We start from the raw sequence: 142967 nt of genomic DNA on the forward strand, positions 1-142967 counted from the left end.
AGCACCTGTTAGGTAAAGGAAATAATGGCCAGCATGGTGCTGTAACCTCTTCACAGCACAAAACCAGCTCAGTGAGGCACTCAGGTGGGAAACCACCTAGGCTGTAGAAGCTGGCAGGTGTTGCAAGACATATTTCTCCTTTCAGTTATGAACCACTGTGTTTGCTGGAGTGGTATGTAAGTTGCAAATCAGTAGTCCATGACTATTCATATTCACTGAGTTGCTTATTTTTGCTAAGTGCAAATGTGCCGGTAAATCCCAAGGCTGTATGGTGAGTTTCAAGGGCTGTGTTTGTATGGAATTTCCACATGCAGATCTCATGTCCATATGGAAAACTGGATGATTAATTTTCTGTCTATCAGTTTTTCCTCCATGAAAGCCCTGGGAAACCAATGGACAAGAAGAGGGCAAGGCTTCTACCAAGACTGTCTGGAAAAGTATAGATCTCTAAAGTCAGATGTCTGCCAAAAAACAACTACCTCTGCAGATTACACCTGAGAGGGTAGAGCATGGGTTTCTTGTGTGCTGGTAGCACAGCACTTCAGTGTATCAGGGTTCACAGATTTAAAAATTAAATAGAACAGGTTATATCTGGTAGGCTATTATTTTGTCAGAGATGTTAACAATCCTTTACATTTTAATTGCCCATAATTTCCTTTAAAAGTCCTGCAAAAAGAACATCTAAAACTGTGGGTTACTGAAGAAGTAATGTACGTTAATTGAAAGTAAACCTTCAGCCAAGAGGTTTTGGCAAAAAAATCAGAACTATTGGCCTTTCCCAGAATTTTTTCTTTTCTTTTTTGATAATAAAATATTTTAAAAAAAAAGGATAACACCTAGAAATCAAACTTTGTTCTGATTTTCAGCACCATCACAAACCACCTTCTAAGTATTCATGGTGACTGGGTTGCTTATGGGTGAAAAAATTGAGGACAAAATGATTCTCTGATTACTAAAATGGTGGTTGACATCAGGTGGGGTGTTAGCACCTGTGCGCGTGTTTCTGAAGGGAGAGAAGTTTGCATTCAGTAGCTTTATGGAAAGTCCCAAGGAATAAATCAATAATCCTTTCGCAATCTGGTATTGTAAACTCAGAGACCTTGCCAACACTTGAACAAAATGATCCCCCGGCTCACTTCTGGAGGACATTTAATCCTTGGAGGTAGCGAGGTGACAGAGGTAGTATCTGATTTTTTAGCTCCACATCCTCTGACTTAACTCCAGGCAGGACATGCTGCTTTGCATTGCTACCTGTCCATCAGCCTACACAGCAGTCATGTGAGGATCAGACACGTGTCAGCCCATCTCTTTTGCTTTCTCCTCTCTCCTTCTCAAAAGAATCAGTCTCAGCTGATTTGACTTGATTTCTTTGTCACCAGAAAATAGCAAAGTGTGTGCACTCAGTCAGAGTGTGGGGTTGGTGCAGAGACTTCCAGCTGCAATGGTGAGGAACACTTAATCATATTCCCGATGGTGCAGCCTACGTCATGCTGCACCCCTCTGCCCCCGTAATGTTACAATTACTGTACCATAGGGAGCTCTGACGAATGAAGGATGTAATTACAGTCATCCAAATGGGCAGGGGAGGCAAAGGGTGTGGGAGGTGAGGAGATGTGGGGATTTGCACTTGTGTGATGCTTGGTGGGTTGTTGTCCCCAAGGCTGAAGGACAAGCCGTCATCAATGCTGAGCTGCTGATGCTGCAGGTGGGCAGGATCACACCCCAAAGGATGAATGTATCCATGATAAATGGTTTTCTGGACATGTGAAAAATATTTTGGCACGAAATTTTGACCAATGCAAAGCTGCTTTTCAAGTCCTGTGGCACATACGGGCCCACCAGAGGAAATCCAAGTTTGCTTCCTTTTCAAGGAGAGTTTCCCATACCCCAACAATCAGCATATTGCACAAATAAGCATTTATCTGCATGGAAATACAAAAAGACTATTCATATTTTAAACAATTCCCACCTATCACAACAGAAAAAGTTGCATTTCATATAGCTCAAGGACAGGTGACAGACAACACACCTGGCCTCTGACTCATTTAATTTCATACTGTTACTTTATGGTTTATGCTGGAATTGCTTAGCCATGAAGCCTTCAAATTCACTGAGGATCATCTGTACACTTTCTATGACTATGTCTGCATTAGCAAGTAGGATCGACTAAGAGGAGCAGAACCACAGATCAGGAAAACTTTTGCTGAGGACTTGACATTCACAGTAAATGCATTTCACTGTTGGATTGTTTTGGGGTTTTGTTGTATTTTTAGTTTTGTTTGGGTATGTTTTCTATTCTTTTCAATTTATGTGATCCACAGTCTGATCCTAGGGGACTGATTTCCCAGTAGCAACTGGAATGGATTAGGGGAGTCATATTCCAGAGAAATGTCTTCCAAAGGGACACTAATTCAAGCATCCTTAAGATGGCACCACAGTGCAAACCAACCTTCTAAAGCGAGCTCATGATCTGAACTGAAACACTAATACAGACACTCAGGTCTTCACAATTGTTTCAATTAATGGATCTATAATCTCAATTCATATTTAGGAGGAAAATCACAGTAGTGCTAAGAGTACTAAGCACTGAGATAAGGACTCAGTACTCCTCAAGTATTTGTACTCTCTGGGATCACACCAGCTAAGGCATTACGGTTACTAAGGATATGAGATGAATAAGGTTTTCTCTGCCTTGATCTCCAAGGTTGTTGATTTATAAGTTTTATCAACCCTCCAGCCACACATAAAGCTAATATAAGAAACTTCTCATCTTGCCGAGTATGGGATGGTCCTATTTCTCTTTCTGTAAACCTCACCTGACCTGGGAGGGAGTGGAAAAAAAAAGGGGGGGAAGACTGAGAAAAGAAAAAAATAAACATGAAATTACGTGTGGGATAAGATCAACACTACTATTCATTTTTTCCTAAGTGTGTGAGATAAATTAAAGAATAGAGATCTCTATCTGGGCAAAATGTGCATCCATTACCCTTCTTCCCCTCCACTGAAGTAGGAAATATGTAGTTTATGACCAGCTGCGACACTCTCTACTGAATGGCTTTGAGGCAATAAATCACAGAAGCTGGTTTGTCCACATTTCTTTCTTTTCTTCAGACTGTTTGGCTAAATCTCCCACAGAGAACGTTATGCCATGCAGGGGATTCAGCAAAACGCATGAAAAACGTACTCATGTCACCTACAAATTCTTCAGCTCTGGCCAGGGTCCAGTTGTGGCTTTAATACAAGACAATGCCTTACTGCTCTCCTTCCCCAAACCCTATGAGGGCAGCTGTTCAAACATTTATCATTAAATGCTTCAAAAAAAGAGAGCTCGCTGCAGTACAATGATGCTGTTTGAGCCCTCAGGTTTTTTCCAGGACCTACAGAACATATGTGGGTTTGGGTGGGGTCATCCCATAGTTCCATGCATGCTAAATACCTTACTAATGTTTTTTTTCCTGTATGTTCCTGATTCTTCAAAAACTGGTTCAGCAAATCCAAAGCTGTGACAAAGACTCAGCACGTTTGGCAAAGGCATCCTTACAGCTGCATCAAGGAGAAATTGAGCCAGAATAGAGCTGTCTTTCCTTCTTCTGCTGCTTCCAACTGTTTCTCATATCCATTCTCTCCAATTCACTTCTGAGACTCACTCAGCCTATCCCTGTCTAGGGATGCTGTGGATAGCTACAAGTCTATATGAGACCCAGGAAGAAGAGAAAATTCATGAAAGAAAAATGCATTGAGTTACTGAGGACAAAGAAGCTCTTTCTGGCTCTGGCAGTTCCTGAGCAGAAAACAGTTGCATTAGGAAGAGTCATACATCCTTGCCAACTTCTCACATGTTTTAATGTGTATTGCTTTTATCACTGCTAGAGAGAGCCTATTGGTCTAGATGGACCTTCAGACTGAGGCAGTATGGCTGTTGTAACATTCACAGGTAGATCATTTCTGTGGGGATCCCAGGTCCTCCTCCTGTGGACAGGCAGGCTCCTAAAGGCATAGCAGTCAGCTCATTTCACAGCAGGACACCAAGAACCACTGTCTGAATGACCTTCCAACCTGTCAGTGACCAATGCCCCATTCTCCAGAAGTGTTCAAGGCCAGGTTAGACATGGCTAACCTGTCTAACCCAAACCATTTCCACCCAAACCATTCTATGATTCTATGACCTCAAAATATAAAACTTTGATTTCCACTTTCAGACATCCTATGGGACTGTGGATCTCACCTGTGTTCTAGAAACATGATTTAAGGAAAGTTCTGTTAACCCCTGAGAAGGTGGATTATTAAATGCCAGTGAGGACTTCATGGTATGGTTTTGAAGGCTCCCAGGCTGCCTGTGCTGTTGTAGTGCAGCAGGAAACAACAGTATGAACAGCCAGCCTGTGCTCAGAGCTAATGTGAGCCTCTGTCTGCCTTTCAACAGCCAAATTTCTTCAGCCTGGGTGATTGAAATGAGGCAGCTAATGCTATACTTAATGACCTATTTAATGGCCCATTTTCCAGAAGTGATGAGAACTTAGTTAACCCCCATGCTCAGTGTAAGCTGTGGCTCCTTAGCAATCAAAAAGTCCAGACCAGGCATTCAAATGCCTAATTTTAAATGTTAAAAAAAAAAAAGAAAAAAATGTTTCAGATCTTTGCCCTTCAGGCAGTAAGGTCAAATGTGGATACATCAAAATAAAATGCATCCTCCCATTGACTTTCATGGGACTCCTAGCATGGATTGCAAGAGTTGGTCTTTCCTAAAAGCAGAGTAGCTCTAGCCAGGGGCTCAGCAACTGCTGCATTCATTGGCACCACTCTGCATCACATGGGCCACGTATGCTGCCCACAGATAGTTCACCAGTCTCTGCTGAGAGTGCCAAATGGAGCTAGATGCCCACAGATGCAAATCTGCAATCCCATTATCTGTAAGTCCTGACATTTACAACTTCCTTTCCGTTGTGACCTTTACATGCACCATGTTCATTTCAGGGATTTCATGGTAACAAAAGAAAAAAACTCAGCTAAATGGTTCTATGTGGGATATTTGTACAACTCAAAAAGCAATTATCACTTCTCAGCAGCAAGGCCTGAGCACAAGGCTTTGTTGATTTTAACATAGGGTTGGATATACCATTTTGCCTGAGGTGCAACTTATGAGCTGATTCGCCATCTCAGGCTAAAGCCCTGTGGACTGAAAAGCCTTTCCCATGCACTCTAGAAGGGGAAATCTTGCTGCTCATGAAATCCCTTGTCAGAGCAGGCTCTTCCCACCTGGAGCTCAATCCACCTCCACGGCACCAGGCACACATGCCAACAAGCCGAAGTGTTTCTGATACATAAGCTGGCCCAGTGACTCCACTTCCATGTGAGCAGAACTTATTAGGTGCAGAGTATGGAGCAATGGAGAGTCACTGCAGACATTGTTGTGAATCTTGGTACTCAAAAACCTCTAGCCAAATAGATTAGGGAAAAGAAAGAAAATTAAAAAAAAAAAAAAAAAGGGGGGGGTTTCAGGTCTGTGAAGAACAACAAAAGGCTTTTTGAAACATTTCAGTAATAAATGGAACACTTTGGATTGAAGTTTCTTTTGGTCAGCAGATCTTGAAGTCTACCATTTATTTTAGAAACACTCGAACATTTCTGCTCCTAATTTCAGGATATTCATGAAGATGCCAAGAATCAGGAAGTCCAGCAACACAAATCTAAGGTTTACAGAGTCAAGGCTGTTTGCTACCTAAGTACTCTCCAAAGGTATTTAGGTATCCACTAACATGAAAACAACTTATTTTGGGGGCAGCATCAACAGTTTTTACCCCTACACACAAGACACTTAAGGCTTCATTGGCACCTTTTATTATCCTGGCTTAGGTGCACTTTCTAAATATGTTGAGGACACAGCCATGCAAAGAAAAATGCTGTGTTGCCCTGCAGTTGCCATCTCTTAAGTTTCATTCTCTCAATGCCTTCTTCTGCCTTCTCAGTCAATTTTTCCCTGGTTAGCTTCACGGGGTGGTTCCTGATCTACCATGCAGGATGTATGACTTAGTAAGTGCCAGAACCACTGCATACATTAGGGATTTTCACCCCAGGAGAAAGGGTGTGTGAAAATAAAAGTGAGAACATGGCAGAGCTACTTGAACTCACAGTGAGCTTGTCAAGGATGTAAAGGTGGCTTCAGCTTGCTGCCTCTGGAATCAGCTTGGAGGGACATGGTATGAAGCAACCCAGCAGTGTGTTTGAGAGAGATAAAAGGAGGTATTTTTTCCTTGCAGTAGCCAAATAAACTCTGTCCCTTTTGTGCAAGAACACTGCAGATCCGTAACAGCTACTGGGATGCAAAAAGCAATCAGAAATTCAAGAAAATTACATATTATCTAGAAAGGTCTGAGCTCTGCATCCTGACCTATATAATCCACAGTTGACTGGAAGGATATTCTGGGGAAAACAGCCTAATGTATTTTTCTCTTGGCATCCCCTAGCAGCAAGATGCATGACTGGATGGATTCTGGACTGCAAGAACCTTGACCTTATAAGATGCTTTTCTATAAGCAAAATAATATCAATATCAACTCTGTGTTCCAAAAGCAGAACTACATGAGAATTGCTGTCTCTGGGCAAACTTAACTGTGCCCCAAACCTGGTGAATCAGCAATCAGGCTGGGACTGTCAGCTCTATTCCCACAGACAGGACTCCACACCAGATCCTCAGGAGCCAAAGCCAAGAGCAAGGGAACCTCCCTTTGGGCTGCAGGATTGTCTTACAGAGACTTGCTTTGCCCCCTAGTGACTATTAAACATAAAACAGGGAATATTGCACTATCCCAGTCAATAAAAAAAACAGTCCTGCTATATCTGCTGGGTGGAAGACAAGCAGTGGGGTTGTTCTGACTTTGTTTGGCCTAATTGAGAATATCTCCCTTCTGGTCACCACTGTCTCAGAGGCATGTAGGATGAAGCAAGGGAAGGAGATGCTATTCTGAAAAGTTGAGAACAGACACCCTAAACTGGGGAATCAATGTCTGAGTGAATTGTAAAGGAAAATCCTCCCCAGGGCTGATGCTATTTCTAGTCTGCACATGCATTGGAACTGAAAAGAGGCTATTTGGGGGAAAAAGGAATGGATGAATAATGGAAGCAAAAATAGTTGCTCCACATTCCTTTCCAAAGCTGTGTTGCCTACAAACTCTTTGGAAACAATCAACGATTCATCAGCATATGAGCTCATATTTTGTGATCTATGGGGGCATAGACTTTGTGATCTATGGCCTGTGTAAGTGACTATTAAAAGAGGTCTTAGTTAGAAAACTAATAACAACACAGGTCTTTGTTTAAACAGCGGCAAGGGAACAGAGATATCTAGATATTTGCAATTGCTGAGCTGTATGGAAAGCAAAACCTTTGAAAACACTATATAGACATTTTTTCCTTTAAGCTTAAGAAAAAATATTAATATTTGATAGCTTTAAAATGCTAATCCATCTTTGCTAAATTTTAGAAACTTGCTAAAATCCAATATAATCCAAGAAAGCAAATGGAGTTTGATTCCTTAGTATCACAGAAATGAAATAAAATTTCCATTTGGAAACTCTTATACAGTCAACTGTTGTGGTCAGAAAATAGGGTTATGATCAAGTGATAGAAAAATGCTTTTTCTGGTTTTACATATGAAGTATTTTACAGAAACTCAAAATCCATCTAGATGTTTTGATGAGTAAGTATTAACATTTTCTCAAGTACTCAGAAAAGAACATCACGAAAGACACTTTGAATAGTAATGTTAACTAAAAAAATAATTTGCAACCATAAATGAATTTTAAAGGAAAACTGAAAGCCTATAAATAGTCTTGAGCATCTGTGCAAAGATTAACAAAGAATGTTCCAGGCAGGCTGGAACCCATTTGTTCACACCATTGAGTAGAACGAGTAAAAACTACAACACACAAAACACAACACACAAACCAACCAAACAAAAATCCATCCCAACTGATTTGCGAAAAAGGTGAGACTGCATTAAAGGGCTTTCTCAGTTACTGATTTCAAAACCTATTTTATTTGGATATTCGAATGCCTACAACTGCATCTAAGAACTCAGTCTTAATTAGGATTTTCTTCAAATCAGTGTCATTACCTGGGATACTGTTGGTAGCGAGAGAGAAGTTTGGCTCTGATTGTTAGATCACCTATACTTTCTGCAGAAGGATTTGGAAGAAACTGGGGAAGACATGAAGTTTGTAGCCATGTCTGAAACTGCTCTCTGGTTGCCAGCTCCATATCCATGCTGGATATTGAATGCTTATTAGCACCTTTTTTTTTAAGGATGCTCCTTTTCTGGGTTTTTCGACACAAAATTCACTTTCAGAAATTGTTTCCTGCTGGGGTTTTCTCAGCTACAGCTCGCCAAACTCTGCTGGGCCATGTCTGTACTGGACTCTTCCATGGATTCAGTGACTTGATGAAGAGCAGCAGGTGATTAGGAGTGGTCTCACCCGATTTCTAACTTTATGACTCCAGGAATAACCATTACTTGCAGTGTGTGCATTGCAAAAGACTGGTTGTTGTACAACTTTTGTGCTCTTGTCTAAGAGCTCCTGGCCCCAGCAGCCACTAGAGATAGCATCCAGCAGTGTGAGACAGAGGCAGTTTGCCTTGAGCATGGTCCTGCTCTTGCTAAGTTAGTTTTAAGGACTATGAACTAATGCAGACATGCAGACAATCCTTCCTAAATCAAATAAGCTAAAACTATGATTTTGAGGCTTTTAAAACCTTTTTTTTTTTGACCCTTTAGAGACACAGAAGTAGCTGATCCATAACTAAGTGTTCAATATCTTGCTTCTGATAATAACCAAGTGCTAGTGCTGGGCAGATCTGGTTATTCAGGGCTGCAGTGTAGGCTTGGACACAGCTGAGGCAGCATGAGGCTACTTTGGCTCTTTGGTGGGAGCTCCACGAATGCTGCTGTCCTCAGCCTGGGGGACCCAGATAACACAGAGACAGGTTTGGCTGAGCCCTGTTGTAATCTGGCCAAGGCAGATCTAACAGTACTAAAATTAGTAAACATGTAACAGGGCACAAGCTTCTTTCAGAGCTGTCCATCTGCACCCAAGTGCTGCTGACTAAGTCCCATGAAGATCTTTCCAAGAGCAGACAGGTGTTACCAGCATGTATATCCCACCTGATTCTCCATTCCTGAAGGTTTCTTTGCCCTTTTTTCTATAAGGAGTCCTGAGGAGGCAATGCTTTGGCCTGGCCATCCACAAGAAAGGAGGTGGAAGTGCAAGACAAAGAGGAACCGGCTGTGACAAAAGGTGTTACCAACATCTTAATGGGGAAAAGAAGCAAACAAGGGAAAAAAACAAAACAAACTTCAAAAAAAACCAAACATACAAACAAACAAAAATTCCCACAACAAAACAAAAAACCAGAGAACAAACACACACACACAAAAAAACCCCACAAACAAACAAAAAAAAACACACAAGAAAACCCAAAAAACCCTAAACATACCAATCATGATAAAGCTAAAGTACTCAAAATGAATTTTGTTCTATTTTTCACAAGCAAGTAAATTCTAATAAGCAATTAAGATGGCTATCTGTATTAAGGGAATAGGCTACTCTAAAAAATCATAGTGGAAGAATGATTTACAGAAACATCCAGACTTAAAAAAATATGTATTCTAGATGTCAAGGGCTACTGCAATTCTCCTTAGAGTGTTCAAAGAATTAGCTGAACTAAATCTCTGAACCATTAGTGATTGCATTCAAGGAAGCGAAGACAACAGCAGAGTCTTAAAGGAGTGGAAAAGGACACAGTATCTTAAGAAGAGGGCAGAGAGATCCTCTGAGGACTAGCCTTTCCAGAAGCCAGGACATGCAAGGTATTACTGAGTATCCAATCATTAGCACCAAACGAAATGATAAGAACCTGCCACCAGGGATTTGATTAAAACAAGGATGTCAAACCAATTTGAATTCTTGGAGAAGGCAAGTGGCCTGATGAAGAAGGGGAAACCCACGTGTGCAATCCTAGCTTGAGATCAGTAAGTCTTTTGATGCTTTTTCCCCCTCTGCCATCTCATAAGCAAACTGAGGAATTATGTTCTAACCACCACTGACTCATGAGCACTGGTACTGAGCAGCTGGGCAGGGAAGTGCTAATATTCCTGTCATTCCTGCAGCACATTTGCATCCCACCAGTGTCATTACATTGAGAGCATCTTCTGCTTTCTTACCTGCATAAGCTCACTTCTTATGTCCTTGCCATAATAGTCAAGGATGGAAACTTCAGTACAGGCCTTTAAAGATCAGCACCCGTGAGGCTACTGAAGACCATAAATGTAATCAGAAGAGCTATATGAGGGTGGAGATGGTCCAGAACAAAAGGCTGGACCTCCCTTGCACTGAATTTTGAATATTTTTTTTCTTATAGATTTTTATAGACTCTCCATACTTTACTAGCTTGAGCCAAACACCACCTAGGTTAGATGTGCACTCTAGCAGTGAAGTGCATTTGTGACCCAAATCTGATTTCTGTGCCCAGCGTCAACTGAGGAGCAAGTCTCCTTCCCCTTCCACAGATTATTGCAGTACTTTCTGCAACACAGAGAAAATTATTCTAACCTTGAGCTAAATTCCAACTAGAATATGTGCTTTGCCTACCGCCAGCTTTCTGGGAGAAAAGTATCATGCCTTGTAGTAGTGCAACGTTTTCTGATCCTCTCTGATAGATTCCCCTCTGAATTAGGAGGTATGAGAAAGCAGCTTGGCAGAGCCTGCTTGGCAAGTTTTGACACCTAAATTGAAAGTCCAGGCCCCAGATTCCTTGGTTTTGATTGAAAAGTCAGTAGGATTGCCTCTTGGTAACTTGTGGGCTGTAAAACTGGATGTGTGCTCCTCCAGATAAGGGCTTTTTTGTGTGACATTGTGTAACGGCTGCCACAGGGTTGATGTGGGCCAGGCCATAAATAACTTCTGCATAAATATTTTTAGCAAATACTTTCCACTCTTGAGATACACTGGACAGTTTGAAGTGTATGCATCTGCATGTGAAGTAGGTGGGGGAAGCTAGAAGAGCTCCCATCCTGAGCACAGAGTAAATATCACAGCACTCCTGAGATGCACATTAACACAATAGGAGCCGACGCCTCTATGCAGGAGCATCCAGGGCAAGCAAAACATCTCAAAAGAGCTGCCTTATTGAGGTGGCAGTGTGTGTTATCCTGTGGTAGAGATGTGAATGAACCCAGTGCCCATGAGAGGTGAATGCCAGCTCTCTGTGCTCCAAGCAGGGCAATCCACAGCCAAGCCAAATGCTGCCATCCTACCTGAAGGGCCCCTGCCAGCCACCTACTGATCTTCCTGGCATGTGCTTGATGCAGAGAGAAGTGTAAACTGCTGGTTGCATTTCCTATAAGGATAACCTGCCTTTTAGGCTGCACCTGAAGGGCACTGTCTGACTCCATCTACAGAAAACACCACTAGTCTCTGTAGATGATTGTCCAGCCTTGGAAACACAGCAAGAGTTAACAGGTATGCACAGCTGCTAGAAGGTTCCTACTAAAAGGGGGGAAAAAAAAACCAAACAAAACAACAAACCACGGACCCTTCACCCTCGTATATGAAGTCATCTATTAAAAGCCCAAGCATCTTTGAAAATACAGATCAGGACAAAATAGCCTACTCACATGCCTTACCTCCACCCTGCCCTGTAGGACACACAATCTCTACAGGCACTCCAGAAAGGTGTGATCCACTCCCAGTTTGTGAATCAGACAGCTACAGCTGATTCCACAGTGGGAAGGTACAAACTGGTTATGGATGTCATATATTTATCATTACTGATTATCCAACTCCTTCTGCACAGAGCAAGTCATGAAAACAGTTTTAGGCATTCGCAAGATTCTGTGTGCATCTCTTCGAAACCAAACGGGCCAGCAGAGAAGCAGTGAACACTCAGGGAAAAAGAAAAAAAAATAAAAGGAAAAAAAATATAGCGTGGTTTGAAAAAGACTGAGATTGTTCAGAATAGCCTGTGCATTGCAACAGCTGGTCTAGGGGAGCTTCATATAAAGAGCCAACTTCACAAAAACATGGAAAGGAGAACAAACATTAAAAACTACTGAGCTCACTAGTCAAAACATCCATTTGGCACATAACAGGACATGAAGACACACAGGAGAGAGCAGTCTTGTCTAGCCAGCTTTGCAAGTACTGAGAATCTGGATCCCAAAACCTAAAGGAGCTAATTTTGAACAGAGCAGAGAAGCAACAGCACATTTCCTTTCAGTTTTTCCATAGAAACAATGCAAAACCTATGTTTCAACTAAGCAGACTAAGCCTAATAGTGGCAAAATTTGGCTCTCTGCTCTATAATGAAGACTCTATGTAACCAGAGGTAATTATCTAGAGTAAGGCATTTGGAACCACTCAGATGTCCAACTCTCATTGTATTTCTTGAAGGAAGACAATAAGTCATACTTTACCATTGCAACCCACAGGAAAACTGATTTCTGGTGACCTTCTACTTCCAAAGCAAGCATATAACAATACCATTCAAACAACGCTGCTTCGCAACATCTTTGAAGGCTTGCTTGCCTACCTATATACCTCAGACACAGCTGATGTAATTATAAGCATTGCCTAATTAGTGACCCTTAAGGCAGTTGCTTGAGGCAACAAAGGAGCTGCTTCAGGTGGGACTTATTGCAAGGTTTCTACCTACCTCCTGTTCATAATGCTACTCAATTATTTGGTGCTTTCTATCTTTCAGAAGCGAAGGAAAAATTTAATGTAACTATTCTAGTATTAATCCTGTCTGTTCTGCTTTTGCAACCAGGGATGAGAGGTAGGAAGAGTTTCTGATTGCCCCTAGTTAAGGGGAGGGAGGTTACAGCATCTGGTATTTAAAAAGAAAGGCCGAACACCAACCTGAGAGGAAAGAAATTAAAATCAAATGATGCAGTAGTTGCTCCAATTGAGTAATAAAGGTGGCATCAGCTAATAGTGAATGCTTCTAAGGTGCTAGCCAGGGAGCTGTGAATTCTCAACAATAGTCCTTGCTTTTGGACAAGTTGCTCTCTTATTTTAGTGTTTCTTAAAAGCGTTGGCTGAAAAGAGAAAAAAAAGTGTCTTTAGTCTGTGAAATGAGTGGCCATGGTTTCACTTTGTAGTACTGTAATGGAGAGCTGCTATTTGCCTGCCAAGTACTGTATTCATCACTCCCTCAAGAAAAGTTAACTCTGTCATAAAATTCAATTGAAAATGCCAGGATGAATACTTTTTTTATTGTAATCATGTCATCTATTTTCTCTGCCACATCTTTCCTTGTTCCATCTCCTTTCATAACATCACCTACTAGAGACTAAATATAAGCTACTCACCAAACTGAAACATCTGGTGACAAGAAGTGACACCCTGCAGGCTGCTCGGATCTGGATGCTCCCGCATTAATCTGGTAACTGGCGGGTGGGCATTTGTACACAGATTTGGACCATGCTCGCTGATGAAGCCACTGCTCAAAAGCATCTATTATGTTGGCCCCTTCACTGTATGCAGGGCCAAACTGGGGAGACTTAGTATACTTTCAGGAAGTCTGCTGTCATGCTATTTATGGCAGCCAGGATCATACAAAATAAGTATAGAGCCTCATTAGAGCAAAGGGTGTCTCCTGATGTCTGTGCAGCACCTGGCACACACTTCCTTATCCATGAAGATGGAAAGGAAGAATATGCTGGAAGTGGAGTTGTCCAGATACTGTTATGGCAGAGGGGTATAAGGTCAGGAGGTAAGCTGCTGTATTTCAGTGAGAAAAAGAAAGCAAGCAGGCAGGCTGGAGTACAGCCGGATGGTGAGTTCCAGTCACCTGCTAAGTCTGTCTCCCTGTAATAAACAGGTGTGCAGAGCAGCTGGAAACACCTGGTTGCTACTTGTGTGCATGACAATACACAGATATAGGCCAGCAAGAAAGAGTTGTATTTAAATTAGAAATTAGGATAGGAAGTTAAATCATCTTGATCTGGTCTCCCTTGGGTCATTCATGTAAGAGGAATTGCAAGCACGTGAGCCACACTGGGCAAAGCATTAAGTTTGAAGTAAGCTCTGGGCATCTTCCCAATGACATTTGTGGTAAGAGTGAGAGGGGGCATGGGGGAGAAGTCTGGATTACTGATAAGAGCAAAGCAAAACAGAAGTGCAGGGTACCCCCAGGGAAAAAGTAATTTAGCCTAGTTACTTGGGTCTATTTCTATACATCCAAAAAAAAAAAAGCAATAATAAATACATAAAATTACAGTGATACGAATGGATTCTGCTGACATTATTGGCATTTATTAAACTATGTCCTTAAGGACCTCAAGAGGGAAGGAAGCATGAGGGACAAGCAAGCAGAAAGGTAGCACCCAGTGTTAATAGAGCAGCCTTATATGAGCTCTGATGGTTATTTGAGGAGCTGGGTGGTAACTAGATGTTGATACAACCCAGATGCCTTCATTTTTCCCTATTCAGGTCCAGCTTTTTGCCCAAATGATAGGCAAGAGTAGACCAACTGAGCATTTACAGTTGTTCAGGTGAACTAGAACTCTGACAGGATTGTGCTGGTGGAGTGGATGAAACCATTCAAAATAGATGTGGATATGAGGGGACAGTAGGCAGATATTTGTTTTCATGGGGTTTGGGATTTTCAGTTTTTGTTTTATGTGTGCCAGTCTGAAGGGTATAATGACTGAGTCTGAAATACTGTCTGACTCCATCAGGATGTTAAATGCAGGTAAATGAACATGTGCCAGTGATGCTGACACTGAATGGGAGCAAGCAGCTGGTCTCTTAAGCACCGCAAGTGGAGCAGATGCTTTCAAGGCAAAGATGTGAAACAAAATAATAGATGTTACTCTTGCCTGCCTCCAGAAAGGGGCATGCAATTAAAAAGGAAGCATGAATGGAGCAGAAATTTCTTTAACTGGCAACAGTGTGCATCAAAAGAGCATGAGAAAAGCAGAAGGCATGGATTTCTGTCTTCAGAGACATCTCCATTTGTGTTGGCAACATATAGGAGGAAAGAGGTAGTAAGGCATTATCCACAGCCAAGTTCTGGGTCCTGATACACAAATGTGAGTGAGATTTGAGTAGCTGATATGATCTGATATGCAAACATGTTGATTTTTTCCAGCTAGCTGTAGGAATACAGTTGGAGGCTTTTCAATTGCTAGAGGGCTGGTTGAGAAGCTCATGGTATTGCTGATCTAATTCTTTAATAAATCTTAGAGGACTGGGAAGCTGTAAATACTGAAAACTGAGAGTGCTGGGCTAATATGCAGAAACAGGCAAGCTTGATAACCAATGCAGGTCTGACGGTGTGTTTAAAATGAAAGCTGCTTTTCAAAGGAAAACACTGTTTTCATTCAAGTTTAAATGTTTTAGAAGGGATTAGTCTTAACAAAGCATGATGTAAGCAAAACAGAAGGGAAATACCAACATGTTTTTGACACTCTTGGCATAGCACATTTTGAGCTTTGTTTAAAAAACTTTCCAAAACATGTTTGAGTAAGTTAAAGAAAATAGAAGCTAAAATGAGAATCAAACATTTTTCATTTGCTTGGATTGCCAAGAAAATTTCATGGAAAATTCTGATGTCATCTTGTGCTCTTTGTGTTCTGTTTGATGAGAAGAAAGGAGAAAAAAACAAAAAATCCCAAAACAAAATTGTGTGATTTCATTTGAATGGGAAACTAAGGTTCTTTATGAATCTGTATGTGTTACTGCAGGCTCATTTTCAGATGGGTCAATATGGAATTGCCCACATGTAGAACTTCAAAGTGTCAGTGTAATTAATCGGTAGCCAGTCAACTTGGTAGCTTGATGGGAGCAGATATTCCCAAATGACATTTTTCCATCAGTAATAACTGTAGGTATTTAGATGTAGTAGAGTTTTGTAAGCACTCCATTGTGCACATCAGCAGCAAAGTTTTGGTTCTTCATCCATCAACCTATAGATCTCAAAAGATAAGAATGTGTCATTGAACATGTTTCTAGTGGGAGTCAATGTCTTCATGGCTGATCTGGAGATAAATAAAACATCATTAGCTAACAACCGTAGCAGATGGCAGAAAGATTGTCTGTCATCACTATTTCCTGCTTCACCAAGCATGCAACGTGATCTGGATTGCCTGATGAACTGGCCCCAAGCAGATACACGGCAGTGTAACAATAAATTCATCTCTAAGATTATGCTAGCAGAGCGCTGGGGGGCACCTCAACCATAGCACCTCCTTGGAAAGGTGTTGGAATGGATGAGCAATGAAGACTGGTTTCCCACCGAGATGTGGTGGCATAAAGGAAAGAGTCAGTGGGAAGCAGTCAATAACCATGGGTCAGGGACTTCCCCTCCTTATGCAGCCCAGGCAACAGGAGAGACATCTCTGCCACCTGTGGTCTGAAAATGACAGCAAAAGAAAAGAACCTTTTGGAAAACTTGAGAACAAACCTATGATAGCCATGAATTGCCACATTAAAATACGTGAAAAGTCTCTTTGCTGTAGCAGAGAAAGGTAGAACAAGAGCTCTGTTTGGAAGCAAAAGCCAGGCAAAACAACAATCAGGCATGATATTAAGGGTGAGGCTGATTATTCACTTGAACAAATAGTGATGAGTGGGAAATCTCTTTGTTGTTTTCAAGCCAAATAACTTTGTGGCAGATATGTTTTAGTAAGGTAAAAATCATTAGCCTAATTACAGGCATATCAGTATAAATGTTGTGTCGCCTGATGTCTGGCCATTACTGTGTCTGCTATTATGAGGAATTAAAGTCATATTACTCTAGAAACCATTCTGCAACATTTATGTATCTCATTAACATCTTTGCAAAAGGGGCCTAAGTGGTGCAGTTATTATGTTGTTTTAAAGCTGCAGTGTCTCCCTGGACTGATCAGTAATGGTATATAACATGAACAAGAATCAAACCTTGCCTCTTTCACATGGATTTGAAGAGGCAGCTATGGGGTCATCCACTGATGTTTCTCCTTACTCCTGCCACAGTGGTTTAGCTCATGCATTTCCAGAACAGCAACACATTTTCCTGGATGCCACCTGAAGCCAAGTGGTGGTGAGCAGGCTTACGTTCCCCAGGCTGCAGCTCTGTGTTGCGGGTGTATCCTCTTGCGTACCCTTGCCTGTTGGACGTGGCTTTGGGTAATACTCTCACCCTGAGTATGTCACACTGGGCAGACACTATCCTAACTGGGCAGACACTATCCTTGAGGTGTTGCCACCCTTCACAGGTATTATGCTGAATTGATCATGGGAGAATAAATAAATAAATAAATAAATAGATAAATAAATAAATAAATGTGGAGCTAGGATTAAAGGTCTGAAACATTTTTCCCTATTTCTGGAGTCTGTTGGTTTCTTCACAATCTTCTCATTATTTGGGAAAACGTATGCTATAAATACTCTTCAATTAGATGCTCTAAGATCAGCATCGAGTGTAATAGAGGAAAATAAAGATCTTGTTGATGCTAGGAAGAAAAATTTATTAAGTTTTTGCAGGCTAGTGATCTGTCCAACATTTAAGATGTGAGGAGCAGCCCATTATTAGCATGTCCAGTGGAACTTGCTAGGGAGATACCTCCTGGGTACCAGAGCTTTGCAGTCACTGAGGCAAAGACAGGTTGATGTTGAGATGGACAAACTTGCCTGTGTTCCCTAACTGACTAGCTAGCTCTGTTCAGTGTCTTCATGACACCACCAGCCTTCCACAGATTAAAACCATCTAGGTGACAATGGAAATACTGTGCAAATTGCTGTGCACATTATAACGTGCTTGCCTTGTACATGCCTTAAGCAGAATATACAAAGTTTCATGAACCTTTTTATATTAGGGTAGAGTAGAATTTATCCATATACACTAACTCTGCTCCCCTCTGAACAGCTCTCTAGAGAGGTACGGATGGGGTGAAGGGGATTGTAGTATTGTTCTGACTGTTAACTTTGGAGATGATTGCATTTTTATTTATACAACTGACAAATACATGTATACCAGAGAAGAAAGCAGTAACTACAGTCCATCTGCACCAGTTAGTGTCAGATGAGACATGAATAAGTTAACTGATTTTCAGAGAACAGAATTCAACTCTGAAGAGTTTGTTCTGGTCTTTAAGCAGGAGCTCATGCTGGCGTTCATAGATATTTCTAAGCAATGTACTTAGGATGAGAGACAAACAAAATGGAAGGTTTCTCGTGTTTGGTCCGTGTGTTCTTGCTGAGACATCCCATCCAGTATGGTGTGCCTTTGGGCTCTGGGACATTGTCCTCAGGGGGCAAAGTCTCTGCACACACTGAAATCCACCATGTCTCAGTATTTGTTATGAGAGCAACCAAAGCCCTGGGTCCATCTGGTGTCTAGGAAAGGGGTAGTAAAATTGTACTAGCTCTATTGAAGCAACAGGAGAAGCAATGGTCCTTGCCAGTTTACATTTGCTCTTTCATGAAGAGATGACAGTTTGTGCCAAAAGGCTGGATTTGTGCATTCTGTATATCTGTTAGAAGCTCCAGCTGTTGCTTCCTGCATCTTCGGTTTGCTGTAGTTGACTGAGACAACAACACAGTCAAATAAGGACAAAGCCTGTAAATAAAAGCTGTTTAAATGCCAACAAATAACACATATGCTGACTCTGGAGGCTGGCTGGTTGCAAAGTATTTGTATTTTGTAGTTTGTGTTTTCAGCTCTACCAGAATGAGTATCGTGCCATGTCCAGTTGTAAGCAACTGGAACCATTTAACCATTTAATGGTATTTATATTACTTCTCACAAAGCATTCTACAGTTCACCAGTTTACTTCCCAAATATCTCATTTCTGCTTCTCTTTGATCGCTGAGAATGGCCACATATGAGCAAAACTTTCCTGAGCAATTTACAATGTGTCTGCTTGAAATTACAGAGAAATTCACTCCTGGAGAGTTCTCTGGAGTCTAAATTTCTAATTCCTATGGCATGGTGGGGGGGTTTACCCTTGTTTTATCTAGATCAACTCAACACCAGTTTTTTTGGTTCCTGTTTTCTTGGTCTGTTGCAGCATGGGAGAGCCATCAACTGTACTTGATCTGAGAAGGTCCAAGAAAGTCTGGGCAATCCTAGGGAAGAGGGGCTGTTGTGGAAAGGAAAGCAATGTGTGAGTTATAACTGAGCTTCAGCAATATTAAAATGGGCAAGATGTCCAGCAGATTCACTTGGGCTGCACCTAAGGACGTCAGATAAGGGATGTGTCCTGGAGCCACAGACCCCGTACCCCAGGGCTCAGTTCATATTTCCAAGGCAGAAGTAAAATAATTACTTGCCAGCCTGAGAGGCAACAGCTAGACTGAACAGAGTGGTGAAGGAGACCCTTTTTTTGTCTCAGGAAAACAAATGCAGTGTACTGCCCTGTCTGGTATGTCTGAGCATCAATAAAGGCAAGTGGCTGACTCCCAGGATTAGCTCCCTTCCTTGGTGGGGAGAGAAGTCATTGCACAAAGCAGAATGAATCAAATGAAGTTTTCATTGCGGGTGAAGAGTGGCAAATACTGCTGACAGCCATCTCAATGGGCTAATGAAACAGCAGCCCCAGGGAGACTCTTCAAAGATTCTTTCTGTTTTTTAATGAAGTGTGGTTGAGTTTTGACCCCCTCAGCTTCAGCCCCTCAGGTTTTCTGTGAGCATTTGAGGTCTTGTTCCTATCCCTGAGCTCATTGACTACTTGGAGAATTTTTTTAATCATATTTCCCTAGGTTTGTAATGGTTTTCTTTCTTGCTGCTTGAAAGGTCATGCAACTGACAGAACAAATTCATCATATGGTGAAGCTGGGAGAGGGACTGAGCCCAAGAGCCCACTGTAAGCACTGGGAACAGGAGGGGACCTCGGCCAGCTTGGGCAAACCACCTCCCCAGGCACAGCCTGATGAATACAGTTCCAACATTAACCATTTCTGATGGTACTTACAACAACAACAAGTTAAAGAAATCAGTTTTATTTAGAGAGAAGGGACTTGTCTTTAAACTTTTGACCAAGTTGTTTTAAAACACACTGGATAACACACCATATTGCACAGTGCACTCCTGCCTTCATTAGCACAGTTTTATCCTTTGCAAAATGCAGGCTTGCACTCCCTTCTCCAGAGATTACTTCCAGGAGCACAGCTTCTTCCACCTCCTCCCTTCTGACCCCTGATCTGGGGACCTGCCCTCCCACAAGTGACCCCAGCAGCAGTCCTGAGGCAAACATAACCACATCTGGGAAAAGCAATGCCAGAGAAACACATTTTCAGCTTCACTTTACAATTTAAATAAAGGAGAGGGACCTGGGCAGGCACCCCCCAGCCACTGCTCTGTGTGGCTGCAGGTCCCTGGCTCAGATCACCAGCACTGATGATATTGCTGCAGTCCTCGTGCTGACATGGGACCGATGGTGAACAACACCATGCCCTAAAATTATCTTAGCTGAGGCTGCAGTGAGTTCCTTTTGCTGCCCAGAACCTGCGGTGCCATCAGCCACTTGGCTAAAGTACGTAGAAGTCATTGTTGTTTGACAGGTCACTGTAATGGCACAGGGCAAGACCAGGAGCCTGTGCTGATGGGGGGTCAGGTCGACTTCTGCCCTGAACCCCCTGTGCTGTGGGTCTGCCTGAGCCCGACTTGCAGAGTTGAGTGTCCCACCTGTGCTCAGCCACAGCCCGATGCTTGCGCTTGAGTCTGCTGCCACCATTGCAATAGGTCCCACAACACCGGCACGTCAAGAAGTGCTTTGCTCCATGTCTGGCCTTTGACTTGGGGGCTGTGGCTGTCCCTCCGGGAGCAAGAGTCACTGCTGTGGCACCCCGTGGGTTAGACTGCCCTTTCAACCGGCTCCTTTTCCTCTGGATGGGGTCCAGGCTGATGTCTGACTGGGAGGAGCAGCTCTCATTCCAGCCGGTGTCAGCATTCAGGCTGCGCAGAGGAAGGGCAAGCCGTAATGCCTTCCAGAACTGGGAGCCGGATCGCTTGGACTTCTCTCCCTTCCAGGTGACAAAGGAGACGGACTCCTTCAGCTGGAGGATACTGGGGTGGGTGCACTGCAGTGGCCTGTACTCCACCACGATAAGCTTGGTGGCGATGGCATTCTGGCACATGATGCCCAGCTTAAACTCCAAAAGGCTGATGCTCTTCTCTGTCAAGTAATCAGGACTCAGGACCACGATCATCCTTCGGCTCCTCTGGATGAAGTCAAACACAGCTTCAGTAGTATCTAAAAGTGCAAGGACAGAGGAATTGGGGTGCACAAGGGGGAAGGAGCAGGGAGAGAAAAGCTGAAGGAAGGTTTTTGTGGCATACTTGCACAGATTCCCCCCTTCCCACAGAGGGAAACCTGGCACAAGTCCAGTGACTTTCAACTTGTCCATGATCCTGCTGTCAGGAGCAATAAGCAGCATTTTTGCTTTGCAATGTGTTTTTGAGAAGGCTGCAGTGGTGAATAAGAAGGGAGGATGGTAGGATATGCCAAGACATACTCTTGACTTCTGCCCTGCACAGCATCACTCCTGACTAGGGAAGTGCAGGCATTTGATAAAGGGCAGGTCTTGTTTGGGAACCACCCGCCCACAGCTCTAGCAGCCCCTTGCATGGGGGGAACAAAGTGAAGCAATCTAGTCATCATGCCAGTTTGCACTGCTGAGTCCCACCACTCTCCCTCTCATGCTCTCTCATCTAGAAATGGAAGCCTCCAAGCTTAGAAAGCAAAAGTCAGCTATAGGTCTCTCCACCAGTTCCCCTAGCCATCATGGGGGGTGAAAATACCATCCTGCAAAAGCATGTCTTGGGATTAATTGCAGTTTGTAAAGCTCAGCAAGATGCTTAGTTGGAATGGTGCCAGGCAAGGCCAGCATCTCTTTTATTATCAATGTTAAAAAGCAGCAAACCTGAAGGATGACCTTGGACTTCTATCTACGGCTTGAGCTGCAGTAAGCATATTGAAGATGTCACAGCTAACGGGTGAACAGTGGAAAGGATGTGAATTAATAGGGTTGTGGGGCTCAGCAAATTAACTCAAGCTAATTAACAGAACTGAAAACTTAAAAAGCACACCCACTTACTGAGTGCTGGTGCCTAAGATGGAGGGGACCTGAGGACAAGGTGGTTCAAGCAAGACAGGGATCATCAGAGTAAGAGCTCTTGCACACTCAGAGAGAAAAACCTCCCTGTAGAATGTCTTGCAAAAAGCTGTCCTGGGGAGAAGGGCTACCTGCTGCTTCTATTGCCTTTCACACTAAAAGCTAAAGCCTTGATTCCTCAATCTGGAGACTCATTTCCTTCCCTGCCAGTGGAACACTGATCTTTTGTACCCATGAAAAATACTGCTCCTTCCCTACAATGGCAATGCCTCTTATTATTCCAGCACTTGACTGTCTCTTTCCTCAGCTCACAGCAGAATGTGCACTGTGTTGCAGCTAGATGCACCTTATTTTAATATTATAAGGAGCAATATATATTAATTTTTTTAAAGGCATATGACTAGCTGTAAAACTTACTGTCACAAGATTATTTGGGGACTAAGAACTTGGGATAGGAAAAATGACTCTACAGTAATATCCTGGGAGATGGATGGTGAGTGGCAGTGGAACAGAGCAAGTAAGGCACCGTTTGGTTCTTTAACATAATACTGGAAATTAAATCAAGCTATTTGGAGCATTTTATCTTGTACACAAGGTTTGGGTGGATTTCCCCTGCCACACACATGAAAACACTGATTCATTGAAGCCAAAAGTAGAAGATAAAGTCAATTCTGTCAGAATTGTCACTTAACGCTGTGAATCATTCTTACCACTCTGTTTCAAAGGCACAAAGAATTGGCAGCAATCTCCTAATTTACTGAGTCCAGACCTCATTCAAACCTTTCTATAACTGGTTGAGATCTATTTTGAAATCAGCCAAGCTTTAACATTTTTTGAAAGAAAAAGCTTTTTCCTGGTTTGAAAGGTTTCTTTTTGAAACTGGAATCACAGAAATCACAGTGCAACGTAGTCAGGAGCAGCCCCTGGGAAGTCACCTATTGTACCTGCCTGCACAAAAAGCACAAGTTCAATTAATGCAAATGATCCCAACACTGCTGAAATGAAATGTTTTGATTGAGCTGACAGTGACAGTTTTCTTTCATCGATTTTGATTCTGCAACACTTTCTGAGACTTGACATTTTTTTGGCAGGGAAAATGCTCAAGTTCCCAAAGATAGATTTTATGTCTGAGAATGAGATGCATTTAGACTTGGCTGACCAGGATAGCTTGACATGTTCAGTTTACAACATAATTCCAGCTCATGAAAAATCCTGAGTGGCCACTTCACAGTGTGAAGGGAGGATGGTCCCTCCCAGTGACACCAACAGCACAAGATGGAACAGGCAGCAGTAACACTGCAGGGATTTGGGTACCAACAGAGCCTGGAATCTGATACTCTTGGATATCTGCTTTATACTGAAAAACTCCCATGTTTACTACATGGTTACAAAATCAGTGCATATTTTTGTCTGTTTACTTGTGTCTCGCCTAGTGCACCCCAGAGATCTAACACAAGATTGTAAGAGCTATACTTGTGTCCCAGCCCAATAAAAGCTAGGGGCTCATAGGCCCCATATTCATACCCCAAAGACCCCAGATCCATAGATTGCCTTAAGTATTCATTTTGCTAGTGGTCTGGACGTGTTAGGCTCTCTCCCAATGTACCTGCTAGCATATAAACAAGGAAAAATCTCAGAAAGTGGCTTGGATGAGAAAATACAAAGCTGAATGAACCTTTTCTACCCAACTGCCTGAAAGGTGGTGCGCAAAGTGGATGAAGAGTTTGATTCCTGTGGTTAGGGCAGTTTTCCAAGATTTCTGTTCAAAGTTCTGGCTTGGTCTCTCAAGCAAAGGGATGGTGTTTCCTTCCCAGCTTTCTATATTGTGATTGATTGCTGAGTGAGCACTCTTTGGGTCAGTGGCTTTCTCTGTGTGTGCATGTCCACCATTGGGTGACATTTGAATACTGTGTGTCATTGTGTTTCCACTTGTATGGCCTTGGTAGCAGTGGCAGTGCCTCAGAATATCTGCAGGCACACCATGAAACAGACAAGAAAATGCCCCATCGCTAAGGAGGTGTCCCCAAATGATCCTGATGCTTGGACTACACAGAGTTGTATTTCCTTAATGGCCTTTTGCAGACATAATGGGGAGGAAAATTATACTTATGAGAAATGCACAAGCAATGAAATGCAAAAGTGGAAATGTTTTATTGAAAAGCAAAATAAAATATAAAAATAATAATAAATTATATATATTATATAAAATGATTATAAAGCAAAATAAAATAATAACAGCAATAAGTGGTGTCCCTCAGGGATCGGTGTTGGGACCGGTCTTGTTTAACATCTTTGTCGCTGACATGAACAGTGGGATTGAGTGCGCCCTCAGCAAGTTTGCCGATGACACCAAGCTGTGTGGATCGGTTGATACGCTGGAGGGAAGGAATGCCATCCAGAGGGACCTTGACACGCTTGTGAGGTGGCCTGATGCCAACCTCATGAAGTTTAACCATGCCAAGTGCAAGGTCCTACACCTGGGTTGGAGCAATCCCAGGCACAGCTACAGGCTGGGCAGAGAAGAGATTCAGAGCAGCCCTGAGGAGAAGGACTTAGGGGTGCTGGTCAATGAGAAAATGAACATGAGCTGGCTTCAGTGTGTGCTCGCAGCCCAGAAAGCCAACCGTATCCTGGGCTGCATCAAAAGGAGCGTGACCAGCAGGTCGAAGGAGGTGATCCTGCCCCTCTACTCTGCTCTCATGAGACCTCACTTGGAGTATTGTGTGCAGTTCTGGTGTCCTCAACATAAGAAGGACATGGAACTGTTGGAACAAGTCCAGAAAAGGGCCACAAGGATAATCAGGGGACTGGAGGACCTCCCATATGAAGACAGGCTGAGAAAGTCGGGGCTGTTCAGCCTGGAGAAGAGAAGGCTGCATGGAGACCTCATAGCAGCCTTCAGTATGTGAAGGGGGCTATAGGGATGCTGGGGAGGGACTCTTCATTAGGGACTGTAGAGGTAGGACAAGGGGTAATGGGTTAAAACTTAAACAGGGGAAGTTTAGACTGGATATAAGGAAGTTCTTTCCTGTTAGGGTGGTGAGGCACTGGAATGGGTTGCCCAGGGAAGTTGTGGATGTTCCATCCTTGGCAGTGTTCAAGGCCAGGTTGGACGAAGCCTTGCGTGGCATGCTTTAGTGTGAGGTGTCCCTGCCCATGGCAGGGGGGTTGGAACTAGATGATCTTAAGGTCCTTTCCAACCCTAACTATTCTATGATTCTACGATTCTATAATACTGACACTTCACAGGTCAAATAACAAAAGGCAAAAACATACAGAAAAGAGAAGGGAAAACTTCGGAACAGCTGTACAACATCAAATGGCATAGGAAGGTATTTTTTGCAATTTATGCCACACTGCTTCCCCATGAAATAACAATGAGGAACTTTGTATGAGGTGCATATTGATAAATGTTAGAGTAGAGCACAGAAATTTGAATGAATCAACTGAAGTAAACATGCTGTGACAGAATCCCACAATGGAAACCATACATGGCATACAATGAAATGGCAAGCATATACGAGGTGCTTTGCAGATCTGCATTACAGCTGGGACTGGGCTATACCCCTGGCTTGACAGCTCCCAGAAAAGCCAGAGGGAAAGCTTCCAGGAGAGCGGTGCCTGCTCCAGTGGTATTCCTTCCATGCTGCTCCTTTTGGACCTCTCAGGCTCCCTTAAGACCATCACACCTTTTGCCTTGTTGGTGCTCTGCTGATGTCTCTCAGTAATCCTGTTCTGGGGTTGCAATGGCACCAAGGACCAAAGCAATGTATACTGGAGAAAATCCTGGTCTATTATTTATTTGGAAAACCCCTTGAATAAAATCAGCCAAACAAATGAGGTGGATTTAACTTCCTAAAATAATCAAACTTACTAAAATATCAGCAGTTCTCTTGGTAACTCAGCCAAAAATGAGATGTGATGTGGTGAGGTCTGGGATGTTAATTGAATTTATGCGTATTTTTGTGACAATTTTTTAAAAATCAAATTGGAATCTAACACAGTTCTGCTTTAGCCTCAGGGCATTCCCTCTGCCTGCAGATTGGGCAGCTGATCACAGAGATGCTGAAAATACAAAAAAGGGGAAGCTGGGCAAAACGACATGTTGCAAGGGATTCATAAAACTGAGCATGGTTTTGGGTGTTATCTAATACAAATGAAGCTTTCTGGAGTGTGGGAGGCATCTCTGTCCCTCCATAGACATAGTAGAAAAGCTTGTAACAGCAAAGCTTTTAAGCACCTCTGAGCAGATGAGGAGCTCCACTGCCTTCAGTGAAGTTAACTGAAATTTTACCTGCTTAAAGCAAAGCTTACTTGGGGTGGGGAGGATGAAGAAGGTGAGAAAGAAGCCCTATTTGTTCCATATTTGTACAGTACTTGCCCAATGGCAGCTCCCCAGTGCCCTGGAATAACATTACAATCATAAGACGCTAAGAGCAAGAGGCTTCACTGATGTCAGGATCCAGCCCACACCTTTAAGTCTGGGCTGTTTACTGGGATGCTCTCAAACCTTCCTGCTCAGCTGGGTGAATAATGTGTAGATTGCAAACCATAGTGCTTTTTTAATGCCATTATGAATGGATATGCTTCACCTGACAGACACCAACAGTGAAAACATGAGTCAGAGGTGACTCAGGAGCAATCATTATCAATAAAAAAGAGGCCTTGGCAGCACCTTGCTTGATGCTTTTGCCCAGCCAGCAGCACAGAGAGAGTGGGCAAGTTCAGTAGTGAATGGGCGTTCCTTACAGTACTTGTGAAATCCCTGAGTTTACTCTACAAAGATACACCTCTCAGACATGCTCCATGGCCTGTACTAACAAGAAATTTACCCTGGATTATGAGCATTACAGCTCCGAAAGATCTGGGATACTCAGGAGACTGCAGAGTCACAGAGACTGACCACTTATTAGTAGAAATGCTATAGTACAGAGCTTTTCTTTGGGTTTTGGGTTGGTTTTTTTTAAGGGCATTTGTAACAGAAATTTCAGATTGCCAAACTACCTGAATGCACCTGCTCCTTCAGAAATGTGAGGAGCAAAGATAAGGGGCCTCAAGAGTCTGCAATCCTGCCACTGAAGCGGAACTGTGATCTCACAGTAATCAGGACTATGTAGCTGGGACATGTATGAAAGGCTCTATACTGGAGACACCTTTCAAACTGTTCTCCCTAGCCTCTGCAACAGGGACCACAGACCAGGATAGAGTGAAGCCACTTCAGGAAAAAGAGGAGTTCTGTCCTGGAAGTTAATGAAGGTCCCATAGGATTTGGATCTAGGAGCAATACCATACTATCACAAGGTGCTGACTGCATCCCACCTGGACACCCCAAATTTCAACCCTGAGCTGAGGGCTTTTGTGGTTAATGACAAGGACATGCATTTGCAGAGAGGAGGTGTGTGCATCTTTGGTGTCTCTACTGCCAGGGCAGTAGAAGAGCTGCAGGGAGGCACAACTATCCTCTGAAATGCTTTGCGGCAGTCCTTTATGGGAAAAAGGCTGAGTTCCTTCACACTCCCTGGCCCAACCTGTGGATTTCTGGGGTTTATTTTGTTTTGATTTCTGATGGTGTCAAACATTTTTCAGGGGTACATATGAGCCCATCAAGGCTCAGGCTCCTGCTAATTTTTGTCACTGGCATTTCCACCCGCAACTGATTCCAGAATCTGCCCTCTGGAAATCTGGATTTCTCGCCTTTCCATTTAATGACAGTCAAGGCCGCCATGGCCTTCTTCAGCTCCTTCACTTTGCTTTGCTTGATGGCTTTGTACTGCACTAGAATGACTTTGATGTTGCCTTTGGAGGCCATATTCTCTAGACCAGCTTTAAGCTCCAGCAGGGCCTGTGTTCCCTGCAAGACGTAGTTGGGGCTCAGGACAACAAGCAAACGTCGACTTTTCTGGATGAAGCTCAGGGTTTCGTCTGTGACAACTGGGAGAAAGAAACATTGAGGTGGTTAGTGATGGAGGAGAACATGCTGCTGAGCTGCTAGTGTCACCCTGGTTGTCTCTTGAAGAGGGCAATCAAGTCCCTTGGAGGCACTCTCTAGAGACTATACTGGTGTTTCCCAACCCTGCAGGTGATTCCAGGTAGGGCTTCCTACACCATCACTGGTACCCACTGCCCCATACAGTGACATCTTCGACAACATCTTCTACTCCCAGCCCCAGGCTGCCTGCATATGTGTTTCTTCATCGCCATGCCACACAGATGCCTGAGATAGAACAGTGCCTTTTAGGTGTAGCTATGTGTCAGTGACACTTCCCAATGCTACAAGAATGCTATGGGGCCAAGAGGGCTGCTCTGGTAGGCTCAGATTTAGCTTCCTTGTAGTGACAGTAGAAAAAGAGGCTGTGAAGCAAAACAGAAAAATTGCCAGCTGGAAAAGACTCGGCCTGAAGAGGCACCAGGAAGCCCAAATGCCTACTTACACCCTCCTCTGGCAGGTGTCCAGAATGACTCTGGGTTCTCCCTTCACTCATCTTGCCTCAGTTTACCCACACCAAACACTAAGTATTCACACCCTCCCTGAGTGCCCTCATGGGTTAATTTGCTTTGGAAATACTACCATCCTAACTCCTGTTACTCATCCAGCTATTCCTGTTGCTATCATTGATGAACGCAGATTTGAGTGCTGCTAGGAGAAGTTGCTAGAAGCAATGAGGACTGTTAATAAAGTGTCCTAAAAGTGACACTGTTCAAGCTGGCCACATGTCATGGTAACTGTGGATCCTTTTGGATTTTCTAACATTAGGAGGTAGACTGTCCTTAGGCACCTTTCCATAATTAATGTGAAAATTCCTTTCAAGTGTGAATCCTCTTTGCACTCTTTGCTGCAGGATCTCCCATACTTCATTGACAAGGGAACGCTCTTGACTACTTAGAAAATACAATGGAGAATAGAATAACACTGACAGGCAACTTCATTTAGCTGTCAAACAAGTTTGATTAGTTCCCATTAGCAAACTTGCAGGATAATCCATTTCCCACTGTTTCTTCATCAATGACAACATAGCTCTTCCTGTGACACAAATGCACACTCTAGAGGCATGACACCAGCTGCCAAAAGCTATTTATTTCCTGGCCACCATGCTTCCCCAAGAAAATGAGTCAAATCTTAGCTAAGAAGCAATGGGAAAGCCCCAGCAGTGTTGCAAATGGCAGTGCAATGACAAGCCACCCCTGCAGTGCCCTGGAGGGCTGGTGCTGGATTGAGACTGGTAGTCACTGCCATTGATCGGTGTGGGAGTACTCCAGGGGTGAGGCTGAAGGGCAGGGGGCCCAGAAATGATGCACTGGGAGGAAAAGGAGACTCTACAAAGACAGAAGGGAAGAATGGCAAGAAGTGGCAAAGGGAACAGGAGGGAGGTTTATGTCTTGAGGAGGAATTCATGAGAACAGCTCACCGGCTCTGAGCCTGACCTTGGCATCACGCAAATAGAGCCTGGAGGGTGCCCTGCCATGTCATCCAGGCTCTTGCTAGAAGGAACACTACCAGGACTGCAGCTGTGTGCCTGTCCCCTGAGGCACATATATTTATTTGCCTTCAAACTTAGAGATGCTGTGTCCTGGCAACAGGCTAGGAGATAGATAACAAATCCCAGACTGATTCTGCTCCCTCTGTCATGCAGCTGGGTTGGGACCCCCAGCAGTCCCCCTGTCCTACCCAAAAGGGACCTCAATGAACTTTATCAGCACAGGTTGTCATCTGTGGGGACCTGACCCAAAGCCCATGAATTCAAAGTAGGGCAGCCTGCCCTGGCAAAAGCTCAGGTTTTGAACTTTTAGTAGGCATCAGGGATAATACAGTCAGGACACTGGAAACTGAGTCTTGGTATTCTGCCTTGGTGAGGCCGCATCTGGAATATTGTGTCCAGTTCTGGGCCCCTCAGTTCAAGAAGGACAGGGAACTGCTTGAAAGAGTCCAGCGCAGAGCCACAAAGATGATTAAGGGAGTGGAACATCTCCCTTATGAGGAGAGGCTGAGGGAGCTGGGTCTCTTCAGCTTGGAGGAGACTGAGGGGTGACCTCATCTATGTTTACAAATACGTAAAGGGTGAGTGTCAGGATGATGGAGCTAGGTTTTTTTCAGTGATGTCCAGCGACAGGGCAAGGGGCAATGGGTGTAAACTGCAGCATAGGAGGTTCCATGTGAACATCAGGAAAAACTTCTTTACTGTGAGAGTGACAGAGCACTGGAACAGGTTGCCCAGGGGCGTTGTGGAGTCTCCTATGTTGGAGATATTCAAGGCCCTCCTGGACAAGTTCCTGTGTGATGTACTCTAGGTTACCCTGCTCTTGCAGGGGGGTTGGATCAGATGATCTTCTGAGGTCCCTTCCAACCCTTCGATTCTGTGATTCTGTGTCTTGGCTAGATTTGTGCCCTTTCCGTGGCACCTGTGTAACTGTATGCATAGCTGGAGAGTTTCACAAACTTCCATTCTTGGTTATTCCCTGCACCCCTTGAGGAGATGATGTGTTCAGAAGCTTGTACAATTTTGCTTGAAACAGTGAAAAAAACCCCTACATCTTAGTGATGACTCTTGCTACCTGCAAAGTACTCTTAATCATAGCAACTCGACTGTATGCCATGTTAAGATATAGACTCTAATGAAACTGAGTGGGAGGCCTTCTGGGAGGGCACTTTATCTTGCCACTGATGTTGGCAAGGTGCTTTCCACACCTTCCTGAAGCAGACATTCCTGGTTTTTGCAGGCACTCTGTGAGCTACCAGTCTGGTTAGTATCACACACCCCCTGCCTCCTTTCTAGCTTTGACCTTATTCCCTTTTTTTAAGGCAGATCAGCAGTTTGCATGGTCAGTGGTCTGATTCCCTCATGCTGATAGATCAATCACTCCTGCACATCACTCCTGGGAAGAGCAACTAAAACAACCAAACACCACCACTTGCCCACCACAGCCTTTTTGGTGGTCTGGAGCATCTGCAACATTGTCATGTGAAGCAAACACATTAGAAGATATCAAAAAGAGATCATTAATACAGATGGGAAAAAATAAAGAATAAAATTAATCTTGATAGTCCAGTTCCTATCAGTTTTCAGTACATCAAAGAACAATAAAGAGAGGGTGCACATGGAGCACAGCTCCTGTGAAATACTCACTTCCCCCGGGGAGGCTGTCTCTGTCAAAGATACACAGCTTGTACCCAAACTCATTCTCCAAGACTCCCCGCAGTGTCAGCAGCACAAATTCCTCCTCCTCCGCATTGCGTGCGTAGGACACGTACACATCATACTCCTTCCCGTCTGAGGATTGGAAGTGCAGAGAAACACAAATAGCAGAAGAGACACCTGTAATACTGCACATGCTGAGCCTTTGACTTGTTTCATGGGAAAAGCAGTGAAAACTCACTAAATATATGAAGGCTCACTTTAAGCCTGGGCACCATACATTAAGACACACAGTTACAAGGCAGCAGCACTGCCTCTTTAACTACCCCCATGAACATGGAGGCACTCAGACTCTGATGGGTCACTGAAGGCATGAGACCACAGCAAGATGACTAACACGTTCTGCTCAGGGTCCTTTTGTCTTTTGACATCTCTAACATTGCTTTCTCTCACTGCTGTCTATCCACATGAACAGTTCCTCCAGACAGAGACTTGCACTCTGCCTACACCCTCCAAGCACCCCCGTGGCAGGTTCACACCCCAATCTGCAAGGAATTGAACACCCTCCTTATCCTACAGAGTCAGAAATCTCAGCTCTGAGTCCTAAGAGATGAACTCCCAGCAACACAGGGAAGCTGTGGAAGAACTGAGGACAGAAAGGTTATTCCAGATCCATCCCTTTGGATGCCTTCCCACATTTTAAAGCAAATCCTGGATTTCAATGAATCCTTTCATCAAAGAAACCAGGGACTTACTGAAACTTGTCAACTTATTTTGATCTTCTAGATCAGATGAAACAGCTAGCCATCAGCAGGTCAGTGCCCCAGGGAGCCTGATACATCCATGCTTTATCACTGCAGGGAATACAGAGGACTTCTCTCTCCTTTCCCCTGACCCAAACCTGACTTCTCTTGCTCTAAAATGACCCACACAAATGAATACAGGTATAGAAATAGAAGGTCAAAATGTCATTATGCTGTGAAAAGGGTTAAAAATAGCTTATATGATCACTCCTTTATGAAAACGAAGGGTCTGGCCTCTAGGAGGGTAAAATAAATGCAAGCCCTTTAGCTCCTTACCTAGAATGGTTTCATCTGTTCCAAAATGAGCCCGATAGAAGAGGACCATTTCAAGCCAATAAACATGATAGATGACTATAAGTACCACAATGAGCAGGATGGTTGCTCCCAGTCCACAGGCCAGCTCCACGGTGTACTTCGGTGCTACAGCTGGGTTCAAAAAGAAATAGGAGGTACAGTTTACAGAGCAGGCTGGGCCTTCAGCTAAGTAGGAGAACGCTTGTGTCACATGTAGCCAAACACCACAGAGGAACAGACAGGAGTCAAGCTGGCCAAGCCAAGACTTTTCTGGCAGGACATAAAGGATGGCCATGCTGGAGTCCCCATTTGGGGTTATTAGGTCTGGTTGGCCTGGCAGAGCAAGTCAAAGCACAGGCTGGACTTCTGTCTCTGAGCGAGACCATGGGAGCAGCCAGGTGGTAGAATGATCTGTTGGTGGAATCCACTCGCATGGTCCAAAGTCAGCTGGTGAACATAACCTTCTCAGCAGTACATGCAAACCCCTGGGACAACACTACAGCACTTACTGATAGGACAGCCAGCTAAAACTGACCTGCTGTAAAACGAAGGCAGTGGCCACCATTTTCTTAGCCCATCTAAGCCATAAAGTTCTTGTGGCTTGTCTCAGACTGACAGCAAGGATGTAACTAGCCACAGTCTGATTGTTTTCTACCAGGAAAGATGAATCAGAATTCATTACAGAAAAGCTGAAATATTCAAAACCAAATAGGAAAACCTGTGGACATCAAGCGAGAACATCACAGGCCCCCTTCAACTCATACAGTGTCTGTCACACCACTGCTGCTTCTTTGTGTTAAGGACAGAAAATAACTCTTCTAACTGTGTCCCTGGGCAACTCTGTTTTTGTGGCAATACAGGTGGCAGCTGACATGCATACTGGCAAACTACATGATAAAAGAACAGCAGTGACTGGAAAAAAACAAATTCCAAGATTTAATAATTTTTGTTAGAAACTGGATTGCAAGAAAGAAAATGGAAGAAATTTAGGAGGAAAGGAAGAAACTTTCAACAGGTGATGAGCAGCAGAAGTATATGAAAACCCAATTAATGAAAGAGCTGGAGCCAATCATAGAATCATAGAATACTTAGGGTTGGAAAGGACCTCGAGATCATCTAGTTCCAACCCCCCTGCCATGGGCAGGGACACCTCACACTAAAGCATGCCATGCAAGGCTTCGTCCAACCTGGCCTTGAACACTGCCAGGGATGGAACATCCACAACTTCCCTGGGCAACCCATTCCAGTGCCTCACCACCCTAACAGGAAAGATTTTTTTCCTTATATCCAATCTAAACTTCCCCTGTTTAAGTTTTAACCCGTTACCCCTTGTCCTACCACTACAGTCCCTAATGAAGAGTCCCTCCCCAGCATCCCTATAGCCCCCTTCAGACACTGGAAGGATGCTATGTGGTCTCCATGCAGCCTTCTCTTCTCCAGGCTGAACAGCCCCAACTTTCTCAGCCTGTCTTCATGTGGGAGGTCCTCCAGTCCCCTGATCATTCTCGTGGCCCTCCTCTGGACTTGTTCCAACAGATCCATGTCCTTTTCATGTTGAGGACACCAGAACTGCACACAACACTCCAAGTGAGGTCTCATGAGAGCAGAGTAGAGGGGCAGGATCACCTCCTTCGACCTGCTGGTCACGCTCCTTTTGATGCAGCCCAGGACACGGTTGGCTTTCTGGGCTGCAAGCGCACACTCCTGGCTCATGTTCATTTTCTTATCGACCAGCACCCCCAAGTCCTTCTCCGCAGGGCTGCTCTGAATCTCTTCTCTGCCCAGCCTGTAGCTGTGCCTGGGATTGCTCCGACCCAGGTGTAGGACCTTGCACTTGGCATGGTTAAACTTCATGAGGTTGGCATCAGGCCACCTCACAAGCATGTCAAGGTCCCTCTGGATGGCATTCCTTCCCTCCAGCATATCAACCGATCCACACAGCTTGGTGTCATCGGCAAACTTCCTGGGGGTGCGCCCAGTCCCACTGTTCATGTCAGCGACAAAGATGTTAAACAAGACCAGTCCCAACATCGATACCTGAAGGACACCACTCGTTACTGGTCCCCAGCCGGACACTGAGCCATTGACCACAACTCTTTGCATGCTGCCATCCAGCCAGTTCTTTATCCACCGAGGGGTCCATCTGTCAAATTGATGTCTCTCCAATTTAGAGACAAGGATGTCATGTGGGACAGTATTGAACGCTTTGCACAAGTCCAGGTAGATGACATCAACTGCTCTAACCCTGTACATCAGTTCCATAGCCCCATCATAGAAGGCCACCAAATTGGTCAGGCAGGATTTCCTTAGTGAAGCCATGCTGGCTGTCACCAACCACCTTGTTGATTTTCATGTGCCTTAGCATACCTTCCAAGAGAATCTGCTCCAAGATTTTGCCAGGCACGGAGGTGAAACTGACTGGTCTGTAATTCCCAGGGTCATCCATTTTCACCTTCTTGAATATATATATATATATATATATATGTGTGTGTATATATATATAAAATACACTATAATATATACTACATAATATATATAGTTATATACAGAAAACATATATAGTTACTCACTAAAACCTGGAAGACAAGTGCTGAGGGGTTAGATTCTGGCATGCTTGATGTTATTGTGTGCTGTGGGATGGTCTACAGTGAACTTAGTTTAAGGTTGCCCTGCCAGCAGTGGTTAGGGATTGTTCTTAGATTTTGCTGTAGAACAGAGCAGAAAGGAGGCAGGTCTGCTCAGAGCAAACCCACTCAACTGCCCAGGACCAGACAGTGGAAGAAAAGAGCCCACTAGAAAACAGCATTTAGGCACTGGTGTATAGAGAAAGAATCTGAAGTTTTTAGATTCACTTCTGCTACATGTATAAACATCATCCCAGATGAATTACATTTGTAGGATGAATACACTGGCAGATGGTTTTGGACTCAGTTATGTTTGCTCTATTGTTCCTTGCTAATGATCCAGAAAAGTTTTGTGTCAACGGAATGGGACTAAAAAGGAAGAAGGACATTACCAAGAAGGAAGAGAAAGATCTCATCAAGTAAAGACCTTTGTAAGCCTTCCCGTGTTAATAAGGCAGAGTCAGGGGAAGAAGGTACACAAGGCAGGGCAGCACCCCTTATGGGAGAGAGGAGGTTCAACCTACAATAAGCAAGTATTGAAGCTCTGATGAGGTTGATAAGGAGGCAGAAGTATCCACCTTAATCAGGAAACCTCACATCTATGGTGAAGACTCAGTTTTTATTACTGAGAAGTGGTCTGGGAAACAGGAACAAAATCTTTGATGAAAGAAAGACATAGGGAAAACCCCACACTGAATAGACCTGTATCAGTCCATACCATCCATGCTGAGATCCAGTATCTAGACTGGAGCATCATCATGGCAAGTAAAATCAGAGCATCATGGTTAGACTGTCTCACTCCATGAGCAAAATCAATGAGTGCAGTCTGTCTTCTGGTGTTGTGTCACACAAAACTCTCACACAATCAAGTAACACAAAATAATTTCAAGTAGCCTGTCCCCTCAGATCTGCTTCAATTGTGGTACACGGATGGGATGAAACAGGTCTCTCCATCCCTCTCTCTTCCCAGGCACTTAACTGTGTCAGGGTATATGTGACATGCATCCTTGGCTCCCTGCCTCCAAGAAGCGGTGCAGTATTGTAGACGCGGGAGTCACGGACAACGAAGGAATGATCAATGTGATCAGTGAATGCCAATTTATTACAAAGCTTTAACTCCTTATATACCATTTCTTACAGGCACTTACAGTGATTTGGCATATTATGATTGGATACATGTCTTGAAGACCCTTAGTGAGTAGCATATAATTGGTTAAGCACAAGTGTGAGAACTTGACCTGGAAAGCTTGCCAACAGCCCACAGTTCTCATAACTCAGTAAATTACAGCTTCTTCTTATCTTGCTTGCTTAAGCTTCCTCGGGCCTCTCACGGCCTTGCTATATCTTTCAGGATTATTCAGAGTTTATGTACCAATTATCAATTCTCCCGTGAGAACACTGTCTCCAAACAGTATGACAAGTGTAAGACAGCAGCGCATACAGAACAGCGTGCTGGGGAAAAAGGCCTCATGGAATTATTTGTTCCCCTGCTGTTTTGCAAGGTAAGGCTCAAGGCAGGACCAACAGCTTTTGAACATGCCTCATTTCACACCCATGCTATGCATGTATTTTACCTTTCATGCGCACTATGGCCTGGCTACGGTCCTCGCCTTTGGCGTTTCTGGCATAACAAGTATAATTCCGTTTCAAGTCCTCTGGTGTGGTTTTTGCAACTGTTAGAGTCCTTATGATAGTTTTGTCTTCAAAATCTCTAGTAATTTCACTGTAAGAGAAAAACTAGAGCGTTATATATGTGAAAGTGCAGCATGTTGTTGGTGACAAACACTCCTTTCCCTCAGGTAAGCCAATTCTTTCTTTCAAAAACAAACAAAAAAACCAAACAAAAAACCAAAATAACAAACAAACCACCTAAACCGATACTTATGAATTGATACACACTTCAGATTTTAACAGAGCTGGGGCTGTTTCTTTATCTGATTTGCCTTAATATTTATTTTGCCCCTCAAATTTCTTATTGCAGCTGTGTCATGCTGCATTTTAGAGAAAGGGATTTCTTGCTTGCAAAGCAACAAGATCTTGTGAACTCAGGATTTAGAGCCCACATCGCATTCCCTGTGCAATCCTGGATGAGTCAGTTTGTGCCTCTCTGCCGGAATGGCTCCTCTGGAAGATGGGGATAATAGTATTTACTTTTGCCTTTCCTTTTTCTACATAGGTTTGCAAACCCACTGGCGCAAAAACTGCCATCCACATGTAATTCAGCAAATGGGATTCTGAACCTCATATGAGTTCTTCATATACATGAATCCCTATTCCTTCTAAGCAGTACTATCTATAATACTACATTTCTGTTTTCAGCCTCTGTTTTTGAAACTTTTTTATAATTAAAGCTATTTGGGAACATTCCTCTAAATAAAATAGTGTCTGCTCCTGTTTTAGCAGTTCTGCAATAGCACAAGCTGTTGGCACCACTACCAAGGCCTGGACAAGGAATGATGTGAATTGGTAAACAAAGTTCCCTCAAATCCTTCTGTAAGACATGACACCATCCAGGTCTGCATCCTCCTCCCTGGAGCTCCTGGTTCATCACGGCACAGTGCAAGCTCAGGGGTTTCTGATTAACAGGGAACTGGGGGACCCCATACTCCCTTGCAAGGGAAAATGGGACTGTCACATGTCTGTGTCCATCCCCCTCTGCAGGACCCAAGAGAGGTTTAGATACAAATGAAGGCTCACATTACTGTGTTACCTTTGTGTGACTTTTATCTTCGGGTCTGTGATGTCACCTGTGTTTTTCCCATCTATGGTCCACCACACCTCAGTCCGGGATTCCTTCAGGAAGGTGAAGAAGACCTCACAGGACAGAACAAGGTCATCTCCTGGGAAGAAAGGAAAACGGTGTGATATTGCAAAGCAGGAACAGTATCAAGCTGACTTTTGTGGTTTCCAATGGTCCTACCATCCTGAGCTCTGCCTCCCTTTACAAGGGAATGAGGGCAGCATCCACCTTCAGACATCTGATAAATCAACATGTACAGGGTGTTAAACTGTTATGACAGACAAATAAATAGGAGAAAATACCCTGCCTTCTCAAATGTGTTACAAATTCCTTGACAGCACCAAGTGACACATATGAAGGGAGGTGCTCCATGCCAACCACTTCCTTCGAAAGCCAAGCAGTGTTAATCATCCCCACTGCACATGAGACAGATGCCGTAAAGCAAAGGATCCAGCTCCACAAAAACATTTTGGTATGGGAACACTTGTTCAGGCATTTAACTTTCCTTCAAGATCAGGCTTGGGAGCATGAATATCTTTGTGATCACCCCATAAGTGATTTTATCTTACAGAATGACTACAGAAGTCTGACTTTCTAAGCCAAAAAAGCCGTGCTTTAAAGTGAAGATTTCTGTTAATCAACTTTGGCACCACATTTATTACAGCAGTGTAATGGGACACAATCCATTCAATATAGGGAATTGCTCCAAAGAGCTATCAGTATAAACTGATGGGGTGGGGGAAGTGGTGTGGTACCCCATTACACAATGCTGTGAGGCCAGCAAAAGGAGAGCTGTCATTAATTAGGAAGTAATTGGCCAAAAAAGGAGAGGAGATGAGCAAGATGTGGCCAGGATGCTGGAGCCACTGTGAGACTGAATGAGGGAGGATTGGAGCAAAGCACAGTCAGGGACACAGCTGAGACATGCTCCTACAGGAATTTCTTTAAGCAGCTGAGGATCCCCATTTCATCCAACTCCAAAGCTGCAGTCCTGCATCTCCATGGCTGTTTATTTATTCTTGCAAAAAGAAACTTTTAAAACTTTCCTATTCTGGCACTGAGAACTGGCACCCCACTCCATCTGTCAGGCATCTTTGTGGCAGTTCATGTGCCCTGTAAAGCAAAAGCACTGGGGATGCACGGGAAGGAGAGAGCTTCTGTGCCTGGCTAGGTCTTCCCATCCTGTCCCAGCAGGCAGGCTGCCAGAGCAGCAGCAGAAGGCATCAAGCATTGTAATTTACCTGCTTCCAGTTCGTAGACAACTTTCTCATTTGGAGAGATGAATTGTGGTGGCAAAGCCTTGTTTGGAGATCCTGCAGGAGAGAATGGAGAGCCCTCCATGGGGAACCGGACTTCATGAAAACCCGGCATCCTTGCAGCCTCATTCATGATGCCCTTGCACCCCACTCCACATGCTCCAATTCAGCCTGTGATATCATCCTGCTGCAGAATTCTGTGCAAAGAGAAATCTAATCCTAGTCCCCAAACTTGGCCAGACCCAGATTTTGAGGCTCCACCAAATTTTAGCTATATCTATATGTAAGATTTTGTGCCTTTGACATCAGAAGAGCACCATACCCATCTCATCTCTCACTCAACATCTCCCATAAGGCACAACCTGTATTGGTTTCTTTTTACTGGTGCTTCTGAAAAACAGAATAAAAGCATCACTTCTGTTGCAAGTATTTAATTCAGCTGTTAAAGGAGCAGTTGCTATGGGACTCAGCAGATGCTCTACTGTTCCCTAGGTTTTTAAGTTCTGTCTACAATTCCCTGGCAGGTTGGCTGAGCCCTTGTGCCTGGGATGGATCTGTCCAGACACTGGGCTGGGTAACTGGAGCCCTGCCTGGCCAATTTACAATTTCAGTCTCAGCATACAAAGCTTAGGGATTCCAAGAAAACCAAGGCAAGTTGGCTATAATGGGACAGTATCACAAATAATGATGAGAAAAGGGAACTGGAGACAAAAACTGAGCAAGAATGCCTGGGTTACGCATTCATATGCCAGCAGAGGGTATCCCTGGCCATCTCATGGGCTGTGTCTCACCAGTCTAAGCCTGGTCACAAGCTGTGTCACTTGGGGCTTTAGACATGGTGGTGGGGAGGACCTCCAGGGCCACATGTTATGGGCAGTAACACAAGGCTGACCCCAGCAAGCAAAAATAATCCAGGTCAGTTGGGTAATGCAGATTGAGTACAACTACAAATGGATCCTGTGACAGATTCTTCCAGCTGTTTTCACCACTTCTGCAGTTATCCACCTGCATTTTACACATTATAAAGTCATTCTTACCCACCACCTTCATGTTTATGGTTCTGGTGAGATTATAGGTTCTTCCGTGGTCCTTGAATGTCACGATACAAGTGTAATTCCCTCTGTACGCACTGCGGACAATGCCAATGACAAGCCTGGGCCCTTGAGGGTGTCGCTCACAGAAGCCATCCACCAAGTTGCAGTTCTGGAGTCAGATAGAAAAACACTTTGAGCTTTGGGATCCAAAAGTAAATATATTGGCTTAAACACTACTACAAAGATATTTTTAAAACTATGAATATGATACTTGAGATTGTGTTGTAGGTCAGACCTAAATACTTAGGCATGTTGGAATACAAACTGGTATTCACCTTGAAAATGAGGTAAAGAAACAGATGACCCTAATAGTTTTATCCCACCTCAAATACAGACAATTTTATAAAAGACAGATCTCTGATCCAGAAGTACATTTGCAGTCAAGGTGAGCACCTCAGCAGAATGAACGTAAGAAGAGAGAGGAAGAAAATGATGATGCATCCACAAATGGATACTAAGACTAAAGGACATGTCCCCTGTTGATGTCAGTCTTTCAGGACTAATCAAGCTACCCTGACTGACTTTAGCTGAGGATGAGGGCCCAAAATTAGTAACTGGCAAATGAGAATCTGTAGCACCGAAACTTTAATAACTCTTCTCTTTCTGTCAGGTGAGGCAGGAAACCTCTGCCAAATACCAAGCTAGAGATCTCTTTTCAGAAGGGATTGCATAGATGATATCTTGATTGTCGTAAAACCCAAAGATGTGCATATTTTATAAGAGATTATTTCTGAACGGTACATTTCTAAATCAGATACATCCTAATGGGGCAGTTTAAGACAGGGGTCATATACCGTTTTTAATGATTTTTATTAGGCATGAGATGACTTGCTGCCTGAAAAATTACTTCCTTGGGTCTTTTTGTTTCATCCTGCTAATTGCCTGCTGAGATGTGAATTTCAATGAATGGGACAAGTAAAGGATTTCAACTGTTGGAGTGAAACTGCTCCACTTGGATACAAAAGTAACTTTTTCTTGAAAGGTTTTAGAGTGGTTTTTATTCTTTTGGGGTGGTTGGGGTTTTTTGTTTGGTTGGTTTGTTGTGTTTTGTTGTTGTATTTGTTTGTTCAGCATTTTCTCTGGTTTGTGTGTGTGTGTGGGGGGGGGTTGTTTTTTTTAAAATCAGCAAATATACTTGTTGTCAACATCCTTTATAATTAAACCCACTCATAAAGAACATTCTATCTAGAATTAAAGAAGCTCTTTAAGAGTGGATAGAGAATTCAGACCCATAACCCTCTGGCTGCACATCCCCTGAGAATTCTTATTCTCTCTTGACCAAAGGCATCCACCTAGAGAAAAACACTGAAGTCAAAATTTGATAACATCGAGCAGTGATTCTTTAGGCAAGAGTCTCAGGATGGCTGGAGACAGCCTAATTACCAGAGCATCATGGAGGGTGGGCCAGGAATATCTCCATCTTCAGAAAAGAGGTTTGCTGAATTGTGTCAAATAGGCACCTATGGTCCTTGCAGCAGCCTGATGCACAAACTTAATTTCCTGACCTTGGAAATTTTGAAATTTTGGAACGGATGCTATTTTCACTAGTTTTGTTTTTTTACAGAAGTGTGAATATGAATCACAGTGTCCTTTACAGGGATAGTGACTGGCTCATACAACAGGTTAAACATACTACCCACAGCTGAACTGAGGTTTCTAAATTCCTGCTATTCTCCACTTGTACATGCTGGTCAAAAAGGTTTCAGTGATAGCTCTCAACTCCCATCCAAGAGCAATTTTACTCTTGAACTCAATAGAAAAAAAAAGTTCTTAAAATTACAAAAGCTTCATTAACAGCTTTGTCACTGTGGAGGCTCTAAAACTTAGCTCTATAATTCTCATGACAGCCACTGCTTTTTCAGATATAACACTGCATTCCCCAACTGACCAAATAAATCTTTCTTACCAAGTACCACTTGACAGTTGGTGTTACACTAGGAGGGTAAAACCCATCGATGTCTGGACATATGATCTCACTGGTATGCTCCAAGTAGAACATCTCCTCAATGGGTTTTATCGAATGGCTCACACAAGAGTGTTGGTCTTTCGGAACAACCTCCAAGGGAAATGCAACTTTGCTGCAGTAGGTTGTATTTCTAAGGACAGAGGAGAATAGGGCTGATGATTAGCTAAAATTTGTTTATTCCTATAGCAGTTCAATGAAATAAAAATCACATCCGCAGTAATGAGCATCATAGCACTGATAACGTATATACAACTTCAGTTGACTCATTTATATATGGGAAAAAACTCCACCAGAGATGGCCACACAGCTCAGAAAAGCCTATAAAGATGACTAAGAAGCAACATCCACTCCCCTGATGGTAAAGCGGATAATAATGTCAAAGACACAACGAACAAGAGACAATGTGAGGAAGATCAAAAAGAGCTCTTGTGCTCAGTTGCGTAGCAGATGCTATGTTCGTCTTGTACCACACTTAGAGACACTTAATTTCCTAGAAGTCTGCATCTCATAAATCTTAGCCAAATTAGCATGCAGTCAAAACATTACCCCTGCATCTGAAGCTATTTTTACTCTAGACATACAGATCACCTCTTAATGGTGAGTGCCTGTGGAATTTGCCATGAGCTCAGCATTAATATTTTCATGGACACTTGCAGCTAGCAAGGAGAGGCATGCTCATTAGTGTTTGCAAAGCTCCAAGCATTATTACAAAGTAAATTGGCTCAACACTGAGCGGCCTCATAATTGTAACATTCTTTCCCCATTAATGCTTTTGTAAATGGTCTTCTCCCTACAGAAAGATCTGGTGCTAACAGCATAATATTCCTGCTTTTATGAAAGTTCTTCAGTTACACTGAAGACTTACAGAAGCTGCACTGTACAACCTACCTGAGCATGCATGTATAATTCCCAGTGTCATTGAGAAGAGCAGGCCAGAACCAAAGGGTGTCTTTCTCCTTACTGATATGATTGTCTGGGAGACGAAAATTAATGGGCTCCTCCAGATCCCGGTCCTGTGCAGTCCTGTACCAGATCAGGGTTAAGCCTGCAGAATGGGCTGTGCTGTAGTTGTACTTTAAGAAGGTCTCAAAAAGTGGGCATTTGATCTTGGCAGGTTCCCCTTCATAAATCTGGATCTGCTTCATGGTGTCCACACCCCAGTCATCACAGCGTTCTGCAGCCAGAAAGAAGAAGGTAACTTAGCCTGCAAGTCTGCAGGAGAAAATAAGTTCTGCTTATGTTCCCCACAGCCCTTGGTCCTGTCCCCATTAAAATCAGAGGCAAAACCATAGTGTTTTCAGTGGAAGCAAACTATAGTTTTATAAAGAAGGGCAAGAATTCTATATCCATTTCTAGAGAACCTGCAAACTTCTGCTTTTATTTGTACACCTTTTACATTTCTTCCAAGCTATTTATCTCCCATTAGGACAATAGGATATGATATTCCTGCATAACACCAGGCTTCCTAGAGAGCTCCAAGAAAATTCAACCTTCAAATCTTGTGTGGGAAGATAAAATTTGGATGAAAACACTGCTAGAGGTGCATGTGCATCCACACACAGTGACAAGGAAGATAGAGGTGTTTAAATAAGAGATTAAAAAAAAAAAAACCCAAAGCAAACATCAACCCTCCCTTAGAGCTACAGATTATTGACACTGCAAGAAGCAGCTGGACTGTGGGTTCTGGGAAGTGAGGACTGTCTTTGCTGTGATGGATTCATGCGTCGCCTGTGCAGAGGCATAACAACACAAAGAATACAAGCAGTAATAATTGACACAGAGTGACTGCTTACAGTGAAGTTGGGGAAGGAAGGCTGAGGGGCAGAACAGACAGTATGGAAGAGGTGGCAGCAGCAGCAGCAGGTTCTCTTGGGGATCCCTGGGCAGCTCCCAGGAGCAATCCCCAAGTACAGTCAACAGGAGCAGTGTGACTCACGGCACACTCAGGCTGACGCAGAAACTGAGCTGTGTGAAAAAAAGCTACGCAGTGCCTTGTGCTTTCTTTTTTAGTTTTTTCTTATCATTAGTGAATAGTTTCAGTACAAAGAGCACAGTCAAAACCTTCCTTCCGAGTGCTCCTTTCCATTCCATTCCTCCTACCATCAAAATGCCCAGTCATGAAGGGACTTGGTGCAAGCAAAACACAGTACCAGCGTGTCAGCAAATGTAAGAGAAACCTGCATTTCCAGTGCCAGCTGAGACACACAGAGAAGCCATTGTCACCGCATCTCCTGTCATCCCACACTGACAAGGCAGAGTGTGGCACAGCACACTTCCCAGCACATCTCTTGTAGCTGCTGGGAGGCATTAGCTAGGGCAGCCTGATGTCCAGGAGCCCAAAATGGGTTGAAGAGGAGAAACGCATACTGCCTGCAGCAGTGCCCAGGAGCAGTGTCTCAGCATATCATAGCACACCAGAGACGACATTGCAAAGCCTCTCCAGTCTGCAGATATTAAAACACTCAGACAGAGAGGAAAAACAGGATACAGTATGTTCTTTGAGCCCAATTCTTCTGACCTGACTTCACAGGCCCAAAACAGGATTTCTGGCATTTTATCTTTCTTAATTAGACAGTGGGATGTAGCTTGGCCCTGAACTCATACTTAATTAGAAAAAACAAAGAAGTAAACCTTTGAGAAAATGGGCCCACAGCACTTAAAGGCACCAATGCTAAATACTGTGGTTTAGCAATACGCAGTCACACTGAGGAGGAATCTGAGCCGTTAAGAATAAAAAGTTTTTCTGGTGGATTTACACATAAATGCAAACACAAACTGCACTGCTCCTCCTGTGCTATGGCAAACACCGATATGAGAATCCTACTTCTGGAGAAAGAGAATGAACTGGGCTAGGGAGAGACAGTGAAGCTGCACAGAGCACAGGTATTTACTATCAGGAACCCCAAATCTAAATGACTGGAGAGTGTCATCACTTGTCATCTAAGAAACATACAGATCCTTCTTTCAAGACTGCATCATCCAGTACAGTTGCAATCACAGCCAGCACCAAGACTCGTTTTGAAAGACCAAACCGCTATTGGAAGCCTTACACCATGGGAAGGTGCATAGATACCAGTCAGCACCATGGTCAAGGCCCACTGGAACAAGTATGCTGCTTTAGGCTGGTGGGGTCAAATTACTGTCATGGTCAAATTCCTGTGGAGGGGTAAATGAGACAATTGAGCCTACCAGACACTACTTGCTATTTGCATGATAAAACATGGATTATTATTGATGATGGGTGGGGGCATTTTTTTTTTTTAATTTTTTTTTTTTAAATAAAGAAAGGTTTTTCCTCTGGAAGAGCAGACCTGGGACTGTAAATCAGGACATCTGGGCTCTCTTCCCACCACCTGCCTTTGCAGTCTCCTCTTGGGCTGCATAAAGGTGAACTGTCTTTATTACTTCAAATGGCAGGACTGAAGATGAAGAAAATTCTTCTGTAATAAAACATTGCAGTACTGAAATTCTTGGAGTCAAGATCAATTAAATTTCCCATCATAAACAGCTCTTGCATTTTGCAACAGCTCATAAATCAACACTAAAACTACTTACCCATTCTACCTGAATCAGTTATTGAAAATAAATAAAACTATTTAAATTTTTTTCTTCCTAGATTAACCAAAAGCAATGTATGGATTTTGTCTTCTTGACCAGGGAAGAGATAACTGCTACTGTTTTTTCACTATAAAAGCTGTACATGAAGATTTTGTATCAGAGCTGGCTAATTCACCTGCCTTCAGGAACACTGTCACACTGAACAGCTAGTCCTAAGGTTCCCTATGTATGATCTGTCTTGGGGTGCTGTGTGCTCTGAGCTGAACCCCAAGCACAGCACATAACCATGCTGTGTAATGAGCAGCTAGCTACACTGCAGGAGAAGCCATGCAGCTAGAGAACACAGGCTGTGCTTGCCACCCTGCTGGCAAAGACTCCTCTAGGCTTCCAGGGCAAAGCCAGCCCAGCATGGCTTCGAGGGCTCAGGGATCAAAGCCACAATCCGTTGCTCACAGCAGAGATGACAGAAATGCCACAGGCCTGAGTGAGACCTCCTTTATGCATAAAGCACCGAGGACAGAAGTTGTGGTGCTTCACACAACTTCCCTCCTCCCCATGCCATGGGGATATCTTATGCATGAGCTAGGTGGGCTCTGCCTGACACAGAATGTAAGGGAATTTCAGGACAACACTCACACACACCTTTGTGAGCCTCTTCCTCCTTGGCTGTGATGTGGCTCTTGTCCCTGTGCCCTTTCAATGCAGACCCCAGCAGCTAGATCAAGCCCAGACAGCCAGCTGCTCTCCCTATGTGTGTGTAAAGCAGAAGGGATGCTCACATTATTATTGTTATAACTTTATTTGCATCCAACAACTCCCTGCAACATTTTTGTGCTATTTCCAGTATTTTAACCTTTACTGGATATTCAGAGCCTATTTGCTGCTAACAAGTATGCAGATACTTGCACATCAGGCTGAACTGGAGATAACCTGAAAAAGTGGCATGACTTCACAGTGAGCCTCACTGGCATAAAGCAACTCCCACTGTAAAAAAAAAAAAAAAGTACGCAAGTATCTTGATATATCGTGACTCCAGCAACAGTATTTGAGGAAGCATTGCAGAAAGCAGATTTAAGGACTTAGTTCTAATTGTGAGAAACAGCAGCAACTTTTGCTGTGTCCATTTGCAGCAAGTCACACTTGTTTTCACTGGCTAAGCCTAGGAAGTGAATTTCTTCTCTTGAAATGTTTCCTGCACAAAACAGCTGCTGGAGTTTAGAGCAGCTTCTGAATAAATCGAGTGGAATCAATATTCATGCTCTGACTTCAGAGGTTCAGCAATAAATGGAAACCAGCGAAGAGATGAGGAGCTACATGCAACTCCATTGTCCCTTCTATGCTACAGGAAATGGAACACCACACACAACCGAAGTATACAATAAAAATCTCTAAAAATCCACCATTCCACAAATGCATCTTCCTAGAAATGCTTCTGCAAAACACTTTGAAATAATCCATCTTTTTCTCATAACAAAGGAGGTGCACTGTAAATGCCTCAGTTGACCCCTCTTACTGCTACTCTGCAATCACACAGCAAGGCAATCTGTGACCCATAATACCTACCCATGACTAACAATGCAGGAAAAAGGCAAGAAACAGTCTTGTTTCTAGAGCCCTGCTTAGGAAAAGGGATTATACATGCTGGAGAGAGGCTGCATGGTAGAAGGAAGCACCCACCTCCAGCACTGGAAGAGAAAGCACAGACAGGAAGGTCAGGGTAAGGATGCCCATCTTGATTTCGTGTGCCTTGAGATAAAGAGATGAGCGGGCTGCTGCCCTATTGCTCCTCCTTGATGAACACTGGAAACTAAGTGGAGTGGCAGTTAACTCCAAATGTCTTCAGTGCTTGGACTGTATGTTGCAGTCTGTTCACAGGGATATTTTTTACTGACACAAGGGACAGAAACATCTTCTCTTACAGAAATACGTCTGTCTCATTTCTGAATCTGGTGCTGCAATGCCCTTAAACACCAGGTATCTCAAAACAGACTCCTCAGAAGCCAAAGCAAGCTGAAGAAAGTGGCTTCCCTAGATGTAAAGTAGAAAATTAAATGAGAGGAAAGAAAAAAATAGCTACGTGGTTCAGTTGCATAAAGGTGAAACCAGGCATTTCTGGAAACCTTTCCAAACCTTTCACTTCTTGCACCGGTTTACGCCCTTTTGAAAAGAGCTCTGAATACACACATCTGTAATGCTCCTGAGATGCATCTGCAACACCCATTACAAACACCCACACAGCCAAAACAGAGATTAGATTGGTGCAATTATTTGCATTTTTCAAGAACAGACAAACTGCTTAACCCATGGATCAAAAAAGAAAACTAGAGTGAGGCCACATCAAGAAATGACATTCCATTTTGTCATCAGTTTGGCATTTCTATGCAGTTATTTTAAATACCACCATTTAACAGAAAAATAATAATATCTCAAGCACCAGAACTCTACCAGCTCTACACTGCCTCCAGTCCTGCCCTCCCCTGGGGCTACAAACAAAGGCTTCCCTTAGTTGAAATTTTTGTGAAGAAATAATGAAAAGCCATCCTTATGAGAAGCCATCTGTCATGCTGGCACAAATTATCCCACCATTTGCAAATTGATGTGCCCTTCTCTATTGCCTCTTTGGGAGGGGACCTGCCTTGCACATAGGCTGAGACTATGCAGCCACAGGAGGACACAAAGCCACAAATGCTGAAACTCAACCGTCAATGCTGGTTGAATGACATGGCAGACCCCTCTTCCCCACCCACTTTCAGCCGCAGCATCAGGTGGGGCTGCACAATCTCAACAGCTTCCTACTTTCTTCGGCCACCCCTGCTGCATTATCTTAAAGCAAAGCTGGTGTGAGTCAGCCTCCAGTCAGGGAGCACAGACAGGCCAGCGGTTAGCTTGATGCAAGAGTCGGCATCAATAACGCAGAAAAAGCCAGTCACACAAAGTGATTAAGTGAGAATTAATCATTATTACCTCAAAAAAAATTACCCCCACTGTCTTTCAAGCTCACAGCAGTCAGTGAGAAGGAAGCAGAGGAAGTCAGGCTGAATAGAGGAGTTGCACTGAGCATGGGAGGTACCATCTGTGGCCAGCAGCCACACATAGATTCCCATTAATACCAGTTCCAGGAGCACCCACTCTTCCACTGTTTTTGCTTTCACATATGCACCTTGCACAAGACCACCCTGTGCTCTGAGGCTATGTACTTCACTCAGTAGAGCAGGGCAGTGGTTCCCATGAAGTCTGTATCCCATCTGACTGTACAACACAGCAAAGAGAGGGTAGCATGAAATGAAACAAATGAGAACATATTTCCTGAACTGGGAGAAGAGGCACAGATGCAAATGCACTGAAATTGGTGTGAATGACAGAGAACCTGGGTTAGCCCTAGCCAAGATAAGCTAGCTCTCACTATTTGCTATCTCCACAGCAGCGACAGTGGTCAGAGAATGCCTAAAAACTGGTTGTAGCCCATTGCTGCCTTGTAGGCTCAGTCTGGAAGCTGCATGAACTCTGCAGGAATTCATAATCTTACTTCCAGTGGAAATACATCAAAAAAAAACCCTGCCATACCCTCATTGCCTTCCTCCCAGTACGGCAAGTAAATTGAAGTGGTCCTGGGACAAACCTCCCTGTGACCAGCTCTGACATACAGCACACAGCCCAGTCTTATTCACGCGGCCCTGCTGCAATGGCACTGGCAATGCGGTTTCACGCTTCTCCCAAGTCTCACCATATTCATCCTGTGTTGACACTGAGCTGTGATGCTCCCATGGAGGAAACCCACTAGCTGCTGTACCTGAGGATGAATGAAGTGTCTGTCTCACTCTCTTCAACTACTTTTGTCATTTAAATAGAACAGCTGAGAAAGGAAGAAGGAAAAGGACTTTCTGTTGCAGAACGGCTCATCATTTCCAAAAGCATTTACACACTGTGGTTGTTTAACTTGAGATAATAAAAAGTCTAGTTTAAACAGGTGAGATGGTCTGCCTCTCTGCCAAATTCACAAAAAACAAGCCGACTGTGTAAACTTCTGTTGACTTCAGGAGCAGCAGCCAAGGCAAAACATCCAAAAACGACGACTCTGTAATGCAATCCATGTCTCCTGACTCCAAGTCTCATTAACTAATTGAGCACAGCCCGTAAGATGGGAAGGGGTTGTTTGTGTTTCTTAAAACTCCACAGTGAGTTCCATGCTTTCACTCTTTATCTGTGTGTAAAACTGTTTACGGTATGTGGCACAGAGCGTTTTGGTACCCTCCAGCAACTGGGCCAAAAAAAAAAAATTGTCTGTTTTTCTCTAGCAAGCTTGACATGTTTGCCTGGAGGTTGCTTGGGGATTTTAGGTTGGGTTGTTTTTTTTTTTGTTAAATTGAAATCAAAACAATAAAGGTAGTGGTAAAAACTGCTTCAAAGCCTGAAGGAGAAAAGGAGCAAGTAGCTGCTTTCTATCCCACTTCACCGAGAAAACTGCTGCATAAAGCAAAGCAGAGTAGCACAGGAGGAGGAGAGAGAGGGACAGAAAACAGAACAACCCATTGCAAAATCATCTGTAGGAGAGGCAGCATGAAAAGGAGATTCACCTGAGTAGCACCAGCGCAGACCTGTTCTCAAGCTGGCAGGGCCTCTTCTGTGTATCTAAGACATTACACTGGGACTTGAAAAGGTCCAGACTCAACTCTTGGCTCTGCCACAAGCTTGCTTAGTTAAACCCATGCAGACCAATTATTGTACTTAGCCAGGGTCTCTGTTGCCTGCTTTAAAATACAGTCAACAATTCTGCACTGCCCACCACAGGCATCCACAGGGATGTCTGCATACAAAAAAACACAAACAAAAACAAACAAAAAAAAACCCAACCAAAACCCCAAACAAACAGACAAACAAAAAAATACCCCAAGCACTGCAGCACTGTTGGATGAGGGCAGGAGCTGAAAAAACAGAACAAGCAGTAAAATGCCCCATAAGGGTCTACAAGCCTGCAAGCCTGGCAGCAATCACTTGTATGCAATAAAACACATGAGACTTGAGCACATGACTGTGCAGCAGCAGGAACAGCAACAAGATGTGGTGGATAAGGAAGGTAGGAGACACACCCCCAGTCTCCCCTGACCCCCTGTTTGATACACACAGAGGAGCAAAAGCGACCATCCAATAGCACATCAACAACATACTGCACATCAACAACATACTCAAAATGAGCTGCTTTCCTCCACATGTTTCTGCACTTCAGTGCAGTTGGGTCACATCATATTGACACCTGCTCAAAACTTACCTCTCACCACCTATTTCCTCAGCTGACAAGAAGCAGACATGAGGTCTTATCACCTTGGTGGGCACAATTCTGGCTGGCGCAGAGGGACACTGGTGGCTGCAGTTACACGTCTGCACCCAGGCCAACTCTGCTCTGCTGGTTTTATTGCCATCTGCTTCAGGGTTACAAGCCTTTCAGCATCCTCAGTGTTGAGTAAGTTCACGCCCCCAAGCACCATAAACTTCTACAACCACCGTAACTCACAGGGTAAGGATGGCTATGAAATCATGTCCTAAATTAGGACAGCAAGGACCTGAGATTGGAAGAGTAGGATGAAGTCAGGAAATCCCAGGAGAAGATGATGGGGGAGGGATTTAGTCTTTTCAGAAAACAATAATGCAGTTTAATCTATTTTTCTTTCCACTTTACACACTAAAATAAGCTTCTCAGCTTCTGGGGCTGTCACAAATCATAAGGAAAATAAGGCCACTGGAACCCCATCAGTAGAATAAGCTACATAGTAATAATCCTGAGGAGGTGTGCAGTGCTTTCCATCTTCAAAGTGTTTTACAGACAGTACTTTTTTAATCTGCAAATTTCCCCTGGCCATAAACAACTGCTCTGCCTCTCTGCTAAGCACAAGACACACAGCTCAGATCAGCACTTGGGGAGAGATGGTGCTGGCAGTAGCTCTGACGTCCAGAGCCAGACTTCAGTTTCTGACTCACTGCAGTCACAACTTCGTCGCTCCAGCCACGCCCTGAACCCAGACACACTGGTGACATCCAGCACTCTGGAGCTGACTTCAATGGGGACAACAGCACTATATGAAAGCCTCCTTTACAGGGGAGTGTAAGAGCCATGCGCACAGTCCAGCAAACACAGCAAAGCCTGAAATAAAATTCCCAGGACAGAGGCTCCTGGCTGCCTTGAAGACACTGCCTGACATGCTGGGGTGTCACTGCGGGCAGAAGCTGGCCCCAGTCCCAGGCTCATCATACCACACAGCCTGTCTGATAGCCCTCAGGGGAGCTGTCAGAGGAGTTTCCTATGCAAACATGATGCTGCCTCCCACCAAAGGGCTTTTTATGCACAGCAGTTACCTGTTCACACTAGGTGGGTCCTTCAGATAATCAGCATGAGGCTGCTCCTCCTCTCCTGGCAGCAGTATCTGTCTGCTTTTCTAATTCCCTAAGACAATACTCTTCCCAGCACTCACCCTTCAAAAGCTGGAAGCTCTTACACAAAGACAGAGCAGCCTGGTCAGCAGAAAGAGAAAAATGGAACAAGGTGCACAACTACAGCTACATCTTCCACATAAGTCGATACCTAACACAGGCCAGCTTTATTTGGAAACAAAAAGATAATATTATAACATTATGTTTGTGTTTTGATGGGTTTTTTTTTGTCTAACTGGTTTTTAGTCTCTTTTGAGCCACTGTATGTTTATATAACCTCAGCAGTGCCAATGAAATCATTTTAAGACCAAAACTGGATTAATCAGGCCTTGCTATCCTTCAATGGATATCAGAACAGCTGGGTTGATTAAGCATCCTATAACAGAAGTGCAGAGACCTAGGTGTTATTTTCCATCTTAAGGATGGTTTAACTGAAGGAAGGAAAGCAGAAGACCCCAAGTACCATTGCAAACAAACTCCCAAAGGTCACAAGAAAAGAATTCAAACCTGCAGATCGTGTATATTCTCAAGACCAGAAAAGATTTGGCCTTGCATAAAACAGGAGTAAGTAGCAGACTCTAGCACAAATTCATCCTCAAGTCTCTTACTCTACAGTACTCAGACCCTGTTTCTTTCCTCTTCCAGCTTGTGGCTCCCTTTCAGAAAATGATTTTGTTTCAGCATCAGCCCCCATAGACAGCAGAGCCCAAAGAACAGATGTTTACAGCTACAGTGCTGTTGGCAAAATCTGCAGGGGGCAACTAAAGTTTGCAGATTTGTCTCTCCAGTAAGAAGAAATAGGGTGAAGTGCAATGCTGGAACTTTCTGACACACTGACAGGGAGACTGTCATACTGTCTGAACTGCATGGAAAGGCCATCTGCATTATAGCCGGAGCAGTGCTGGTGTTTTATAGCTGAAATTTATCGAGTGTTGGGTCCTCATCCCCTCTGTAAGCTCTGAGAGCCAGTACCCCTGGCTTGGGTGGTCCCTGGTCAGTGTTGCTGATCATGCTGCTGCCCCAGGAAGGGCTGCAGGGGCAGGCAGGAAAAGGGACAGCAAACTATGACAGGTCTCCTGCCCCTGGCTCCATGCCGAGTCCCCTGCCAGCCTGGGCTGAAGAGAGAATTGGTCCTGACAATACAGCATTAAATGTCTATAATAGCAAATCACAGAAAAACACACAGCTGAAATGTCAAATCCCTACCAAGTTACACATCTTAACTATCCCAGAAGCCAGGTTCTCTAGTGGAGAGCTCCGCATATCCATTGCCTCACGCATTGTCAGATCACTGTGGCAGCTACAGACTGTGTACATTCACTCCAAATAACCTCTGTTGTGCTTCCTCCACCTTCACTCCCTGTTCCAAGAACAAAAAGCAAGTTACGTTACAGGTGCTGTAACATTATCAGAGCATGTCCAGTCTCCCACACAGCTCTGTATTTACGACTTTACAAGGGTGAAATGAGCTGCAGTTGCATTTTGGTGCCAGTCTCAGGAAAACCTGCAGTGTAACAGAGGGCTGCACAGACGGTCGCCTCTCCATCCAAGTACAAACCAGCCATCCAAGTCTGTCATGAATAACAAAAGACGTTTTGACAGTCCAAAGTGGTTTATGATGTCCCTGGAACAAAAAAGGAGCTCTGAACTGAAAAGTGGGTCTGTTACCCATAGACCTGCAGAAATGAAATACACACACTAGAGTGGATTTGCAGAAGAAATGTACTTTAACTCATCAAATGTCCCATGTGCCACACTTTGACACTTACAGTCTTGGGGCACTCTACAAGGGCTACAACCATAGAGAAGAACTCTTCTAAAGGATATTTTAAAAGCATTAAATACCTCACAGAAATGCATGGAGGGTTCTGCCTGATCAGCTGGCACAAGCCAGTGTGACCCACACACCAGAGTTCCCTTTTCACAGCTCCCAGCTGACACACTCAGCTTTTAGAGTTGCTCTAACATTTCCTGGGCAGTCCTGATTCAATTGCACCTACCTCCCATTTCTGAAGAAGTCCAAGATGACTGAAAGTGGGGTGTTGTAACACTGCCTCAGCAGGAGAAGGATATTGCGTTGGTGGAGAGCAGAACAGCACATCCAGAGATTCACGCAAAGCAGGGATTTTCCCAGTGATTAACGGCAGGAACTCCTACTACCTAGGGCTTAGTGAAGGAGACCTGGTCTTTGCTGCTTCCCCATTGCTCATCATTTCCACCAGGCCCCTTTCAGACAGGGTGGGACATCCCCTACTGAATGCTACAGCCTAGTGTGAATGTCTTGGGCATTCCACAGCCCTTGGGCATTCTGCAGCCCTTGGGCAACACAAGGAGAAAAGACTCCCAGGCTTGAGCCTCTGCAATGAGTCCTGCACTGAGATGAACCTTGCTGAAGTGCATGTTGTGAATCTGGCCCAAATATTCAGTGTCGTCCAAGAGATAATGATACAGGAGCTGTTCATCTGCTCAGGGTATTAAAACTGCTTCTTTGCCAGCACTGTAGAGGGACAAAGGCTCATGGGGGAACTTGTCAATCCCCTGAACAGCCCTTATTTCTGGACATTTCCCCTTATAAAGCCTGTGTCTGTTCTTTCCTCCTTCCCCCTTTCCACTCGCCTCCTGCAAATCATGCTGTCTCTTTCCGCCCCCAAATAGGAAGTCCAGAGCAGAGACATGCACAATCTGCCTCTTTACAAGAGCTGGGCTGAATGTGTGCCAGAGGAGCTGCAAGCATGACAACATACTTCCTGTCAGGAAAGTGACTCAGTGAGATGGGTATGAGAGCTCCTCTTATGAGAAGTTCCTCTCTCCCCTTGCATGGCTGAAGCATGATTCAGAATCAAGAGCTGGAATCTTAGTCCCCTCCAGATCCAAGCAGGAGTAGCAGAGTTCAGGTTCAAGCACAGGTCCTGTTTGCAACTCAGTGACAAAGCAACACCAGGTACTAAGCCCTGGTTTCACCCCTCACAGAAGGGGAATAACAACACTGACGAAGTGGGCAGATTGAATTTGCAAAGTACTTTTAGGTTGAGGAGGTACTTACTGCTACTTGGTAACATACCCATTTACATCATGCTTCTATAGGTGAGCATTATACAAAACCCACACAGAATTAACTATCATGTTCATGCATTTTGCTGAAGTGTTTTATACATGAACATTTCATCAAGGAATATTTTAAATGCTAAAATATCACTGTAGCCAGCCTGGCTTCAGATCAGCTCTTCCCATGATAGTGAGCAGATCCATTGCGTGCCAGGTCCTTACCAGAACTGCTGCCAAGGGTGACCATCCACAGCCAGAGCACAAACAGCATGACACTGACCATCTTCATCCTGCTGAGACAAAGCACACAGTGTCAAATAACCAGAACCTCTATTATTTCATCACTGTGAACAGCTTTTTAATTTTGAATGTATCTGTTTATTCCTCTACCCAGTAATGCTTTAATTCTGGTATGTTCTTTTTGTATTTCATTAATATTCCTTAAGAACAGCATCTGTACGGCAGCGTCACTCTGCCTGCAGGCAGCTGCATGAGCTCTACAGTCCTGGCAGGCAGTGGCTCTGTAAAGAACCAGTTAATTGACTTAAGTCACTGGAACAATCTATATCCATGAGCACAAGGAGTAAGGTAGATACTTGTGGGCTAGAAATCCCAAGCTTTTACTTAAAAAACACCAAGGTCCTTTGCCAAGACCTCATTCTGCTTGTTTCTGAGAAGGAGTGCAGAAAGTATGCACAATGGCAAATGGCAGGGCAGCTGAAGAACATTTGCACTGAACACATATCTGACACTTCAGCATGACAAGCATGCTGGTACAGTCTGAATTTACAACGTCTGCTGCTGCTGACCTGCTGCCAGAATCCTGACTGCTTCACCCCGTACCTGTAGGCATGACAAGGCTCTTTCCAGGCAAACCCTCCTTCAAACAGCCACCTTACAGGAGTAAACAATCGCCAGGTTTGTACACTTTTTGGAAATGATCTGAATCAAAGTTTGTGCTTTCAAAGCGGCACTGATAGACAAACAACAATCCCAGACTTCCATATTCCCACTACAGAGCACAGCTTTCTGAAATTCAGGATAAATGAACACTGCTGGAGTTTCACTCACCACCCACTCTGGTACCTGGCATTCAGCTCTCACAGCTATTTACACACTGGAATTAAATTTTCCTGTGTTCCTAGATTTTCCAGGATGCAACTTATAAAACAGTAGTCATGAAAGCTGACATTTACTATATGGTGTCATTAACGGGGTGAAGGTTGCATTTCATATTCCTGGATGCTGTCAGATCACAAAGGGAGAAAAGATGGTTAAAAGGCTGAACTTCATTAGAGCACCTTAGCTCTGCCAGGCAGATGCAGTAACGAGCATGGTGATACTGTCAGGAGCACACTCATGATGCTGCTATACAGACTCATGAGGGAATCTGCTCCATCAGGATGAGCTAAAACAGTGGGGAAAGAAGTAACAGAGCTCTCTTAATTATGTCCCTCATAAACCTGCCCATAACATATGCATTACATAGAAGAGCTTTGAGCATAAGCAGAGAGCACCTAAGATTGCAGAGATTAACAAGAATGGGAAACGTGAACTGCACTAGTCAAAATCCAGCAGCGGATATTGAATCCTTCCTTTTCAATGCTTGCTTCTGAAAAGCCTTTGTGTGATGCTTTCCTTCTGCTGGGCTCATCTCAAAAGAGACAAAGGAAATCCAGAGCAAGCCTGTTCTTCTTTGCACAGGCCACGCAAAGGGCTGCAGACTGCCTCAAAAGCCATCAGCCTTCAGAAATGGGCAAGAAGCTAGGAAGAGCACGAGTTTTCTTTCTGGGCTCCAGCTGAAAGGGCTGCTTGTCTCCTACCTCCTTCATCCAAACCAAAATGCCAGCTGCTAACCAAACCTTTCTCTATTGCTATCTACAACCAGTTCTCAATATCACTGAAGACTTCATAGGAAGGTAATAAAATTTGTTTGGTTTAGTACTCCTATGCTCTGAAAATGCTGAAGATAGTTCTTTATGCCATCAGATTGGGTAGAGAGAACCAACACGCTGCACTTTGGGTATTAATTTAGGAACTTTTGGGAATTCAGATGCTAGAAGAGAGGGAGCGTAAACATAAAAATCCGCCATGGTTCCCTCTCCATCTGTCATTAGATAAATGCACAGTATGTCCTAACTCACCCTTATTTTCCAGTGATTCTCTCCTGCATTTTGCACAAATCGGAGTGAATTCAGCCCTGAAGCAAGCAGGAACAACTACTGACTTTGGATGAGTTTCTCGATTAGAGCAAGGCCATTTACATGGCCCCAGGCCAAAATAAACTACTATGCTTTACCCTGTGATACATGAACTCTGCAGTCAGCTAATATTTATACCCATTAACTATGATCATAGGAATATGATTCACTCAACTGTCTCAAAGAGCCACCAGGCTTCTCTTCCTATGAGCAAGGTATCCAAGAGTTCCATGCTTTGCCTGCTAGTAGGAATATTCTTGTTTCTTGCTCTACCCAGGTATAAAATCAAAAGCCCTAAACAGTGTGATTCACTTCTGGTTCATTCCAGGCTCTCCAGAGATATTGCCAGGAGAGCTAGATAGGCACAGAGCCTGTCAGGTTACAGCAATTTCTCTGCTATAGGAATGGGACTCAGCTGACCACAGCTATACAAAATACAAGGGGCCACAGAAGGCATGTTGCAGAGAGTCACGGGCTGGTCAAGGGGAGCCACCACAACCTCCTGGATGCCCTGACCATGCCAAAATTTGCCAGACAAGGTGAAGGAAGAGGATTTTCCCCTTGGGTAAAGAAATTGAGAGGTTGTACACACAATGAAGGAGATAAAGGGGACTGTAAGGCAGGATGGCTCCTGCAGGATAACTTCCACAGTCCAGCTTTGTTCCTTTAGCACATGATTATTAAAAAAACCAAATTAATTTTAGATTTAACAAGATCTGATAGTTTGTGCTACTAACACAGCAAGGGGACCAATTCTTATGCACTAGTGCTGCTGCCACTAGGAAGCTTTGCTTTAAATGGCCCCAAAATCTGTGATATATCCCCCAAAAGAAAGGTCTTTCCACAGAAGCCCTGTGGTCACATAATGTCATCATTTCTCCCAAGGAAGATTACGTGATTCTGCCAGTGACACCAGGTAAAGAGCATTGCATCCATTCAGCCACAGAGATGGGGTGGGTTTTGCAATGCATGTAAGAACCTGATGCCACAAGATTACAGCCCACCCCAGTCTTGCCAGGAACAGAAGTTTTCTCAACCTTTTCCAGCAACCTGCTTCTTTGTTTGTGACATCAGAAAGCATTTTGCCTGTATATGATGCAATTCCAGTGGTGTCTGATTAACTTTCTGCACAAGTGAATATCACTGCACTGAAACACCAGTATCCCTGGCTGCAACCAAAGAGACTGCAAACCCCAATCTGCACTGGAAGGGTTCACACAGCTGCATCCACCCAAAAAGGTCACAGACCTCACCTCTACTACACAAGTGAATAAAATAAAAAGCAAACACTAAAGGGAACCAGGAATAAAATCAAAGAGCAGAGGAGCGGAACAGCTCAAAAGTCCCACCACAGCTAAAAAGCAGGCAATCAGAGCACCCAGAAGAAAGCTGTGAGTGCTCCGATATATCCTCAGCACTTCAGAAACTTCTCACAAGACCAGTATGCTCCGAAGTGTTCTTAATGTCTCCATAAATTAACATTCTAATAATAATTCATAGAGCAGTTAGGGAAAACAATCCATCACTGCTGTTGTGCTGTTGCTAGAAATTTTTTAAGGAACTTATTTGAAATGGGTTTTGTTGTTAGTTTGGTGGTGGGGTTTTTTGGTGGTTATTTTTGGTTGGTTGGTTGGGGTTTTTTGGGGCAGAGGGTATTGCTTTTTTGTTTGTTATTTTTTTCCTCAGATCAGAAATTCTTTCCTTTTCATTTCTGAGCATTTTCTGCTTCAAACTTTCACCTTCTGTCTGTTGGGCAGCAAAGAAAAGCAGGGTGGAGGGAAACACAGCCATGGAAGTGTCTCATGTTCTTAAAGCAGAGGCTGTGGAAAGGTTTGGGCTTTCATTTGGTACTGGCCAGAAGTGGCTTTCATGTCAGAAAAGGCCATGAGCATTTTCATAAAAAACACCTTTTAATAAGACACCCTTTCCAAGCAGACCTAGGCAAGGAATTGTTCACTCCTGCCTTTAGCAGCACGGACCCCACAAAGCCTACGCACTTTCCAAGCAATTACAAAACGCAAGACAGATGTCAAATAAATAATGAGGAGAGCTGCACTCAAAGTAACTACTGTACACCTAGTCTCAAAGTCACGGTACCAATTCTAGAGAACACAGCCGCATTTTCCAAGAAAATGCCTTTGTCCCTCCTAACCACCAGCACCTAGGGAGAGCTGACAGGTTTTTTGCTTTTCACTGAGAAGTCATGCTACAGCATGTAGAACAAAAGCCCCCTTCAAAACCTTGCCAGTAAGCACTCTGGCTGAAAGGACATTTAAAATAAAGCAGTTTCAGAAAGAGGAAAAAAATAACATCAGCCGTAGCTGGGTTTACACATCATTTTCTTTATGTAATTCTGTACCAAGCCCTCTGAGTCAAAAGCATTCAAGAGCACAGGACTGGCCTCAGGAAAAAGATGAAGACACAGGAAGGTTAGCAGAAACCAGGTTGGGCTAGCTTAAGAAATGCTTTGCTTCAATGCCGCATTGAAGGGCACTGAACAGAGCTGAAGGGCTGTAGAACAAGGCTGGTGTTCAGGAGAGGAGCACACCTCCTCTACTCCCATACTGCTGCATGCCCATGAGCCCTGGGTTCTTGCATCATCACACAGCAGCATTGGAGAAAGCTGCTCCGTGAGTTTGCTGGGTTTTATTAAGGAGAAAACACATGAACAGTCCAAGTAAATTCAAAGAATCCAAAAGGCAGACAAAGAGCAGCCTGCAAAAGCAGCTGCAGAAAAGTAATAGCAAAAACACTAATGGAAAGTGGGAAAAGGCCCTTCATCCCTCCAGGAAACACTTTTGCTTTTCAGTATATGCAGGAGTAATTCAGACAAAAGAAGAAATTACTGTAGCATAAAGCATCTTGGTGGCACTTAGCCAGGATTTGCGCAACATCTCTCTGACCTGCCTCTCCTCCGGAGCCTGTGTAGCTACCACATGGCACCGCTTTTCACTGCAGCCTCAGCACTTCCACTTGCACACCTGCCTGGAGCAGGACCACTCCTGCAGTGAGCTGGCCAGTCCTGCAGACAGCCCTCCTGAGCAACACAAGTTACACCAAAATCCCTGGAGACAGGGTAGAAAAGCAGGCAAGAAGTTTCAGCAGTCCAGCTTTTTCTCTCTAGGAGGAATTAGCACATTCATTAAAGATATCCTTCCCAGACAGCTTCCAGGAACAGAATGGGGTGGAAACCAATGACAGTTTGATGATGAATGCCATAAACAGCTCAGAGCACTTTTGCTGCTGTAGTGCATGCTATGCCATACTCACCACTTCAAATGCAGACACACTGACCAACCAAGGGTCCTCAGCGCTGTCCTTGTTAAGACACTCGCATCTCTCCTAAGAGCAGGGAGCCCAATTTGTCTTGGCAGCAGCTCCGTAACAGCCAAGCACATTTCATCAGGAATCTGACAGGGCTGAAGCCTGGCCTGTAATCAGGGATATCACAGGAGCCATGAATGCAACCCAATCAGTGCATCTAATGGTGATGCAACCAAGGCACAAACCTGCAAGATGGATGGTCAGTCCTACTTTTGCCAGGGTGGCTGCACTCACCAGGCTGTCTCACACCCAATTACAGGAGACCGAAAGATCTGAAACATCTCTATTATAAAAGTCATTTCTATAATCAGATTCAAAGGAAACATTTACATTTGAGCAGACTGAAACTTTTTCGCCATCTAGAATCACAGCATATATTAAGCACTTTCTTTTGTGGGGGGTGGAAGTAAACTAGTGGAAGTCAGATGGAGTCGTCATTTAACACAAAGCACCTTCTGTCTTAATTTGCCAGAGCTTCCTTCACCAGGCCACCATCACACAGGACCTGAAAGCACTGGCTCCTAGCACTGGGGAGCTACAGCACTGGCATCCTTTTCACTCAACAGATTTAACACTAACAATCAGAATTTAGAAGAAGCAGCTATTTTTTGCCCCTCTCAAGAGAAAAGAAAAAAGCACCATATAGACATGTGGAAAGAGGAGAGGGGGAGCTTGAAAATGTATCTGAAGAAAGTCAGTATTCCCCCTCCTTCCCTTTGCAGTTCTCCTGCAGTCTTCTCGGGGCTTGGCAAAGCAGAAATGCTACAGATCTTGCATACTGCTCTGCTGGAGCCCAGTGTACTGCTGATTATACTCTAGCAGCTGTTTAGCAGGCAGAGCATGCTGCATTTCATGCATTTAAAATAAACTACCTCAATAATCTGTCACCTCTCCAAAATATATGCACACCTGGACCAAACAAATAAACCACTGGGACTGCCACCAAGAGATCTGTGAAGTGGGCTGAAGAGGGGCAGGTAGAGCCAGAGCTAAGAAATCAAACAGCACAGATTACAAATGCATACATGCTGGCCACCAAGCAGTTCAAACACCAGTCTACAAGAGCACTTCTGTGCTCAAGGAAAAGGTATCCAACCAAGATAGTCTATTTTTTAAGTCTGAATAAGCCAGGGAATGAAAAGCTTCCAACAGAGCTTCAAAGAGAGCTGAGACGCTCCACAAAGCCAAACACAATACTTCTATTTTGGATGGCAATGTTATAGTGAAAGGAGAGCTCTGAGAAATACCCACATATTCTGCTACTGGGAAATAAACTGACAAACTAATCTTTGATTAGAAAAAAAAAAAAAGAAATCTGCAACCAACACGGCTCAAAGACCTGAGGAGACTTAAGGAATCCAGAGTGAGATTCCTCCCTTGCTGGAAGAGTTCTGATTAGCTTTCATGGAGTCCCTGGAGACATCTGAGAACAAGCATTTAATTCATACACGCTGCCTCCCAACCTTAATAGCTTTTAGATGTAAGCAACTCTAATGCCCTCCCTACGAGGTTATTCGCTGTCCCTGTGGACATATCAGCACATCCACATTGTGCAACAGATTGCACAGCAGCAACCCCAGGCTAGGTCAGCCCAAGTCACTAAATCCAGAGAATACAATGCAGACTCGAGCCGGGTTATCAGCTGGGTTTACTGCCTTTCACAGGACCAGCCTGAGACTCAACCCCAAGAGCAGCTTTCCCAGGAGAGGCATCTCCTCAGAAGCCAAGCCTGGCACAGCCGGCGCTCTGCAGCCCCATTGCACATCCCTGTTCCCACAAAGGCTGCACCCAGCCCTGCTGAGCATCAGCTGCTATAGGCTCTCAGTCCCAAAAAATGTTCCAAGAGTTTCTTTTCTTAAGTTCAAGCCCTTGCTGCCAGCTACATACCTGCTCTTTCACTTCATCTCCTCCCCTTACAGCCCTCAGTGCTTGCAAACAGGGTTCCCAGGGTGGCTGCTCTGTATTCAGCCAACACTTTCCCCTTCTTCTTCCCCCAAAGAAGGAAACAGCAGGCAAAAAGCCTCCAAGCACAATTGTGCTCCAAAGCACACCACCACCGTCTTTCATTCCCCTTTCCAAGCATCTCTTTTACTGTGCCATTGCCACAAAAACCCCAGGCAGACTGCAATGTCTCCAGCACCACTGGCAGGTTTATCCATGCTGCTGCCAAGTAGTGAAGGCCTGATCCCCAACTCTCCTTGTGGCATAAGAGGAGGATTTCCTCAAGTGACTCCAGGTATCCTTGTATAAGCAACACATTCAGGGGTAAAAGCAAGTCAGTCAAGTTTTTCCTTTTTCAAGTTAGGGCCACACAGTGCTTCCACACCTAGCATTTTTATTAATCATGTTAATTTAATCACATTTAGCCTTATGAGAAAAAGTAAACAAGAATAAGATGTGAGGATGCTTATTCCCCCTCCTCCAGCTGAGGCTGCTCTGTAAGTGTGCTTTACACGTCAATCCACAGCAAAATTTAAAGCAACCGAAGAAGGAACAGCAAAGGCACTGAAAGCCCAGGACAACACACCACCTACAAGCAGGTCTCCAGAGGTCCTTTCAGACCCCCACATTCCTAACCTTGGTCCTACTGGTCACTATCAGAGCAATTTTCTTCTGCATGCCTGCCCCTTCCTGGTCAGCACAGTAAAGCTGTGGTCTGAAAAGGAAGCTAGAAAAAGCTGGGTACAAACAGAGAAAAGGAAGAAAAGAACAGAACGAGACAATCCTTCCAATGTCATGTGTATCACATTTGCTCCCCACATCTCTAACATTTCCTTCTGCAAATATTAGGTTGCACCATGACAGGGAACTTGCTCAGGCTCTGCCTGCACTGACCCCATCACTGCAGCTCTAAATTCAACCTTTGAAAAATGGCACCCTGAATTTTCAAGCCCAGGAGCCTCCTACAAGAAGGTCTGCTCTGTGACCCACAGCACCTACACAGTGGTAAGTTTGAGAGAGAGCTGCAGGCAGCAGTGTGCTGTGACTGTCATCAATATTAATTATTTGGGGAGAATAAGATTGATCTCATGAGGGCAATGAATTCCTTTCTCCTGCTGAATGACAAACAAAAGGCAATATATGCACTGCTGACATTTCCAAGGGCTACAAGGAGCAGCGACAGGAGGAAACGGCACTGTGATAAAAACCTGCTACAAAGGGACAAAAATCTGAAAAGTCTCAAAAATTTTCATTTCTGACTACTTTCAGTGCCAGGAAGCAGAAGCCTTCATATTCTCAAATAGGCACTGACCCTAGCCTTCGGCTGGCTCCCCTCTTTGCATTAAGAGGAAGCAATCACCAAGCATCTTTAGAAAGGTGGGTTGAATTTCCCTCTTGCTCTTTGAAACTTCTTGTCACCAACTACAGAGTCACTACACCTGCAGACAAGGGCCATGGAGGGGAGCTTAGAAAGGGGAAAACATTGCCTTCCTGGGTAGCCACAAACCAGGGCTATTCAGCAGCCAAGAAATACCAAGATGCACATTCCCTCTGCAATGGGAAGAGGATACAGTAAACCTCAAGAAAAGCTTTTTCACAACTCCACGGGTTTAGGTCAAGGTTATCTGTGTGTGTGCAACAGAGCCCCTATAAAGTACACATAGCAACATGAGAGAGAACAACAGAAGGTGAAGAAAGGTAAATGCACTGAAGCTATGGCTATTTTTGCAGGAGAATGGATGAGGGTGAAAGACAACCTAGTCCATGGTGATGCTACTCCAGTGGAGTCCAAGTTTAGCAACATTCATCAATCACCTCAACACATCAGCCCTGTCCTGCTCAACTGCAACCAGCACAATTTGCTAGAGCAACATATTCTGGGATCCAGCAGCATATCTGTACTCATCCAAACAGGTTGGATGCCCTATAAGACCTTCACAACCTCACGATGTTATTGTGCTGGGCAGCAACACCCACATCTTCCTCCCACTATCTGGATCCCTCCTGATAAACAAGGGCTGAGAGGTGTCTGTTCTTGAAGGAAGACGAGGGAGGCAGGTATTTCTTGAAGGGAAGCACCTATTTCTCAACAGAACAAATCCAACTATTTGTATTAGAGTGGTTTACAGATGTTACTGTCAGAATAAGTATTTTATAGATCCCAGAGCTCTGGATCAACAGATTGCTGGTAAATTTATGTAGGTGGGGCCCTGGATGTTACTATGCTGAGACAGATCTGAGATTGTTTTAGTTTTGGTTCCCCGTGGGATTTGCTTTTTGCAACAAGGCTAACCTCTGCAAAAAAATAGCTAGAAATTTGGGCTCCTGCCACTGCCATTTACTATGTTCCTGTAAGTCTCTAAGGTTGAAGATTTTAAAACAGTCTAGTAGTCTAGGATAGCAACACGAGTTTCTGGTTAATCTACATGAAACCTACAGAGGCATCAATCACCAGTGGTAGTGCATGAGAAACTGTAGTGCCTCGCTGATAATCAGGCATCAGAGAGCTTATAAATGGCTGTCCCTTGAACTGAGCGCATTAGTAGAGGTTTCTAAAATCTGTTTCCCCAGCCGCATTTATAACAGCCTCTCTCCACCTCACACCACAGCTGTGCATCTTAATGTCTCTAAAGTGCTTGGAGATTCCAAGATGAAAGATAACACATGAGTGCAAAGTATAGATTTATTCCCTGAGCTCAGCAGTCACTGGAGCTGATGGGGCTAAATGTACCACACACCCACCATGCAGAACTTCGGCTTTGAGCCTGTCTTAAATAGTAACTACTTAAGCAGCAGTTCGCTTGGAACAAGTCATTTTTGGGCTGGTTGGCTGGGCACATGGAGCCCCAGTGGCAGGAAACACAGAAATGCAATAAACTACTATGAAAAATAGATGCTTTTCCATAATAAGGTCATAAACCTGTTCCTATAGAATCTGGTAATGGGATTTCAACTCATTTCAGCAGGAATATGACAAAGCTATTCAGGATTTAGCAACCAGCACGTTAAGAACGTGGCCAAACATAATTTGAAAAGCTATTTCTATTTCTGTTTGTTTTTTAAATTATTGAAAATCCAGTTTAAATATTACCAAGGAAAACTTTAAACTGAGCAAGATAAGTTTTGGCTCCCTTCCGAGTAGAAGGCAAACCCCAAAATGCTACTGCAAATGTAACAGATGGGAGTTATTTTTCACTGTAAAAGATTTCACTCCTCTGCACTGAGATTAACTGTAATTAGCTCTTTATTTACATTTAGGACAAAGGTAAAATGATAAAGAAAGGCAACTATAACCACAAATCACAGGCAGGAAAAGGCAAAAAAAAAAAAAAAAAAAAAACCCAAAACAAAACAAAACAAAATAAACAAAAAAAAACCCCAAAACAAAAACCAACCCCTCAGAGAGGAAAACGTCATGTCTTTCTCACCAAGCAGCGTAATTGTTATAAATACATAGTTAAACAGCTCCACAACATCCTGTCAGCACTAAGGATAAGCATTTAGGTCACAGTTTCGCAAGCTTTTATACACAAGTTGATCGAATCCATAAGAATCACATTCTGAACGTCTGAAAATATCACATAGCTGGAAGTGGACAGCATCAGGCCTAAGAGAGTCAAGATGTTCCATTACACTTTAATTTTAGTCATGCAAGGGATTAAGCAAAACCAGGAGAGAAGACCAAACAAACAAAAACCTCACACAGCAGCTTTTCTAGGCAGAGGCAGAAAGGTATTAACACTTACTTTTTCCTTTTTTAAAGTCCTCTAATTCTGATAACACCTTCTCTCAGTAAAGCTGAAGAGGCTCCTTAAGTATTTGTGCAAGTGCATGATTCCTGTTGTACCTTTGCCTTTCAGTCACACAATAAAACTGCCCAACGAGCTTCATGCAAAGCTAACAACCAGCATTTTACCATGGTATTTCCAGGCTGCAATGCAGCTTGCACCCAGACAACCCGCTGCCCCATGGCCACTCTGGCTGAAGCCAGATCCAAAGCTGCAAAGGTTAAACACTAAAGCTTGCCCAGTCCCATTTAAGTGAGATGTTAGCAATAAAGAAGAGTAAATGGGCTTGAGGGCAGTGTCAAATGCTTCTGAATCAACTAGACAGTCTCTCACACCAGCTCAGGGATGCTAATACCCATGATGGGCATGGGATGGGAGCGCATCCAGCTCTCCTTCCAGGCATGATAATATGATCTTCTTCTGTGGCCACCTAGAGGTAGCTGGTAGCTCTTAATGATACTACTCTGGGTGGGATTTCCAGGGTAATGGTTCTCTGGCTGTTCGCAGGAGAAGCCACCTTCCACTCCCCTGACTCAGCTCAGAATTCACAGCAATCTCTTATTCCTTGTCCCACACAAAGCTTTTAAGTAAACAATCCCTTTTTGTTAACACATGTAAATCTAAAAAGAATCCGTAAGAATCAATAAAACTTTTTCATATAAATGTGGAGTCGGAATATAACAAAAGAGAAGTAGAAAGAAAAAAGGAAAGCAAGAAGGTCCAAAGGTAACACCGGGGACCTTGATTCCACTTGCTGCAAAAGTTAAGGACTGGTATAATGCTCCTCATTTTACTCTCGAGAAAGTGAAGCTCTCACTCTTTCACACTCCTTCCTTCTCTTTCCCCAACACTCTCAGAGAGTTCTATCTTTAGCCAGTTCTCTTTGCTGTAATTATCTTACAATTGTAATCGGATAATCATCCAGACTCGGGAGAAACTGGTGTCAAGAGGAATCCCTGGGGATAAAGCCCCCATCTAATGAAACTGAGAGTCACTAAATTAACAAAGGACTGACTAAAGACAATTCTTGGCTTGCAGTAGAAATCCTATTTTACCAGCAACTATTTTTAGGAACCCTATAACAAAATACATACACTTGTATATTCAGGTTCCTCTATTTTATTTTCTGTTAAATAAGACTCTGAATTTATGAACATAATTATCTGTGCATGTGTCTCGTTGGGACCTCCGAGGTTGAAGGTAGCAAACGCACTGGCTAAGATAAAAATTCCCAAAAGCGTAGGCAGAATTTGAACTAATTTCACCAAATCAGTTTCCATTTTACACTCTCTAAGGATACACGTGGATCTGTCACATGCAAAAGCCCTACACATAACACTGGGGCTGAGAAACGTGAGATAAGCCTGCTCTGTGAAAACATCGGGGTGTGGGGAGAAATCCTAAAATACCTCCCAGAAGAAGCTGTTTCATTGCAGTTTAGCAGTTACCAGATCTCAGCCATACATTCTGCTGATGGTGGAACAGAACAAAGCAGTTACAAATCCTGGAGGGAAGGAAACCTGCCTGTGCATGGGCCCCCAAGCTACACTCAGGCTGCAGAGCTTGTGCAAGAACAGGGGGTCATTCAAGTGCGGCAAACGTAACATCCAGCTTGGCCTTCCTTCTGCCTCTACGTCTGGCCCAAATCAAGCAGCCAGAGGAGTGCCAGCTCTCACCCAGCAGGTATAGAGATGCTACCAGCCAGCCTGGATCAGCCTGGCACCACAGAGGAGACGGCTCTTGGCTTTGCTTATGTGGACAGTGAAACCCATGAGCTGTGTCAAGAGAAAGGCAGGGGAGGAAGGAGGAGAGCCAGCAGTATCTGAACTGTGAGCTTCACTGTGGAAAGCATTGCAGTTCCCAAATAACATGGTGCTGTTCACAGATTTCAGCTTATATAGGCTTTTCCATATATCTATTTTTATTCCTGAAGCATTCCACGTTGCTGTATGATGAAAAGACAGACTGGACAGCATGGATGCTCACAGATATGTGAACACTTTCAAATACAAAAGTGGTCATAATCTTCCTGACTGTCCACCTTGCTAATACAACCTGTGCTCTGAGAGCCAAGGTGGAACACTTCTCCCACACAGCCAGCTGCAAGGGTTCTCTTTGTAGCAAGTTTTGTCAAGTCAGAGTCTTGCTGAAATGGGAGGCCATTTAACAACAGTGGGGGACTCAGGACAGATGGGGAAATGAATATGAATAATGCGCCTGCCAAAATAACCAATATAAAAATCCAAACATAAGTGAGAAGAAGGAATAAAGAACATGTTCTGGCCTCTTACTCTGAAGGAGTGAAATGTTTCTTCCTTAATGCCAGCAGCTGGCACATGCAGGCCTGATGGAAAAAAGCGGGGACAAACATTCCCTGACTCGTCCTTCTCATACACATATCTCAGAGCTTAAAATTACAGCACTGGGGGCAGCAAGGAGGTGTTTCCCATACCTCCATGTATCCAGGCACCATCCAACATGCTGCCACACCACTCTCTCAACCCTCTGAAGTCTCTTATTTATGTGCTTCTGCCAGGCACTTTGGGGTAGCACTACCTGACCCAGAGTATGAGCTTTCTCAATTCTGGACCATCCCAGTACTCATACCTGACGCATACCAGCTAATACTCAGGATACCTGTTCAGAGTGCTGAAGGTCTGAAAGGAGATAGCCCATTGAAGTTCAGACCCAGCTTTCCTTCACATACTCTGGAGGGACCAGGCATAGGCAGACTTGAGCAATCACAGTTCTTCCTATGTAATTCATAGACAGAAAGCTGTGTGCAGGTAGACCTGTCCTCTTCCTTACAAAGGGCATTGTGTTTGAAACACAACCTCTCACTCCACAGCCCCCTGCTTCACCTCCATGCAGCAGCTTCCACCTTCCCAGCATCCCTTGCTATCCCTTATCCTTTAACTGCTCCAACAGAGGTGTTCCCAATGGCAGCAACAACTTCGTACCTACTTGAAGGAAGGAGAGTGAGTGTTGGAGATTAACCCCCTATGCTTGCTCTCCCCTGCTCACCACAATCAGGCAGTGGAGACAGAAAGCAGGACCCTTTCCAGCACCAAGCCCTCCCAACAGAAAGCCCCTGGGCTGGAGTGATGTTTTCCATGCAAATAGGAGAGACTTTGCCTGCAAGGAACACAAGACAGCAAGTAAATCTTCTGGAGCTGCCAAAAGCAACCTATTATAAATGGTCTTCTAAGTTATGAGATATGGACTTTCCACAGTACAGTTAATAAATAATACCCCTAATCCTTCTGTGTATGGAAGTTTAAGTTTAGTGACAGTTCTGCTTAACCAAGAGGGGCCACAGTTAAAAATGGAGTGTCAGGAAAATAGTACTTTTTGATTACATAGCAAATATTTTTTTTACAAAAGATAAGGAGCTTGCTACAATCTCCTAAATGCAGGAATAAAAAGCCTTTCCTAGGAACACAGAACTAAATGCATGGAAAAAAAGCATCATTTTGCAAGAAAATAAGATCTGTACAGAAAACCAGAATTTTTATCCACACATTATAACCAGCTATTCACAAAGCAGAGGCTGGGATGGGAAGAGAGTGTGTGTGTGTGAGAGTGTATTTATAACCCAGTTTACAGAAACATCCTAAGGCCCCGAGATGAGGATCCTGTTGTGCCAAGCACTGCACAGACACACTCTGAGAAACAGCCTGGGCTGAGGAACAAGCACTGCCACTGTAATGAAGGGAAGTGACACTGGCACAGAAAAGGGCCACCTGAAGGATTGGAGCTCTGGTGGTCTCTTTTCAGCCCTTCCCCCCACCTTTTCTTTTTTTCCCAGAAAAGCATTCCTACTGCCCAGTTTCCATCCAGATACCACCCCACCCCCCCAAATGCTTTGCATAAGGGGGCATCTGTCCCCAACAAACACACTGCAAAAGGCATCTTGCTGCCAGCACCTAATCACTTTCATCTTTTTTTTCTCGGATGCATCTCTTCCACTTTATTTTCTTGCTGTGGCATAAGTCTGATCCCTTCCTCTCCCCTCTTCCATTTAAAAAACATGTTTAACAGCGGAAGAGAGCACGTATCAGAAGCTCACGCGCTTGCGATGCGGATGACAGTTAAAGTTGCATTCGTCAGTGCACGTAGCGCTCTAGCTGGGAGCATCCAAATCTCCCTAGCCCAAAAGAGGGAATTTAAGCAAACCGCTCCGCATCCCGGGTGCGGAGGCACGGCGCTGGCGGAGATGCTGCACAGGCGTCGAGACACGCATCCACGGCGCTGCGGCTCGGATCTGCCTTCACACCGGCCGCGTCCTTCACGACGCGGCTCCGGGAGCACAGGCGCCCGTTCCGGCTCTCGCTCCCAACACCCCCGGCCCGCAAGTTCTCTCTCACCGTGCAGCAGCGCCTCTCTCTCTGCCCGAGGACGCCGGGCTCTCCCAGGCTTCCTCCCGGCCGAGCGACGAGCGGAGGCTGCTGCCGGCTGTGCCCCGCCGGGGTCGAACCCGCTGCCTCTGCCGCCAGAAACTTTCCCTCTACGCGAGGGGAAGTTCGCGGCGCAGAGTGGAGTGGGGCCCCCCGCTACCCCCGCCTACGGGTACACGCGTGTACCCCTCACCTGAGGGTGCAGGGACCTCCACGCTCTCCTCTTCCTCCTCCTTCTTCTTCCTCGTCCCCCCGACTCCGCCCCACTCTCCCCGGCCGCCCCTTATCCCCAGCGCAGGGAGGGGAGGCGGGGAGAGTTACTCCGGGGAACCGGCAGCAGCCGTGGCGGGGGGAGCCCCGAGAGCGGGCGGGCAGAGGCGGGTTTGCAACGCGGAAGGGCTGCCGCGGCGTCCCTCCCGCAGCTCACGGTGTCCTGCCAGGGGAGGCGGGCTCCGAGCGCGGGCCACGGCTCCCTCTCCTGGCCCGAGCTGTCCTGCCGGCTCGAAGCCGGTGGTGCTGCGAGCGGGCGGGCAGACCGCTGCCTCAGGTCAGCGCGGCCGAGCGGCACCCGAGCCTTTGGAGCCTGGCATTGGGTGTCAGTACGTACCACTATAACGCTGCTGCAGACCCAGAGCTCTCCGTGGTCACTTGCCCCCCAGGAAAGCAAAGTTTTCCCCTCCGCGATGGGTTGGGACGGAAGGTCTCGTTGGCGAGAGCCCTGGCACCCACTGGGAGCCTGGGCACTGCGGTGCTGCCTTGTCACTAAAAAGCGGCATCTTTTTGCTGCATCCTTACCACGAATGCAGCCCAGATGAGGCTGATGGATGAGGAGTGAACACCTGGAAACAGACTGTGAGGGAAGTGATAGTGAGGCTGAGAGTGGAAGAAGAACCTGTATGAATGTGGGCTGGCACCTTCTCCTAGAGAGTGTGGCCAGGGATAATCTGCACTGTCTCTGGTGTAGAAGTGCCCTTGCCCTTATCAGGGATGAAAGCTCTCTCTATCAGGTTGGGCAGGAGGCTCTTCCATCCTGGCAGTGAGTAATCTGGCCCTATTTGCACTTTTGTCACCTATTAGCAAAGTGATATCTCTGGACCCAAAGACTCTAGTACCAGAGGAACTGTTGATTCAAAGTGCTGCAGCACTCCTTAGCACTACTGGCTACACCACTTGGACTGTGTTCAGTATTTCAGTCGCTATCCCCAGGAGGTGGTTCCAGGATATCTAGCAGACCAAATTTCATTCCACACCATGAATATCCTCTGCAACAAACCTGTCCTGGAGAGCAGGGCCTGGCCAGGCACCTGTCCCAACCCCTCAGAGCTGCTGCTACCACACATCTCCCCATCTTCTCTGCAAGGCCATGGGAGGCACCACTGCACGCACACTGCTGCTGAGAAAAGGGGGTCTTGGCCCTCATCAACCTACCCCAGATCATCAAAGCTGGCACACCTGAAGTTCTCCCAGACCCCAAGGAAGGGTGGCCTGTCTGTGCCACAGGGTGTAAAAGAGTTGCAGTGGAAGGCCAGCACTTTTCTGCTTGCTCCAGCAGGAGCAGCTTTTCCTCCTGCACCTTCCCTTCCTGGGGAGTCTGGCACAGCAAAATTAGGCAAAAAGTTTCTTAACTCAGCAGCTTTCATGTCCTGGTGGTAAATGCCCTTGAAAATCTGCCTACTTGGCTTGTGCTTGCAGTCAGCTCTACTCAAGCCATCTCTAACCGAAATCCATTCAAATATTAAAGTAACTTGTCGAGGCAGAGCTCTGTGTAGGCTAATTTATCCCACTCTCGGGGCAGATGAGTCCATGTTTTGTCCATACTACCCGCACAGCTCTAGACCCAAGCCATATTGTCTATATTGGGTATCCGTATACTTGGCTGCATTAACTGAATATAGGCAAAACTGGAATAACAAGGCACATTTTGTGAGTGGCATTTTTCATCATACTTACAGAGAAGTGTGCACTTAAAATCTTCTGTTGAAACACGACAGTTCACTTTTCTCATAGAAGATGAAATAATAAAAGGATTGCATATTTTAGTCATGATATTTAACGCAGCTGTGGGAGTAGCTCTGCCGCTCCAGTGATTGTTACAAGAATTAAATAATAATAATAATAATACCTTGTTCTGTGTAATATCTGCCATCCATAGATACACATCTGGGATAGGACATGTCATTATTCTTGTTTGGGAGGATTCAGGCACTGTTGCAATACTGGTAATGCAGGTTAACAGTCATCGACACATACACCTTGGAAAATTCATACTGTTCCAAAATCCTAGCCTGCCAGTGCAAATTGGGGTCTTTAGGCCACTGTCATTAATTTTCTCTGATTTTGACGGAAAGCCAGAATTCAACTTCAGACTTCATTGAAAGGCTTATGAACTAAGGTTGAAGACCAAGCTTCCAGAGATAGTTTTAAGGCTACAGCTGACAGCAAAGCCCCAAATCACATCTGCTTATTGTGTTTTCACGGGAAAGGTTTCAAACTCCATTTGCTTATAGATGAAAAGAATCAGCAGTTCTTTACTGTAAAATAAGGGTAATATTGCTCACTTGGGCTCAGTGCTGTCGTAAGGATTATTTTTGTATAGCTATTTTTTATCCCGTCTTCTCTCCACACTTGCATATGCTGTTTCTGTGGAGGTTAAAATGCAACACAGTTACACTCCAGAGTGAATTATACTACAGTTTTGAAGAGCAATTCAGTAAATAGGAAACATTTTTTAAGCACAGAAAAAATCAGCATTGTGCCACAATTTTTGGGCAGGGAGCAAAGAGTAGCATTACTAAGTGAAACCACAGGGGGGACTTAAATAGCAGAGGAATATATTGGTGTTTAGCCAGGACACTGGAGCTGCTGGCATTGCGACTGCTGCAAAAATATCCACATATCTCCAGTAACAAGTGGCCAAAGGCCTTGGTTTGCTGCTGTTCTATTCCAGTTAGGCAATTTAGAACTAGAAGTGCAGGAGGATCCTGGCTTACATAGCCCAGTTCTCTGCCATGTCACACACAGTGTTGTTTATGGTTATTTTCATGAAAGGACTATGCTCCAACTTAGAGCAAGGTTGTGTTTTCTGCCTGTTACTCCTTCTAGGAGAGTCTTCCAGACTGCCCATTACCCTGACAGTCAGGACCCTTCCTGTCATGTCCAGCACCAGTTTATTCCCACATACTCTGGCACCAGCATCGGCTTTCATCTCAGTAGCTGTTGTGCTCACTTCTCTTTACTCAAGTATTTTTATGGAGCTCGTTCTTGTCTCCTTCCTTCCTTGCCGCAAGCTATACTGGACTGGCTTTTCAATCTTCTTTCCTAAATGACTCTCAATTCACCTCAGACCTCTTCCCTCCATCTCCTCTGGTTTCAATTAATCTTAAAAGTGCATATGGATGACTGAAAGTAGTTATAATACTAAATGGGAAAAGGTCTCACTGATGCTTCATACAATGACATTAAAGTCCTCGTTTCTCACTGAAATATCTCACCTGGTAATCCCAAGATTGCATTTATCTTTCTGCAAATAAGCTGTAGGGGTGACTTCATATTTCTCCTCCATTTTTGCTTACAATGCTAAGTTCCTAGGCTGGATCAGAAATTTGTTAATAGTCCCTTATCAGTTCCCAGTTCTCTTGTATTTGTCCCAACTCTCAGCCTGTGGGCAGTTTTCTGATTTGTTTGTTCATAGGCAGCATTTCTGATACTGGGAAATCAAAGTGGTTTCATAACCTCTAAAAGATATGTTCCTGCTTGTTACTTTATTCACACCCACCTAACCCATTTTTCCTCCTTTCTAGTTCAGGAAACAAGCCCTAGACTACACATAATTATAGTCTGTGTAGTTATAAATGAACGTGCCTTCTGTGTTTTACACCTACGTTTTAACTGGCATTGAGAAGAGCATAACCTAAGATACAGGACATAGAAGAAACAGGAGAATGACAGACATTTCTAACATAGAAGCACATGAACTTGCCATCTGCTTCTGTCAAGGAAGCTTACCCACACATGGGTGTAAAGACTGAATATTTTCTGCCCAGACTATTTTCCAGTGAGGAACCTATGCCTCTCTGAGCAGGCACATTCAGACAGGTATGCACTGCTCAGTCACCAAAATGCACGAGGAGATACAGTTGAATCTGTGTCAGGTGAGTTTGACTAATACAGAACATATATTCTTTGCCATACTGACATACTGTGCCCAAACTAGGTCTCAAATCATCTCACTCCACGGTCCGGCATGTTGTGTGAACCTCTATAAAAACCCTGCACAACAAGGAAGGATTGGAAGCACAGCTTCTCTATGAGTTCATCTACATTTATTCTTGAGGACGTAGCAAATAGCTGTTCCCCATATTAATGTGCCTCATTAGTGCCTCTTTCTCTGTGTTACTGTGGTGGTAGGACCGCTAATGCAAATGGTTTCTCAGATGGAAACTTGACCTTACATGACTTGCACCTAAGTCCATTCAAATCTGTCACAAATGTTTTGATACAGCCTAAGGCTGGAGATATTTTCCAGTCTTATGAGTCTGTTTTCATACAAGCTAAAACTATTTCAAATCAACGATGGAGAGGAATACCTTCTCATCCTGCTAAAGGCTTCAACTTTTGGTAATTATCTGACCTACAAATACGTGTCGGACATGGTTCATATTTAGGATACCTGGACATCCTTCTGCACAACACATTCAAATATACCAAGTTGGTATAAATTGCCTGACTGTGGAGATTGCAGAGACACTTAAAGTGGGTTGGCATTTCAGTTGGGCAAGACCAGCATCTGTCTAAAACAGTCTTTGAAGAAAGCACCTAGCTTTTAATTAGCTGCAGTTTACCTCGCTTGCTCACTGATGCCAGTGAGAAGTGGCAGGCTGTCAGCAAATTAATAAAGTTAGATAGTCTGAATACAGCCTTGGTTGTCTAGGCAATTCCCTACTGCTGGGTATTTCTACACAGAGTGGTCTCTGGGTTGTTTTCTGGCTTTTCTTTCTTCTTTCGCCTCTCTGGCTGATTTTTTGCTGACACCACTGAAAAGGGGGAAAGGCACTGAAGGTAGCACACTGTCTTTCCTGGGTAAATTGAGCTAATTAAAAGATCTTAATAATTCAGGAAAAGCCTTAATACATCCTGGTTTTATCCTACCTAAATGTAAAAGCTCTTCCTGTATTGACATACGTTTATGCAGGTGGTTTGATGCTTTAGTAGTTTTTCAAGTCTTTCTTTCTGAACTAAACCCAGGTTTTCTGAGTAACTGTGCAATGATGAACTGCAATGGTCACAGAAAAAAGAATGCATAATGTCAGGTGAATGAGAAAAAAATCCATTAGCACATGCCAAAAGCTTATTATTCTAATCAATAACAGTTTACTTTTCCTCCTAAAAATGAAATATCATTTTGCAGAATGGCCTTTTAAATCTTTGATTTCACTTCAGCAGTGATGAGGCAACGTTGACTTTTAGACTCTTAGTTTATCTGTGCATAAGTTAAGGATTTCTTAGAGAAAATAATCCTTTTGTGTAAGTCTTAGAAAGGTTAAACAAGCAACAGAAAATTTTAGGAGCAAACTCAAGAAACTGCAGAAAACCTCACACAGTCCCTGGAGAGGGCACCTGCAGATTAGCAAGGTTTTGATGTAGGGAGATGCTGTTACTTGCCAAGCTCAGGAATTCCTCTGTAACAGGCTGGCTGTTTTAACCAAAGGGCAGGACCCTCTGCTCCTGTTAATCAGCACTACGCTGATGGAGCTGTAGCAGTTCACACTGGTGGAGGTTTTTGGCAACGTTTAGCACTGTCGTTAGGCAGAATACCCATCTGCACAAAAAGTAATTCCTGGCATCCTTGGAGCTCATTTCCCAGGTTAGTGTATTTCCAGGCATTTGAAAGTTCCTTTCTCTTAATAGCTGCTATCTATCATTATAAAAATTAGCATAACAGATGAAACAAAATGGCCAGTTTTGCTCTAACTCCATTGACCTCACTAGATTTACATTAGAGAAGACTTTGGAGTAATAAATTTGTATTTGCACAATTACTAGGAACGTGCTGTAATTCCTTCCACCTCGACTGCTATTGATTTCCTGGGTGCCAGATCAGCGCAATGCAGCCCCATGCAGCTGCAATGGACCAACACCGGTAGCAGAAGCAGGGGGCAAGCTGGCTTTGGTGGCACTGTGTTGCAGCAATGGTGCTGCTTGAATATGGGTGGTTTCTGCTAAAGGCCCACCCTGCCCCTTTACCTTTACCTCCTGAGGCACCAAGGAGGAAAGTTTCTGGAGCAGCCTTCTGGCAGATGCAGGAATAGTAAAGCAGGCTAACAGATTGACCAATCTTTAAATGGAAATCAGGTGATTATAAATGTCATCATGAGCTCTGTGAAAGCAGAGTGCAGGACTCAAGGATGTTTCCAGTAACTTCTAGCCCTGGGTTTTCAAATCTATCTTCAAGGGAAAGCCAAAAGCCTTTGAGACTATGTTCCTTCCTGTAGCAGGAAGAGGGATTGTGAGAAAATCAGCAAAGGTGCAATAAAGGTTGTTAGATTCTTAGGGCATAACAAGCTTGGACAAAAGTTTTTCAAGGACTGGGTGAGCTGCAGGAATATTTAATTAATGCTGGATGGTATTCAGAGAACAGCTGTAAAGATCAGCAGAGGAAGTATTCAGTTTGTACAAAGAATGGTGAAAGGATGCTGCTTGTGTAGAGCAGCCTACAGCTCTCACAGGAATGCTGGCACCTTGAGGAAAACATTTTGGTTAGGGCAGGTAACTACTGCTATGTAGTTTGACAAAAAGGCTGAATTAAGTCAATAGAAATTGTATAGATGTATAGGCAGCCTTAAGACACATGCCATGCTTGTGGAAACTTTTTTTTTTTTTTAAGCAGATCACCCACCTGCCTCTTCCTTATGAGATGAGAGATCTTAAAGATCACTGAAGAGGAGGGAATCAAGAGCAATGCATTTGTTAGCAAGTCATAAATTTGCAGGGAGAAAGTGAGGGGAGCAGAAAAAGAATGAACTTGAATTTCACAAGGGCGAGAGGCATCCTCAAACCCCATCAGTTGCTGGGCTCATGGCAGAGAGCCATCAACTGTCGATGCAAACTCCAAAAGCATCATCTGACAATGAAGTTCACAAGTCGTTAACCAGCAATGTAAAGATGTGCTCCACAGGCTGCAAGTTAAACTACCTCCCAGGTTTAATGCTCAGTCTGCATAACATGTTGGAGAAACTTCTGAAGAGAGTAACTGGCCAAAGGGAAATTAACAATAAACCCTTTGATGGAAGTCGATGATCCTGGGAAGTTTTGTTGGGGATTTTTTATTTGGTTTTGTTTTTTGGTGTTTTTTTGTTTGTTTGTTTGGTTGTGTTTTTTTTTTCCCTGTTAGATTTCTTTATTATTATTTATCTGTGTATAGCATGCATGAAAGATCCTGGGTGAACTGAAGTCTTCTGCTCATCCTCAAAAGGCTGAAGTTAGAGGATGTTTCAAAGCAAGCTTGCTCATCTGGGAAACATAAAATCTTCATCTGATCTGAAAGGAAAGTCATCCTTTCATGTTTAAGCCACTCAACTTTAATTTAAAACCATTTAAAATACTTTAAATTTGCTTTTTTTTTTTCTTTTAGATTTGACATCTATTTCAAGCTCATTAAAATTCTCTGCTCTGCTTCTTTTTAGTCAAAACTCTTCACTGAATCCTTCAGTTTATAAATAGTTTTGGTCCCTCTAAACCATCATTTTTATGACGTTTATATTTCTTGAAAAAATGCACTATTATTAGTTATCTACAGTCTTCAAGATATTACCCAAAGTATTGTAAAACAACTTCTGTTCCACTATCACTGGGAAAGCACCCTATTAAATGGATGTTTTTTCTTTGACCTGTCCCTTCAGACAGGTTTCTCAACCCAGGGTTGTGCAATCAGTTAGCAAATTATTTTGAGGTTGAAAATACCCTTAGAGGAAATTTCTGGTTTGTTCTCACATGGTTGCATGCTCTCACCCACCTTCTTCTCTGCTGAGCCCAAATCACCATATTCAGGTTCATGAAGAATGGCACCTGTTCACACAGTGTGGGATACACGTGAGATCCCACCCTAATGGACAAGTGTGTTGTGCTAGGCCATATTAAGTCAGGAAAACGTTGTGTACCTGGTGCTACAGTACAACACAGGGAATTGAATGTTTCTGATGCAAACATAAATTTATAGGGAGGGATCTGTTTGGACAAGAGCTGTGACTCCTGTCAATTTCCAGATAACGTGTGCATAACGTCTGGCTGGTGCCTCACCTTATCTCCCCTTCTTGCTCTTGCCACACCTAAGGTATAATTACAACCTATGTCATCTTAGAGTTTAATTTTTAGCACATTTAAGACCTGAATACAAGTCCTCAATTGCAATGGGTGATAACAGAAAAGGTAACAGAAAACAAGTGTCTCCTAGAAAGTTAAATAACTCACAATCTGGACTTCCTCATGAGGCTAAATATGGGGATGCAACTCTTCCCCACAGACACTCTGCTCTGCTGGTGAAAAGAGATTTCCTCAAACTTTTTATCTGGTGAAATCACCAAACCTATCGTTTTCAAGCATGGAATTTTTCTGCTCACACATGCTGTCAGTTGTTCTGTGGGGTCATTTCTCATGCAAACTGAAATAGTTCCTGATTTAAAATGTTCCTCAACCTGACTGTTCACATGATAAATGACATAATGGAGTCGCATTTGTTAGCGCCAGAAGCAAACTCCAAAATAGGACCAGACAATTACTAAACAAACATTCTGCAATTATCTTTTCTTTCCTGACCAGCTGAACGATGAAGAAAGCAGCAATGTGTAGAGCTGTGATTAGAGCTGGTCATTTAGGCAAAAAAAATAAATATTGGATTGAAGTGTATTTCATCAATTAGAGTGTGGAGAGAGCTGGTTTCAGCCGATGGGACCAATATTGTAGTGAATGTTGATTGTTTTCCCAGTGTTGTCTCCCACTGACTTCCCTTTTTATACTTTTAATTTGTCTCCTACATCACTTCATGCAGCCTTCTCTGGTTTATTTTCTTCTATCTCACATTAATAATTAATTTCACTGGTTTTGGCATGTCCTTGTCCTTCGGCCATTACCAACACCTTGATATAAATCTTTGGACATGTCACACTATATGTTACGTTATTCATGTTTGAATTCTACATGGAGGTGCTTGCAAGTGTACCCTCCTCAGAGCTGCAGGGGTCTTTTACAAACCTTTGTTAGTCCTTCTATGGAGCTCATCAGTCCATTACCTGGCAACGTAACAGTCTTATTCTGAGGCACACCATTATTTCAATTACAAAATCATCATAATTAGACTCTCTGCTCATTAGGACTTCATTGCTTAGTCTACAAATGGGAACCTGTATAAATCTTAATTACAAGAGAAAAAAAAAAAAGCTTGTTGTTTAAACATGAGTTTAATTTTAAATACTATCCTACAAATTAAGGACAAGCTTAACTCCTCTTTTACATATAGTGAGAGAACACCTATTTGATTACTCGCCCGAGCAAAAGACATGTTCCAGATATTTAAGGCAAAACAGCCCAGAGATGTTGCATCTGCCTGTGAAAGAATTCATCTGATTTGGACTCTGAGTGACTCTGGGCTGATGTAAGTCAAGCCCAGCCCCCAAGGGCCATGGCTCTCTCAGATGTTGACCATGGACATATTTGTTGGTGATGCAGGGGAGGAGCGCATAGTGAGGATGGCTCAGGAGAGTTTCTGCATGATAACAGCAGCAAGGTGCCTTCTGCAGGATGGTAAAGCTGGGACCTGCTTGGTGGTAGAGGGGTGCAGAGTTTGGTTTCTTAAAATGCCATTCTGGCAGATATTTCATTTGTTAGTGGAGTTTCTTTCAATGTGAAGCACAAATTATCCCTAGGGAATATCCTGAAGGGAAGAGTTTGAAGTTTAAGAAGTATTTGTTCAAAATATTCAGTATTTATGTATTTACAAACAGGGAAGCGCAGCCAACAGCTCAGCAACTGCAATGCAGAGCGATGTTTTGCCATTCCTGAAAGTACTTGTGACAGATATTGTCATTATTTTAACTCCTAATGAGCCCTAACAAGGGAGTATTTGCCCCGTTAAGTTTTGTGGCTCTGAGGAACAGGGCCTCTGGAACAACCATTGCTCAAGTCCTCACTGGGGCTTGTTCTAAACAGTGAAAAAACAAGTAAGGTGATTGCTAGAGACTTGCCTAAAGTGGTGGTATGTGTACCCAGTAGTAAAGTTAGTGAATCACACAGGCCTCCAATATGCCTGTCTGCAGAGCAAAGGAGCTATTGATATCTGCAGGGAGCAGCTCTCCATTTTTCTCTCCTGCTGCAGCCAGAAGCTTGTACTTCTGGAAGTAGCTAGCTAAGTCTTTTGCATTTCAGTTATATATCCAAAGGGCATGTGCTTTTATTATTGCTGGTAACATCTGTCATCTCTTCCTGAAACAACTCTCCAGGCTTGGGATAGATAAAATTTCGTGGCACTGTGGGTAAAATCAACTCCTGGTAGGTTCTGTAACAAAATAAGGAACACCCCAGCCTTGTATTCAATACAAGAAACATTTCATACGTAAAGCAGTCATTCACAAGGCATCTGGTCTCCTCCTTCCATTAACCTATAAGATCAGCCTAGAGAAATGTGGAAGATAGCCCTTTTCTGCTCCCATTGTTGTACATTGGTACAGTGTCTGGGGCTTTACTTGATAAAGTGCTTCAGGGCAAAGACAGCTCTATCTTATGTTGCTTTGTAATACGAGTGGATTAAAGATACAAGCACAGCTACTTCATCATTGTGACCTAATGACATCCAGTAAATACAAGTACTTTGGACTGGTTTGATTCCAAGAGCAAGGGGAACAATGATTGATCAAATCTTCAGTGTTTTAGATTAGAAATAAAGTCAAGGGGATGCTACAAAAGGCCAAGAAAACTGCAGGAAACATTGATTGAAAGTCACTTCAAGTTTTAGGGAGCATCTCATCCTCCCAATACCTAGGGAAAACTTTTAGTTTTTTAATAACTTTCATTTTCTGAAGTGAGTATCATCAAGCTCATTCTGCTGGAAGACATTATTCTGGTCTTACTGATTTTCTTATGCTCAGCAGATTATGCAATATCAGATCAAATATTATTGCTCAAGGATTTGTGCCTTGTGGTTTGAAGATTCAACACAAAAGTGGAAGTCCTGGGGCCGAAGTGGAACTGCCTGTGTTCACCATTGCCAGTGGTGAGAGCAAGGAATGGCAGGAGCAAACAGATCTGCAGGCTCATGGCTCGCCAGCCAGGTTCTCAGACACGAGTATGTTTAGGAGAACTGGGTGGTTATTGTCTTTGAAGATGAATCAAAAAAGTGGAAGCATTGGCCTAAGCCCACAGAAATTCAAATTTGGAGAGTTTTGCTTTTTTTCTGGTGAATACCTCCCAACCCCATTTCATTCTGAACCATTCCCAGTGCAATACACACTCAGTTCTTCAGAAGCTTTATGCATGGGTTGAATTGGCCAGGTCTTGAGAATAGTGTAAGAAAATTAAAGTTTATGAAATTACAAATATAAAAATCAATCAGATTTTTTATTTCCTTCCAGATTTTAAATAAATCTTTTGCTAGTTTTTAGACATTATTGAGTATGGCCCATGTTCGTCTGGGTGTTACCCCAAAAAGTATTGTCTTAGTATAAACCAGAAAATTCTATCTCTGCATACTAGTAACTGTTTTCAGCTGTAATACTCTAACTCCCAAGGGAATTAATGAGTAAAGAAGAGCTCTTCATAATGTGTGTATATGTGTATGTTTACATATTGATATTATGGTGTTTATTTATTTCTGTTTATTCAAAACATTGTTCTTCTTTAAAAATACTCATCTAGAAAAAGTACTGACCTGCATCTCTGTCTTGTCCCTTTCATTAGCAGCACAGGTCCCTTTTTGTGACCCCATGGTGGGCTTCAATGCAGTGCCCCAGCCTGTGCCATGCACAGGGCTGTCACAGCTGGAAGGCCTGATTCATTCTTATGGTTCCTGTTGCTGGTACACCTGAGACTTGCTGTAAGAGAGCAGATAACTTGTTCTATTCCTTGTGTCTCCTCCAGCCCTCCCCTGCAGAAATGGCAGTGAGGAGAGGCACTTCAACAAACATGGGATGCAGTTCATGGCCCCTATGAAAGCAGACCTGCCTGCATGATCCTCTGGCACTGTGCTTTCTCAAGGAAAGCCTTCATTGCTTCCCAGTGATCCAGGATTTGAGACTGCAACATCTCACTGGCATTGCCAGTCTTCTGAAGTAGAAAGACATAGCAGGCTCTTTTGGTTAAAAATAGGTCAAAATGTAATTGAAACGAAGATACATATTTGGATGTGAAGAAATTTGAACCAGCACTGAACCTTTCTTTCTCCCCTACCCCCCATTTGATGCTCATTATTTGAAAGATGTGCAAAATTTCTGGAGTAGATGAAGACCCAACAATGTAATAAATCTCTCCCCTCACTGCCCTCTCCCCCCAAAACTTCCTGAAGTTCTATTAATCATTTCACACATCACGAAGTAAACATTCCCCTTCCCGTCACTGGCCTGATGAAGACTTACTGCATTACTGTGTAAAGCAGAAGGATCATGACATGAAATGAAATAAAGAGGCACAGGCAATTTCAGTATCCTTGAGGTATCTCTGCCAGGAGCATGGAAAGCAGTTCAATTTCAAGCATAATGAGATAAATTTGCCAGTCATTTTTATTGAACCTTTTGTGATTTTGCTGTTCTCTCCAACAGTTACAAGCCTTGACTTATAGTGTTATTATATATAATAGGGAACATTTCCACGTGTCTGTGTTCTGGAGAGTAGACATCAACTTGATTTTTTAATATTTTCCGTTTAGATGACCAGACATTAGTGTTCAAACCTGTTTGGTGTAGGTTTCCAATCATGGCTCCTTAGCAACTGAAGTAATGTTGAATTAAATTGATAAATGATGCTCTGAAAAAAAATGAAGAACTCCAGCAGAGAGATTAATTTGTGATGCCCTTTTAGGAATGATTTACGGGATGTGATGTGCATTTGCTATCTGCCAAGTGCAATTCTTCAGCACCTGAGTACATAAGCTTTGCAAAACTGTTTTCTGATGAAGTGTAAACTCAGATCTGCTCATCCTTCCCAGCTGGTGAGGAAAGATCTACCCTTTTGTTAAAGCAATCCTCTCACACTGACTGCAGCCCTGGGATGTTCTGGCTAGCCTGGAACATGGCAAAGCTGTCACTGGAAGCACAGGACAGCCATCAGGCACTGGGATGTTGTCTCCCTGGCCCTGATGCTGTGGCAGCACTCTACAGTACCTTTTTCTGCCATGCTGTTCCATTTCGTTAGCAAGATACTGAACAAAACAAAACCACAACCTCCTGAGCCCTGTTCTATCATTCCTCCTGTCCTTTCCTCCTCAGTTTAAAGACACAGTTTGAATCCTCCATATGGGAGATGTTGAGACCAAGCCTATTCATTTTTTTGGTGATGAGAGGGGGCCTTACCTCTCCACTCAGAGTGCCAGACCATGTGCCCCTTCCTCCTATGAGCTGGTCCTCCATACAGGCTTTCATGTCAGGCAATGCTGAGGTGCCTTTTCTGGGCTGAGCTCCTCAGTCATTTCCATGGCTCATCCTCTGGACTGTCCTGACCTGTGCCACTGCCCTGCCGTGGATTCCCGTTGCTTCACAGCAAAGTCACTAGTAAAAAAGCCACTGATTGCGTTATGTTGCAGGCAGTCCTTCTGACATGTGTACTTAATAAGTTTGTGACAGGAAGATGGGTCAGCAAGTGAGCTCTGAATAAACATCAAGAGCCCAGAACTGGAAATAGGGATTGCTGTGCTGAGCACAGTTCTGGTGTCCTGGCTCCCACTATGGCCAGAGGAAAATAAGAGAGTAATTACAAGTTATGTTCCTTCTGCACCTCTATTAGTGTGAATCAGCTGATGCATCAAAAGGGAAAGGCTTTCCAAAAAAATGCTTCATTGTTCTGAAAATTTTTTTCCAGGTTGACGTCCAATTTATTTCTGAATTGTGCTTGGCTCTTGTTCTCAGTGATTTCCAGCAGCCTTGTATTTCATGGGCATTTATATGCTGGCTGTAAAATCTTTTGATGGGTTTTAAAAGGTTGAATTAAAGGATTTGACAGCCATGAACTACCTGCCAGTTGGCTGCTGGTGCCTTCTAGTTTCATTTCCTTCTGCTGTTGCCATCAAGCAAATTCTTGCCCAGAGAATATTTCCAATTTGCCTTGATGGATTCTCAATGTATCTTCAGGCTCTTCATCTTTGATAAAGACTGAAACAACAATCTCAGGCTGGCCTCCATCAAATTAACACATCTGCTCTCGTGGGATTGCAAAGTCTTGAGCTACGCCCCAGTCCTTTCCCCTGAAGCCACAGACATTAAAGATGGAAGCAGCCACCTCCAGGTTAGTTATTCTCCAGGTGAATTAGTACATCCTTGGTTCACCTGCTTTCCCATGCAAGATAGAGCTGAATCTTACAATATGTTCTCCACTCCCCTTCTTAGCAGGTTTTGTAACAGGATTTATCCTTGTTTCTTATTCTTCAAGTGTAACCCATAGACTGATGAACAGGTCATTTGCTCCCGATAATCAAGTCTTGCTTCTCATGACAGTCCTCTCTACTCTTTCACTGCTATGAACAATGACTTACATTTTCCAGTATCTGTGCTCAGTATCTGAAGGGGGCCTATGGGGATGCTGGGGATGGACTCTTCATTAGGGACTGTAGTGATAGGACAAGGGGTAATGGGTTAAAACTTAAACAGGGGAAGTTTAGATTGGATATGAGGAGGAAATTCTTTCCTGTGAGGGTGGTGAGGCACTGGAATAGGTTGTCCAGGGAGGCTGTGAATGCTTCATCCCTGGCAGTGTTCAAGGCCAGGTTGGATGAGGCCTTGGGTAACATGGTTTAGAGCGAGGTGTCCCTGCCCATGGCAGGGGGGTTGGAACTTGATCTTAAAGTCCTTTCCAATCCTAACTATTCTATGATTCTATGATTCTATGTCTATGGAGTCCAGGTAGTCAAAGCCTTCTTTCTGGTTTGAAAACACAGTCCTTCTACCATTATTTTCCCCACAGCCTGCAAAGCACCAAATTATGGGCCATCAGAGAAGTACTGGAAACCCAGCAAACCATTGATTTAGTGGAGTGGATCTGTTTTAGTGCACTGCTCCTATTGTTCTATTGATTTTTAGAAAATGACATTAAAAAATCCTAGATTTTTTGTGAGCCTCAAGAGAACAGGTGTTTTGTCACGGTGTTTGTGGCTCCCCCTTTTTTAATATCAGCACCTGTTAATTCTGTTTGTAATGCTTTGGATATAGCATTGGGTTTCCCTCACTCCATGCATTTCTCAAACTCTTCAGGCTGACAGCATCTTTATCACAACTGGGTATGAGGGTGGGACTTACATTTCTTCAAGGAAGATGGTTTCCAAGTAAAAATATACTTGGAGTAATTTTAGATTTATTGAATCAAGTCTTTAACCTCAAGAGGTAACATGTGCTGCATTTGATATAGAAAACAATTTTCAGTGCCAGATGAAATCTTAGGGCAGAGTGTCTCTTATTTTATAGAGCTGCTTGGGCATTTCTCTATCTTGGGATTAACGGTGATGGTTCAATTTAGATTCTGTAACAACTTGAGACAGACAGATTTACAGAGTTATCAGTCTAGCCACATTCAGGTGGCTTTGCTTTAATTTAATTTAGTGACTATGAAAGGAAGAACTTGATGAAATTCTTTCTCCACCTGCTTTGAGAAGAAAGGTCTAGCTGATGCAGGACCAGCACACTTGCCTTTTATTGTCAGCATAGGCAGTAAGCACAAGTGGGATGGCAGAGGAGTGATGTCTGGGCATGCTGTCACAGGCTGTACACAGCATGAGGGAGGTCTACCTTGTGATGCCTATCCCAGGGCTTGAGCTGAATGTCAAAGACTTGTGAAGCAGTCCAAGGAGAGAGTATAGCCCACTTGGAAAGTCCATAATGGAAGTGCATTTGTTTGCATCACCTAATCTAGAGAAACAGGGCAGTATGATCATACGACTGATGTCTATCCATCTTACTGCTGTTGACCATTTTTACTCTGATTTGAATCATCTCAAATCAATTTGAATGTAGTAAGTGAATTCCTACGAGTTTAGGAAAAATAGGTGACCAGTAGAAAAGAAAGAAGTGTTAAGGCTCCCCTGAGGAGATGGACATGTCAAATACGATGATGTTGAGTCTGTGGCTTCAAGCTGATACCTCAAGTGGGAAAGGACCATCTCTCTAACCACAGCCAGCTTCTGAGCTTTACCCAGTGCAGCAGAAACGCCAATCTCCCTGCTGCCTCAAAGCCTGGCCACCCTCTCTTTTTTCTCACTGTGTTGGCAGGAGATTTGCGAGTACATCACCATGTGCCATTTCAAGCTTCATTTGAATAAGCGTCCTATATAATAGACTTTTATAGCTCTCTTTCTGTGAATTCTAAATTAACGTAACTAATTAAAATGTTCCAAAGTTTTATGTAAATAACTAATTAGCATTTGAGAAAGAATAGTAAATTCACAGATGGTTGTGCACCATTCAGGGCCTGCTCTGCTCGCTCTGGCTGTAGCCAATGCAGTGTTGGGCCCCTGCTGCAGCATCCTCCCTGGCAGGAACCAGCTGCCTGAGTTTCACCCCAAGAATGACCCAGCACCATCCATCCTGCCTGCAGGCAGTGGAAACTCTGTGTCTTGCAGGACTAGTCCCGTTTTTTCTGTCCCTGACACCAGGGCTTGCGATATTAAGGAAGGCATGGGAGCATGGATGAGAATCTCAAGGAAGATGAATGAGGTCTGTGCACAGGGGAGGAGGTGGGTGCCTGATCTGTGATTTTCATTGTTCATACTTGGGTTGCTCTGTTGCTCCAAGGATGTTCCTCTAGAACTCCTTTCTCAGGGATACCTTTTCGGTGTGCAAGTTATGATAACACTTTGAACCTCAGCACTCCTGGGTCCCAGCCCCAGCACTGCCACCAAGACCCTAGGAGACAGTTCTCTCACTCAAACACTGCAGCCAAGCACCTCAAGATGCTATGTAAAATGAGTATTTTCTTTTTCTTTCATAGGATTGGGGTTAATTGATGTGGAAGTGAGAAGAATGTCACTTTTCTGACACCCAGACTATCATATGTATCAGGATCCTTACATTTATATAGCCCTTAGCACCTTGCACGTATAAGTGCTATTACAGCACACACAAAAAAACAACACAACAAAACCCCTGTAAACAAAACAAAACCAAACCAAACCAGAAATGAGTTTACATAAATGGCCTGTTGTTTACTCTAGAATAAAAATATTATCATCAGAGTAAATGGGGGGAGAGATCACTTTCCCCTCCTATTAAATATGTCCTACACAATTACCCTCACGTGTTTTAAGGGCAGCTCTGAATATTCCAGAGATGCAAAAACCTGTGGGAGTTAGAAGGAATATAAAAACCTGTTTCAAGGTAAGGTAAGGCTTTCTGGTATATTAAAGCCAGATCTCTAGGGAGGGGAGATGAGCTTGGGAAGGTTCAGGCTGCTACGACAATGCTGCTTGGCCATCAGGAAACTGAGGGAGCAAGAGTCAGTGAGGAAATCAAAGGATGAGTTTTAAGGGACAGGTTAAAGTCAGATGTGTGCAGAATCTGGCTGTTTGAATGTGTTGAATTTAAAAACATGAGTATGTTCTTCAGACATATTACTGGGGAAGATGAACTGGGAGAGTAAATGGAACAGTAAAGTTGGTGGAGAATTTGCAAGGTGAGGGGGAGAAAAGGCAACGCTTTTGAGTGGTTTTATTTGCAATCCCTGTCTGCCCTGGAAAAATACCCATCTCTCTCTGTTTATACATGCAGCAAGCTCCTGTAGAGCAGAGAGAAAGATGCAACTCTCCATCTGGTCCACCAGCCAGCATTTCTCACCCTGGTACCAGCCTGGAGAAGAGGTGAGATGAACTGGGTGGCTAGTGGGCAGCCTGGTTGTGCTACAGGGGTCTGGAGATGATGTGGAGAGAGATCAAACCTGGGGGAGCTTCATAGTCTCATCCTTACCCTGATCCAACCTACGCTGCTGCAGCATGCTTGGAGAGCACAAGGCAGGTGGGTACACAGCATCTCATCCTAAGCATCAACTTGCCAGTTTCCCAGGCAGAGCATTTTACTTTTCACTTTTTGTGAAAGTTAGAGAGCAGCCTGCTGATGCTGTGTTTTTGAATCTGTAAGTGCCTTCCCTAATTATGGGTATGCAGGCGTTTGGCTGCAGTCTGTCCTGAGCTGACTCTTCCCGTGAGAAATGAGGGTCTGAAGTCACTGCTCTTTCCTGCCTGCAGCCCAGTGCTTGGCAGGGACAGGCTTCTCCTGAGGCCCCCAACAATTCAAAATTAACCTGTAAAGGGCAACTGGAAAGAATTCAAGATGCAAGGTAAAGCTGTAAACAGTTGACTATGGCAACAGTCAATAGGTATTTGGAATATCTGAGGAAGCCTTAGGCTAAAATGGTAGAAACTGTCTTATGGTTACAGCACATTGTACCTCTGGTGCCTGGGGTCTGGGTCTTGCAGCAGGCACCAAGAGTGTCCCTGTGCCCATGTGGCCCCTTTTGCAGACCCATGGGTTTCCTGGCAAAGCAGCACATGTGGGAGCATGATGTATTTCAGCATTCATTGGTAAGAGGTTCTGCCTGGAAAATTTACTTGAAAATGTGTTTCAGGATGTGACAGATATTCTTATGCTAATTCCTCAGCCAAAACTTCCCATGTGGTGTCCAATGTGATATCAGTAACTCAAATGCAAGGGAAAATGAAGCCTCTATCTGCTTTCAAGCAATTTATTCTCCTTTTATATTTTACATCCAGTAGCTAAGTAAATTACAGGGATTAAAATACAAAAGACATTTAATTTTTTAACTGTAATTTCTTAGCTTCTGGCAGCAGAGTAACAAAAAAAAAGATAAATAAAAAAGAATTAAAACCCAAATATAATTTCTAATTACTAAAATACAAATACAAATTTAACTGATTAAAAGTAAGAGGACCTGTTTGAGCACAAAGAAATGGCAGCAGGAGTCAGGATTCAAGTAGCTGTAATCAGCTTCAAATTCACATTAAAAAAATAAAGGGGAAAATTTCTGCTGGTGATTACTTTGCCGGTATTTCTGTTATACTTCATCTTTTGCTTTATTGAAGCTGCTTTCAATTTTATCAACTTTATCCTTAATTCTGCTTTTCTATTCCTCAAGTCCTGAGGGTTATCCAGCCCTTTGAACTGATTTCTGACATGCTCTGTGGGAGGTACAGTGCCTTTCTGAGGAGCCTGGGAGATGAAAGGTCTCTTACACTCTTTTTCCAGGTAGGCTGTAATGTTCATGACTATGTGAGAGGTCATCTGGGAGTTATTGCAAGTCCTGATGTCCAAGCCAGAAATAAGAGAAGCCAAACAACAATTTACTCCTCAGGTGCAGCAGATCTTCAAATGCAATTCTGAGCTCTAAATTCTCCAGTGAAGCCAAACAACTGCCAAGCTTAGCCCTAGTCCAGTTGTTTAGGTGTTTGTTCTTTTAGGGTTCAACTCACTTTTTCAAAACAAACCTCAACAAAGCACTGTATTGCAACTTCCCATTGCCCCACCACAGCACAGCACTCTGTAAAACACTGCACCCTGTTTTCCAGTTTTAATGGGGAGTCGGCATCAGAGTTCTTGGCATACACAAGATGCTTGTTAGGTCCATTTCTCAAAGTTTCTTCCCCCTGTGAATTCCAGAGCAAGAAATTTCCTGCCTTAATATTTTCATGTTTGCTCAGTATTTCAGTTTCTGCAGTATCTATTTCAGGTGTTCACTATAGGGTTGGAACAGGGGTGTCTGGATAATTCACAGTTTCTCACAACAGTTCAATGGTGTTTATACTTGGGATATTTTTGAAGTTTTGACTTCCCATGATTGTGTGTTTTAAGGACTTGAGGCTCCATGAATGCGTGTGTATTGAAGACAGTTTTCTGCATTTCTCAGTCTGGGATATGCATGAACATATAGGAGAAATCCCTTTTGCAATTAACTAACCTAAAAGGAGATTCCTTTTCCTTTAGCTTTCTGCAAGGCAAAAGGATTCACTGACCCCATTCTCTTCTGGATTTTCCCTTCTGATAGACCAAGACAAACACTAGGGCTCTCTGGACCATCTGAAATAACGGAGATAGCTGCAGTTGCATCAGATCTGAGGGTGACCTGCAAAGCCTTGCTCCTGGGGAGGATGCAGCAGAACAATGTCATCCTTGTTTGCACTCATTTAAATCAGTGCCTGGAGTCTTTCCTTCCCCCTGTGCAGCACGTCCCCCGCACAGCCTCACAAAGGGCCGTATTCATCAGTGAGCAGCAACTAGTTATAATCCTTTTGAAAGACAACAGGCTGTGCCAGCTCTACTAAGGCTTATTTTAAAGAGTTCATCCTTCCTCACTCACACAAGCCTGAGGCTGTGCTGGCTGACTCTTGTGCATGCAGATGGGTTTAATGGCCAAGTAGGGTGGTTTCCAGGGGGTCGGAAAGGACCCCCTGGGTCAGCCAGCTCTGTTGAAGGAGTTACATCCCCTGTGGGAGCTTGATGCCTTCTATCCTGGGAGCCATTTGGTTTTGTGCCCACACTCCTCCCACGGACAAGCTGCTACACAACCTCACTGCTCTGTATGGTGTGAACCTTCTTTGCATTTCCAGCCTCAATTTATGCATGGCCAGTTTGCTTCCATTTGTTCCCATGCCAGCACTGGCCATTATCTTAAATAGCACTCCTCTTGCTGGATTTATTCTTGTGTTTGTAGGGAGCAAGCAGCCCCTTGCAGCTTTCATTTTGTGAGGATGAGACCAAAGGTGCTTTAGTTGTGTTGCAGAAAGGCAATCCTCAGTCCTTCCTGCTACCCTGCTCTTCTCTTGGGCTAAACTGAATTGACCTGCCTTGGGTCTTCCCAGGCCAAGCCAGAAGGCATAATTGCAGCCTGGCTGAGCCTAGGTGCTGAGGATGCAGCTGCAAAAGCAAAGACTGAGCCATCCATGGTGGTGAAGTTGTGTAGGGAGGGGCGAGCACTCAGTGGACTTGGGCTGGAGGAAAAAGTGATTGTGGTGGTGATGCAAAAACACTGCAACATAAAAAAGGCAAAACATGCTTAATTAACTCCTGTTAGTTGACCTTAATGTAGAGAGCAGGGCTGCCCTGACTTTGCTTGTCTTTCTTCCACATCACAACTCTGTGCATTCTCCCTTGCGTCTCATGTCCTTCCCCATGTCTGTCCTACCTCTCCTCCCACCACTCTCTTTCCTTGCTTTCTGGAAAAGACTTTCATAGTCCCATTCAGGACTGTATAGGGAAACTGGTCGGAGCTTAGCAAGGTGATTGCTTTCCCGAAAGTAATTCCCAGCAGTCAACAAATGCTCTGAAGGCATCTAAGGAAAAACCTTAAACAGGTTTAAACTCTTAACTGTGCTTATGAGCTGTCAGGGGCTCTGTGTGGGCTCCTGCTTGTTAGTGAATTCCTCACCACTCTCACCAAAATCCAGAGGTCTCCAGAGTATTCCCCAGAACTGTGGCTCAAACCGAAAGTATGACTGAAAATTATTGTATGGCAAGCAAAAGCCATCACTTCTAGCAAACATATGTACAAGAACAAGATCAGTTTCTGAAATTCAGACTCCTAATCCAACCTCAGCCCTATCAGACTCAACAAGTTAAATCAGCTTCTCTCAAATTCTTCCTCTCTTTCAGTCTTGCATCCCTTATCATGAAGTTCAGCAAGAGCCAGCCCTCAGTAGAGATGGTTACTGTGGCAACTCTAAAAGTCACCCTTTTGATACTCCTAGAACTGCACATCTTCCTCCCATTGAAAGAAGTGGGCACTTTAAGCAAAAAGATAATGGACAGTTGTAAATTGCTGTATGTTGCAGTAGTCCCTGTTGCTGCCTGGGAGATGCATTTGTCACCTAGCAACAACATAAGGTGACGAGAAAATAACAGATTTTTAATCTAATGGCCAGGAGTTAACATCTATCAGAGAGCAGCCTCCCATGTCTGCTGATGAGGTGGGTATAACTGATAGAGGAGGCAAGAGATATCTAACTTTACATCAGTAAATGGATGAAGAGGTGGGAGCAGGGGTTACCTTCATGTAGGTATATACATATATATCTCTTTGTAGGGGGAATGACAGAAAGCCTAGACTGGAGATATTCATTGGACATAGAACTACTCAGAAGAATTGCAGAAACCCAAAGGCAGCAGTGTCACAGTAGGCAGGGAGTGGGCAGGAAGGGTCACAGTCCTCCACGGGTTTCAATGCAGAGCTCCTCTGGGCTTTCAGTGTTAGGTTCTGGCTGTCTTAGAGCAAGTGCTGGGGCTCTTTATGACATTCATGTATTCAAGCTGCTCAGCAAATCATGGACAGGGAGAGTTTTCCTGCTGAAACAGCAGCTCTTTTCAGTATCAGGATCATGCCTGAAGCAAAAGACAGGGCAGTCTGTGGACCTCTCTTAGCCAACTGTCCTCTCAACATCAGCATTACAGAGAATACAAGAACTGGCTCCACAAATTGCCACCACCACTTGAAACCTCTGTATGGGACCAACTGGCAGAAAATTCAAAGTTTGCTTCAAGGCCAGGCAAACAGCAGTGGCAGAATTCAATTTTTCCCTTTTTCTTCTAGAAACAGATCAAAAATAGATACTATGTGTTATTTTTCAGTACCAGGAGCTCATTGTGGTACCTGCTCCCTGAAATGCTGGGGATGATTCATTCAGTAGCTCTAAATTGCATGTGCCCTGGTGCTGGCACGAGGGAAGTAATTGTGGAAAGAAGAAATCTGAAATTAGGTCAATGATAGATGATCTCTTATAAGCCTGAAATTGTAAGAGTCGCAAGGTTCCCAGCAAGGCTGTGAGCACTTCTATACTTCAGGGGCTTTTTCTTTTAAGAAAACAGCTAAAAAATTGTTTGGGCAACCTACTGTTGAACCAAATTGAAAATAATTGGACTGAACCAGGACAAACAATGTGTTCAGACCATTTATATTGTGTAGCACACACACTTAGCACCATTATGAGAGATGCTTTCTCAGAGGGAATCATTTCAGAGGCTTGCCTTTAATTAGTAGTGAGCTGAAAGTAAACATTTGAGAACACCAGAGTTTGGATTGGGTTTACGCAAAACTTTAGCAATAAATAACAAACCTGGATTGAACATGTGTATCAGAGTTGGTTAGACTTCTTGACCTTTTAGCTGAAACATAGCCAGAGAAGAATATCTTCAGAGCAGCTTAGCTTTGTCAATCATTACCGAAGTAATGGCATTGCAACATAATGCTTAACTTCTGGAGTGACAACTGAACGTATTCACAGCAACACCTTTGTGTTAAATCTGGAAGAACCATAGTTAATGGTGCATTTCAGCCACAGGCTGTAAACTTCAGTGACAATCTACTACTGACAGCCAAACAAACTGGCATCTTCCGTTCTGCAGTGATCAGAGCTACAGAGCAAGCCATCTTCCACCAGTTTTACTATGTCATCTGGATGTATCCATTAGAATCAAAGTAGCTCTTATACTGTGCAATGAAATTTTGTATCCCTTATGAGACCCACTGGGGATGTGTGCTTTTTTGGATACATTTTCCTAGCAAACCAGCCTCTGGCAGCTGCGTAGCAGCAACAGAGGTACTGGGTAGCAGTTGTCTTAGGCTGGGAAGAGTTTCCTTCATCCTTGTGTGCATGTTTGAGATGGTAGTCATAGTGAAAAGGAGATGGTTGGAGGTAGCTCCACTTTTTCTGTAATGCCAGAATTGCAGCTGAAGGCAGCATGCAATGAAAGCATGGCCTTGCAATATAGTGTCCAGTGATTATTTGTAGCAGGGCCTGTTAAATACAGCCGTGGGTTAATACAGAACTAAGCTTCAGCAACAGGAATCTGTGAACAGCTATGAAAATACCAAAATAACTACAAGGTGCTGACCTTAAACTAGTGTTCCTTTAACTTCTAGCAGCTGTTTGAGTGTGTCCATGCAAACCTAAAGCCATGCCCTGGCTAGCGGTAATTTCTGAAGCGCGGGAACTCATTGGGTAGTGTGGTTTTTGGCTGGAGGCACAACATGCAAAGAAGTTTTTAAGCTTCAAATTACAGAGGGCAAAACACTGCTGCAAACAGAGCTCTTCCCACGTTTCTCCTGATAGTGATGCAAAGACCTGGAGCTTTGTGTCTCACTTCATGGATAACAGGAACTGGAGTTCTGTGTTTAAGCTTCTTGCAGGTAACCAAACCCTTCACTGGGACCAGGCTGATTTTAGGGATTTTGAGGTGGGGGAAAGATTTCAACTTTTATATAATTTAGTCATCAGCTCACTATTTTTTTGAGAAAGAATTCCCTGATGACCTGAGAGATTTGGGGAGGATTTAAAGCTCACAACAATTCCAGCTAATGATGAGAAAACGCAACTGCCTTAATCCTTTATTCTGTCTATGGCTATTGAAATGAAGAGCATGAGCTTTCAGCAGCATGGGTGGGTGGTTGGCTGCATTGATAGATTACTGCCTCAGAGCAGATGCACTTTGCTGCAGTTTAACTACTCTAAGGTAGCTCTGCTGAGGTAGTTTGAAGGATGATAAAGGAAAGCCCAGAGGTTGTCATTCAGCCATGAATAATACTCAGGGTACCTGTAATCCAGCGATCAGCTGTCTGGTTTTGACCTGTTATTCCAATAACCAGGTGAAGTTCAAAAATAAAATTAAACTGTTCTACACCAGGGTATATGTGTGACATGGCAAATTAGCTCAGTTTTAAAAGGACATGTCTGGAAGAGTTGAAGCTTCTGTCCTTTTCTCTATTCCTCATTTGGGCTTCAATTGATCATGAAATTTCATAGGTAATGTTTTATATGAAAGATTTACTATACCTAAAGACCTCTGGTGAAACTAGGGACAGAAAGGCAGTGTCTGCACAGTATCAGACACATTATAGAGATTTGTGTGGTGATTTCCTGCTGCTTATAATTACACAAGCTTTGGACAACAAAATCCTTACAAAGAAGTCTTGTTGATTAGAGATGTAATATGATATCTCTCAATTATATGTATTTGATACAAATTTCTAATACAGAACATAGCTTTCCAGTTTGGCTTAAAGAAAGTCAGAAACCTCTGTGTGCTTTGGATATACAGAGAAGCAAATCCAAAGTAAAGTAATGATTTATAAATTACGTCCTAAAGTTTTCTCCAAGAAATAAAATTTTCCATCTTGCTCATTCTGCTTGCCAGTGTTATTGCAATTCTATATCTGATCAGAAGTTTTCTGTAGCAAAGTTGGGCAGGTGTTATAACACAAATAATGTGAGTCAGCCAAAAATTGCATTGGATTTGCTTGAATCATACTGATGAACCTCTCTGGTTACTTTTTCCCCAAATAACCTGAAACTGAGGCAAAGACCAAGAAGGCTTGCAAAAATAAGCTTGCTTGAGTGGAGAGTAGAAAATATACCTGAAAAACAAGCTTCAGGTTCACGCATTTGCAACACCTGAAACCTGACTCTGGGAATGATGCACCACTGCTATCTGAAAAAAGGAAAATGCTGGGTAGAGCACAAGTCTAGTCAAAACAGCTCTGGTTTACAACTACATGTACAATTAGCTACTGGAAAATGAGCCACAAGCCAAGAATTTGGTGACAGGACATTTTGAACAGACATTTCTGAACAACAAAGCCCAGTTCTGTAACCAGGTCTCTGACACCTGCTTGAGTCTCCCTGTTCTTGTTTTTCCCTCTTTCACATCAAAAGAAATGCTTTCCCCTTGTCCTAGCTTTCATCTGCAAACTGCTGAATTTATCAAGCTCTCTATGAGGTTATCCACTGCTTTTGATGCAGGCTGGGAGACCAGAGACAAGAAGAGGCACCTTTACGGCTTTTCCTCTCCAACTTCCCACTCTAAGATCAGTAATTATACTGTTTAATTATAAAGAACCTGACACATATCTGCCCTTTCTGATTTACATGTGTGTTTTCAGTTAGCAGACTCTGCGTTGGACTGTGAGCTTGGCGAGAGGTGAGTGTGGCTCTCTGTTTTCTCACTCTCAGCTGCTCCCAAACTGAGCTCTTCCAGGGATGCTGTGCTCCTGCATGGCACACTGACATGGCAGAGAAATGAGGGCTTCCAGGAAAGGACCATTTACCTTGTCTTCCAAAAGAGGAAAAGGAGGCTGGCAACCCTTTGGGTTTCATTAAAAAGGTTGGTGGTGGGTGGTAATGTTGAAATGCAAACTAGTTTCAGGCTGCTTCCTACTTCATGTGCATCTGCTTCCATCTACATGAAGAAACTTTTAATAGGGTTCCCTTGATGGAGGAAAATTTCTCAACCCTCTGCTTACCAATGATGTTTTTCTTTGTGTCAGTAGACGTGCATTGGAGCCATTACAGTCCCTTCACACTGGACTGAAAGTTCCTTTTATATTTTCCCTTTTTAGGTGCATCAGGCAAAGTGATGAAAACTTTAGCAGCTGGTATGTGTGGTAAGTTTCAGATCTGTTCTGGAAGGGAAAACTGGCAAATAATATTCTTTGATGGATATAGAAAGAGAAAGGCATTAAGAGAGACTGATAGCTAGAGAGCATTGCTCCTGGGCTGTCCCTGTGTTCTGTCTTTACTGACTAATGGAAATCATTTATCCATATCCTCCTCACTGTATGCTGACAACTGAACTGCACAAAACCAATGAACGATTTTAGGAAGAAATGTTTGAATTTCCGGCCAGCACTCCGCACTGAGCACTCAGCACTGAGACACTGGTTTCCAGGGACTTTGATCATGTCCAGTACGCTGGTGGGGAAACTGCAGCATTTAACAGCTATTTGCAAAAGAAGTTAATGAATATGTTAATTTGAAGACATGCAGCCATCTGTCGGTGCTGCCTGCAGATGGTGATGGTCCTGTTCCTCCCTCCTGCCTCTGCCTCAGGTTCCTGATGTTGTTTTTCCTGGCCTTGCTCCTGTCCTGCGGCATATGCTGCTGCCTGCAGTGCTGGCTGAAACGGCGGAGCTGCCTTCCCCACCGGCGCACCCTGGCTGTCTTCGCACTCAGCAGTTCAGATGCCTTTTGTGGTTAGTCCTGTTACTACCTGCTGCAAAGTCCCGCACTGGCCCCACTGGGGTTCCCCGTGGCCCATCCATAGCCCAGTGAGAGGCAGCCAGGCTTGAGTGGGAGCTGGGCTGCAGCTGAGTGCTGTGTTTCTTTCTGGTGAGCAGTGGGATGCCCAGCTCGGGAATCTTGTGGGGATGTTTGGAGCATGCACCACTTTGGAGCTACACCCACTTTGCCTGAGATGTACATTAGCTGAACTCAGTGCTGTCCCTGTGTGTTCCAAAGATGCTAGTCAGGCCTTGGCCATGCTAACTCTTGAAGCCTGTGGAACCTTCTCCTCAGTGTTTAGCAGCCAAAACATACACAGCCACAGGCACTGCTGGGGGCAGACAACCCTTTCCAACACGTGACCTCCATTTCTCATTCAGGCAAAACTGCACCAGCCTACTTGAGCCACCAGCAGCACCCTGGGGTCTGTCAGAAAGTTGTGTTGGTAAGCACTGTTCATCGTGGTAGGCACTCTCAGCATTGTCCCTGAGCATCCAGACTTTTGAAGACTGGGCTATAATGACTATGTATAGCAGCCAGCACTGACCTGGAGTATTGCCAGTACGTCAACAGGCTGGGCCAAACAGTCACTCCAAGAAGAACAAAGCTAATCCAGTCATTAGACTAAGTGTTTCCCAGAGAAGGTATTGCATGCTTTCTGGGTGGTTATGAATAGCGTCTCCACAGGGAGGACCCACCCCAAACGCACCCAAATTCCTCTGTTCTCACTTCTTGTATCTGGAGTTTGTGGTGAGCAGCTTTGTGATGCCATACTTAAAAAATTACATCCGTGCCTTTCTTGTTTCCAAGCAGTTGGGCAGCTCCTCCCAGGCTCACCCCTCTCACCCCACACTTACTCTTTACGCCTGTCTGCTGTACGCTTATTGCTTTACTTTTTCCCCAGCAAGTGAAGCACCTCAGTGTCTGTTCTCTGGATCTCTGAACCCCTGCATGACCACGGAGATGTCCTCTTCTTCTGCCCCACAGTTCAGCCTTGGGGAAACTGAGTTGCCTCCATCCTATGAGGATATTATGAAGGAAAATAATATGAAGGAGCTCTAGACACCACATGCTTGCTTTCTGTGATTCCACTTATTTCATCTGAGATCTTCTGTTATGCTATAGTAGTTTGAGATCAAATCAGCCCTTTCCGCAGGCTGGCCGAGAGACTGAAAGGCAGCACATACTTCTTCTAAACCTAAAACGTAAGACTAAATGCAACAGAATAAATGCCAAAACATGTGTTGAATTTGTCACAGGAGCTCAACCTGACATTTTGATAGGGCTCTGGGTTTCATGAAGCTCCCTCAAAGTTTTGTCTGCACTCAGGGTTTCTGTCTCAGCCTCCAGATTTATCTCTGTAAGGTTGCTTGAGCTGGTGCAAACCTGTGCAGTTTAGGACCGAATGTTGATAAATGTCTTGATAGTTCCTTCTCAGACTTGGGCTGCCTCTTTCATTTGGCATGGTGCCAACAAACACCCTCTGGCAAAGTCATGTTGTTCTAATACATTGTAATGTAATCATGCCACTCTGTGATGAAGGATCATTTGCCACATTTAAAATATTTAGCACAACATATCAGATTTGCCTAGTGTGAAAAGCAGCAAATTTATAGCCAGGGAAGGGAAAACAAGAGATAGGGATTATGGAGGGAGCATCAGAAGCATGAGGTGGTTACAGATCACAGAAAAAAAAGTGAGTTTGCTCATTTGAACTGTTCTTAATTTCATAGTGACTGTCTCCAGCTACTCTTGCCCTAGAACTGCAGACCTGCAGGGTTTAAATTGCCCAGGACCCACATGGCAGTTCCCCACAGACATGAATTATGGAGTTAGGTATTTGGTGCTTAGCTACAGAAATTTATTGGGATAAAGAATGTAATTTTCTTTGAGATGACCACTGCAGGATGGGTGGAAAGAGATTTCAAGAAGCCATCCAGACTGCCTTATGCTCAAGAAGGATCAGCACTTCATAAGCCATTCCTAGGAGGTATTAGCCTACCCAGTTCTTAAATTACTGGGGAAAGATGCTGAATTTCCCCCTGAACTGGATTCCAGATGAAAGCAAAGATTTCATTCATCATGGACAGGTCACTGAAAGCTGGATTCAGCCTGCCTGACCTCTCCACCTCTGATCTGATCTCTCAATGGCAAGGGCTGGAGGCGGCACTCAGATCCCTCTTGGTATAGAAGGTAAATGTCACACCCAATACCATGCACCCCATGCCTGTAGAGCATGGGCTCACAGTCAAAGTGGGCAGCTGAGTCCCTGTTAGGTACCACACAAGATTAATGGAAGCCTGCCTTGTGGAGCAGCTCACCGCCTGTAGAGTGTGGTTAGCACCAGTTCCCCTGCTCAGGAAGGAAACTGGGAAGATAAATCCACTAAAGGTTATCACATATTTTCATAATGAGGCTATATAAGTACCTTCACTAGATAAGGAATTACAGCGTATTTTGAGAGAGAAATTCTCTGCCAGCACCACCGCAAATTATCTCTGTAAAATCTTATTTTAGAGACAGCTTTACTGTTTGACTGTTGTGTGAAAGGAAATGAATGTTACTGTAGCAAACTGAATGTTTGTGCCAGCAGGCTAAAATATTACAGGATATATTAATAAGGAAAATTAACACGTACAGACTCAGCCAGCAGAGAAGCTAAACAATTCTTGAGTGTCCTTTCGCTGGCTGAGCTTACTAGGAATTGCAGGTAATCAGCACCTCTCAGGACCAGACCTTTTACATACGTAAGTGCTTCTGCTACTCAACCCCTTCAATTTATGCCCTGAAGCATGAGATTTGATTATGTTTGTCACTTCAGCTTGCATAGCCTTCCTACTGGGCATTAAATCAGCCATCGCTTCCTTCCCTCCTATACACTGCATTTGCCTCAGTGACCCCCTTGGTGGAAGTTAACTCCACAGGTTGTCTGCATTATATGCTGCATAAAACATTACCGTCTCCCGCTTATTAATTGCTTGGTTCTAAATAAATTGCTGCCTGTAATTTCATTGAATGTCACCTTCTAATCAAATGGCTGGAAAGGCTAACAAGCAACGACTGCTCTGATTTGAACGCCTCCATCGCTCTTCATCCCTCTTTCACAAGCTCCAGGAAGTGGCATTCATTACCGAGGCAATAAATCCTTGCCCAGCAGAGGGCAAGCGAGGCTTTCAGCAACGCACCGAGGAGGCTTCTGGTCTTGCACAAATGTTCGTGGGAACAGGTTCTTGTTTCCCTGCTACAAGTGTTCATTCAAACGCATTCAGCTTCATGGTTTGGGTGCTTTAATTATTCACAAAAGGAATAAAATTATTCCGTCAAAACTGTATCAAGTGGCTTATAGTAAAGCAGTCTGGTGGGTGTCACAAAATTAGGCTCCAGGCAGAATCACCAGCATGGGAGAATACTGTGGGTTTTGTGCAACATGACGGGAGGCATGGGTGCTTCCAAACCCTGCTGAAGACCTGAAGCCATCTAAAAAAAATACCCCAAAGTTTGTGTAGGGCTGCTTAGAGGGGATAACCTGACCTTGCTGTTGCCTTGGGGTAAGGAAGGAGAGTACCCTGAGAGGGAGCTCAGTGAGCACTGCCCTGGACCTTGGCTTCCTCATCACTGAAATGGACAAAAGGATGGATTTCTTCCTTCATTCTACAAATGTGTTTGGGATAGCCTCACCATTCTACTGTTGCCCACAAAAGCCTGCTACCTGCTCCTAGGTGCTCCAGCAGAATGGACCAAGATATCCAAATCTCAGTTCCCATTCTTACAAAAACAGAGATTTTGGCTGGTATGTTTTTCTAAGCACTCAGCCCTTGATGAAAGCAGTTAATGCAGTTTGGCTGACGTTTTCTGAGTTATAAGTGAAGATGAACCATTTCTTTATAATTCATCATTTTAGGAATAGGGCGCACTTTGGAAAAACACTTGCTCTACTGTGGCCTTCTGGCTGCCGCTCATCCTCTTACACTTCCTTCTGACTTTGAGAAGAAGTGGCAAACTGCTTTAGGAAACCCCAGAAAACACTAGAAGGCTGATGTATTTGGGGATGGGAACTTGTCAGTAAGCCTTGAGAGGCGGAAACAGGAGCAGTGCAGAGGAGCTAATTGCTCAGTAACCATCTGAAAGCAGAAGACAAAGGGAACCTGGTGAGGTGCACAATTGGACTTTCACCTCCGCACATCAAGAACTGAACAATAAAGTCATAAACTGGCTCCCAGGCAAAACAGAGCTGAATCATAAAAGGGGATCGGTCAGAGCTGCCAGGAGGGTTGCACATGAAAGGTGGGAAAATACTAGAAATGCTCATAATCTGTTTTTTATTGCCATCTGAAGACACTGGATTATGGCCTAAACCCTTTTGTGCTGGGAAGGGCTAATGACAGATCCTCCCCTTCTTTGGGTCATAGGATGGCACAATTCCGGCTCTTGCTTTTCTTGCTTAAAGGCATCTTACAACAAGGACCCAAAAGCTACTGGGAGAAAATTGTTCTCTACTCCCAGTAGCAGTGCTTGGACAGAGTAATTTAGACATTATTTGCTTGCTCACAATATTTAACAGGTGCAGAAGAGCAAACTGGGGATGGGGCAGGGCAGGGGGAGGTCCAGCCCCAGCTGAGAGAGAAAAACTCACTTTATTGCTGGAATTTTACTTTTCTCACTTGGAAAGGTGATAAAATGACTATAAGTAGATGTGTTTAAACTGGGCATAAAGTCTACAGCTGTCAAAGGGACATCGCTGCAGGTAGGCAGTGGGGCTTGAGGTCTGTAGCTACCAGCAAAGGTCTGGGCAGCCTGCAAAATCCGACACTACTGTCCCAGTGACTGGTCCTGTTTGTGCTACTACCTTTTTTGTGTCCTTGCAGGAGAGCAGTGATTTCTCCCACAGGAGTCAGAGCAGGTCACCTGGCAAAGCACCTTTCTGGAGGAAACCTGGATATGGGTCAGAAAAACACGACGTTCAAAGGCAGGTGCATTTATTACATCTCGCTAATGCTACAATATGTAAGAAAAACAGAATTCTTCAGTAGCGTTCTTATCTACTGAAAACAATTGTTCAGATATATTGAATTCAGAACTAAATCATATTTCAATGTGTGTGAAAAGGCAAGAAATCTGTATTTTGGGAAATATTCATGCAGCTGCACTAGGAGATAGCCTAGTTCACAAGATCAGAGTGAGTTCTAATTACAGCAGAGTTATTAAGAGCCCCTATGAGCAAGGCTGATTAAGGTAGTGAGAGGACAAAATACTGCATGCAGAAAAGGACAGCTGTTTCAGGTATTGTTTTATTATCTCTCTCACTTGCATGTATCAAAATGGGAAATCAATACCTATATGTACAAAATGAAATCAACTTAACAAATAGCTTACCTACAAGACTTTGCTCTTTTCCATAACATGAAACCAGGCAGATCCCTGGCAGACTGCACCAATCTGTGTGCTTTCAGTGGCAAGGGCAATGAGGAGTCCCAAGTTCACAGGGTCACCACAGGGCAGATACAGCAAGGAGGAAACTTGAGAATCCTAGCTTTCATCTAAGTACCTGACCCTGCCTATACCCTGGGAAATGAAGCAACGAGGTGCCCAAATGTACAAAAATACTCCTTGGAAGTTAGTGAAAATCTGGAGAAGCCTAAAAGGTGCTGGCACTGAAGGATTAAATGCTGGCCCTCAGCTGGAAATTGCAACTGAGCAAAGAGCTTTAGTAAGCCATCAATGGCTATCAGAAGGCAAAGTCAATCTCTTCTAATTCCAAGTGAACTGCTTCTGAACTGCTTCTTCTTAGGTAGGTACTAAGGAAATACCTTAATATCTGAGTTCACCTGCAGTGTCTTTAGTTTGTGATTTTGAAAGAAAAAGTAAGTCTTGCACACTTTCTGAGAGGCTACTTGCTAATGAATAAACAACCAAACTAAAATAGATCTGCATTATGGCACGGTAATGAGCTAATGAGGAGTAAATACTGCAGTCATGAAATCAGAGTCAGAACTAAATCAGTGGATTAACAATTAAATATTAACAACTGATCAAAACATCAGATAGACTGTCAGCAGGATGTGAATAATGAAGCAATGCATCATTGGACTGGCTGTTACAAAACATTAACCTGGAAAACCTAAGGGTTGCTGTGACCTTTTCCTAGTCCTCTTGTGCAGGAGATAGATCCTCAAAAGTTATCACAGAGTCTGGCTAAAGCTGTAGAAGAGAAAGGATCACAAATGTTTATTCAATGGTTTTCGTATGCAAAGAATACTTGTATGTACATTCTTCGCATGCAAAGTGTATTTGAGGATGATGGACCCTGAGTTAAGGTAGTATTTGGGGTATGTATGTGCCCTGTTTATGTAGCCCCAGGAGGAGCACAGAGCTGGAAGGATTAACGAGACCAGTCCTTTATATTCACCGTGATCTCAGAGTGCCCATTGAGCAAGTGCTTGGTGTGATCCAAGTGTTGCAAGTCACGAAAGAGTCCCCAGCACAATAAAACAAACTGAAGACCTTTAGGACAAAAGCCCTCAAAAGTCTCCTCAACTACAGCATAAGGGAGGAAAAGAACAGGAGAAATCAGTGATCTGAGATCTTTATTACATTCACATAACTAGATGATCTTCAAGGTCCCTTACAATGCAAACCATTCTATGACTCTATACCTCTAAGATTAGCAGGTGATCCTAGACTACTTTTCAGTTGCTAAGCAAGAAACAAATCTTTCCAGCAAGAGATAATCTTCATGCCTCTGAAAAAGCTATAGAAAGCAGAAACCAAGAAACTGTTCCTGAGTGTTAGTGGGGAGGATTAATGTGCTGGCTGCACAGTCTGGGAATGATTTGATCCAGGATTTTGGTCCAAGTGATGATGTCTTTGCTTAGTACCTCCTCCTGAAGAGCATCTCTGCACTGGGTGAGTTGGGCTGGGGCAGTCCCTGGCATTGCTGCTTCTCTCCTGCCTTGAAGAGGTTAAGAGAACATTTGCCTCTCTGGGGAGCAACACTGCAAATGGGCACTGGAGCAGATACAAAATACAGCTCTGCCTCTGCAGTGAGTTCACCCTCCCTTCTCCTTCCTAGTGTATTCCTGAAGGAACAGGGGAGCAGGGCCACAGCCCAGGAACCAGACTCAAAAACATCCACAGAGCTTCCCTGCCTTGGCACAGCCATACCAGCACCAGCTCTTCTGCCCCAGAAGCCTGACAGCAAATACACAAGTTCTAATGTCACTGAAAAAGTTAAAAGAGAAAAAAGCTTTGGATGCAGTTTCCTGATATAGCAGGAAGAAATTTCTATCACCTACAGATCTCTTTGAGAGTTCTTGGTATAATCCATGGGTTCATTACATCGTTCATAACTCCTGTACTTTGTCTCTCAGGACTTTGTAAAAAAGCATTCATCACTTTTCCTACTGTGTTTACATCTGTTCAGTATGGCTCATCTGCTGGCCAAAAGTTGCTTTCAGTTTGGCTAACATAAATGTCTGCCAATCGAACCAGCATGAACTCTGCAGGCACGAAGCCTCCCTTGCCTGGGCAGCAGTGCTGCCATGAGGGCTCTTGCTGAGATGGGCTCATTATGGTCTGAGCCTTGTAGAGCTGCTTGAGCCCATAGCAAAGCCATATGGACCTGCTGTTGTCCTCTGTCCTAGGGCCTGAATGCTATTTGATTAGGAGCCATGTCAGGATTGGGTTATGCTTTAACACTGCTGGTCAGTTCTGTGCTGCAGCACAAGATGCTGCTTCCAGGATAGCCTGTGAGAGGACTCAACCCTTCATCTTCCACTGTAGGGGCTATCAGAGGTGCTGTCTGAGACACAGCCCTCTCCATCCACAGCCATCCCATCTCCTTCTGGCACTCACAAGGCTTCACTTCAATTTGCCTGGGGGAAGTCTCCCCACAAAGCAGTGGAGGAAGCCCACCTCTGGCTGTGCCTCAGTACCTACAGCTGTGCACACCCTCCTGAGACTCCACTGACCCCAGGCAGGTATATCTTTGTGCTGAGAGCCTTTCCCAACCCCTAGTCCCCATGACTATATAATGTGGTGCTCACAGTAGAAAGGACTGGATTTGAACAGTTCCTACCAACCCTAAGAAAATTGTGTCTCGGTTTCCACTATAGGCATAGAAGAACTTTTGCATCCATCCTTATGGAACATGTTAAACCACACTGGGTTTTCTTCACCCATGCTAGTGAAGACATGGCTGACACTCTAGCCTCATCCAGCCTATGGGAGCTTGAACTGTGGGAGGGGACAGCAGTCCTGAACTAGATTTAAATATTTGTTGATAGATCACTATCTTTTATCCTAGTTTCTAGCTGGTATAGACATATTGTCATGCACAGCATCAGATCTTGGATCTTCACTCACTTTGTCCAGGCAGAAATTTTACTAAGCATAAAGAAGATAGCAATTTCCAGATCTGTGAGTCTAGAGCATCTGTAACATACATATTGGCACATACTGAGAAGGACTGTAATGTGCACCTGAATTTACAGTGTTGCCTCAGTGCAGACGTTCACAGGCCAAAGAGAGGGTCAGGCATTTAACACAGCTCTTTATCTTCTGCTGAACTCTCCAGCTGCCTGTAAGAGCAGCAGACCCCCACGCTGGGTACACACGGTCCAGATGTTGGCTGGACGATCAGGACCTCTCTTCACCTGTATTTTCTGCTTTGCACAGTCTGTTGACACATTGCAGACATGGAACACATCCGTCTTACAGTTTGGGGATCTCCATGCAGAACACTGGCATCTGATCCAGGAGCAGCTGATTTATCTCGCTCATACTGATATTGTTGAGACAAATGCTGAAAGATTTTGTGTTGGTTATTTCAGTCCGTGCTTACACAAGTGGCCTTGGCACTCAAGACAATGGATTCCCTAAAACAAGACCTTCTCAGAGGTTACTTTCTTGAAGGAAATTTTTTCTGAAGCTCTCATAATGCAAATATTATAGCATACAGTACATCCTTAAAATTTAACTTCACATCTTGTGTGGCAACCAGGAGCTTGGGTATCTGTGCAAGCCATACAAGCACAAATAGAGCTTGTTCTGGAGTGCTTACCTCCTCCTCATACTCTTGTGTCAACTGCATACATTTTGGCAGTAGCTGTTTGCGAGGATGGCAAATGCACATTTGTTACAATTGTCCCAGCTGAGGAATAGCCTTTCCTCAAGGAGTAAGCAGAGTGGAGTCTTCCAGAGCTGGTCTCTGTGAGGCATAGGGAGAGAAATAGGATCTGCTATTGAGTGCTTGGTGACTTTCAGCAGCAAAGCCTCAAAATGCAGAGAAAGCAGCACTCTAAGATATGACATAATCACACTTTTAATGTGATACCAACACCTCAGATCCCACCTGAAGACCTTGATGTGCTTTCTAGAGATACTGAAATAATACTTTTCCCATTTTACAGCTGAAGACATTGTTACTGGGGATGAGCAACCATCCGGAACAATGTCCCCAAAGGACTTTCCCCACCCTGTGTGCCTGTAGCACATCCTGAGCACCTGAAGAACACCCTGAGCGGTGGCTCTATCTCTGAACAGTGTCTCAGCCCTGCCACAGTTCCTCACCTCTGAAAAGATATGTGCAGCAGGTGAGCAGGGCCCCAGATAAGAAACAGCCAAGTGACCCCGCCATGCCAAGCCAACATGACCAGCCAAACTTGTACTGGATGCCCAGAAACACGTTGTGGAAGACCAGAGAGGAGCGTTCCACGTAGACATCAATGGCATACCACACTGAGCCAGTAATTCCTGGGAGACCTGCAGGACAGGAGGGAGGTACCACACAGAGCCCCCAGATGGACCACAAGATCACAAACAGAAAACCTGGAGCTATAGCCTGCTGTATGATGAGTCAGGCTTTAGGATGCAAAGACCTTCCTCGGACAGCAGGTTTTGGTCCCTCTTCAGTCTCAGCCCAGTCACTTTGATGTGTTCACCCTGGCTCCTACTGATACCAGGTGGAAAGCTGTCAGGCAGAAGCTGTACCTCACAGCACTCACATACACCATCAGCGCCAGCTGGCAGCACTTAGGTTACTCCAGTATATGGCAGAAATCTCCCTTCTCAGCTTGTTTAACAACTTGTTGCAAAGTTGCTCCACGAGTTTGATTTTCTAATCTCTCTTGACTTGCAGAACTTTGACAGTGATTTTCAGACAAACTTTGGGTGGTGAATGGAGGATTCTTAAAAGAAACTCTCCAATTTTTTACATGTGCTCCCAGTGGCTGGGGTGAGTTATATGCGAAATCTGTTTACAATGAATCAGAGGTGGATGCTCAATATTGGCATGAAGCTAAGTGAAATTACTTGGTACCTAGTTAGCTATTTATTTTTGCATTTAAAATTCTCCCACTGGCTGTAACAGTAAAGCACCTTAGTTGGGTATTTATCACCTAGGAGGACAGATGTGTTATTATCCTTTTATTAGAGATTGGCTGCAGAGATTTTGGGCTTAGTGACTTGCTCAAGGTCACACAATCTGTGGCAGAGTCAGGAACTGAACCAGAATTCTGGGACTTTGTAGTCCTTCTGCTATTAGATCCCTTTGCCTTGTCAACAACACTCACTTCTTCACAGTAAAATAGCAGTAAATGGAAGCCAGTCAACGCATGAAATATAAGTGGAGAGATTATATGTTCTGTTAGGGGCAGGCAGTGAACAGAGGCATTTGCACAAATAAAAGCAAATAAAAGATCCTTCTCCCATGTTTACCCTCTAGAAAATCACCGGCTCCTCTCCCGACTGGCTTTCCCAGAGGGTGTCCTGCAAGATGCAGGCACAGCAGGGAAATACCTGCAATGAGCAACATAACTCCAGAGACCAGGCAGATGCGCAGCTTGATGAGTGGCTCATCAGGAAGGAATTTCACACAGTCCAGTCCCAGGACAAGGAAGAGAAATCCAAAACCTGCCAGGATATCTGCTGTGATCATCATGGCTCGGGTCAGGACCAGCTTCACTGCAGGACAAAAGCAAATCCTTCTAGTGCACAAGAAATGGAAATGTGGGTGGGTAATGGGGACAGATCCTGTGGGAACATTTTTTTCCTGGACTGCAGCTTTCTCCAGCTTCCCCTGGGAGTAACACCTCGAGTAACACCTCACTAAGAAAAGAAACACGGCTTTAACATGTATGCACACCAAATCATGTCTCACTGAGTAGAACAGATACTCTTTTTGTGTACACTTGGGTGTCCCCACCACTAGTAGAAACATCTTTGACTCTTACATACCAGGGTGCTCAGCGAAGATAGAGTCGTACTCATCACAAGTCTGGATCCCATCAAAAACGTTTGTGACACATTCCCACCATAGGCCACGGCATTTTGTACTCACCTGTGGGTTAAGGGAGAAATAATACCATAAGTCAATATACCCACCAACACAGTGGATGGTCAGCTAGGCCCTTCAACATAAATCCTGGTCCCATTCTGTCAATGGCAAACCAGAGTTGTGAAGCTTGAAGAAGAAAAAAAGTAACAACCTGGAGAAAAAGCACAATTTTTTCTGTGTTGCTACTAATGGTTTTAAATTAGAGAAAAAGAAATTCAGTCTAGACATTAGGAAAAGAAAAAAAACCCCAACTTCCTACTGTTAAGGGTAAAAATCCTAAATGAAGTTGGGGGGTGGCTGACAGGAGAGATCTAAGAGTAGGTTTGATCACTCCTTGCCAAATGCTTGTCTAAGAAGAGCAGGGTAGGGCTATGTACCAGATGATCTGAAACTGCTGTCCATGCTCCTCCCTCTACACCATCTTCCTGACAAGAAAGAGCAGCTCAGAGGGTAGTGTGACTGTCAGGGCAAGCACTGCACCTGCTGTAGGAGGTCGCCCATGGCGTGGTGAAGGACAACTTTGCTGCTGAGCAGAGGTGTGGAACTAGGTTCTTCTCCAGATGCACGTGGAGGGCTCCCCCCAAATGACTCAGCCATAAAGACTGGCTGGAAAATGAGAGGCAGCTGGCGTTGATCCTGGTCCTGTGCCTCTGGGTGCTCTGCAGGCTACGGGACCACATGCGCACGAGCCACGCTCATTGCTGAGACATCCAGGCTTGGGCAGACATTGCAGCAGCATCATGGCTAATTGTCTCTGCTGTCTTGAAGTATAGATATCATGCCCAGCCTTCCATAAATCACTTTATTATGGGAGGTGTTTTCATTACCAATGCAAATATGACAACAAGCACCTCTAAAACATTCCTGGAATTGCTCATACAAGGAGTTGGTTCAGCTTTCAACTCCAGCCTGCCCTGTTGCTGCCAGCGACACCCACTGCAGTTAATGGAAGGAGAAACTCTACCAGGGAATTGTTTGATGCTGGGGAAGGGGACCAGGCTTGCTTGGACAATGCAGTAAGTTCATTTTTCTTGTATTGTGTAAATCAGAAAGCAGGTAACGTATCTCAGCCTGTCAATACAGTCTCATTCAAGATGTACTGAGGTCTATAGCCAACTGGAATATTTTTCCACAATACAATGTCTGAGCCAAACTGTACACCTGCTCTGTGATACTGCACTGTGAACAAAAGGCAAGTAAAAATAACTTGCTACTTCATACTGGCAAAAAAAAATAATAATATTATTATGTTTAAATGAAAACAAACTACACATTTTGTTTCATTAAGATGAAAAGTACTTACAATTTCTGAGAATTTCAGTGCAGGTTTGATGACAGATACCAACAAGAAATTAGAGGCAGTGTTGGAAAACCTGGCTTCCTTGATTCTGTGTTTTTCAAGAGAACATCGTTATGTAAAACAATTTGCCATTTTTGTACTAGATGTAGGTTTCTACCATGACCCTCTTAATCCAGCCACAGCTCCTCTTCTGTCTTAACACTCCACCATTCAGGCTGTGCTTGAAATTAGCATATTTTTATTAAATTACATATTTTCCACTTGCATTTGTATCATTTAATGTTCCTTCCAAACCACCATAGGCTTATTGATGCTTCTCTGTATTCAGCTAACACTCTCAGTTACTTCCTCACTTCTTCAAATTTGTATTGTTTTTTAAATCTTACAAGCAGCATCTTTGTCTAAATTATTTATAAAAGGACTAACAGGATTCCAGGCTTTGTCACCCTTCAAGCAAAACAGAAGTCTTGCAGTGCAACAGCTGTGATCATGACCTAGCTTGTGAAACACCCCCCTTTCCAGACTTGATAAATGTTTTGAGTTTCTTGGGATGTTTCAGTTGTCACTTACTCCTGCTAGTTCTGAACAAAGGCAGAAGCAGGGATCAGCCCATCTCTGTGCAGCCCATGCACAGGCAGGGATAAGTGTCTCATTGCCTGCTGCAGAAGTGATGGGAACAAACATCAGAGAGGGGACCTGTGGTTGGCCTGGGCCACTGCTGAGCTATTCAGTTTTCTGTTATCTGCCTCTTCACCTCCTTAGCCATCCCAAGTCTTTGTGCACCCTTTGTCCTTCAAGTTGCTGATCTCCTCCCAAACCACCCTCGAGCATCTTACCTTGCACAGACAGCACAGATCTGCAGGCACATGGGAACTCACTGTTGTAAATGGGAGAGGGAAGAGAGGTGGCTGGGGTGTCACATAAGGACATGGATTTCTCCATCCCATGGCTGGTCTCGTGTTAGTAGCACTAATTCACTCTTTCTCCTCATAGCAAATTTACTCCAGCTTCACTGGGCACAGCCAAAGACTCACTGAGAAGTGAAGCATCACAGCCAAACTCCTCATCCCCCACTTAGATCATGAAACACATTGCTATGACCTGCTTTCCCTAACACAAGTATGCATGTAAAACATAAACTGCATAATGACTGCAATATATATAATTAGATCCTATACATAATTATAATTAATATTAAAATAATTCTAATACAAAAAAAGAGAGACCAAGCACACACTTCCCCTTCTGGGGAAAGCGGAGAAGACAAACATGTGAGTGATGTTAGTCACAGTGTTATATCGCACTATAAAAAGGTGCCAACCTACAATGATTACAAACCCAGCACAAGAGGAAGACAGGCAGCATTTAAGAGTGGTAATATTTTTAATCTGCCTGCAACAGGGAGGGATTGTGTACACAACACGGTGTTTGTTGGGAAGGACATTATGTTTTTTTCCCAGCACAAACCAGTGTAAAAATTGATCCAGGCTTGTCTTGATCACATGGAACACACCAGCTTAAACCCCTTTCTTCATCGCTGTACATAACCTGGTTGTATCTGAAGGGAAGGCAAGGGTTGTGAGAGTTGGCTGGGGTGCCTGCAACCTCTCCAAGGTTGCTGCTCCCACGACTACCTGGCTGCTTTGTCCTGACCTGCTCCTCTCCAGCAGAACCACAGTGAGGGCTTCACACCCTCCCCGCTGCTGGGGGCCAGGGTCAAAGCCAAGCGGCTTTGAGGGATCTCGTTAATGTATACGGATACCTCAAAGGCGGTGCCACTCTTTTCAGTGGTGCCCAGTGACAGGAGAAGGAGCAATGGCCATAAACTAAAACAGAACAAGTTTCACCTCAAGATGAGGAAGAACTTCCTTGCGTTGAGGATGGCAGAGCACTGGAACAGGCTGCCCACAAGGGTTATAGAGTCTTCTCTTTGGAGACATTCGAAACCCACCTATAAATGTTCCTTTGTAACCTGCTCTAGGTGTTTGGTAGGGGAGATGTTCTTCAGAGGTCCCTTCCGACCTTAACGATTCTGTGACTCTCTAATGCTGGAGAATAGAGTTCCTTTCTCTTGAAGTCGAAGTTGCCTGACTTATCCTTATTCCAGCTGAAAATAGAAGTCATTGTAGACCCTACGCCTTTCTGGCCATGGACAGTTTACCTGCATTCCCCTGTTTAGGGAGGCAGTGAGTCATTAGGGCCATTAAGGAGATCAGTGGTCAGGTATTAAGGCTGGGGGCGGTTTTGCTTCATTGTTTAGTATTCACACTCAGAGCAGGAATGTGAGAGTAGTGGCTGCTAATTACCAAACTGGGTGTTAATGGAGCACTTCGCACAGCCCAGGCAGGTGCCTTTGTGCCAACAAGACAAGGTTACACAACCTCAGGGTAACAGACTGGTTCTTTCCTGGACTTATTCTGTTCAGGAGCTGGGTTTCCCTCTTGTTTTTTACCACAGCAGGGGATCCATTTGGCTTTTCTGAGTATGCTGATATCTCCAGCTGATTACAGACAATCCATATCTTCCTGAAATGAATCTAAAATATCTTGATAATTTAATATGATAAATGCAGAGTGATATCCCAGCCAGCATCAGTGGGTGCACGTTGTTCTCTCTGCAAAGCAGCTCACTGAGCAGACACACTGACCATCAACAACCTCACTGCATTGGGTCCATGACCACCTCAGTCATTTCCACCCACCTTCCAGGGCGGGACTGGCAATCAGATTGTCTGGATTTCTTGTGGCATAGAGAAAAAAAATGTATTTTTCTTACAATAAGTTTTATCCTTCTTTCCTCAGATAATTCATTACTTGATGTGAGGCAGCTTAACTTTGCATTGCAATCACAGACTACAGAAGAGCTCTTCTGGTTTCCTGTGCTGAATAGCAGATCAAAAGTTTCTTCCTGATACATTCAGCCAAACTCTCTGTCTTGGAAGGTGTTTCATCTTCACTGCATAAAGTATCCTGTTTGCCAAAGAGCAGATGCTCACACTGCAGCACAGCAGTGCTGGCTGCTTTGGGAAGAAAAATACAAACTGAGTGATGGAAAAATGGTGATGGTTTGGGGATCTGGTGTCTAGGGCACACCTGGCATGTAAGCAGCATTCTGCTTCCTTATTTGCAACTTATTTTTGCCAATACCTTTCTCTAACAGGAGAATACTATTGTTCACACAAGTTCAAGAAGGTATTTTTGACTGTTGGATCTGATGCCAGTCCCCATGCATCCGATAAATTTCTGCTAACCTTACACTTCAATAGCTGTTAAGAAAAAGAGTTGAAGAATACAGATGTACACACTGGACTTGTCCACCGGGTCTGCCTTACAAAACTAGAAACATCTCCAAACCATTCATGCAGGCTGGAGATGCAGAATGAATGATGTACTGAAATTCATGCACATTTAAACGTAGAGCCTGTAGACCTTTCCTGAACTTACTAATTGAGAGCAGAGCCTGGATAATAGTCTGGTAGAGAGAGTTACACAAAATACCACTTATCCCCTGCTCTTGCCATAGTCATTCATTTAATTTTCATCCACTTTCATCCAGCACAACAGGGAAAAAGTACATGGGAGTGAAGAAATGATGTCAGGAACCATTTGGTCTCTCTAGGACGCATTTATTTTGGTGATCAGGCTCTCCTCACCCCAATCTTACCTCCAAGGAATCATCAGCATTCACCATCCAACAGTCTGTCCAGGTAGATGCTATCAAAAACCCAGTAGACAAGAAAGCAAAAAAACAGCCCACATACTGGAGGAAAAACCTCATGCCAGCAGGTGCTCAGCACATCCAAGGGTTGAGAAAAGCAGTGCCCAGCCCTTGTTCTCACAGCTGAGGTAAAGGCAGAACCTTACTGTCCCAGGGCACTGCCAATCTCTTCCAGTGGCTGCGAACAGCCAGAACTTGTCACTTCTGCAAATGCCATCCGTTAGTGATGGCTGCAGGAGCAATGCTAACCTGCAATGGGGAAGGGAGGAGGGTGGGAGCACCCACGGGAGCTGTTGCAGCCAATCCGCCCTGCACAGTTAATGCTCTTGTTATGCCTGGCTGAAGAGAAATGGGTTGCGCAGAAGTGGCATGCAAGTAACTGGAGTCCTAGACTTGCAAGGAAAACAGGTATCATTGCAGGTTTTGGCAATACAGGGATTAAAAAACAATCAAAACTTGTTCTCCAGGGCAGAAGTTTTGAGCAAGGGACACACAGAAGAGCTTTCATGTCCACACACGTTTACTCCTGTACATTGGTTCATGGCCTAGCATTGAGCAACTAGAAAGTATCTTGGTGTTGATCCCAGGGCTTTTGGTTACCCTATTGGTCTGTGATGCAGTGATGATCTAGTTCAATGCAGGAATGTCACTAGAAAGGGAAGGGAAAAAGTAGCAATCATGGGCCTTCAGGGCCAACACCAACAACCATCCCAGCTCACATATAGAGCTCTGTATTCTGCATTTAAGCCAAACCTCATGCTCTGGACATCTATTTGTTCATGGCCTGAGTCTGGCTCAAACGAACTTTCCAAAGAAGTGCCAGTTTTGGGGGGGTTGGTTGGATTTTACTTGATCACTTACTGCCATTGTAACCTTCCAGTTTTCCTGCAGGACTCCTGTGGCAGCAGACGTCACACAGGCTGCTGGGGACAGAAGGACACACAGCCTCTTGTAAGCAGTCTTCTCACTCAGTGTCTCCTCTCACACAGTGCTGAGAAACTCAGCAGGGTTCCAGGTTTTCCAGGAAAACCAAGGGGGAGTGAGATATGAGACTAGAAATTCCTCCCAACCCAAAGATGCACAAAAAGCATCACATCCTCAGTAATCTCCTTTTTTTTTTTTTTTTTTTTTTTTAAGTAGAGCCTTAAAACCACTGAACACCTGCCTGTAGTGGGCAAGTATTCAACATAGGGCTGAAGAACAGATTCTTGCTCTGCTTACAGGCTGCTTGACTAAACTGATGGTGTCTGAAATATCAGCTGTCTCCTCCAGATGGAGCCAGTCGGTATTTTTGTAGAATAGCTCAAAGTTTGCGTTCTCCTACGAAATTTCTCTCCAAATACAACAGCAATAACAAGTTTATTATACAACCCGTACAATTCCTGTCATAACCTCATGAGGCAGTTTTACTGTCAGAGTTAGCACTCTTTTGCCTTGATCCCGGGATCACTCTATTTCTCAGAGTTCACACTGCAGAAGAGGTCCTTAACACATGCTTTGGGAAACATTAGGTAGAGAACAAAAGTACCAGGTTCAAAAGGCCAGGGCATGCAGCACTCCCTGCAGCTTTCATTTTTCTGCTCTCTGTTTTCTAATTCTATTCACAAACACTGACAAATGAGGAACTTCTTTCTCTGCCAGATGCATGTTTTAATATGGTTATGGGGGTATGATACTTTCTGATGAGTTTTCTCACATCCACATGTAAGTATAAGGAAAAAAACAAACAACAAACCACCAAAAAAGAGACCAACACAAAAAAACAAACCAAATCAAATCAAACAAAACCAACCAAACAGAACTTTCCCAAATAAACAAACACGATCTTCACTTTATGGCTTTCTGTAAGAAGGATAGAGTTGTGTTTCCATTGGTTCTGACCCACAGTGACACTGGCCACACATGTCCTATAAACAGGCCACATATATATAGATTGTATTAGTATGAGACATGCCAACAATATGCACCATCTTCCTGTACTAGTCCTGCATTGTATTAATTAACCTATGGCTGCACCAGTTTTCAAAACAAGGTATCCTAGATAGTTATTATTATTAGTAACTTAGAAAAAGTGGTGCAGTGAGCTCAGAAAAGGCCTGGATAATCTGAATTAAGTTGTTAGAGGCGGCAAGAGCTAAATTTGATGGTATCAGAACCTGGATTAGCCAGGACATGTATTATAACCATACGGACCTCCTTGTCTTCTCATTCTGTTCCACACCCAAATACAAGCCTCTTTTAGAGAGAATAAGACTGAGGAGACCTGGGGCCATTTTTCCTCACTTGGTTCATCGTGAAAGTGTGCCCAATACAAATATTACAGAGGTGGAAAGTGAAGAACTCCCAGGGGAATAGCAGGACCACAGTAACAGCCAAAGGGATGTTTCTAAGCTTTGGTAACTGGTCCATCATACTCTCTTCTTCCCATTTAGCCTTCCAAGTGTCCATGAATGTCAGCCCAACGAGCAAACTCCACTAAGGGATGAAGACAGCATGTTATGTTGAGGTGCCAGTGCTGCCTGTGCTTTGTTCCATCTCGCCGTAGCTATCACCCCAGTCCTGGAAAAGTCTTGTTTATTTTCCACATGACCAGCAATTCCTGTTGCTGTCCCAGCTCCATCCATTTCCGGGTGTTCACCCTCCCTGCAGGGCAGGGCAGGAGACTGACCCTTCCTAGAGCAGGATGCCAGTGCTTCCCTGTCCATGAGTCACCGGGGGATGGGAAGTGGATTCACACTAGCCATTTGCATGTAGCTCTGGGCTCAGGAGCATCCTCACCTCAACAGCAGTGCAGGCCAGGCTCCTCCAGTTTTCCCTGGTGTAAGACTGTTACAGAGCATGCCATCCAATGAAGATGGTTTGTGATTTCCATCTGACAAAGTGGCCAATTCAAAATCTAGTCCTTCTTCTGGTCCATGTCTCCAAACAGTCCCATGGAGACTTCTGGAATTATTAGAAAGAATACAATATTCTCATTCAGTAGAAACTGGCAAAGTACAAATTAATACTCTTTATTTAAAACAAGTCAGCATCTTCGTGAACCACAGCCTGCAGCCGTTTCTCATCATACTCTTCTTTCCTAGTTTAGCACAACAGATGACCCTTCAGATTTGGAAAACAGCGGTACCAAAATTACCTCTTTGTATACCCTAAAACCTGGCTGACATGACTCCATATAGCTTTCAAATGGATGTGTAGGCCATACTATATATTCTAACTATATCTTATTCTCTTGACTAACTTAACATATACAGCACTTTGACACTAACAAAAGCATTAGGGTATCTTAATACTTAATTATCACAGCTTGGCCTTGAATGGCTCTTAAACTGTGTGGTATCAATGCAACATAACTTTGCTAATGTAACAGCCTTACCACCTTACCTACACACACTCCCAGCTAAGAGATAAATGCAATACTGGTTGATTGCTTTTATTTCTTATTAACACAAGGTGGTCTGTGCTTTCTGCTAAAGCCAAGCCATCATGCTGCAGAGAGCAACAGAAACTACTGCCAGTCCTGGGAGGATCATAGCTGGTTTCCATCTGTTTACCTACAAAACCATTCTTGCAGCAATACCCTAATGAGGTCGCAGCCCCATGAGCAGAGCAGGGTTGTGTCCTCCTTTTACTCCCGCAGTGTCTAATATATAGTGTAGCAGAGGGCCTTGAGCAAGAGGGAAGTGGTGATGCTGCACATTAATGCATGAAATATGGACCTAACTGCAAGGAAGCAAGCAGTCAGGGAGGTGACTGACGTGTCCAGGACAGAGGCTTGTCCAAAGAGCATGGTTCAGGAGTCAGAGATGATGGAGAGCTTTAGGAGGGGTTTCCCTAAGAGCTCTTCTGCTGCTATGGAAGACTCCATAGGCTTGACTGCCCAACCTTTCCCACTCCTCCATTCTGGTTGTACCCCACTCCATTTCCCTGTTTCATACACCATCCATCCACGGCCTCTGCGTGTCTTTATGTCCAGAGCAGTGCCCCTGGGACATGGGATGCAACACAGATGAATTATGGAGCAGTGTGTGTCAGCTGTAATGTACTACTCCAGCCACGCTCATATGGTCACAAACCCCTGGAATTTAGTTTGGAATTTCCCCAAGGAAAACAGTAAGACTCTGAACAACCTATCATAGAATCATAGACTATCAGGTTGGAAGAATATAAACAATCATCTGGTCCAACATTTCTTGGGATAACATGACCTAGAATAGATGTCCCAGCACACTATCCACATGAATCTTTAAAGTGTTCAACACTGAGGATTCCACCTGTGACTTTTCAAACAGGCAATATATAGGATTAAAAAAAATAAGAAAGCAAAGGGGTTTTCTAGTAGATATGAGCTTGAAGGATTGGTAAGTAAAAACTGTGTTTAGGTATGTGTGTATATACTAGACACACAGGTATGACGCTTGCATACACTCCTTTAAAACATTGTTTTCAATTACTCCAATGCAATAAATAATAAAATAAACATTTCATACAGTCTCTTCAGGCTCTTAAAGTAACATGCAACTTCTCTTCTGTGCAATAAACTTTGTTTCATAGCTGCCTATGAAATCCCACACCTGGGAAGCACACAGTCTCAATGACGTATTATTAACCCTATTTTAGAGCCAGGGAAATCAAGACACTGACTAAGTGCCTTAAACTGAGAGCGTGGATTCACAGTCCCTCTCCTCATGAATACCGGGGCAGCACTCTCTCATAGGCGTGGTGAGATCCTTATCGGTGAAAACATGCATGACCACTCAGGTTTCCTGAAAGCAGCCACCAAGAACACACCGTGCTGTCGCTGCATACCAGCTTCATGCAGGCGTGTACAGGCGGAGGAGCTGGGCAGTGCATTAGACACACCTTTTCTCGGCATGTCAGTAGTTCCAGTGAATAGCCCTAGTCCCCAAGCACCCCGGGGGCTGTTGATGCCCTGCCACGTCCCTGTGGCGTCATCCTCATCCAAGGGTGTGTTTCCCAGTGTGAGCCGGAACTTTCTATTGCCCTGGTGCAAAGGTGATAAAGTGAGTGAAGCACAAGGTCTGTGCCACTAATAGCAGACATGCAGGAAGGGAAGGGAGAGCAGGGTAAATATTTTGCTCTTTCCACAGTATCAGAGAAAAGCAAACAGAGAACTGTGCCATGGAAGAAGGGGTTTGTATTGTGTCTGTGCTCTGTTGGCTGCTTCTCAGACACTGCTCACCTTAGCCTAAGTGAGGGAAGTGAGAGGGGTCATACGTGTGCTTCACCCCGAAGGCTCTGCTGGCTGAAATCCAGCCCCTCTTGTGACTCACTTCACAAGAAACATCCGCTTCAGACCTCTGTGCCCCTTGCTCCTGTTCACCAACCTGCTTATCAGAGAGTGATGAAAGCCTCACTAGGAGAGTCATCAAGGAGGGGATAAAAGTAACTACTGTGTTAGAAATGCAGCTTGGTAACAGGATGTTTGATCTGCTATAAGAAGGCAAGGAGGACAAGAACTGAGGCTTGGAGAAAACAGTTGCTGCTGTGATTCACAGCCCCTGAGCATGGGACAGTTTTGGGACCTGGTTAGGTGAGTGTGGGTCATGTTTGAGTATGAGATCTGCAAGGATTTTCCCTGAAGAGCTGCCACTCTCTTAAAATCAGTGTCTGCCCATCACCAGCCTTTTACCACGCACTCACTGTCCCCTCTGCTCACACCTAACATCCAAGCTGCACATTGAATGCTGCCCAGAGTTGACACAGAGCAGCCCCCCAGGTCTGCCCCCACCATGAGACACTGAAACTTCTGTGCACAGCCAGGCTCTGTCAAGGGGGAGAACCAACTGCAAACACCCTGAAGACTCCCATGAGGGCACCCCCTTACTCCAGCCCTCTCCCTGCATGAGAAGGGGACAGGGCAAGGATGCCAGGCAATCTAATTAGCAAGCTAATGGGAACAGAGTTCCTCATCTGTCATAGACACCCCATCACCTTCTGCCTTCACCTTGCAGCCAATCTGTGCTGTAGGCTGAAGGAGAAAACCACGGAGGAAGAGGAGAGAGGAAAGGCAAGGACAGCCTAATCCTTGTTGGAAACTCCCTGAGGAATGAGGAGACATGGGCAGACCTGCAGTCCTAGTCCTGGGACAGGAGACAACAGTTGGTGATGCCAGTCTCTGGTGCTCATTTCACCCAAGACATTTATATAAGGACTGTCTACAGAGTTCTCCCATCCTCTCTCCTTGCCTATCCTCCCCCTCTAATCAGAGTCTCTCTGTGCAGGAGAGGAGAGAGAGCACAACATGTCCTTTCCTTCTTTCTCACATTCTGTCCCTATTCTGCCCTTGTAGCTGTGTTTCACATAGGGCTTGGTTTCCTTCTCTGTTCTTCATGGAGATGTGTTGTTCCTCATCTAAGCTCTCCCAGAGGAGACCATCCCACCGCCTCCTGCCTTTGGCTTCATTTGCACCTTCTTTGTCAACAGCACAGGGCGTGGGCTTATCCAAGTGCTCCCAAATCATCCATCAGCAAAGCCTCTGTGTACTTGAGGCTTAAGGAAGAGTTTTCATGAGCAGAGAGACAGATGGGAGAGAAACACCTCCAGCTTCTGGCCTCCAGCCAGATAACTGAGGTTTTAAACTCCCTTTAGGCACTGAAATATGACCTTGGGTCACCAATTTGCTCTTCCAGTCTTAAAGGGTGTGTTAGAAAGTCCACGGGAGAAGCTACTTCCCTCCTCCTCTGTCTTGCACACATGTGCATGCATAAGCTCTACTTCCACTGCAGACAGGTCTTGCACTCAGCAAAGGATCTTTAGTTTTCTTCCCGTGTAGGCAGTAGAATAACTGGCCACATTTGAAAACTTGTTTGATGCTGCTCCCCACTGGAAAATCCATCCATGTGTGTCACAGCAGCAGCTACCAAGTGTTTCAAAAATACCTGGCTCTGATTTCAGTGTTCTAAAGGGGACTGAAGCATATTGGATATCAATACTTAAAAAATCCCATCCTACTGCTCCTCTCACTTTCTAGAGACAACTGCTTGTTGGAAATTGACTGTGCAGGATTGGCATATCAGTAAGGATGCCATGTAACTGGTCACCAGTTCTGACCTGTCAGAAGATTTCCTACAGCACGGTAATCTCTGTGTCTTGGATTGTCCTAATATCTGTTAAGACATCCCAAATAGGTTAGGTCTTAGGGATCCTTACAGTAATTTCTAGCAATATGCAGAAGAGACTAAGTTCAACAACCCCCCAGATAGAAGACTTGAAACCTCATCTCCTAGCCTTTACATTGCCCCTGAAAAGTCTGATCTACAAATCTTGCAGCAGTTTATGGCAGAGCCTTTCTAGGAAGGACCCTGGATCCCTTTATCTTCCCACAACTGATTACATGTCCTGTCATAAGGGCTGAGGAAGTGGATAGAGGTTGTGGTCCAAGCACAAAAGGTGAGACATAGACTTAACCTGGGATGGGAATCACTGAGTAATCTCTAAAATGCTGAATACAGCCTGGGCTTTCTCATTACATGAAAGCTGCCCCAAAACCAGATTCACAGGTACTTAAGCTTGATGGCTTTGTTCCTCAGTGGGTGAGCAATACATGGTGGTACCTTTGGCTTCATGGAGGTAACTGTCTTCAGTACTGGATGAACAGCAGTTCCTTTGGAAGACTTCAGATCTAGTCATTAGGGATCTTCTATTCTTCCTCCTTCTACCTGTTTGTTACATCATTCCATTCCACTGTGCCCTCCTTCCGTCATCTGATTTCAGGAAGAACAACTTGGGGTTCTTCCAAAGAGGAAAATTTTTCAGTGGTGATCCTGAAGGTGATAAGAATCTTGTCAGTCTCGGGAAATTCATTGCCTAACTAGGACATCAAGCTCATACATGAGCACAGACACTACCCATCACTGAGTCCCTGGTGAAAACTTAGGGAGATATAGGTAGAAATATGATCCCTGCTATAACTGGTCCTTGGAGGATCAGGGCCAAGACCTTGCAGGAATCAGGAACATGGTGAGAGCAAGCAATATGGGTATCAAAGGTTATGCCTTCACAGCACCCATTCCCTGGAGTGTCTGAGAGATTATTTCCTAATTGCACATAGAAAACTCTTCCATAAATGGTACCAGGGATGAATTTTATCTTGTCAGGACCTTGATGCACATCTCTTATGGCTGACACACTGAGTATGACACTCACATACATACAAGCCTGTCAGTAAGGCTTGAGTCTCACTTACTCTCTTTGCTCCCCCTCTCCTGCTCTGGGACTTGGACACCAAAAGCTGCTGTGCTCCAGCTGGCAGTAGTAGCACATGGTAGGGAAAGTGGCACACTTTGGGGTTGACCCTTCCAACAAGATGCTGTCCACCAGACACTTCACTGCTGAGACTCTTCACCACATCTGTCCCATAATCTGACACAATGAGTAGTTTCACACATTTTGAGAAAGACTTTTGTTGATAATATGACATAGAGCTACCTTCTATTGTCTGCATGCAGAAGCAAGGTTTTCCCACCATTACTTCTCTAAGACTGCAAAACTTATTGTTTCTCTTAATTTAATGACTGGCTTTTGTTTTATATCTGGCTTCTAGTACAGAATGTCCCGTGAAAGAACAATCCTAAAATAGAAAAATTGAAAGCAAAATAAATCCTACTGTATGAGTCAAATCTGTTGGCCTCCATGGGATGGTTTTGTGCCATGGAATCTCTATCAGAGTTTTCAGTATCACTCTGGAAAACATCATGAATGGCCAAATGTATGACCACTTTTATTTCTCAGCAGCTTGCTGTGTTTCACAGACAAGCCCAGCAGTCTGAGAGCTGTGGGTAGTGACACTCACAGTGAAGCTTTATACATGCCAAACCCACTTGTTTACAGGCAGGAATGATTTTAGTGTTTTGGGGCATTCTCAGGGACAGTCTTGGCCCTTGTGGTCATTTGTGGGTTGCTGATTCATGAGAGGACCAAAACCAAAGAGAACAGGTGAAAACCTAGGAGCCATGGAAGAGGCACAATCCCTTCCAGAGCCCTCACTGACTCACTGAAGGGTGGTTTGGAGGAAAAGCCAGGAGTTCAGCCAGCCTCCAGGCTCACACAACTTCAGTGTGTTACATGCAAGCACATTTTAACTAGAACCAGATGAAATCCATCATGTGAAGGGTAGAGTGAAACTATTCCCAAAACTGTAGCTTTATCACAAATGGTGAGGAAACATGAATGTTTGAAGGACTGCAAGAAGAGGGTTGATTATTAGCTTGGTTTATCTCCAACAGCTTAGGAATTCCAGGTAATGTCTGCTGACCAAACACAGAGAGGTTAATGGTGTTTAAGACCCCCAACATTTAAGAAGGAATAATTCATACAGCCCATTTGAAACCCAATTTTCACAATATATTCCCTGTGTGTAGTCAGTATCAAATAACCCTACTCATTCCCTCTAACTGACGCTTCCTCCACCAACCACAAGTTTCAATTCCAAATCCAAGCTTTCTTCCTGGAAATGGAGATTTCAATTTGGCTGTGCAGGAAAAAGCTCTGTTTTTTGTGTTATTCATTATCGTGCTCCCTTTTAGGCAATAAGAATAATTTGGAGGAGGTCTTCTTCAACAACCTTTTTAAAACTTTGTACTGAATGGCAGTCCTGCAGTGGGGAGCAGCTGACGAAGGGTTAAGCTTTATTTGTGCGCCTGTACTCTGCAGCCCCGCAAGCTGTGATCTTTGGCTGCTTCAGCAGCTACCATGGTCAAACATGTCTGCTCCTCACTGCAGTCTGAGTTGGACACAATCCTGACTAATCCTAGGGAAGATTTGCAGCCGTCTGAGATCTTCCTGACATGTGGGTGCTGCCTACAAAACAGTGCTTAGAGCTAAGGTTCGGCAGGGGTGTTTCTCCTGGATGGATGGGGGAGTAAGTGAGAGAGAGAGAGAAGAAGCAGCAGCCTGCAGATAACCACAAAGTCATTTTAAGTTTTTTCTAGACAATGTAAACCAGAGCTAAATGCACGTGATCCCACCAGTCTGCCCTTTTCCCCCAGAACCTTGGAGACACCAAATGAAACAGCAAATCATAGGGTTCCAATGAAGCAAGATCTTGTATTTACCTGTGAAACACAGAGTAAGCCTGCAAAACTCCTTACTGCAGGATACTGCAGGTGCCAGAAGTCTAAAAAACAAACAGCTGAATTTATGAAGAAAAATTGAGTGAGCAAAGTGAGAGTTAAATGTACTGGCACTGGCTCAGGATATACTCAGATGTGGATCAGTATGGGCTGTAACATATTTTGGGGTAGCATCAGCATGTGCTCTACAACTGGCTCTACAATGAGCTGCCACCAGAAACAGCAGACTGGGTTGATATTGTCTGGCCATTCCCATTTTCTGCTCCAGATGTGGAGCTTGTGTTTTCACTCTGAAATCCAGATCATGAAGCTGTGCTTGCTCTGTGCACCTGCCCGTAGTTATAATAACTTATATCAGAATGAGATGTTTCCCCCTAATACAGCAGTTTTAGCTCAAGTATTAATTCGGGGCAGCCTAGGGGCTGGTTTTAGGGGACACCAGGATCACATGTGGTCCCATGCTCTCCAAAAACAGGCATTGCACAGTGAAACCTTCCTCAAGAAATACCTGAGAGAAGAGGAAACCAGGCTGCTCACCTGCAAGTCCTGGCAAGTATTAAATCTTGTTTTTGCCAGAAAAGGAAACAGGTATCATTTACTACTCACAGAGCACAGATCCCTGCCGAGTACGGAGGTGAGGCTGCTCATCTGACTAACAACACCCAAAAGAGTGATATGACCAAGGTGTTAAGCATTCGCTCAGTGCAGCAAGGACTGTTGCACATGAGGAAAACCTCTTTGAACAATTAGAGGAGTCTGTCTACCTGCAGACTAAACCACCCCAGTCTGATTTCAGTAACTGTCTATATGCACGCCTCTTCTCACTTGAACCTGCCTTTGTAAAAGGCAAAATATGAAGACTCACATGTTTACTTAAGAACAGGACACTCACTAAGGACTGTCAGTACCTTTAGCCTACAGAATACAGAGGAGATTGCAACATTTTGGATAAGCCCAGATGTTTCAGCTGAGATTAATGAGATGAAGGAATGGTATTTCCCCAAAAGTCAGGTAGAAAAATAGGAGAAAATATTTGGAACTCCCAGCGAAAAAAGAATCTTAGGCAGAGGAGGAAAGGCAGTGATGATTAAGTAAAAAGATGGCTTAGTTTGCCCATTGAACAAGTGCAGAAAATAATCTAAAGAAATATTTCATGTCTCAAAGAAAGAAAGTCCAGAAGAGGAGACCCTATGCTCTTAGGGATGCTGTAAAATTCACCACAAATTTCCAGAGCACTGAGAACACTGATGAGTGATGACAGGAAAATGTGGAGTTTCAGTATTTATCTTGCTTTGTAAATTCCTTGTGATGTCCACAGAAAGAGTTGCTGGGTTTTGAAATCTCTCATGAAACAAGTAATAAGTATCACTTTCATATTGTCACTGGAAAACACAATATAAATTGAGTGGTTATGAAGCTGGGACTCTGTGCAAAAGATGTTTACACAGGTTGTCAGAGGTGTTCAGTAGTCAGACATGAGCAACTTGTCTTCAAAGCAAGCTGCAGGTACAGAACTTGTGCCTATGAAGAGTGAACAGAGGCACAGGGAAGAGCCTGTGCTGCAGACTGCGTGGACTATCGGAGGTCCAAGAGCACATGGGTGTATCTCAGTATTGCCTTTCAACAGCTTTGTTTGAGCCAAGGCTGCTCTGTTTTGCATTTACCCAGGAAGAGTGTCCAGTGCAGCACCCAGCAGGGACAGAGGGGCAATGGGACAGCTGTAAAGCACCTCAGGAGTGCAGCACCCACCCTGTGGCAGCTGTAGGCTGTAATCCTACAGCCCCTTACAGAATAAGGCTTTCTTCAGTCTTAGCTCCATGGAAGGGGAAGAAACTGAGGACACATGGTGTTCTACTGTATATCTAAGCAGTCAGGCTCACACTGCGGACAGATTGGGCACAAACTGGCTCAAAGATGCCACCAGGACACAACCTAAGCCAAGTTTTCCCAGTTACAGGTAAGCATGGATTGCAGTCCTTCCAAGAGCTGCAGCATGGTTACTTTATACAGCACATGCCTGCATGCCTGCTACATGCATCTTCTCAAGACCACTCTTGATGTCCCTCCCAGTGCAAGTGCAATCGGATCACTGCCACAGAGGACTCCTCCCCGTACTCTCCTAGAAGGTTCAGTAGAAAGCCCAAGTCCTTCCCACACAAAACGGGTGTTCCCCCTCCTGTCTGCTCCAAGCCTGTAGCCAGAAGGATCTAAACCTGCTAAAAGTGCCTTTTACCCCTGTCCACGGCTGATCTTTCTCTGCAGGATTCAGTGAGGAGCTGTCTGATCTGTCTGGGGGGTGTGGCAGGAGGGTCAGGAGAGGGGTGAGTCAGTTCATCACTCTGAAGCACCTGGGAGCACTGCACATTCCTCTGCAGATGGACGTTATCAGGCTGATATGACCACCCAGACATAATGATCAAATCCGGACACTAACCCTGCTGTCTTCAAGTTTGTATGGGCTTCTGCCCTGCCTCTTCACCAGGCAAGGAACTGTCCCTTCCAAGGATCAGCTCCAACAGCGAGCACCATGCTGGTTTCTCTACTCCCTGTAGCAGAGTTCTTGATGAATATGCAGAGAGATGTATCTACTTTGTTGTCACTGTACTGCTAAAGAAAACTTTGCTGCTTTCCTATTTTTCACTCTCAAAGCTATAAAACTGTGGTCCACAGAGACCCAGGAAAACACCATTTCTTCAGCTCCGGGTTCACAGCTCCCTAATACATTCAAAAGTGAAAAAGGACACGGCTGGAAAAGTTTGCTACCAGGTAACTAGAATGGATTTCATCACACCAGCGCTGCTGCCCGAACGTGGGGAAACGGCAGCAGCAAGTGTTTTCAGAGCAAACCAGCCTTGCTTTGTCTCTGCCCGGTGTGGCGAGATTGCAGTTGCTTTTCTCCCCTTTGACCCCCGGCATTGCGCAGGACCGGTCAGGTAATCACGAGTCTTGTTTGTTTGTCTGTTTGCAAATCTCAGGAAGCAGCTCCAGCAAAATCTCCCAAATCATCAGAACGCAACAAACCACCGTGTCAAAACAATACAGCCCCATCCCTACCTCCAGCAGGATGTTTATCAGTAATTATCACCTGTTTATCTCAGAGCCTGGGATTACAGCAGGTCCAGGCTGAACGTCCCCTCCATCCAGCCCGTGGTGAAGGCAGGAGGCACCACCCAGACCACTCCGTGTGCTCCCCGGCCCCCTTGAAGGAGACAGTATTACCTCATTCTGGATCTGTCAATATTCGAATATTCACGTAGGAGAAAGGGCAGCTATAGTGACTGGGCAAATACACACCCGAGAAAAGAGGACACTCCTTCCTGGTCTGTAATCCCCTTGTTCAATAAACCTTAGCAAATCACCGAGGCATTCAAATATCGAAATTTCTCTTTTAAGAGAGAGCCGGTAATGCAAAGATGTACTGCACACAGTCCTTATTAAAATGGTACATTCAGAAGTTTGGTTTTAGGGTCCTGGCAACATTTGTACATGGATGATGAGTGTTTGCTCAGCTGCCTCTCTGAAAGCTCTTTAAAATCATAGTACTGATAATTTCCATGACTTCTCTATTGCTTCCTCTGGAGCAGTGTGTTCCCACGTGTGCTATGTGCCCGGTGACTCTGCCAGGTGGGAAATGCCCCTTGCCCTTGCCTTGCAGTTGTGGCCCTGACCCGGGGAAGATGGGTCAGTCAGGCACCAGCGGGACAGCTCAACCTACACCCAACCAGCATCGGGCCACTTGGTGAGGGAGGAGGTCTTCACTGGGAAGGGAATTTGATAACCCCAGCTGGTAAAGTACAGTGACACGCAGCAAGACCCAGGGAAGGTTAATGTGGGTTCCTGATATCAGGCCCCCCAGTTCTAGATAGGGGGGAAGACCCAGAGAGCACAACCAGGGCACGTTTGGAGATGCCAAAGCACCACCGGCACGCCCCATGGGACAGGAGGGACAGTCCCACCGGCCGCTTCTCCAGAGGCAGCGGGGGGCAGGGAGAGCCGCAGGGGCTGTGGGTCGGGGAAAGCCTAGAAGGAGGAGGGGTCCTTCTCCGGTGAGAGGTAAGGTGGGGGGGATGGCTCCCGGCTTCCCCGAGGAGGAAGGTTGGGGGTGCGCTGAGCCGCGGAAAACCCCGCGGGGCGGGGCGGGACGCGCAGCCACCAGGGGGCGCGCTTTGCGCGGGTTTAAAAGGTGCGCGGGGCGGCGCGCGAGCGGCAGTGCGGTGCGCGGAGCTGGGCGCTCTTTCCCACTTCCCTCGCAGCCACCCGTCCCCCCCGTACCCGCAGCCATGGCTAGCGGGGGACTGCAGCTCCTGGGCTTCGTGCTGGCCTTCCTGGGCTGGATCGGCATCATCATTAGCACCGCCATGCCCCAGTGGAAGATGGCATCCTACGCGGGGGACAACATCGTCACGGCCCAGGCGCTCTACGAGGGGCTGTGGATGTCGTGCGCCATGCAGAGCACCGGGCAGATCCAGTGCAAGGTCTACGACTCGCTGCTTAAACTGGAAAGTAAGTCAGGGCTGGGGAGTGCGCGTGTTGGGGTGCCCGTCCCGTCGGGGCTATCCTCTCCTTTCCCATGCCTGTCTCTCCGATCGGGGCTGAGGATCACTACCCCCACGCCGGTGCCAGTAGCGTCGGAGGTCGGGCTGAAGGACTGGGAATGCTAGTCCTGTCGTGTATGTGTGTCCCTGCAACAGTGCCTGCCCCGCCGGGGGTGCCGTCGTTGTCGGGTCGTTAGATAGATCTCTGTCCCGTTGGAGTCACGCCGTTTGTCCTTTCGTGTTGAAAGGCTCAGGGTCACCCGTCTTTTTGCTCCTCATCTTGCCGCGGCTCGGATGCGTTTCTTTTGGGGTTCCCCCTGTTTCTCTCCCCGCCGGGGCTGAGCGTGACTCGCCGGTGCTGGTCGTTCAGGGCACCCAGAGCTCTGCTGAAGCGAACTCCGCGGCAGGATTGCCCCCCCCTTAACTTGGGGGGGTGGGAAGAGACACGCTACCAGGGGAGGAAGTCGGAGCCGTTCCGCGCTCTCATTCCCGTCCCCCCTGAAAACACCCCGGGAGTGCAATTGTTAGATCCAATACGCATATTCGGGAAAGTGCCCTGATTGCGAGCAAGAGCTTTTGGTTGTAGAACTTAATACAGAGCATGGTTCGGTTAGAGGTGAACTTAAACGATTCTCAGGTGGTCTTTTCGAGCACGGATCTTTTTTTGCGTTTGACTGTTTTGGTCTTTTGTTTTCTGGGAAAGTAGCTGCTGCTCCTGTGAGGCTTTTAAGCAAAGGGCAGGCAGGTGAGCTGGACTCCAGCCCAGGTAGCACTACCTGTAGCTTTTAGGCAGACCAGTACATCAAAGCAATCTCTAGATCTCAACCCGTCCTGGGATGGCGAAACCACCTCACACGCAGGAACTGTAGCCTCGCTTGCTGGGTATCACTTGGGGCGGTCACGCCGAGCTAGAGCCGTTGAAAAGTTGTTTCTAGAGCGCTGGGGCATATAATAATGCTGACACCCAAAGGGGTTAAAAAATAATAAAAATGACCTTTCTCGGTATCCCTTCCCTCATCCCGACTCCAGTAGTGTCCTGGAACACCTTCATCCTTCCCACTCCCTAATTAATAAAATAATAATTGTTGCCTTGGCCACTTTCTTTTTCCAAAAGAAATGAGCAGGGACTTTCACATAAGCCGAAGAACATGGGGAGTATCCCCGAGTCAGATTGTCACCAACCCTTCCTGTGTATCACTCGGAGCAGCTGGACACCCCCGTCCCCACCTTCATTGACAACCCACATCAGTCACTCCTGCTCCCTTGTAGCGAATACCCGTGGGCCCTGCAGCTGGCAGAAGTGCGTATTACTCCCTTCAGGAGTGCGGTGCACGCACTTAGCACTAACAGGTTGTAGGGCTGTGGGTAATCGGGGCTGGGCTAAGCACACAGTCCAGGATAGTTTGAGTAGTAATTATGTATAAGCTGAGCTTCAAGCCTCTTATCTCGCACTGGGGGTGGGGGGCAAAGGTGCCAGCAGGGCTGTGGAATTTCCAGCTACCCCCTGGATGAGTTGCGAAAGGTGAACTTGCCTCGGGGACTGTACGGCTGCAGCCCATTGTGCTGTAAATGAGACCTGCCTGCAGAATCAGATGCGGAGCTTGGCTTGAGCGGACTCCTAAAAACCTGCCCCAGGCCGTCCAGACCTGGCCCATTGATGGCTGAGCGCTGAAAACCAGCTGCTTCCCTCATCTTTGTCCTACAGACAATAAGGGCTCTTCTCCTTTTTCAGGGCTACGGGGGAATGAGGTGCCAGAGACCTAGGCTGAGCTATCGGTGGCCTTTTGTGCTCTTGTTTGAGCCCCATGCCTTGCAAGGCACACTTACCTGAAAGTTCCCTCGAAGACCAAGAAGTACGAAAATCACAGGAGCCGATTGCCTTGTTGGGAGTCGGTGAGGACTCCTAAGAAAGGATTCCTTGTTCTTTCGATACCCCAGCTTATTTAGGGCTTGCCTTTCCCGCTTGAAAGCTGATCATGCTTGGGATTGTACTCCTTATCCTTTTTTTTTCCCCCTGCCTGGTCTCTCAAGGTCTTCCAGGCACCCAGGCTTGGACAGGGATCAGCAGTGCTGTTTTGGGTGGAGATGCAACCCCCCCTCCCCCCCTTAATTAAACTGCTGTATCATGGGGTACCTGGAGCTATGCAGTAAGAGCTCCCTTGCTGCATTCACTTATACCATGGTGAAGGTGGTACAGCGATGGGGGCAGGAAAGCTCCTGCTGGAACACACTTTCCTGCCAGAGCTTCACATGCCTTGAGTTCTCTGAGCCGTGTGTGAAGGACTCGTGTTGATGGGAGAGGTTCAGATCTGTAATTACTTTGTCCCTGTAGAAAGGACTGAGCCTCCTCACACCTACAGTAATTCACGGTTGTGGGAATGCTGGGAAGCTTTGCCAGCAAGCTTTTGGGCATCTGGTAGCTATTGCTGTTCCTCTAGATGTGTCAGTGTTTGACTGCTTGAACTGATGTTGCATATCAGAGATGGGATTGGCACAAGCTGGTGAGCACTGTTAGCCAACTGAGGGCCCTCCAGCTTCCCGGGTGGCCACACTGCTGGAGTGCACCCATGCTGGCACTTGTCCCGCAGCTGCGTTCAGCTGAGGGCTTATGTCAGTGCTCCTATTCAGGCAACAGAAAGGCTGCGTTTTGCTGGCTTACATGAAAAGCAGTGCGTGGCCACACGCAGACATAGAGACAACAAAAGCCACCTTTGCAACAAGGCTTTGTTGCATAGCCTCAGCATTGTTCTTGTAGCCCTCCAGCATCATCCATGGAGCTTAGCTCAGCTTTGTGTTCCTCCAGGGTCTCAGGAGAGATGGTCTCAGACAGGAGGGAGAAGGGCTTCTGGTACTTGTTTCTGTAAACTTTAAGCCCCACATATCCATGCTCTTCTGTTCACAGCAGAGGTTATTCTGAGTCCTGTGTTGGCTGCTTTGGCTGTTTTAGCTTAAGATACTAATCATCCTGTTTGGGTTTGCTGGTAGAGGTTCTGTGCTTGAGGCAAGCTGAGACTCATCTACCACTGCATCACCAAATGTAGTACATCCAGAATAGGCCTTTGTGCCCTAGCACAAAAAAATAAACAAGGGTTTGGATGCCCTCTGGGTCAAACAGCATCACTGAAATGTGAAATCTTCCCTCCTACATACTTGCCACTCCCGGCTGAGCTTATTCCATTAGCTGGGGAAGGGGTGGTGGGAAGCTAAGGGTTCATGCTCAGGTTAATGCTGCTCTGTTGTGATTGTGGGGGAGTTATGAGGGTGGCCCAGAGAGGGACAAAGCTACCATGAGGGACCAATGTGTTCAAATAGTTTGTCATCTCCCCATCTTTGTGTCTGGAGTAAGCAGGTAGAACCTGTTGGTATCTGTGCCTTCATGTGGGTAAGGGTTAATTTGCTCCCTTGTTTCTCAATCTCTGTTCCTTCCTATGAAAAATCATGATCAGGTGATGAAAGTTTCACATGTGCTGCTCTTTCAGAAGGTAGAGGGTTACATGGAATGCCACCAAGGCTGTTTCTGTGTGGTGGCGTGTCTGCAAGAAGGTATGGGAGTCTGTTGCAATCCACTGGTTTTGTTGCTCTACATCCAGCTTCGGAGCAGTTTAGTAGCTACTGTTACTATATGTTACTAAATCTCCTAGTAAGGGAATTTCCAGGTTCTGTGGGAAAACGGGCTGCCCAGTTATCTCCTGACCAGGAATCAAGAAATGGTGGTACTATGTATTGCGTGTCTTGCGAGCCAGCTTCATCTGCTGCTTGAGTGACTGCCAGAGGACATTGAACCTTATTTACTTTGAGGTAGGCAGAGTACAAGGCCACTGCTACCTATTGAACTTGCCTCTCTTGCACTGGAACATGCAGTGAGGACTTCCCAGCCTTCCCACCTTGGCAGGCAACATGACTCTGTCTGAATCGATGTCCTACTCGCATTCTTCTGTACAGTCTTCTAGACTTGTGGGGAGATGCTTTGGGGGGGTCCAGACTCCTAAGATCTGATGGTGATGGGTGTGCAGGGTCTGGTAAGTGAATTGAAAGCCTACAAGCTTTTGGTGGCTTTTGGGTCAAGCCTTTTGGGTCAAGCCAGAATGATGGCAAGGTGTAAAAGATGTTTGCTGGCTATTTCTAAAGCTGTTACTGCTTGCTTCATCCCTTTACCTGCTGCACAAATGTAACTTTCGTGTGCTGGCAGGGCAGAATAGCAGGATGTTAGATCCCACTCCTTCCAGAAGTAAAGGCTTTAATGAAACTCCAGTGGGAATGCTGCTGACTTCTACTGGAGGTGGGCAATGTGTCATGCTTCCTACACTATAGGGGTGCTTGTAATTCCTGGGCAACTTCCCTTACAGAGATTAGAGGGACAGCATCTGTTTCACCTGTATTCTGTCATCACTTGGTTGTATGGAGGCCCATGGGAAGGGAATGAAAAGTCATAATTTAAATACAAACAAGGCAGTCAGTGAGCATCCCTATCGGAAAATAAAATCTGCACACAGAGCCATTACAGCAATTTGGCATTACAAACAGGCATTACAAAAATCCCATGGCACTTTCTCAACAGCTTTTCTATAATGTAGATGACATAAACAGAATAAATAAGGAAATGTGATGACAGAAAAATAACTTCAAACATATGCTTCACATATGGTGAAGTCTTTTTTAATATATATAACTAAGCAGTTGCCAGCAATTACTTCTGTGTCAGGTAATAATAGTTGTGGGAAGAAAAAGTCTTGTGATAAGCTGCATTGTGTACTTTGCATCCAAACCCACTAAGTCAGGTCTGTTAGCATGTTAAAAAAGAGTGGGCTTCCTTATGTGAAAAGGATGTGAGCTACTCTGTCACTTTTGTGGACTGACGTGGTATTCTACACTTGCAGAATTCACTTTTTTGTTAACCATTCTCAGAAGTTTTAAGCCTCTGTCCTTCAGTACTTGCTGCTTTCTTGCTACAGGCTTTTCAGGCCAGGTCTCTCACTACTAATAAACAATAAAAAGGCTTGGCTTCCGAGTCAGTAGTGGTTTCTGTATTGACAAAATACTGTTGCCATGTGACAGCAGTTGTTGGGTGCCAGGCCAGTTTGTCTTGGCCTGCCACCTTGTTACGGGACTTTCCTTTTCTTTTCCCAAAGAACTGCTGAGAGAGTTCCAGCAGCAAGGAGTGTGGGGGAAATCCTGTTTCTCTAATGTGATAGATGTTGTAAAGGTGAATTGCTATGGAATACTTCTATTTGTTGTTGGTAGCCAGTCCTGTTTAGCAGGTTAAGACAATATCATATCATTTGGGATTTTTAAAACACCTGGGAAGGCCCATGTGAACAACAGAACTATTATTAAGCTAGCTTTCTCAGCTAGCTTTCTGGATGTGAAGCTTCCATTAACAACGTGGCTGTTAATGTGTACGTAATAACTAATAGCTAGTATGGTGATTAACCACAGTCAATGTACTGCACACATTGCAAAAGTGGTGGAAGACAAAAGCTCCACCTGCTATGGGCAGCCACGCTGGGCGGAGGGAGGGTGGTTGGCTAATACAGTCATGTCACAGTAAAACTCCTTGGGATACAGGAGCAGTCTCTTCTGCAAATGCTCCAACCTGTTTTTGTCCTGCTGAGATCTTCCTTATGCTTCTGTCCTCATGCCATGTGTAAGGGAGGGTGAGGACACCAGGAGATCTGCTGAAAGCAGGCAGCCCTGGGAAATGCTCACAATGCTGCTTTTTGTTCAGCTGCTTTTGCAAAGCTGCTGTGGCATGCATCCAGTCAATACTTGTGCATCTTGAGATCTTAGCAGGTTTTGTAGCTAGGTATTTTGAGGTCATAGAAACATTCAAGCATCTTCCTGTGTTTGTGCCATAGTACCATGTTTGAAGGTGAGAGGTCTCTTCCCACCATTACAGTTTCCTAGTTGTTTCAGATAACATTTTCTATTTTCAGCTTCACGAAAGAACCCTTTCTAAACCCTCTTCTGATAACATAATTTTGTTTCTGCAGCAAGCCTAAGCCAAACTTACCATAGACTTAATGAAACAGATTTGGTACTTCTACCTTTCCCATGGAAAGTATGAACTAGTGTTCAGCCACTGGCCTCTCCAGAGCTGCTGCTGTAATGCACAGTTTAGCCTTAAATAAATACTTTGAGTCTGAATTGGTTGCATGGGTGGTAACCTGTCAGCTGAACCTTCCTGAAAATTGGTGTAACTTTGATAGAAATTATTTTGAGTGTATCTCCAACATTGGAGGTAAATCTATTTAAAAAACGTGCTTGGATACTGCTGTTGTGATTTATGTTAAAGTGATAAGTGGCTTTGTAAATTAATTTCTGTGATCAGTGCAGCAGATGGGTTTTGATTAACCCCTGGGTGGTGCAGAGGTATGTCACCTTTCCCCTTTGAAAGGAGAGATGACATTAGACAAGCTGACTGGGATTTTTCCCAAGAAAACTAAGACTCTTAAGGAAGTGTGTCACTTCCTATTGCTCTGAATATTGCTGCCTTACTGTATTACCTTTAACTGGTTTCATAATGCATTTGCAGAACAGCAAGGTTGTGTGTGTAGAGGTAGATCCAGGGTCTGTTTTACAGCGGAACTAGAGCCTGCCAGGCTGTTGTTGGTGTGGGTCACAAGAATTTTCCTGCACAAGAAGTGCTGTGGGGCAAAGTGTCGTGAAGCTGCTGAGGATAGGTGTGAGGCTGCACTACCCTCCTGGCCAGTATTGGATTTGAACTGCTGTCTGTGTTTCAGGTACAGCCAAAGAGCCCATTGTTGTAGCTCAGCCTCCCGTGGGTTCATTGCAGCCAGTGCTGACTGAGGAGTTTGCAGGTGCTCTGTTCTTGTAGGTTTAAGTTTTGCAGCTGCAGTTGTCCAAGCTTGAAGGGCTTTGTTAGAGGTCTTGCAGTATGCAGTCTGTGCTTTCTGAGGGGTGAGCTCCAGACCTGGGGACAGATTCTGGTGATGCTTTGCTAAAACTATACATGTGTCACTGCTAGATAACCCTTTGTGTCAGGGGACAGTTTTGCCTTGGTTATTGCATGTTCCTGGGAGTCTGTTCCTTTGATTAACCAGCCCTGTTTGTTCCTGTATCTTTAACAGGACTGTATCTTAAGTACATGTTGTTCAGTGAAACTTGATTTGCCAAGCAGTTACGCTCAGGCTCTTTCACTTCTGTTTTATTTTTTGTAATGACTTAATTTATATCATTTTATTTGTCCTTTGGTACAAAGAGAATATGAATTCAGTAGCTCACATACTTAGTGTTAGTGTGTCCGTGCCTTCAGGCGAGTCAATATAAAAGTAGGTCTTGGATAAAAGGATAAAAGTACATTGAGTCTGATGAGAATGTAGACAAATACAGCCCTCATCTGTGGGAGGCATCACCCTATGCTTGTGTATAGAAGACAGGTTTTAGAAGTGTTAAGCAATAAAGAGGCCTTGCTGTCTGCTTTGGGACTATTCATATGTATGGTGCTATTCATATTAAAACCTGTGCCTAAATGCTTTGTCAAGGTAGAACCGAAATCTGAATGCTTCTTTTCATAAACAGATACGTCCTTCCAATTGGCATTCAAATGATCAAAACAAAAGATGTCCGAGGGCAATTCCCAGGTCATTTCCTGCAAAAAACTGCATGCCTTCATTTGCTATGAATTTTGGAAGAGGCTGAGAGTCCTCTGATCCTGATGCATGACAGTTTCTGAGAGCTTAAAGCTAAAAAAGAGTGACTTGTTTGGTTGTGTCTTGTGCGACAGGGAACAGAGTATTTTGATACATGATTACTGAGCTCAGTAATTTGAATTTCTATTTGTCTCTTGAATTTTCTTTGTGTAACACAAATACTAATGTCTTCTAGGCAGTCTGCAGGCCACTCGGGCTTTGATGGTGGCTGCAATACTCCTGGGCCTTGTTGCTATATTTGTTTCTGTGGTTGGCATGAAATGCATGAAGTGCATGGAAGATGATCAGGTGAAGAAGATGCGGATGGCTGTCTTTGGTGGGGTGATCTTCATCGTTGCAGGTTGGTAACATACAGATTTTTTAGCATTATATGTGACACTTGTAAACAGTGTTTATCCTGCATAGGATGTGAGTGGATGGGGGAGGGCTTGTTGCCATTGCTCCAAGAGCATTTTGGGCTGGGAATTCCTTAGTTGACTTTGGCGTGGCAGCTGCCAGAATTTCTTGGCACTAGCATTATTCTTTCTATACGGACTGCATGCCTTCCGACTGTATTAGCAGAGCTGAGTTTGACCTGTACACCCTGTTTCAGTGAAACGCTGTCAGTCGTTCTGCTCTTGGTGCAGTGTAACTATAGGTAACACCAAATCCTTTCTTAATAACACCTCAGAACTTACCAGGGTGGCAGCAGCTCAGCCTGACTCCAGATGCTGGTTTTGCTACATGCTTATTTTTTTGCAGTGATTTTGTTGATTTTCTTTTTCCCCTTAAGTCATGACATTGTTTCCTTCACATGTAGGTTTGGCAGCACTGGTCGCCACATCATGGTATGGCAACAGAGTGGCACAAGCCTTTTATGACCCTTTCACCCCTGTCAACACCAGGTACTGATTTATTTGATAGAACACTATAATATAGCATGTCAAATGTTCATGAAGCTTAGTTTTGATTAGTAGTAGCTCAAAATAAGAGAATTTCCTGAGCTAGCTGCATTGGCTTCAAACTGTGCAGAAAAGACTGTTGGGTCTCATCATCCATGTGGCTGTTGGGTCTTGGCTTTGTTTTAATGCAGCATTGCTGCCAGGGACCAAACTGATGTGACTTCTGTGATTATTTTCTTTTTTTTTTTTTTTTTTTGTCCACTAAATTCTTAAGGCCTGGTTTACACAGAGCTTGGCCTTTCTGCAGCTGTGCAGGGTGACCTAAAAGAATGGGCTAACCCAATGTACAAAGCTAACACTGTATTTCAGAGGTATTACTTGTATTCACTTTCTTCTTTCTCCCTCAGATTTGAGTTTGGATCAGCTCTCTTCATTGGTTGGGCAGCTGCTTCTCTGGCCATTCTGGGGGGGGCCTTCCTCTGCTGCTCCTGTCCCCGGAGAGAAACTTCATATCCACCCTCCAGAGGCTACCCAAAAAATGCCCCCTCCACAGGGAAGGATTACGTATAATGGAAGCAAGGAGTCGCCAGCACTGCTAGTGAAAGCATTTTGGAGAGGACACTACAATGCCACTGTCCTGAGCAGAGTTCAGACTCTAGGTTCTGCCTTCCTCTTCTCCCAAAAATGTGTATATTTTTATAATCCTCTTTGCTACTGGACGTAACTTCTCCTTTCTCTCCCAGCCCATGGAGGAAGGCTAGCCTAGGTTCATAGGTATTGCCACTGGAAAGACGAAACCTCCAAGCTTGGGTTAAGTTTAGTATTTGGGAGGAAAAGGGAAAATGATACTGTTTTTTAGATGGATGTTGGTGCTTTTTTTAGTTGTGTTTTTTAATTAGATGGTAACAATTCAGTACCATATCCCATTAAGTTAGAGCCCAGCGTGGTGTGTAGAAATTAAAGGAACATGTATAATATACAAAGTGATGAAAGCAATAGCTTAAGGGAAAACATAATTTTGGGGAAAGATTTTAAATGTAGGAATGTTTGAAGAGATCAAAAATGCTCTTGTACTCTTATTAGTATCATCTTCACCACCCTACTTTCTGTGCAGATTGGCATGACATAGGGTCAGACAATTAAATTGCTGTGACTTACATTGGAATTTGTAACTGTAACTGTTGGCCAGCAGAAGATGCAGCGTAAGGTGGCAACTGCAGAGGTTAGCAGAGTCCCAGGGTGGATACAGGTTTCCCTGGTGCTGGGGAAGAGCCTGAGAAAAACGATTGCCTTCTGTTTTCACTGGGTGTCTCTGGTGGGGCTGTTGCTGCTGTTCCTTAGACACTGGGTGTTGCAGGTAATTGGTTTTCCATGTTACCATCCCAGTACCTAACTGAGCTTGAAGCTTTATCCCCTTTGTGTTACAGCCACCCTTCAACAGACACTCTCCTCTTTCCTTGAGTCTTTCTCATCTGGGCTTAGTTTACTGATCTGTTTGCCTTATGCAGCTAAATGTGTTAAACCAAACAGAATGCACTGCTGCTCCCTGATGTTTCCCCAAGGATACCTCACATGCTGCCATTTGATCCTGTCTTTTTTTTTTTTTCTTGTAAACATGTTCAGTGATTATATGAAGGCAAATTCCAAGGAAACTGACCCAAAGGTTATGGCATTTTATAGTAATTGAAGCTCACCAAAGAGGAAGAAACTAGCATTTTCAAGATAAAGCCATCCTTGCATATTAAGTTGTATACTAAAAAAAAAAAAAAATTAAAAAAAGAAGCAGCTCATCAGAAGTTCCCACCCCTTCCCCAGTTAGTGCTTGACTAACACTGACTAAGGCTGTCTGGAGTTAAGTCCCAAATGCCTGGAAGGATGGTACTAGTTCTCCAAAGCTCTGCCTTGCTTTTCCTACAGAAGGAAACTGGTGGTTTCTGACCAGGCTTTATAACTGTGCATGTGTACAGAGACATCAGATCTCTGTTTCTTTCTGTAGACAGGGAGAGCCTCTGGGGCTGAGCTATGTACAACCATGGTGTTGGTGGTTTGTATAAGCCTTGTACCTCTGTTTGACCTGACTCTATGCAACATAAAGTTACTAAAAGAAATCAACCAGAGCATTTGCTTCAGGCTTGAGTTGATGTTGGCCTGTACTTGAAGCTGGGTCATGGGGCTTCCACTTCTTCATGGGGAATTGCCTGTGCACAGCAGCTGCCTCACAAGACCTCATCTTAGGAGGTGGCAGTTCAGGTCACATTAAAGAGCTGCTGAAGTCTGTGCTTTTGTATATGCATTAACCCTGAGCCAGGGAACAGATGCTTGTATTGGGAACTTGTATAAAGTGTTTAAACAATTTCAATAAATGAACTTTTCTTTTTTAAGGAAAATTGACTGTATTACTTAATTTCTTGGTTTTGAGCAGGATTTGGACAGCATGCATAGAAGAGGGGGACTTGGGCTTTTGGGAGCCTGCCAGCCAGTATGGAGCTTGTTTAGCTCTGTGTATCTACAGCAGATGTAGGTGGGGACAGATCTTCTGCAGTGAGTCAGGCAGTTGTGGCCTCTGGCAGAAGCTCAACCAATAATCTGCTATGATTGCAGCTCAGGAACCAGAAGGTCTGCTCCTTGTTGCAAGCTGGCTGCACCCTGGGCGGAGTAGGAAGGGGTAGGGGGATGTCAGATGGCACAGGGGAGTGGGAGCTGCAGGAATGGGGAAGGGATGGGGTGTGGAGCCAAGGCGCTCCCGGGAGAAGTGCTTTGTGTTTCAGCAGTGCTTTGGTTTCTGTAGCTCCAGAGCAGAAAGAGACCTACCTGTGTGTCTCAAAGCTTTATGTGTGAGGCCTCAAGCTGAGCTAGGGGAGGTTTAGATGGAATATTAGGAAAAAATACTGAAGAAATTTTTAAATGAATGAAGAAATTAAGTCAGGTGTTGGAACAGGCTTTCTAGGGAAGTGGTGGAATTGCTGTCCCTGGAAGTGTTCAAAAACTGTAGATAAGGCCCTCAATGACATGGTTTAGTGGACTTGGCAGTCATGGGGTAACAGCTGGACTTGATATAAAGGTCTTTTCCATCCTAGTTACTTCTATGATTTCTGGATTAGTTGGATCATGAAGAGACGGGCTGTGGGAGGACCCATCTTGCTCTAAAGCCCCCTTGGGATGATATTGTACTTCTCCCAGCTATGGCAATGGGTCAACCAGTTTGTACGCCATTTTTGCAAGCTAGGTAGAAAATGGTTCCAACTGGGAGTGGTTTCTTCTAACCTGCACTGATACCTCCCTACAATAGCAAGGCTCTATGCCCCTTGCTTCTACCTTGCCTAGAAACCTTTTTCCATTTACCTGGGCTCTTTTGTTCATCCCTTTCATATTTTCAAGTACATGTGATGAGAGGCAAACTTTATTTAAAACCTTCTCTTAAGCTCAGTCAAGAAGCTGCCTCCTCTGTTCCCTTGCTCTCCAAGGGCTGTTTGCTTTTGTAATTACAAATAAAAAGAATAGAACTAATTAGGCCTTGTAAAGCTGGCAAAGCAAAACAGCTAGGCATGTGGCTGGCTGAGAAAGCTTGCAGTGCCTGGAGCAGACTGGTTGCCTGGCATAGTTTGGGGTCTATGGTCATTCTTATTCCAACCTGTCAATTAATCAAGGATTTCCATTGAGATTAATTTTTTCCCATGTTTTCATGCTTGCTCCCTCTCCAAAGACTTTTGCAAGTTCCACTCTGAAGTTTCCTGGGCAGACAGAACAAGAGAAGAAAGCAATCCTACCTATAAAATGGTCAGTAGGACTTTTCAGCTGCTGGCAAAAATTGCAGGAGGTACACATCTCTCTGTATGAGATGGGCACAGAGGAAGAAGCCAGAGACTACTTTGTTTGCTAGATGCTTAACTTGACAAAATTCATAGCCAAACTTTCACTTGGTTTGTGGATTGCTTCACAGGCTGGCTAGAAAGCCAGTGGTGAAGTTCGGGGGTCAATGTAATGTTATGGCTCATGATCCAAATTCCTATCCAGTGGTGACAAGGCACAATATCTCTTGGAGGGCTGATGTCTCACGAGTTGACCCCAGCCCTGCTTGGGAGAGAGTTTCCCATCCCTTCCCCCCCCCCTTGCCTTTTCTGCAATACACTTGAACATGTTTTCTACAGCTCTTTGGCTGTCTCTGCTACAGGTTGCAGAGAAAAGGCGTAACATGGGTTGAAAGTTGGGGGAGTTTCCCACTCAGTTTCAATCCTTGCATATGATTGACATTGCTGCTGCTAAAGCCATCCTACAATGAAATAATGGTGTTTGTACAGACAATGGGAACTTTGTTTCTTGGCATCTTCTTCCACAACGTATTTATTATTTACATGGAGTCTACATAGTATAATATGCAGAGAACTTCACTGTCAGTGGGAATTACATGCTCATTTGTATTGCTTAGGTATTTCAAAGGACTTAGAGAGCTCAAGATGTTTTTGGAATAGCATCAGCTTTTTGGATTTCTTGGCTTTTCCACCTCAATAATTTTAAGAAACTTTATGCTAATCATTTATTAGATATAGCATCTGATTTACCTATGAGCTTCTTATAATTAATTTGCCTTTGGTTTTCTGTACTGCTCTGAGCACATGAAGTGTATGAAAGCACTGAGAATTCTGACAGTGGGGATCTCAGAAATAACCAGTGGAGCTGGTGGCAGCTGGTGGCAAGAAATATTTGCGAAATACTCATACGAACTCAGAATCTTTTTACAGAAATGATGGCATTGCTGAGTGAAAGAGGTTAATGCAGCACTTCTGCTCAAAAGCAGCAATGCCAGTGACTTCCTGAAGTTGCTCAAATATAGCAGATTTACAAATCTAAATGAGTAATCAGACTGAAAGAGCTTGAGCCTTTGTCCTGAGCATGCAGAATATGGGATAGCTGGGACAGCCAGTGAACTGACAATTGTAAAATTGTCTCAGTGTTTTAACAAAGGGCATCTAAAAGATGCCACCAGTAGAAGCATCTTCCAAGCTTTTACCCCTGTGTCTACCTGGAGAGGCATTCTGCAGTTGGTTCTTTGCACAGTGGCAGAGCTGCAGTCAGATCATAGAATCATAGAATATCACGTTGGAAGCGACCTCAAGGATCATCTGGTTCAACTTTTCTAGGCAAAGCATGATCTGGGCTCTGAAGAGGTCCCAGAGGAATAGGATTGCACTGGTACAGGGGCACTAATTTTTCAGAGGGTGATGCAGTTTACCCCATCAGCCACGGGTGCACAACAGTCACATTTCAGCCAGGGCTCTGAATCCAAGTGACAGGGGCAAGTGACCCGAGCTTTCCAAACTGGCCCTTTGATTGCAATACAAAGCATTGCAAGAATTTTCTCATTATCCCTGTCATCAGACTCTTCATTTCTCCAATCCCACTGGTTCTTCAATTTGCCTGGTTGCTGTTTTCCTGCTTCTAGTACAGCCTGTGACAAGAAGCTTGCTTTTCTACAGTACATTGCTATAGTTCCCACAGAAGTCCTGCATGCTATGGCATCTGCATCGCT

At 44.3% G+C, this 142967-nt stretch overlaps 4 protein-coding genes and 1 long non-coding RNA gene across 12 annotated transcripts; 3 read left to right on the plus strand and 2 right to left on the minus strand.

Moving 5' to 3' along the window:
* Positions 1-12716: 12716 nt before the first annotated feature.
* LOC133208089 (uncharacterized) lies at positions 12717-19981 on the plus strand. The gene is made up of 3 exons (XR_009724231.1): positions 12717-12828; positions 13342-13448; positions 19774-19981. It is a non-coding gene; the product is annotated as an uncharacterized LOC133208089 (long non-coding RNA).
* Positions 19964-71032, minus strand: IL1RAP (interleukin 1 receptor accessory protein). 4 transcript variants are annotated; one of them, XM_061345751.1, is made up of 11 exons: positions 70873-71032; positions 55251-55318; positions 42891-43176; positions 41943-42132; positions 39980-40145; positions 38928-38999; positions 37657-37786; positions 36521-36669; positions 32305-32454; positions 31217-31360; positions 19964-21232 (listed from the first exon to the last, which is right to left on the minus strand). In XM_061345751.1, exons 2-11 carry the CDS (start codon positions 55315-55317, stop codon positions 20508-20510), a joined length of 2079 nt encoding a protein of 692 aa, XP_061201735.1. In that variant the 5' UTR covers position 55318; positions 70873-71032; the 3' UTR covers positions 19964-20507. The 4 variants fall into 4 exon arrangements, with proteins under 4 accessions (XP_061201735.1, XP_061201736.1, XP_061201737.1 ...); XM_061345752.1 differs by lacking the exon at positions 70873-71032 and adding an exon at positions 70650-70866; XM_061345753.1 differs by lacking the exon at positions 70873-71032 and adding an exon at positions 56100-56283.
* A 23888-nt stretch (positions 71033-94920) lies between these two features.
* Positions 94921-100922, plus strand: TMEM207 (transmembrane protein 207). Of its 5 annotated transcripts, XM_061345760.1 has the most exons (6): positions 94946-95045; positions 96795-96832; positions 97251-97295; positions 97741-97883; positions 98292-98356; positions 98816-98950. In XM_061345760.1, exons 1-6 carry the CDS (start codon positions 94971-94973, stop codon positions 98852-98854), a joined length of 405 nt encoding a protein of 134 aa, XP_061201744.1. In that variant the 5' UTR covers positions 94946-94970; the 3' UTR covers positions 98855-98950. The 5 variants fall into 5 exon arrangements, with proteins under 5 accessions (XP_061201740.1, XP_061201741.1, XP_061201744.1 ...); XM_061345756.1 differs by lacking the exon at positions 98292-98356 and having other exon boundaries at positions 94921-95045; positions 96799-96832; positions 98816-100922; XM_061345757.1 differs by lacking the exon at positions 98292-98356 and having other exon boundaries at positions 94930-95045; positions 96802-96832; positions 98816-100922.
* A 5346-nt stretch (positions 100923-106268) lies between these two features.
* CLDN16 (claudin 16) lies at positions 106269-114566 on the minus strand. The gene is made up of 5 exons (XM_061345761.1): positions 114207-114566; positions 109144-109246; positions 108706-108870; positions 107479-107670; positions 106269-107116 (listed from the first exon to the last, which is right to left on the minus strand). Exons 1-5 carry the CDS (start codon positions 114318-114320, stop codon positions 106977-106979), a joined length of 714 nt encoding a protein of 237 aa, XP_061201745.1. The 5' UTR covers positions 114321-114566; the 3' UTR covers positions 106269-106976.
* A 13974-nt stretch (positions 114567-128540) lies between these two features.
* CLDN1 (claudin 1) lies at positions 128541-139557 on the plus strand. Its single transcript, XM_061345766.1, has 4 exons — positions 128541-128857; positions 136735-136899; positions 137359-137443; positions 137848-139557. The coding sequence occupies exons 1-4, from the start codon at positions 128635-128637 to the stop codon at positions 138008-138010; spliced, it is 636 nt and encodes a 211-aa protein (XP_061201750.1). The 5' UTR covers positions 128541-128634; the 3' UTR covers positions 138011-139557.
* Positions 139558-142967: the final 3410 nt, after the last annotated feature.

Source organism: Neopsephotus bourkii, unplaced genomic scaffold (genome assembly GCF_033783945.1).
Source record: "Neopsephotus bourkii isolate Nb327-2 ecotype Australia unplaced genomic scaffold, CSIRO-AGI_Nbou_v1 NB_234, whole genome shotgun sequence".
NCBI classification, from domain to species: Eukaryota; Metazoa; Chordata; class Aves; order Psittaciformes; family Psittacidae; genus Neopsephotus; species Neopsephotus bourkii.

Excerpts from the sequence above, each read along its gene's own strand:
- IL1RAP (XM_061345751.1), bottom strand. The coding sequence starts at position 55,317 with ATGAAGATGGTCAGTGTCATGCTGTTTGTGCTCTGGCTGTGGATGGTC. Across the intron at positions 42,133-42,890 it reads AATTATACATGCATGCTCAG|AAATACAACCTACTGCAGCA; the intron begins GTAGGTTGTACA and ends CTCTGTCCTTAG. Across the intron at positions 39,000-39,979 it reads CATAAACATGAAGGTGGTGG|GATCTCCAAACAAGGCTTTG; the intron begins GTAAGAATGACT and ends TCTCTCCTGCAG.
- CLDN16 (XM_061345761.1), bottom strand. The coding sequence starts at position 114,320 with ATGAGGTTTTTCCTCCAGTATGTGGGCTGTTTTTTTGCTTTCTTGTCT. Across the intron at positions 108,871-109,143 it reads TATCTTCGCTGAGCACCCTG|TGAAGCTGGTCCTGACCCGA; the intron begins GTATGTAAGAGT and ends TTTGTCCTGCAG. Across the intron at positions 107,671-108,705 it reads AGTTATGTTGCTCATTGCAG|GTCTCCCAGGAATTACTGGC; the intron begins GTATTTCCCTGC and ends CCTGTCCTGCAG.
- CLDN1 (XM_061345766.1), top strand. The coding sequence starts at position 128,635 with ATGGCTAGCGGGGGACTGCAGCTCCTGGGCTTCGTGCTGGCCTTCCTG. Across the intron at positions 128,858-136,734 it reads CTCGCTGCTTAAACTGGAAA|GCAGTCTGCAGGCCACTCGG; the intron begins GTAAGTCAGGGC and ends AATGTCTTCTAG. Across the intron at positions 137,444-137,847 it reads TTCACCCCTGTCAACACCAG|ATTTGAGTTTGGATCAGCTC; the intron begins GTACTGATTTAT and ends TTTCTCCCTCAG.
- TMEM207 (XM_061345755.1), top strand. The coding sequence starts at position 94,971 with ATGCAAAGACCTGGAGCTTTGTGTCTCACTTCATGGATAACAGGAACT. Across the intron at positions 97,296-97,740 it reads TTTAGCAGCTGGTATGTGTG|GTTCCTGATGTTGTTTTTCC; the intron begins GTAAGTTTCAGA and ends CCTCTGCCTCAG. Across the intron at positions 97,884-98,815 it reads CAGTTCAGATGCCTTTTGTG|CAAGTGAAGCACCTCAGTGT; the intron begins GTTAGTCCTGTT and ends CTTTTTCCCCAG.